Below are 144179 nucleotides of genomic sequence, written 5' to 3'. Positions count from 1 at the left end.
GGGAAAGGAGAAATATACCATAAAAGGGGTCAGGGAAACTCTTTCCTCTCCCTCATCTTCCCCTTATGCTTAAGGGTCCCATTGTTTCCCTGAAGGGGGGAACAAATAATGGTCCTGTAGCCTCAGACAAAGTCAGTATGGCCTTCCCATAGGCAGAGCCACTCCTAGTGCCTGGGGGATAGAAGAAATCTGGTGTAGTAGAGTCAGCCTTCTGGCCTCCCCTCTGGGGAGAACCACTTCCTCTAGACCTCTCCAATTTCCCAATGGTCCAGTTGGAGCACAAGGAGGAGGAAGATCCATCTCGTCAGGTGGAGCAGGGAGAACCTGCAGTACTTCCAGCTTCTCAGGGTTATGGTCTGACCAGCAGGACCCTGACTCCCAAGAAAAAGGGCACACGTTTTCAGCCATAGGGGAGGGGGATGAAGGGTAAGGGTTGCCAGTCATTGGCACAAGGGAATTAATTGGGATGACTAGGAAAGTTGTTCCCATCATTCCAGACTGCCCTGACTGCTGGGAATCTAAAGATTCCTCAGACAGCCATCCCTCTTCAAAAGAGGGCCACTCAGGTTTCCAAAGAGTGCAGAGCAGAGTGATCGTTCCTGGGGAAAATGAATGTCATAATCATTTCCATCTAAGAAGCCCTTCCAAGAGCTGTTAACACTTTAGAGGGGTCCTCGGGAAGCTCCCAATTTCTCTCATCGTAAGGGCAAGGAAAAGACTGTCTTAAAGAGGCATAGATAAACAATGCATATAATCACCTAATAGACCAGGGGACTTCGGGGATGGCTCACACAGACCCTAGACAGTGCATCTACGGTTACATCCAGTACTCCTTCTTTTGTCCAAATCAGACGGCCCCTTCCAGAGACTAAATTTACCTCCAGAAGTGTTCAGATCAGATGACTTTCGATTTGGCTTTTTGGGTGACACTACCAGCACCTTCAGAGTGCACAGCAGTGATTGACCAAGAGAAGATTTTCCCAGAGACCTGGAATGTCTCAGGGTGTGCAACCTCTAGGAGTCCTAGTCCTCCCAGAGTGCTAAAGCACTCCTCCCTCCTCCTGGAGACCCGAAAGCCCCTAAGTGTTACAGCTCAGTCTCTGAGGATCTCACTGGGACCTTTAAAATGTTACAGGTAGCCCCCCAGAGAAGGCCACTCAGACATAGTGTGTAGCCAATTGAAATATTCCAGCCAACTTGAATACACGCTGGTATTCTCCAGGTGTAGCGCTGAATATTTCAAGTAAGGCGATTTTAATGGCCAAAAAGCATATCCTATTTTCTCACTGGGTAGCTGCAAGATGGGGAATGTTTTGTGCAAGCAAGCAGTTGAAAAGAAGTTAAGATAAGTTGTTAGCGGGAAGGGGTAGGGGCCTGCACAAACAGGCCATTTAACAGAAGTCAAGATAGATTAGATGGGCATATGGAACTTGGGTTCCTAGAACAGGGTTGGGTAATGGTAATTTTCTACAGAGTTTTGCATAAAGGAGCTCAAATTCTAGTCAAACCCAAAATGGCTTCAGCAAGAATACAAGATGGAGGAACCTCTGCCCTGCCTTGTCCTATCACAGCACAAAACTATGGAAAGCCAGTGTCAGGGTACCAAGCATAACAGACATGCTTAGTGGCCTATTAGAATAACTACAGGTCACAGAGAAGCAGACTGTTGCATTTTGTATCATTTTGGCAAAACCCAACAGTACATATGCCACCTATGAAAAGTAATGCTCACATTGCCCCCCAGGAAGGGCCATTTTGTGCACAAACATGTGTCAAAGCCCACACCCTAAGTCCTTGGGAATAACTGTGCAGTAGAGAGATCACTGGACTGGGAATCAAAAGACCTGGGTTCTAAAGCTGGTCTACCACTAGCTGTGAGACATGGGACAGCCACTTCCTGTCTTTGGGCTAATGACACTGCTTATAAGTGTTAAAGTGCCTTGGCTTAGGTCATCTCATTGCTTCCTTCCAGCCTGAAAATTTTAAACCACTATGATTTATTTCCTTGGCAACCTGTAAGCCAGCCATATAAATGGCACCCCAATGGTTTCGTGTCTCCGACTGTGAGCCATTAAAGAAACAAAAAACAAGACTGGAGCAGACTAGGTATACATTATAGGTGCTTTGAAACCTCAAAAGCCTTTCTTGGGGGAATGGGTGTCAACATAACCATTGAAAAGACCCATATACTTATTTCTCCAGTGGCTAATGTCAGATACTACAGTGCATAGGTTGGGTAACAGACCCAGCCATACAAGTAAAGGACCGATTCAAACTTCAATATAGCCCAATTTAATGCAGGGGAAAGCAGGAGGCAGGGAAGTAGGAGGAAGTTTATTTCTGTGCCTTAGATGTGGTTGCTACTCACCTTTAAAGCACCAGGCTTCTGGAACTCCAGATGAATGTCACTTTTTCTGAGAAACTGACAATAGGTACTAAATTTGAACCTGTATTTAACCTTATCATTTGGCCATCTCACTCCTAGGTATGTTCCTGCCAGAAACAAAATAGCATTTACAATAATGTTCACAGACATATGGCCAAATGCCCATCAAAAGGAGTGTGGCTCAATTATGGGCATTTCTGTATGGAAATGAACAAAAAGTACTCCAAAAAAACTCCACGGGGGGACCATTATAAACTGGTGCTGAATGACAGTGTCCACACCCCCAAAGACCACAAGCCATGGGATTCTGAAGTTCAAAACCAAGACAGAATACAATTTGTGTAAGTGTTGACTGCCGACTATTCTGCTGAGGACAGATGGGACATTGGGAAGGGTAAGAAGGGCTCCTCGGAGCTCACTGGTGTTCTGCCTCTTGAAGTAGATGAGGAAACTCCATGCCATGATGTTTTCAGTCATGCCTGGGACTTGTTTTCTCTCATGCATGCAGACTGTAATAAATGTGTTCTTTTAAGTTACTTTTAGAATTATCAGTGAGGAGGCAAGGGGCCACGGTAAAGCGGTAGAAACAGAAGTTAGGTTTCTCAGGCTGGGGAGATGTCCAGGGAGGGAAAGGTGCTTGATCCCAAACCTAATAACCCGAGTTTAACCCCTAAGACCCACACCGTGGAAGGAGAGAACCTACTCCTGCAAGTTGGCCTCTGATGCATTCATACACACAAACTGTTAAAAGTGTATGTGGAGGAGGGAGCAGGACTGGAGAGATAGTTCAGTGGTTAAGAGCACTTGCTCACTTAGATTATAAACTTTGTGCAAACGAGTGTTAAGAGGACCCACGTTTGGCTCCTAGCATCCATGTCAGCTGGCTCACACCTGTAACTCCAGTGCCAAGGGATCTAATGCCCTCTTCTGACCTCTTCCGGTATCCACACAACATGGCATCCAGATCCATAGGCATACCATAACATAAATAAGTAAAAAATGAAAACTGAGTGCAGTTTCTCTTAATATAATCTTTTTCCTTCAGGTGCTGGGAATGGAAATGTGAGCCTTGCTTGCACGTGCTGGGCCAGTGCTCTACAATGGATTGCCCCCCCTCCCCAGCCTTAAACGTACCTCATTTTTTTTAAACAATAAAAGGTAAAAAGTATCACTTGCTGAGTTTGGGTGTAGAAAATAAGAATAACAGCAAACCAAAAGCAAGCCTCACTTTTCAAGTATGCATCTGTGGAAGGCTGAAGTTACAGTGTATGCTCCAGCCAGCACAGGTGCAAGACTAGGGGCCGAACTAGGAACCCAGGCATCCTCTCTGTAATCAGACAGTGGCCTGTTAGTCCTCCCCTCCTCCTGTCCAGGGAACATTAGGCAACCTTTTGATTGTCTACTGAGAGTCTATGGGGATGAGGTGCTGCTCACTTGTGGATGGCCCTAGATCTGGGGGTCTCCTTTGTCAAAACTTCAGTCTTTTGGGGGAGGAAGTTCTGGCAACCCCCATGCCCTTCTCACTCAGTGTTTCAAATATATATGAGTATGTCACGGGATTATCTTTAAATAAATTGATGGTTTTAAATGGCTCACCATTTGAGCGTGCAATAGCATCAGTGGCTATAACCCACATAAACAAAAGTGGAGGTTCTCAATAGTTTCTTAAGACTTGAACGGATCCCAAGACCAAAGAGTTCAAGAAATTCTTAAAACTTCTAGTAAATACAGAAACCATGACAACTCCTACTAAATAGTTTTTGCATACCAGCCAGATTCAAAACAAGAAATGTTCACAACAGACATGACAATGACATGTGGCTTCTTCTGAGTGTGTGGGTGTGGGGGGTGTCTGGAGTACATCAAACTATAATGAGGTTAGAACCAAAGGCAAAAGATGTCAACCAAAATGTCTCTCCGATGCTCACCATGAGAAACACATCCGCCAAGAACATTCACCTGCAATTCCCAAGAGAGCCACTGTCTAGAAGGGACATAAGCGACATTCCCATTAAAGTGTGAGTGGCAAGAGTGGAAATGTATACTTGAGAAACGAGGAATTCAGAGTGCCACCTTAGGAGAGGAGCAGGGAAGAGGGGACCAGAAAGGCCCCGGGGATGGCTGTGACACCAGAGCAGAGTCTTGAAGGATGAGTAGGGATTTGGTCACTTGAAAAAAAAAGTGAGGCATGTCAGGAGGGGACCAGGGTCCAGTTCACGTGCCGTGGGCAACAGCCCAGAATTATGAAATCGCACGGTGTATTTGGAGAAGTTAAAAAAGGGTAGTGGGGGAAATGAAAGGCAGGCTTGTAGAGCCCAAGAAGCTCCATTTTGTTCCAGGCCTCCAGCTTGGTACCAAGTATTCATTTGTCTCTGATTCGGATCCCTGCAAGATAAATTCCCAGTAACCCTGACTCCATGTCCCCAACCAAGTATGTTTATGTACTTGTTAAGATATTGCTGCTTTTTCTTTTGCTTCTGTAACTTGCTTACACAGATACCCAAAGATGGTTTTGATTTGCCTTAACCACTTAACTTGGCAGAATAGAACAACGCTTGCTTGCTAGATACAGAAGGTCTTCATTTGATTTTCCCCTTTAAAAGTCTTTCTACACACCCCTCCTTCAGGCCAATCCCAAATTTGGCTCAGAGATTGTTCTTTCTGCAAGTAGCTAATCAATAATTCTTTTAATTATCATTGGATTGAGTCTATGGTCTTTTCTCAGGGGTCACAAACTCTATAACAAGACTAAATGTACCACCTGACAAAACAGAAGGTCTCCAGTAAGAGTGAGTGTTTGCTTGTCTTTTTAATAAAGAAGTAGAAACTCTGAATGAATCAAATTCCTTCTGTCTTTAGGAGCAGCTAGGGTGACTCCTGCTTTCCCATCCTTGTTCAGCATGAAGAGGCCCCTGCCCTCCCCCTTCTAGGCTTCCTTGTCTTTACACTAGCACTTTCTCTGACAGCCAGGCAGCCAGGTGGGTGCAGGTGGCCCAGGGGACACAGAGGCGCAGGTGGCACAGGTGGGTGCAGGTGGCCCAGGGGACACAGGCGCAGGTAGTGCAGGTAGCACAGGTGGCACAGAGGGCATAGCATAGAGGGGCAGATGGAACAGGTGGCACAGGAAGCGTAGGGGTGCAAGGGGCCCAGGGGGCGCAGGGGACACGGGGCAGGTGGTGCAGGGGGTACAGGTGCTAGTGACTGAAGGGTCTGAGGAGGCGGAAAACAAGGCTCGCGCTCTTGTGTGTAAAGTCAGCAGGGCTGGACATCCACCCGTAAAGTGTCTTAGGTCAGGTGGTCTTGTGGTTCCCATTGCGGGGCTTGGCCAAGATGGATGAATGTTCATTTCAGAAGCATCATCAAGCCCTTTCTGAAACACCCTGGAAGGTGTGGGGGGCAGGGATTAAGTCGAATAGAAGCGGGGAAGAGTACAGGGGCATTTTCTGATGTGAACAGCCGGCATAGCCCCGCTGACAGCCTTCATGAAAGGCTGAGCCAGTCTCAAACACCTGTGCTTTGCCTAGGGCTGCCAGAGAGGCCTACAAGTGGCAGAGACCAGGTGACCAGGAGAAGTCTGTGGGAATTTCTTGAATTAAGAACCTGTCCATGGGAAGAAGACAGCAAGATGGGCAGGGGCCGGTGAGCAAGGTGGCGGGGAGTCTCCCATCAGTCTGTTGGTCAAGGTTATGATACAAACAGAAGCAGGAGGCCCCAGAAGCAGAGCTGGGATCTCCCAGCTGACTGGACTGGCAGTAAGGAAGTGAGGATTCCTGAGGAGAAGTGGAGAGCTGGCCTAGTCTGGCCTGAGGAGATTAAGGCCTTGAGGACAGATAACGCTTGGGCACTGTGTTGTACTGCTCTGGCCAACAAACCTGGGCTATAGTGCACCTAGAGACTTTATCAACATCTGTGGGCCAAGGCATAGAAGGAAGCATGGCTGAAGGAATAGGCCACACATCCCTGGAAGGCCCAGCCTTTCCCTTTTTTTTAACATACTGTACAACATGTGAGCAGGAAACCCAGCAAGGCAGGATCACTCCAACTGCATCTAATCCAGATGGAACCACATCGGCATCCCCATCGTTAGGGCCACTGGAGAGGGCTCACACCTGACTTCAGTAAATGCTTTTGCGGAGAAATAGGTTCCTGTTTCAAGGCACCTGAGTTTGGAGCCAATGGGATGGTGTTTCTTACAGAAGACAGCAATGTCAGAAATGGAGACCGTCCATTCACACAGCTTTGACCACTCGGAGTCCTCCCAGCAGCACTTTGCTCACCCTCTAAGTTTGCAGTTTTGTTACTGTAGTTGTTGAATAATGGCAGTTTTTGCCCAAAGAATAAAGAGCCATGTGCCAGTCATTGTTAGCACGAGCACTTATAAGCATTAGCCTGGCCCACTAGCGGTAGCTGATAAGGTGCTCTCATAAGCAGGTGTTGGGTGACTCAAATAACCAAAAAGTTAGAGTGCCAACTCAGCCCTCCCAAGAAGGCAGTACCAGAGCCACGGGCCACCTCTTCCTCACCTGGAAGGGCATGTGCCTCCCTCGCCAGGGTCCAGGACAGTGCTTCTGTCTCCCTTTGCTGCTTTTGTCTAAGCAGTGATGGCAACGAGAGGTGCCTCTGTGTTTAGTGTTCACAGTCTTGATCCACTTAAAGGACATGGGGAAGGGTTGCCCACACCTACAGGGTCTCTGCCGACCACAGTCCCCAATAACCTTTCTTAGGCTGCACTTCATGCCCCCTTTTCTGAGAACCGTTCCTGGATACATAGACGGTCCTCCAACCACATCCAGAGCCCCATCCTAGGGGAGCCGAGGAGCCTCAACCTGTGCTGTTGGAAACTCTTTCTCCTTTCTGCCTCTGCTTTCTTCCTGCCCAAGGAGCCACCAGGAGGAGCATAACCAGAGTGGCCGCAGTCAACTTCCTTTCCTTCCCTTGCTCAGGGTTGGCAGACTGCCCCCCCCACCCGCCATGGTCTCTCCTCATTTGTTTTCACATGTCTGGCTGCCTCCTACCCTGAGCAGCGCCTCTCAGGGTGTCCGTCCAGCTCCTCCAGGGGAATATGGGCAACCTCGCATAATCTTACTGCTCTCCCTTCCCTCTGAGGGACCACAGCTGAGACCTCAGCTGCCCACCTCTGATGCTTCCATGCATCACTTGCTCATCGCCAAACTTGGCTAGTGACTGACTTTGGAGAGAATTTTATTTTTCTCCTAGGGTTTTCCCCTAGCAAGGCCAATTCTGGGGCTTGTGGAGAACAAGGAATCCCAAGGCTGTTCCTGGGCCAAGCATCCCTGGTCACCCATCGCCTTAGAGACTCACTGGGTAAAAGAGAACAGAAACCAGGAAGGCAACATGAGAACAGCGACATGCTTCTTTACAGGCCTGAGGGTGTGTGGTTCAGAAGAGCAATACCCACCGGGTTTCTGGGAGCAGAATGTTCCTGAATCTAGAAGGGCTGAAGAAAAATCTCCACAGCATATCTGATAAGAAAGGAAATTAACCCAAATTCTTGCTTGGGTTCTTGGTAATAAGGAAAGAGAAGGGGAAAAGCTACTATCAGTGATCATTTTTGTGCACGCATGGAAATAAATGGAGTGTTGGAGATAGCTTAGTCCAGGACACACTGAAAACAAAATAGGAAAAAAGAAAAATGAATGGTGGAGGCATCTGAGGCTGAAGAGATGATGGAATTTAAGCTGAAGTCTGACAACTCAAAGCCCACCCTGGGGGCTAATGCGAGACCCCCCCATGCAGGAACAAACTTGAGGAGCAGACGCCAAGGCTATAGGGGTTGACGCCTGCTGTAAAGCGGGGACAGGGCAGGGGCTGCCATGGTTGATTGGACCCAGGCCTGTGAAGCCCCGGTGTTTACACTACACACTGGATGAACGGTCCTGGGGAGGCTTTAATCAAAGAGCCAGCAGGTCCACGTACAATAAGTTCCTGCATAATGGGGAAGAGGAAAGGGTGAAGACTCTCTGAGGCTGGAGCACAGGTGGGACAATTCGGGTGGCTTTGCTGGGCTGACAGCCGATGAAGAGGACCATGGCCACTTCGGGGAACTACTGAGACCCTCTGGTGGATTGGATGTGAGTTAGATGGGAGAATGAAGTCGAAAGTTGGGGAAGAAAACTCCCAGGGGTATTGGGTAGTGCCAGGGCCGCTTAGCTAGATGGGGAAGAGAAGCAAAGCAAGTCTAGTGTGGGACTCTGCTTGAAGCCGTAGTGACTTTGAGCAGGAAGGGCTCGGCACCCCTATCATAGGACCCACTCTGCCTCACAGGGATGCTGGTATTTCCCTGGGGGTTCCGGGTCCACTGGGAAAGATGTTGGCGGAGCTTACCGGGCATATGGCATGTTCAAGGTCATCAAACAGTGACATTGTCCAGCCATTCACCCATGCATTGGTTCCACAAACATACGTGTGCATCCTAGGGGTAAGATCTGCTCTTGCCTTAGTCTTCAAGATGATCAGACCCTAGAGGCCTTCCACCAGAACCTGCCAATCCTTTAAGACAGTCTTTTTGGTAGATGCAGGCTCAAAAATTTATTTAAAAAAAAAAAAGAAAGAAAGAAAAGAAAGGCCAGAACTTTCCCAGTAGAGGAAATATATCTGCAGGGCAGCCCAGACCTACTGCCCCTACCTCTGGCCCACCAACAACTTTTGGGAACACTCTTCTGCTTCCTGTCCCAGGAAACTAGCTGAGTTATGTGTGTGTTGGAGGCAGGATATGCAATCACTCAGACAGTGACAGGGTGGGTGGGAGACAGGCGGAGAGTCCAGAGCAGAGCGGCTCAGACCAGCCAGCGCTCCTGCCCACCTTTGCCCTGCACAGTTCTGGCAGGTTCCCTCTGTATCTTTGCTTTCCTATTCCTTTTTTTCCCAACCTTCCCTTTCAGTCCTTTCTATTAAAAACCAAACATCTGCCCAGTGTCTGCTCTTGACTGTTTGCCCGTCTTCAGACTTTCTGACTTCTAACACATTTATTTCACTGGGGGATATTTCCATCGCTGTTTGCTTTGTGGTTCTGGGTCAGTTTATTTACTTGTTTGGATTTGAGCTTTCTTGTTTTATTTTTTCCTGGATCCCAAACTGTCTGACTTCTACAGTTTTCATTGTCAAGTATCAAGAGTGAGTCCCCGTTGGCCAGAACTGGTTCCAGTGCACAGGTCCTGCTGTGGATGTTGCATTTCCACCCGCCAGGGCTGGGCCTTAGAGACCCCATCCCAAGTCCACTTAGGCAAGCTGTAAGGTTTCCACAGTTACTGTTTTTACTCAGTTTTCGTTGCTTGCTTCTGATTTTTTTGTGTGAATCGGGAGGGGGAACCAACTCTGATAGAGACTTGGATTGTACAAACAGTTTTGAGGTTAACGTATCTCAAAGAGCAAATTTCAATGGCTGTACAGGGTCATGCACTTTGCACAGAGGTTCTACAAGAAGTTTCAAATGTTCCTGTTGGAGCCATCAACTGAGCTGCAGAGCATTAACCGGGACTGGGAATGTCTCTCCTTGACTCACTCACTCACTCATTCATTCATTCCACAGACAGGCATGGGGCACCAAGACCCTGAAAGATAAGGGATGCTGCCCTCTGAGTACAGCAGATAAGTTCCTGCAGCGTGAACAGGAGCAATCAAATCTTTCCAAGTGGTGGGACCAGCATACAACATGAAGTCGGGTCCTCAGGGAAGGGCTGAGGCTACATGAGCTCCTACAGTTTGCTGTCCTCCCTACTGCCCAGACACACTGCCCTGGCTACCTGGTAGTTTTAGAGGTCCTGCAAAGCCTTTTATTCAGAAGGCCTTCGTGGCCACAGGGCACTGACTAGGTGCCCCGTGGAGGCAGCATTCAGCTGAGACTCTACTCCTGGCGACCTGAGGAAACCCCTGCAGAACTCTGTGGAAGAAATGAAGTATCTGGTTATAGCAGCCAAGCCAGTCTTAGTCCCTACTGGGGGCGCCAGTGAAAGGTGGCAGAATGGTCTGTGGCACTAGTTGTCAGTTTTCTGGATTTCCCAGTAGTGAAAACTGTTTTGGACAGAGAGGTGTATTGGCATTAACCATAGCCAGGAAATCCATGAGCGATAACCCGCAGTGGAGACGAAAGCTCAGAAGCGCTCACTGGATCTGCGGTAATGTGCAACAATATGGTGGACTCTACATTGTTGAAAAAAATGCTTTGAGACACAGTCAAAAATCTCCAGGAATCAAGCTGCTAATGGCCTTTATTGTCTTGTTTTCTTCAAATGACTGCGGCTGCTGCCCAAACTCACAAGGCACAGTGGGCCGTGCCACACAGAATGTGTGGCTAACAAGTGAAGCCACGTTTTTAGCACCTGAGGATGTTTTAAATCAACTCCTGTATGGCCCAATTAGACCTTTTAAAATGCATGACAGAGAGATTATTCCATGGGCAGGACAAGGGTGAATTCTTTCATTCTTTTTTATAGGAATATCATTCTATTTTTCAGGAATCTTTAGGTCACTCAGCTTTCATCAAGGTCCACTTAGTTCAATAATACATTTTAATGACATTTTTGTACAAAGTGTGGTAATATGTGGACTTTAACAAAGGATAGTCACGAGATCACTATCAGCATTCTGTATGACAAACCTCCTCTTGGTCACATGTGCAAAGTAACTGCTTGGCACAGGACAACAATCATTGTCCAGTCTATATGTTAAATAATTACTAAGAGGTAATTATCATTTTGTAATTGCATGAAGTTTTTTGTTTTTATTTTTTTGGCTTTTGTTACGTGCAAGGGAACCAATTTGTTTTCCAGATGCAGAAAGATGAGACACAGAGATGGGGCCTCTTGCTCCATGTTACATGATTAGACATCACAGACAGAAACGCTTCTGAATTAAAATCAGGTGCTTTCTCCTCACCCTATGATGCCCAGGTCCCTTGATCCACAACCATGAATGAGCTGTTTCGGGCGTTGATTGAGACCCCTGGTTCCCATGGAAACAATTCCAAAATGAAAGCATCGCCCTTCACACAGGAGAGCGATCAGCTGGAGGAAAGTGAGTCTATAGAGCAGCAAAGTCGGTATGGAAGGCACTATTTTTGAGTTACTGGAGCAGGTTAAGGTTGACTCTCTTCTGTCATCGCCATCTCTGCCTCTCGGGCACCTCATTCTTCAGTTAAATAGAAACAGTTGTTGCTATAGTTGACTTAGTGACAATTGAAAGGTGCAAGTTATAATTGTAGTTGACAATGGCATTTTATGGTAATGAATCCATCAGGAACGTTGTTGGGATGTGTCTAAGGTATCAGAGGAATGGAAAGTAATGAGATGTATTCATTTAATTTGCTTTAAGTGATCACATAATTGACAATACACTTAAATATGGCAACGTCACCGTTCAAGTTTCTGTAATGTGTCAGAGGACCTATGTGCCTGTTCTATTGTTGACAGTGGCCACACCTGGGGGAAACGGAAAGGCAAAGGGGTCTCTTGAAGTAGCATTTAGTAGGCACTTAGATTCTGCAGAAAATTAAAATTGTGAACCTTTAACATTCTAGTTATAGTTATCTAGGTTTTGATATGTCCAAATAAAGACTTCAAAATAAATTGGCAAGTGAAGCCAGTACATATGAAAGGTAAAGGAGGCGTGTCATCCAAACTCGAAATGCATGTGAAGTGTAGTTTGACTGTTTCCAATGGTCTCCTTATCCAAACTGTGCATGAACTTGAATACAAATGTGTAACATACCCAATGTGCATTGGAAAGTATATAAAATATGTAAAGTCAAGTAATAGATGTGTTTTCTAGGAGTTAATATTTCTACCATATAGAACACCTTGCAAATCAACATAGAAAACCATCAATATCCAGTAGGATACAGGCAGAGTTCTTGAGCCAGAAACTAATCACAGAAACTAATTTTAAAATAGCATTTAAAATTAAATGCTTCCGTTTGTAAAGGAAACCACTGTCATTTTTTAAAAGAGGGAAGAAACGGCTGTTTTAATGCCAGGAAAGCAATCACAACATCTCCCAGAGTCAGGAGCAACAAATCGAACCCACTCAGCATTATGAGGACTCATTGTTCTGTCCTTATTTTTCTCCTTTCCCCATGAGCCAGCACCTGAAGTCAGTCTGTGACCCGCTATTTGGATCAGTGATCTAGAAAATTCTGAGCACATAGACAAGCTTTTGCAAATTGAAGAAGGAGTCAGGGATAGTAGAGGCAGAAAAGGGAACCACCAAGGGTGTGTTCCCATCATGGCCCAAGTGGAGTAGGCTCTGGTGAGAATACTCCCCCTGTCTCTGGCACCCCTTTGCTGAAGAAGCGCTTCCAAGTCACCATGGTGACCTCATGGTGAAGAAGCAGATGCACTCGAGAAAATGCCTGCCTTAGGCCAGACCCTATCTGTTCTGAGTCCTTTAACAGGAGGTTGGTGACTCTTGAGCAAAACAGTGGCCAAGTAAATGGTGAATGACAGATAGCCAAGCAGAGCTGTGGACTTTGATCAACACATGTTTGACAGTAGCTGCAGCCCACCAGCTGCCTGACAGGACTGTAAGGTGTCTAAAATCCTGGTATGAGGACCCTCTACAGGATTCTTCCTCCTCTGAGCATAGAGCTTCTCCCCAGGGAAGTGGAACTCTCTAGAGTGAAGAGCTGATCTACTGAAGAGAGGCAAGAAGCCCATCTCCCACCTACAGCTGCCCAGGGACATCCTCCCTGTCCTCTGTTTCATTCTGAAGACTGCCTTTGAGGATATGATAGACTTAGATCAAGCTGAACCTGTGTTTCTCTAATGTCTTCCTCCTGAGACCACCCCCACAGGGCCCTGCACAGTCCTATCCATACGTGGCAAAGAGAACTTGGGCAAGGCAAAAGGACTTCGAAAGTCAAGTCGCCTCAGGAGCTACTAGGCACTGTCTATCATTTTTGAGTAGGCACCTTCTCCTTCTGGCCCCACCATGTCCCTGCAAGCTGACTGCCACTCCCACTTTACAATAGAAGGAATTGACACTGGGAAGAGAAGGTCCCTAGTGTCCTACAGTAGACAGCAATGATGTGACTCAAACCTTGTTCTGTCCATTCCCAAAGCCCTCATGACATTCTCAGATAGATGGTGTGTGGAGTAGCATCAACACCTAGAAACAGACTAAATGTACCCCAGAAGGGGAACGACTAAATACATACTACGTGTACTGTGCTCATGGCATGTAGTTATCATATGCAGGTATTAAAGAGAAGTGTTCTTCTTAATGTTGGTCACATCTACTGCGATAAAAATCAGTATTTAACGATGCAGGCCAATGATTGGCTTGACTAATATGACAAAGAGATTATAACCTAACCAACTCCTTATCTGATTTTTAATTCTTCCGCTCCATTTGGGAGGTCACTCTTAGGCCCAGCCCTCAAGCTTACATGGGAAACCTGGAGTCTTCCTTCCTTTCTTCCCATTTCTGTTTTCTTCCTCTAAATTATTTTATTCTGGAATGGAAGCATATCTACCAGAGAAGACTGGCCTCTGAGGGCATCCATTCTTCATGGTTTTCACTCTGGCTCAAAATATTTCCTTGAGCCAGCTTGTCTCTTGCCCTCACCTTCCTCGACTCTTAAGCAGTGGTTTCTGAAGGTCATCTTCTATCTCCCTTCCCCTATCCTCCAATGTAGAAAGGGATTCCTTATTTGATTTACAATAATCTCTGAAGGTTCCAGTCATTTTTCTCTTCCCCATATTTGCAACTTTGTCTAAATTTGGGAATTTTCTTGATGCTATTTCTTCAAGTCCTTCAAGCATTGAGGCCCTGGGGTAAGGGGCTTACCATGTTTTTCTCATAACTTTTGAGTGATTCACTGGAAGGAAGCTACTTGTGCTCCAGCTTCTGGTAACAGAGCAGTGTGAGATCGTCTGGCCACATCCACCTCAGGTGGCTAATAAAGACTCTGCCAGCAGGGCCCCTGGTCACAGCACCCTCTGTAGCCAGCAATGTGGACAAAACCTGTATGTCAAGGCCATGATGAGACGAGTGCTGAGCAGAGTGGCAGAAGCCATCCATGAAGACACAGCCCAGATTGGTTGGAGGGACTGGATCCCCAACATTATGGTTGAATACGGTGCATTGAAACTGTCAGTAACCTGATAGAGTAGGCTCTTTGGGGGTTGGTAAAGAGCTAGTGTAGAACCCCAAGAACCATTTTGACAATGAGATCCTTGTGTCTGTGTTTGTGATGCGCCCAGAAGAAGGTTTTCTTATTGAATGAACAGTGAGGCCCCAATATGAAAGTATGCATATGGCAAGCACATCTCTTAACTGTGTGCCCAGTTGGAGAGACTCACCCATTTTGGCCACAGGCATCACTTTTGATGGATGATCTAGAGCAACCAAACACTAAGTGGCTGCTCCCTCTTCCTTTTAACACCTTTGACCAGAGGGCGACCATTCAGAATTGAGCAGTTCACCTGGTTATGGTGAGAATAGCAACCAGGGCTGAAGACCCCTGCACCAGCCTTTTATTGAACTTATCCAAGGCTTCTCGAAGGTACTAGAACTCCCACTGGCCTCCAGCCTATCACTAATTCATGGAAGGCTTATCTGTACCTTGTCAAGTGACTTGTAAGCAGCTGCGGAAAAGATGAATGTACTTGACGGAGTAGGAGAAAGTTGAAAGTGTCTCCTGTTACCAATATGCAGAGCTTTCACCCCCACCTCTTGGTTTCTTCATAGCCCAGAATGGATTAATGGTACCTTCATAGTCCAGGACTCCATTTTATTTTCTAATGTCCTCAAAATAGGCCCTGGAAATGAGCATTTGTGTGTTCCTGGAAGCGGGTCTTTACAATAGGCCTTGTCAAGGTCTCAGGTCTTTGTTCAGAGGCTGGCCTTTTAGCTCAGCTAACTCAGCAGGCAGCATATCCAGACAGGGCTTCTGCTGGCTGGTGTCTTACCAGAGAGATTGCATCACTGCTTCCTTTGAGTCAAGCCTGTGAAGGGTTGAGAGAGGTCATCAGAGCCGGCAGCTGAACCTGTGTCTGTCAATGGACGTATTTTAAGCTTGATGATTATGCGAGACTCCACTGGAGACTGTGCCTTGAGACACTTTGTTAGGCTGCCAAGTTGTCTCTGAGGGGGCCTATACATGAGGTCAAAGGTGGAAACTCAAGCCTGGCTATGAGACTGTCAGAAGTGATGCCTATTCAGGCACTTGTACATTCTGAGGGACAGAAGTCTGCTTTGTCAGAAGGAGAGAGAAACAACACACACTTAACAAAAAGGCATGCGCTTTCCTGATGCCCCTTCACGAGCCTGAATTCATGCTTATGAGCCTAGAAACATGCTGTGTGGGTAAACAGTGAAAAGGAGTAATGTATACAAAGCAAGTGTTGGCTCCACTATTATTTCATTTTTCTTCTGAAAAAAATCCTGCCTCTCTGAATCTGTTTATAGATGCATAGGCCATGCATAGAAGCCAGTAGTATAGACACAGTGAAGATATCTCTGAGGTGGAGTCAAGGGGGAAGAGGCACGTTCTGGCATAAAATGCGAAATGGAGACCCTGGTTATGTGCTTTGGACACACACTAGGAAGTTAAATTTTACAGAATTGAGACAAATTATGTCAGTAGAGTCCACACTATTCCCCTGGAACTCACCACTGCCCAGGCAGGCTATTTACTAGAGGGTAGAGATGTGGGGTCCATGACTCCAAAGTTTTAAGAGTGGAGGCCACCATTCTTAAAAAGTGAAAAGGCCAGCTCACGGGCTCAGTGTCTTCCTGTTGCCCGGGCCTCACTCCATTGGCTGAGAGAAATTTTCACCTTGTTAAGCTGACTTTTATCATTGCTAGGCAGGCCAATTATGTTAGCAGGCCCTGAGCACAATTATGGCTATGCACACAGCTGAGATTTTTCTATGCCAAAAGGAAAATTTGTGCAGGGCCAACTGTATTATGGCCTCCTCTTAGAAGTGTTGCTGGTGGACGAAATCTTTGGTCTATTACTAGAGACCCTACACTCTGACGGCAGCAGCTTCCAGGGCCGTAACGGCTAACACTGGAGTGGCATCCCACCAGCTAGGCCCCAGGCTTACTCAGGGCTGCTGCTGGTGGAGACTGAACGGAGAGCGCTTGCTTTTCAAAGCCCTGAACTTGAACGTTCTCCTGGAGTCCCATAGTAACCACAGAAAGGTGTGCACAGCAAAGCACAAGCCTGCCAAAGGCAAAAGGGCTGAAGGAACAAAGCCGGGGCTCTCTCCCAGCTCTGAGCTGAGCCTAACACATAACTGGATCCTAATTGTCTTCAAACAAATAATTAGTAGGACATTCAGGCAAGGGGCTTTCTACAGTTGATAAAATAGATCCCATGTACCTTTCATTCAAAATGACAAGGTGGTGAAGGCCAAGGCCTATACCAGCCACACCACCAACGTGGACTGTCCATGAATTCATACCAGCTCCTTAGCGCCTAAACCATCCCAACTTAGGGAACAAAGGATGGATCATCAGTTATGTGGTTCCAACAGTTTCCTTGCTGACCCAGGAATCATCTGGCAAGAGTTCTTCAGTGTCTTGGGGATGAAAGAGAACAAGAGAACAAGAAGCACAACCCTGCCCCTGACCAGGGGCAGCTCCACGTGCTCACCCACAGCAGGCCGAGGAGGCTCCCGGACTCAGATAAAACACTAGTCATTGCCTTGATGCAGAAAAGAATTTCCAGAAGAGCCAGCGTGAAGAAAAATTTGAATTTATTTTCAAAAAGAAAATGAAAACGTTTTGAGTGTTTCATTGTTTTTGCTTTTTTGTTTTGTTTTAACCGATGCTAAGCATGGGCATTAAGACACAGACAGACGTGCTTGTCACAGCAGGGGTGAGGCCTCCCGAAGAAGAGTCCCACTTCACAGTCTTTCCACCTAGAGGGGAGTTTTCGAAGTTACTGTCTCCAAAGAGTTACTAAGAAATTTAAATGAGATCCCAAGGTGGCTCCTTGGGCAGGGGTGACCTGGAAGGACAACGGGTGAGGCCTCATTGCCTAAGCCACACTGATGCAGATTGATGGGGTATCTTCACTGTAAACAGTTACTCTTGTTTATTTGAGTTCCCAGAAAATATCTGGGAAAGGAGTAAAGCCATACTTGAAGGTCATACAGGCTTAGGCCTTAAGCCTAGTTGCTCGTTTAATGTAACAACATACATAGGGGGAGTATTATCTCTAGGCCAGCAGCCTCTACAGGAAATGTTCATTGTGCTGGAATTCTTGATTTTCACCTGGCAGAGACTTCAAACAGATACTAGACTGGGGGTACTTCTCCCTTCCCATGGCCCCATCATTTTTTTCTTTCTATTCCACCTTAATGTGGGACATGTCCTTTCATTCGCTGGAGCTAGAATACGGCAAGCATAATCTCCCCCTCACTCAGACTTGGAAAGAACCCACAAGCCTTTCCGACTCAGAAGCGGCACCAAAGAGAACAGGACACTTGGCACTTCTGGTTGGGGAGCCTTTCTACAGGTTGTGCTTGGTGACAATCACAATATATGCCCTTTCTTAGAGTAACAGGCAGCCAGGGGCTCATGATGCCCGTTTGATACGCAAAACGCTCAAAACCAGGCTGGACCAACTCTAGAGCCCTCTCTATTCCCCAATCCAGGGTTCTTCCTGTCGCACAGAAAGGAGCAATGCCAAGCAAACCTCTCCAGAGGCACACCCCCACCGTACTGCCAACACTTCTGCGTGACATGTCTGTCAAGAATGGACACGCCCACTCCTTTCTTAACCTCCGATGCCAATTCCCATTTCTCTGGGGAAAGCACTGGTTTTAAGAAGGGGAAAGTACCACTGTTGTCCTCCTTTGGATTTGAAATGTCATGGAAAGGCAGGAGGAGCCAACACAGGAGCCCTCCTGTGCAAGTGACTGGACTGTGGAGCTCAGGAAGTGACAATGACTTCCTCCTGGGAAAGCACAGCTATTTTATAGATTTGGGGGTTTAGTTTATTTGGGTGTTTTCGGTTTGGGGTTGTTTGATTTGTTTGTTTGATTTTTAAATCAATCATTATTAACATGAGTTTCAGCCAGAAGAATGGGTTCTGAGGTGACCCTTGACCCTGAGTGGAAGCATGACACTCTAAACTGCTCAAAAAACTTTAAAATAACAAGGCCATTGCCTTAACCCAAAGGAACCTGTCAGTCACCTGAATAGGCAACTACCCCACAGGAAGTCGTCATATCTTGACAGTTGGAGATGAGACTCAGTAGTTAAAAGTGACAGTAATCAAGAGGTGTTCTCCCAAACACCAATCAAATTGTCCCTGACTTCCCTGCTGAGTCTATTTTGAAATTCTTTGATCGGAGAACCTATAAAAGAGACTGAGCAACATCAGCAGTAGTTAGTCCTTGAGACTATGATGGGCATGGGACCTCAGAAAAGCCCAAGACATAGGGCTAGAGTATGACAAGACTGAATTTGATACAAAATTGTAATAAAGGACACACACACACACACAAAAGACACTGTGGACGACGACACAGCAGGCTACTTTTCAACAGAGATTTGCTTTCCTGAGGCAAATGAGATTCTTTTACAGCAGTTGAGAGAGGCCTCGATTCTCAGGCCTTTGGCATGGGGTCACGCCTGGAGTGCAAGTTAGTAGAGAGCCGGCCACTGAGACCCAGGACACTCACTCTCCTTCAAAGATGTGTCTGCCCCTTCCTCATAGGATGATACTTAGCTATTCCTCCCTGTGAGTACGGTTTGGCCCAGTGAACGCATGAAGAAGGGATAATCAGGGGCTACTCGAGCCCCTACGAAGCAAGCACAAGTATTGTGAACACGAATCTGCCCTTGAAATGACCCCCAGCTGTTGCTTATATCTGCATGGTTGAACGGACATACAACCACCAAAATTTGAGGATAGCCAGCCCATGAATACATAGGACGTCCAAACTTACAACCCATCTGTCAGTCAAGATAAGGAGCCACTTGGCTCTCCCTCTTGAGAATCAAACTCCCCTCAACTCCTCAGAACCCTACCAAAAGAAAGAGTGGCTCTGTGGCCAGAGCCTGCTGCTCCCTCACAGCCTCTCTGCCTTTTTCTTCTAAACAAAACCTTTTGCTATCAGCTGCTTGTCCATGACGTCTTCTCACAAAGTCACCAGACCCCACAGTCACACAGCTGGTTAGCCAACCAGGTGAGTGCACCACAGGGATGATCACAGTCCGTCCCTCTGAAGGCATTTTCCTTTCTCCTCCTTCCTGGCTGTCTCTAGGTGGCACTGGGGTGTTCACCATTTCAAGACTGTGATACCAGGACAACCCGGGATGAGGTAGCGATGCAGGCCATGCCCAGCACCAGGCCAATTCACATCTCAGCTGAGTCTACGTTCTGTGTGTGCACGTCTGGGACTAAATGAGAAAAAAAAAAAGAGAGAGAGCATTATTTTATTTTTCATTCTTCCAAGATTCCCCCTCTCTCTTTTCTTTTCCTCTGTATCAAGATATGGCTTCCCCCTTTTCCAATTTGCTGGTAGATTGAGTTCTAGAGTTCCAGAACCTTCCCTTTAACCGTCTTTGTTACAATGCTCCAACTCTGATCCAGGACACAAATTACCTTACTGGCTTAAACCTATAAACTAAAATGCCTGCACACATTGATGACTCTCAAGAAGCAGCAACCATTAAGATTATGCTGTCTAAATCTTTCTGACAGAGAAAAGAGATGAGTTCTTCCTTTTGGCTGATTCTCTTTGGTTTGTGGTTTTGCTTATTTGATCTTCCTCTCATTAGATGTATTGATTTGTTGAGGGAGAGGAGGTAGGAGGACGGGCAGGTGGGTGGCGCACACGCCAGGATATGCATGTCGAGGTCAGAGGATGACCCGCAGAAATCTGCTCTTTCTTCCCTCCGTGAGTCTCAGAGCCCAAACTCCAGTTAGCAAGCTTGGCCGCAGGGAGCTTGTGTAGCAAGTTGTCTGCCCCTCACTCTTTTGAATAGTGACAACATCTTACTGTTGATGTTATAAGAGTCACCTAGGCTTTGCTTTCAAAAGAAAGAAGTCAGTCAAGAGATGGGGAAAGTCTGACAGAAGTTTATTTAGCAGGGCTCAGACACAGAAGGTTCCGAGGAGGGGAATTTGTGAGGTTTTTATGGTTATATATGTATGAGGTGGGTGGCATATTTAGGGGTGAGGTGGCCCTTTTTGTGTCCCAAATCGTGGTTGACAAGATCTTCCTTTGGGGGTATTTCTTCCTGTGATCTTCACAAAAGGAGAGAGGTGTCATCCAAATCACAATTGGAACTGACACAATGGCATCAGGTCTTCGAGGATTGCAGACCCTTTGTTAGGTGTATGTGTTGACCCAGTGGCCACTGCCTAGCTGCAGCTTCAAGGCTGTTTCACCACTAAGGGGCATTCTGGCACTCAGGAGACGCAGTGGCTAGCTGTAACTGCAGCTGTCCTCCATGACCTCATAGCTAATTCCTTTCCTTGGGGATGGACTCCCTCCTGCAACAGGAGGGGGCTGTCTGCGAAATCATTCTTACAATTTAGTCTGTTGCAATTAGATACATTAGATGCAAGGGTCCGGGGGAGGGCGACAGAGCCTTGTCTATATTCTTCAGGAGACACTGTTCTTGTTGTCAGAGCTCATGGCGAACCCAGCTGCAAGCCTTCTTATCCCCCTGCCTCGGTGCTCCTGATATTTTAGCATCCGTGTCAGCCCACACATTTGTTTTCACTATAACACTTCCCACCTCCAAGCAACCGTGGAGCACGTTCACCTCTGACTGACCAAGGGGTGCCAATGGGCGCTGCTATATGATCCAGACTGCCTTTGGATGTACCCAAGAATGTCCCACCTGGAACAGGGACAGAAGTTATGAGGGAAAACCTTCAGCTAGGGTTGGAGAGATTGCAAAGTGGGGAGACTCTGGAGTCTTCAGTATGCCCTGCTTCCTGAAGAGCCCTACCTCAGGGTGGGAATAAGGGCTACAGCTGTCTGCTCTCCTCTCCGTTACACGGGAAACTCCTCTCACCCAGAAGGCTCCTCTCTTAGGTGTATCTTTAACCATTGGCAAAAATTGTGTTTTACTACAATACTGCTTGCCTCCATACAAACTGGGGGATAGAGAGATAAGGCCTCACAAAAGTTGTCTTAATTAGAATACTGTTCTGCAACTAGATCTCTTTCATAGAAGGCAAGGAAAATGGTGAGAGATTCCATGTGTCCAAACCTTCATGGCTCTCTGACAAAAATCCACTGGCCTCACTGGGACACGAAGAACCAGAGGATAGGAGAGACTTTCTTGGATGTTCTAGACAACCCACTACTTCCAGTCCGAAAGTCTCTCAAGGGGAACTCTGGTACTTCCTTCTCAAATCACTCCTACTGCACCTCCTGAACCTGACTCCCTAACATCTCAAGTTCCCATCATGTAGACAGTGTAACCCCATATCCACAAGCTTGATAAGAGCTCCTGACACTGAGAGAGGTAGCTGAAACTAAATGGACCATTTTGGTTCAGGTGCCATTTCGGATATTCATCAATGTAAGAGAAAACTGAGAAACTGCTTGAAGAACACAGAGAAGTTCCCCGGTGACTTATTTAAGCTCATAAATGATCCTCTTGACCCACAGTGACTTCTAGGATTGTTTGGACTTTGCTACGCCCCTTCTGCCACTTGCTTGTTGCTTTGAAGGGCTTATTTTTACTCATGAATTTCCTTACTGACTTCAGCAGCTAGGCCCCTTTACTAGGGAAGAACTTGATAAAATTCAAGTTGATTTTAAGATTTAGACAGTCCCTGAAAAAAGTTCTCCTTGGGACAGAGACTGGGTACATCTTCACTCAGAAAGACATCAGGCTGATCTCAAACTTCGACTGTTTATCAGACTAGATTTGGGCCAGAAAAAAGTAAAAATAAAAACAGCCATATCCATTCAGACCCTATTATGCCAACTCTGTAGAGAGTCAAGAAAGGGATTCCAACCTGTCATAAAGTAGTTCCTAAAGTTTGAAGAGTGTAAAACCCTGTCAATCACTCTGTAATACTCCTCTTTTCCAGGTCATGAAACTATCAGTTGGTCCAAGAGCTGAGACTGATCAGTGAAGCCATAATCCCTTCCCACTCTTTGCTATCTTCATATACTCCTAAGCCAGGCTCCCAAGAGGTACCTGTGGCTTTCAATGTCGGATATAAAAGATGCCCTTTTCTCTCTATATGCCACTCCAGTCAAGACTCCGATTCCTATTGACTTTTGAATGGAAGCTCCACTGTCTAGGGGGAAAAAAAAACATAATATACTTATATACAATTTCCCACACCTTTTTGCCAGGGGATAAGGAAGGAATTTCAGAGACTTGACGTTGAATGGGGCGGGGGACGGTCGTATAGTACACAGACTACACAGACGGTCTTGGAATCTCACATTATTAAGACCCTGAATTTCTCAACAGAGAGGATAGAAAGCATCTGATTTAAAAAGGGCACAAAACTTCCTCAAGCCTGGGACACATGATTATCCTGAGGACCAGGCAACTTGCCCCTGGACTGCACTGGAATCTCCAGTCACTGGACACCGTTTCTTTTTACCAACAATGAAATTGTCTAATTTCGGCTTCCCAATTTGAGGCTCATAGCTAGAGTCCTCTCTGAGGTAACTAAGGGACCAGAAATGAACCCACTGTGAGTGACTTCAGAAATAAAGACAGCCTTCAAGACCCTCAAGCAGGCTTTGCCTAGGATAGGTGCTTGTTCCAGAACTATCTGACCTGGCAATACCCTTTCACTATTTTTGAAGCAAAGGAGAAGAAAATAGCCATCTAAGGCTCTAACCTGATGGTTAGGCCCCCAATCCTGGAAGGTGACCTATACTTTTTAGAAACTAAGACAAAACTAGACAGAGATGGCCAGCTGTCTAAGGGTGACAGTGGCCAGTGCCCTTCTGGTAGACAAGGCTATCGAGATAACCATTGGACGTTCAAAGCTCCATTAGGTGAAAGGCATTCTAGACGTGAAATGAAATACCAGGATGACAGAGAGAAGATTAACTTGATACCAAGCTACTGTCCCCAGATAGTCACAAAAACTTATTAACACTTTGAAACTTGTTCGCCTTATGCCCCTGGAACATGAATCCAAGACTGTATCCTCATTATGAATTTTAATGAGAATCCTCTATTTACCATGTTATTCCTAAGCATTAATTTCACATGCATATAATTAAATCAGATGCATTGTGGAAAGGGGGCACAACACCGTACAGAAATGGTTATATAAATTAAGCTGTCCATCAAAAATAGAGAACCCCCCCAAACTGTGCCCCTAGAACCAACCTCCTCTTCCTCTGGAACCCCATAAAAGGAGAGTCTACACAACAATCAGGCCCTTGACTATAGTCTCACTGTGTGTCTTGACTCCGTAGCCTTTCCTCATCTGCCAGCACTTGGCTTTGAATAAAGAAGCCTTGCTACTTTTCAGTCTGTGTTCTCCTTCATTCATTCTTGAATGAGATCCCAAGAACCTGGACGTCACCCAGCCCTGAGTCCACCACTATAACTGCTCTATAGTTTAGGCTCCTCTCTATCCCTCTGGGATCCTAAAGAGAGGTCATTTGTATTTCCAAAGACTAGAAAAGCAAGTCCAGCAATCAACCCTAAAGATTTTTCCCTTGGTGGGGCCCAATTGACTCTACGGGACCAGACTTGGGAGTATAAGCCCATATTTAGTGGGTTTGTTTTTAAAATAATTTCATACAAACATTATTTTCACATTTCAACCTTTATATGTGTGTGTAAGTAGAGTCTGCTAGCTCTGTTCAGTGCTGCTAGTATGTGCGTGTGTCGAGGGGTGAAGGATTGGGACTGAATAAACCTATCGGGCCCTCATCCCTAGTAAAGACTGATTCACCTTGTTTCAGCATCTACTATCTACTAGTTGTGTGACACTCTTCATATAGGGGTGGAGCCTTGTGATATTTCCGCCATCCATGTTGGCATGTCAACTGGTGCCCTCATTGTGCAAGTCTTGTTTAGGCAACCTTAGTTGTTGAGATTTCACGGGTACAGCTTCTCTGCCATTATATGGGAGACATTACCTCACAGTAGACCTCCTGGTCCTCTGACCCTTACAATCCTTCTACCTCCTTTTCTACAACATTCTTTGAGTCTTAGCAGTAGGGGTTGTGTTGTGTCCATTGGGGCTGGGTACCCCACCACCAGTTGTCCTCTACATGTTGGTAAGCTGTGGCTTCCACAAGAAGCATCTTCCATGAGGAGTGGGAACTTTACTTATCTGAAGGTAGAAGGACATCTTTTTACAATACAAGTAGAAATTATTCTGGTTTAAGGAAGCGAGAGTAGTAGGTTCCCTTCTCAGATAAATGGCCTTTCTAACCACAGGACTAGGTTTACAGTACCAGGCATGATGTCTGTCCTTAATTAGCTACCTGCTGGTTACCCTTAGTCTATGGCTCCTGAGGGCAGCATTATCATCCATGGTTTTGGGGGTCCCTGCACTCCCCTAAACAACAACTCAGAGAGACATTTCCTGTGATTGACACTAGAGATTTTCTTAGTCTATGGCTCTTGAGTGCAGCATTATCACCCAAGAGGAATAACTTTATTCAAACTATATACAGAACACACACATATATGAAATTATATTATTTTATCATTTCATGTATATAGGTGTTTGCCTGCTTTTTTTTTTTTTTTTTTTTTTTTTTTTTTTTTTTTTTTTTTTTTTTTTTTTTTTTTTTTTTTTTGCGGGGAACACCATCCAGCTCCCAAATAAATCACATAGAATCTTATTCTTTCTGATAAATGCCCGGTCTTAGTTTGGCTTGTTTCTTGCCAGCTTTTTTTTTTTTTTTTTTTTTTAAATTATCCCATCCTTTTGCCTCTGGGCTTTTACCTTTCTCTATTTCTGCAATTCTTGCTTCAATCCTTAATCTGTGGCTGGCTGTGTAGCTGGGTGACTGGTACCTTATGTCCTCCTCTCCTCCCCAGAGTTCTCCTATTTATTTTCTCTGCCAGCCAGCCCCACCTATCCTTTCTCCTGCCTTGCTATTGGCTGTTCTGCTCTTTATTAGACCAATCAGGTGTTTTAGAAAGACAAAGTAACAGAGCTTCACAGAGCTAAACAAATGCAACACAAAAAAATGCAAGACATCTTTGCATCATTAAAGAAACATTCCACAGCATAAGCAAATGTAACACATCTTAAACTGATATTCGCAACAGTGACACAGTGCCTGTGAGGCATCAACTCCCTATGGAACTGTAGTTACAGATGATTGTGAGCTGCCCGATGGATTCTGGGAATTGAACCCCATCCTCTAGGAGAGCAGCCAGTGCTTTTAAGCGCTGAGCAATCTCTAGCCACTATAGCTTTTCCAAACACCCTTAGTGGTATATCCTTCCCCCATTCCTTACCTTAGATTGGCCTCTCCCTCTGCTTCCCAGTTAACTGTCCGGTTTTTCTCATTTCCCCCCTCATAGCACCTATGTTCTGCTCTCCCCTCTCGGCCCCTTATCTTTCCCCTACGCCTACCTGTAGCTCCTTTTTACTTTCCTGGTTTCTATGCTGACTCCAGACTATATCCTCACATGTAAAGCTAGAATCCACAAATAAGAGAGAATATGTGGTGCTTGTCTTCTGGGTCACCTCTGTGTAATAACTAGGAACTTATCCGAGAGCCAAACCTTAAGACCTCAGACTACTATCTCTCTATAAGCAGAACTGGGAGATTTTGGGGATTTCTGTTTGACGTGAGAGCATAAGGCCTGTCCTATATCATCTTTCATCTGGAGTAAAATTTGCCCTTTGGAAGACACAGCTCCGTGGCCAGGAAAATGCTTCTTTAGATTTTCCTATATAGAAACATACCCTCCTAAGCATGCAGTTTCCTTGTTAATGTCACCAGGAGTGGATTACTTTGGGCATAGGGCTGGCTGCCTAGCCACTAGGGGAAGTTCACCAGAAATCCAACAGCAACTACTGAAAGAGACAGCCAGGGACTCTTAGGGAAACAGCATAAGGTCTCACCTACATGCATGATTGTTGCGGGAGGTCCTTCCGCTCCTCTAGCCAATAGCCGCCGAGATACCAGCCCATTGGGGCGTGGTCTCTTTCCCTTTAAAAAAAGCGGCTACTTCCCTCCTCTCTCTCTTTTTACTTCCTGCTCCGGTTCGGCAACTAGACTTCTTCCTAATTGCGTGCGCAGAGGGCTGTTGTCTGGGACAGTGATCTGTAAGTTTATTCCCTTTTAATAAATACCACCCTATTAATCACAATTCCAAACTGGTGTGGGATTGTTTATGACTTGTGCCTTCACATGATCAATTAGATTCCAATGCAGAGGCTGTCCTTCAAAGAAGGGGCCCAGGTCTGAGCTGAAGAGCACATATGTTCTTTCAGTGGCCCAGGGTTCAAGTCCCAGAAGCCAGGCTAGGCAGCTCAGAACCACCTGTAGCAACAGCCTCAGAGGTATGATGTGCCTCTGGCCTCCAAAGGCACCTGCTCCCATGTGCCTATACCCACACACAAACACACATACACATAATTAAAAACAACAAAAATCTGAAAATAACAGCATTGACAGACCTTAGATTGACTTACAGAAGGATATGGGCTACCTCCGCCTGTGTCTCGCAAAAAAAAAAAAAAAAAAAAATGCTGCTTCTAAGTTAAAGAGTCCCACTAAATGTCAAAAATATCCTTGAAGGCAGTACAAGCAAACACTTAGTAATACCTTCTCAAGGTTGGAAATCTTGGGTCTTATTGGCCTTCTTCCTTTGGCTGTGTCTGTTCCACCCTTAATTCTACGGACCCTTACCCTAAACAGTTCATTTATTCCAGCATTCAACAAAGATAGCTCCAAATGGTGTTCTAGTGAGACCTCAGGCCAATTCCAGAAAGACACCCAGAGATGGTGATCAATGACCCTACGGGACCAATGGGGACAGTGGCCTGACAAGTTCAGCAAGGAGAACACTCCCTGGTCCCACACTTGACCATTGGAAAAGGGGATTGCTTGAACAATTTTCAGTCCTCCTCAAGGGAATCTCCCTTTGGAAACAGCTGTTAGAGAGACCATCTTCTAAATTTTTATCATGCCCCTATTTCAGCAGAAAGCAGCTACCAAAATTTATTCTTTTGCACACTTGGGGAAGATTTAAGGAGAAAGACAGAGCAGTGGTGGCATACACCTTTTATCCCAGCACTCAGGAGGCAGAGGCAAGCAGATCTCTGTGAGTTCAAGACCAGCCTGGTCTACAAAGCTGTCTGACCCCGTGGAAATAAACAGCATATGGCAATTGATAATTCAGATGTCAGCCTACCAGAGGAGTGATGATAATGTGTCCAGGCAAGGTCTGAAGGACCATCAACTCTGGAAACTGCTGCTCACTTTTGCTAAAGCAGCTTGGTATCTCCCTAGTACCTGTACTGGAGTGTGTAATCTCATGTGATGTGTATATGTAATCTCTTGATTACATCTCAATCTTATGGGTACATATATCTGTGGGTGGTCAAGAAGATGGCTTTCCATTTAGCTATATAATTTTGGTGCATAGAATATATACTAGGAGGTGCATCATAACTAGATTAATTTGTCCCATGAGGACTATAGACATTTAAAGCCTGCTTTGTCCTTTCACGCAGACTAACTGCATAACTAGCTCACTTTCACCTCAGAGCAACTTCAAACTTTTGTAAATAGAGCATAAGCTTAAAACCTTACAGCTATGCATAAGGTCAGAGTAGCAGATGTCCAACCAAGGTTGCTATACAAAGCACCCTAAGGAAAGCATGCCAGTTCTTCGCTTGCCAGTCTGTTAACAATAGACCTATGTCTCAAAATTTGTCACTAGCACTGTGCCCCACCAACTGGTCATGACCTTACTCCTGTTACCTTGGAATCTTGTGTTGCCATAGCAATGGCTCATCTCCTTGTTTGCTTAGCCTAGGAATGTGCTTTTGACCAATGAGAGGTAACTCTTGTAATTTTTAATCACTTCAAGGCTCCTGTAACAAGAAGAGTTTTTAAGCTGGAGGCAAGAAGCTAGGAGAAGAATCTAGGAAAAAATTAGAATTGGGACAGAAGCAAAAGAATAAATGAACTGATTCAGAAAAGTACGTGTGAGAGAGTTTGTTGGTTCTCCCTCAGATAGCCAGAGGAAAAAAAGCTCATTTTGGTTGTTATAGCTTCCAACCTGAACCCTGAAGAGGGTCTTGCGGCTGGACCCCAAAAGTTCTCATTACAAAGCAAGTTCCAGGTCAGCCACAGCTGTTATACAGAAAACTTTGTCTCGACAAACAAAAAGGAGTTTAGGGTAAAGTTGTCTCAGAGGGAAAGTTGAAGCAAGTTGGTGTAGCAACAACTCCAGTGCTCTTTGAAACAATGTCTGTGTGTCCCTCCCCAGCAGGGCAGCACCTTGCTCCACCCCATTGGCAATTCGTGTTTAGTCAGCTACCTGCTTATAGACAAAGAAGACCTGCTTAGACTGGTGTTTAGCATGGGTACACTGAGGACAAGTCTGCCCTGAGATGACTTGTCAAGCAAAAACTGTTGCCTTCTCATGCATATGCAGTATAGGCAATTTGCCTAAAATTAACAAATGCACGGTCTGTGCACCTATGTGCATCTAAAGTGTATATGTTTAATATTATGTGGTTTATGGTTTGTGTGCAGAACATCCCAAGTTATATGATAATCCATCTGTCACTCAAGCCAAGAGCCCATCCAGTTCCCACACCTGGGGATCAGCTCGTTCCCCACCCCTTAACTCCAAATAACCTTGAAAAACAAGTAGGGAGCTGTAGCCATCTTGCTAGAGCCTGGCACTGGTTTGCATGGTATCTGCTTTATTCTGTTTATCCTGACGCTAGCTAATATATTTTCTGTTTTACTCTGCTTGCAGTCTTACAAAAGCTCTGTCATGTCAGTTTGTGCACAATCACATTTCTTTGAGAAAGTCTCTAAGAACCTGGAACCCAGCGCTAACACAAGACTCCACGTTACCACCACCAATTGTCCTCCCTGGGACTGGTCACCTGGAGTGAGGCTCCAAGGACTGCTGGGAGTTGGGCTCTAATCAAATGTTCATACAAAGCATTGCCAGTGAGTGGTCAAACCCTTAACAGGTAGGGTCTGACCATTAGAGAGTGGGGGAGTCTTCCTTTTGGGGGCCATTTGTCTATATTGAGCGTGCTTTCTCCTGGAGACCCTGCAACCAGCCCTGCCTTCCCAGAATAGCAACCCATGAGCCATTGTGCACTCTGGGAGTCTTCACTGGAATTATTCATCAGAGCTCCCCTGCCCCTGACACCATCCCTGGCAAACACTCCCTGTGCTCCTGCCTCTGTACAATGTCTGGGAGCAGCTGTGTGTCCTGGGACACTCCTTCCAAAACTTGGCACATCAGCTGTGACCCTCAGTAAGAGAGGGAAAGGCAGTCAGGAAGCTGTTGAGTAACTGGAAGCAGGTCCATTTTGTGCAGTATATGTTTAAATAGCGTTTGCTCCCTAATTTTATGTTGCTCAGGGTTATGTTAAAATTAGTATGCCCAGGAAATAGCAGAGAGGACGATGGCCCAGAAACCTTTTTTAGACAGCAGGGGGATGCTGGCCTGCTTTTCTCTGTGTATACAGGGACAGAGCACAAAGTGAACCAGAACTGACAAAGATGTGTGTTTCCTTACTGATGCCCGGCAAGGAGACGGTCAGTAGTGGGGTCTCCCTGTAACTCATTACTGTCCGTTTTCTCCTCTAAAAGCTACCTTCCTGTGTCCCTCAACATCCCAAACGGGCTTTGATGACAGCGGCTTCCCCACGTTGTGAGTTTCTTGTGCTGCCTAGGCAGTAATAGGTACATAAGTCATTGCACGAAAACCCTCCCTCTTTTTCTCAACTTTCTCCTATCTCCCACCTGCAGGGACTCACCCAAGTGTCCTTGGAAGTATATCCAGTCAGTGGATGGCGGTCAACACATATTTCTAACCCAGTTAGGACGTGAGAGTGATGCCAAGTTGCATGTGGCAGCTAACAATGTTTTCCTATTCCCTGGGGACGGCATGTGTGCTGAGGCCTGTAAGTGGGGTCAAAAGACAGGAGATGCTTCTTGCCATCCACCTTGTGGACCCAGCTCAGGTCGTCAGCTTGGCGGTGAGCACCCTGGCCTGCTGAGTTAACTCAACAGCCCACACTTTTTGTTCAGCCTTAATGATTTCAAAGTCTTGTTGCTAAAGCTGGTTCTAGGTTTCTGACTGCATAGAGCGTAGTCATTCTCCAAGGTAAAGGGTTCACACCCTAGCACTCCCAATGCCTGACTACTGAATCCTACAGTCACTGGCTTGCTTTCTGTGTGTACTGTGATCGTTAATCTTGGTTGTCAATGAGATGTAAAACTCACCTAGAAGATAAAGTTCCATCTGTGAGGCTGTTTCTACCAAGGGAGAACTGAGGTAGGAAAATTCACCCTGCATGGGCAGCGCCATCCCACAGGTGGAGATCCCAGACTGAGGGGAAAGGAGAGAGGAGCTGAGCACTGGCTCTCATCCTTGTCTGCTTCCTGACTGTAGGTGCAATGTGACCAGCTGCCTCCCACACCCGCTGTCCCAGCTCTCACTGCCAGGAACTGTGCCCTCACAGGAAACCTTCCCTACTTCAGCCGATTTTCTTGGACATTTTTGTCCCAGTAATAAATTAACTAATATACGCATATACAGATGATAATTTAATATTTTGTTTTTTAAGTATTTCTAATTCTGTGCATGTGTCTGCATGTGTGGATGTCCATGGAGAAACAGAGGCTGCAGATGTCCATGGAGGTCGGAGGAGGCCATCAGATCCCCTGGATCTGGATTTATAGCCACTTGATCTGTGAGATCAGTGAGGGCCCCTAACCACTGAGCCATACCTCCAGCTCCACAACGTTTCATTTAGGTGTTGGGCACAGCAAGAGAGTGGCCACAGTAACTGACTAGTAAACTGGGTAAATTATGGCAAAACAGTGACTGTTATAAGAATGTAGTCTCTTCTCGGAGCATCTGAGGTGCTGTGCTCGCCTTCCCCTCTTGGGATGATGCCGAATGGATAGTTCGGTGCAGACAGTACTGAGATGAGGGAGACCGTGCAAGGACTGCTTAGGCCAATGAGTAAGAGTCCCTTGAACACAAGTGTTTCGATACCATAACCGCCAGTGTGATAGAACAGGCAGCGCCTGTGTGTTCCATATGACAAAGCTGAACGACAGCAAGACTCACTTCCCAGGAAGCGCATTACAGGATAGTGTGTAAATGAAGATGAATGTACTGTTTCCTTCTAGAATTTCCCGTATTAATGTTTTCAGACTGTGACTTACCTCGGATGAGTGACGTTCTCAGAAAGCAGTAGTACAGATGAGGAGAGGGGACTGCCTTCTACTCTAAGCAAGCCCATTGCATCAGCTCTGCCGCTTCCTAGACTGTGTGATCTTGAACAAACTGTTGGATCATGTTGTGTCTCGGGTTTCTAACACAGATCATGAGACAGCAAGCATGCTTAGACTGCAGGATTAATGGGATTTTATGTATAAAGAACTCTGAGAAACGCCTGACTCATGGTGAGTGATAGAGCAAGCAAACCTCCAGGCTAACCATATTACTGCTTTTGCGTTTCCCTGCTGAAGACGGGAGTGTTGGTTAGGCGACTCTCCATAACCTCACAAAATGTGTTGTGGGCATCCTTGCTAGGTGCCCGCTGGTAACTGTCCATGAATTCCTCCGGGTCATTTGCTCGGTAAGGGGACTGAGTAATTCCAAATGGTGAAACAGCTGCTCTCTGGCATAGCGACAGCCCTAGCCACCTAGCAACTTCCCTGGGAAGAACATCTGTCCTTCCTGGGCTGCTTTGGCAGGAGTTCCGCCAGCTGTCCTGAGAGCCTTAGCTCTCTTTGTCATTGTCACTGCTTGGCAGCAGCTTGTCTTCCAAGGCTGGTAATCAGGTGACTGAGACAGGGCCTCTTGTTTAGTTTCCGTTCTCTGGTCACTGGTGAGGTTGAGCATCTCTCTGTGCGTATGTTGGGTTCCTAGGAGTTTATGCCACTCGCCTGACTTTTCTAACCAGTGTCCTGTCTTTTTCCTTCCTGATTCGTGTTAGTTGCTGCTGTGTTCCAGAAACCTCCATGTCAATTTTCTTGTTGCTGTCATGTTTGTAATGAACATAGTCCTAAGACACATCACCTTTAATAAAAGCTAGAATTTTGTTATTAAATGTCTTTCACATTCTTTGCCAGACTTTTCCCAAGGAAAAATATCACAGTTTTTTTTTAGCCCTAAAAGTAGTACCTGTTTCTCCTATTCTTCATTCTAGTTGATTGTAAAGAACATTTGGATTTTTTATAAGTGATTCTCTAGGCTAATACCTTTGCTGAGATTTTATTCTAGGGGTTTCTCTCTTAATTCTGTTGGATTTCCTATGTCTGAAAGAAACTGTATAGTATATTAGAAAGTAATTCTGAAGCTGGGTGGTGGTGGGGCTGCACACCTTTTATCCCAGCACTCGGGAGGCAGAGGCAGACAGATCTCTGTGAGTTCAAGGCCAGCCTGGTCTACAAGAGCTAGTTCCAGGACAGGCTCCAAAGCTACAAAGAAACCTGCCTTGAAAAACAAACAAACAACAACAACAACAACAACAAAAAGTAACTGTGCTTTCTCAGTACTGTGTTTTGTTCCAGATCATAAAATAAGATCACCAGTGGCCTCCCTGTTAATATACATATTCACAGCAAATTATATCAAATTTAAGAGTCCCCAGCTGCATGGCCATTTTTTTAAATAGAGTTCATGATTTTGAGTGACACTTAATTGTTCATGAATTTACTGCTAGAGTTAATCTACCTGTCCATTCTATACCTTAAAATATGTTCCTGGATTCAGGGAGTTAACATTTAATTAGGAAATCCATATTAGGTAAACTAGAATTTTCTGTTGCTGCCTTATCCTAAACCAAGTATCAGCCGACACCATAAAATGCGACGGGCAGAGTCCTCTTCCTATTTTCTGGAATGTTTTGGCTCCTCAAGTCTGGTGAGACTGGCCTGTCCAGACTGCAGACATGGACCTTCTGTCTGGGGCATAACGCATGGTCTTAGTTTCAATTCTTTACAGCACTGTGCTGTACAAATTTTCCATTTCTTGACATTATGTATACTGTATATATTCTCCAAATCATAAAGGGGTTTAAAAGGTTTTGCCTTCTTTATGATATTCTCCCACTTTCTAATTTCTTGTATGGGCCAGTCCCTCTCCTTTCCAAGACTCCATTCTGTCTGTCGCTTATTCCTGGACACTTTGCAAATGCCTTGTTTTAGTTTGGCTAAACCATTGTGATCCAAGACTCGAGGCTCCCTTTGCCCTCATCACCTGGGCAGCTTAATAGAGGTTTGCTTCCTGTAGATCTTTGTCTGGCTGGTTTTGGTTTTGTTTGCTTGGGGATTTCTTGTTGTTTGTTCGTTGTTTTGTTTTTTGAGGCAAGGTCTCGTTGTGGAGCTCCTACTGACCTTGAACTCTCAAACCCCCTGCCTCAGCCTCCCAAGTGCTGGACTACAGACAAGCATAATCAGAGCCTGCCAAGAGTTTGGTTAGGTTAGAGTTTGTTAAGCTTTATTTTTTGTGTATGGGTGTTTGCCTGTGTGTGTGTGTGTGTGTGTGTGTGTGTGCGTGCGTGTATACTTGCACCACATGTGAACCAAGTGCCCTCAGAGGTTCAGAAGAAGGTGTTGGATCCCCTAGAACTGGAATTAGGGAAGGTGGTTGTGAGGTGCAGTGTGGGTTCTGGGAAAAGAAGCGGGGTCTCTGCATGAGCAGTCAGTACTCTTAACCACTGAGCTATCCCTCTAGCCCATTGTTTGGTTTTCTGTCTGTTGATTAGTTGATTAATTTTGGAGAGGTTTTTGTTGTTTTGGTTTGGTTTTTTGGGGTGAATGGGTAGTTGCCAGGTTCATATCCCTAAGTTTTATCATAGTGGTACCTAGAAAGATTTTTTTTTTAAATGGCCTCATCTGATGTGAAGTCTTTTTAAAAAAATATCTCATCATTATACACATCTATATCTCTTCTTCTGAGACGTCTTTCATGGATCTTGGCGTTTGTGTTCTTCCCTGTCACCATCTTAGATATAACCCTCATGTCTCCCCTCTAGTCCCTTCGGAGACCAACTCTACCTTCAAAGTGTTCTTGGTGCCATTCGCTCCTCTGTTCCACGCAGGTGCTGAGACTTCCGCCTAAGCTGATGGGTCTTCAAAAGGGCTTGCTCTTTCTGCTTCCTTCTTCCCATCCTGGTGTGTTTCTTTGAAGCTACAACGTTTGTTCCGAATTCTTATACACTCCCTGGGGTCACTGTTATTTCTCCCAACACTGTCTGTTCAACAGCCAGCTCCTTCCCTATGGGTCACGTGGCCAGTGACAGCCGTAGGTAAAGGTGTACTTCAGGGTTTCCACAGCTGTGTCCAGTGGTGAGGTGAAGGCAAAGAGGTCCTTGTCTCAGGGCAGAGCCTCCAGCAGGGCAACCTGGGCTCAGAGGTGTTTTTGTTCTGGCTGTAGGAGTCCCACTCTCGAGAAATCTCCTGGTTAGGTGCTTCTCTTTCTCAAGTCACTTTCTCCTAGGCTTGGGGAAGAATCAAAATAGAAGAACGAAACAGGTTAGTGTCCCAGTGTTAGCCTCCAGGTGCACCTGTAAGGCATGGTTTGGATTAGTTAGGCCCTGAGCAGGCACGCGCAGAGATTACCTAGATTAGGTTAACTGAGGAAGCAAAAGGGAAGCCTAGCTGAGCTCAAGCGTTCCCCACCCTCCTTCCAAACTTCAGAGGCAATGCCCAGCCGCTTCAGCTGCTGCTGCCTTGACTTTGCCACCAGGATTGGCAGCACCCTTGTTCTGTGAGCCAAGGTCGACTCTTCCTTCTGTAAATCGCCTTTGTCGGGGTATTTTATCACGGAAACCCAAGCTGGTACAAGGACTCAGCCAACAGTTCCTCTTGTCGTTGCTTGTTTGCTCACTTCGCCCTGTCTTGACGCTGACCTAAGTCCAGGGCGTGGAATATTCCTCTTTTTGCAGAGCCGCTCTTCTTCGGAGGAGGACAAGAAAGGGTCCTGACTCATGTGGAAGGTCCCTGCTTCCCTCCGCCTGGGCTCATCTCTGCGCATGTTCTATATCCTTTCTACCTGAAGTTTCTGTCCTCTCCAGACTCAGATCCTCTGAATCCCCCAAACCCAGCAACTTTGCTCGGCGTCTTCAGTGGCCTGGGACACTTCAGTGACAGGGACCAGCATCTCAGCTTGTTAGCTGTTTCTTCTGTAAGTGAGATGGCTCCTTCTACCTGCCAACCAAGGTCTCCTTTGGAGCTAGATATAGCCAAGCTGGATGATGTTGCCACGTCCTAAAGATGGGAACCCTGTGGTCACAGGTAGACCCTCTTACTACAATAGCCTTGATCAGCTTTTCTGCTTCTCTTTCTAGCCATGTTATAACCTGACCCTTGAGGTCATAGCCCACTGCTCGGTTTCCCTGTACTCCAAAAGAAATCAGAGAACAGAAAGTGGCAAAGGAAAGGGAATCTCCTAGAGTTTGGACAATCTGGGAGAAGAACCCGCTTTCTCACTGCTGTGTCTCTGGCAGTCTGACAGTTCGTAGAAAAAAAACTAAAGGCCATGTGACACACAGATTCAGCTGAGAGGCACAGTAGCCGGTCTTTTCCTGGGACAGGGCGACAAAGCCCCAGGTTGCCTCCCTTCTCAGAGGTGGGTCTGTTCCAAAGCTCCAGGTTACGCTTTGATGGGAGCCATCTACCAAGCAGTGCCTTACGGCACTGGCTGCCCAAAGCCAGCATGTTTCCCTGGCAGGAGTCTCTACTCTCCACTGCCTCCCACAGAACTGTCTCTGTCCTCAGTATCTTTCCATGTATTTTTCCATATAGACAATCCCATGAAGATTCTCTAAAGTTACTTGGGAGGTCTTTCTTTCCTCATAGACAAAACTGAGATCCACAAGATGATCCAGTACACTGTGGTGAGCCATGCTGTGTCTCCAGACACTGTTCGTTCTCTGGTGGGTTATCGTGGACTCCAGGCCACTCCTGCCTACTAACCGTGGCCTCTTGGCCCTGACTTCTTCAGCACTCCTTCATAGGGGCTTTGTGACCCTGAACATCTGCTTCTGGAATCTTCCACAGGGTACTTTTCTTTGAATCTATTACCTACCTGACCCCTCTGAGGTGGCCGCTGACTCCCTTTGAGCCGACTGCCACTGCAGTTGACAAGAGGTCCATGACCAGTCGCTGCGATCTCCCCAACTGCTCTGGCAGCCTCCGCTCTTACCTGCTCCTGCCCAGTCTCTGAAATGCAGACAAGTGGATATTTCACAGACAACAAGCTACAGCACCCTTCTGTGCAAGGCTACCCATTCGGTGGCTTCCAAATCCATCCATGACAGGCAATCCTCTCCCTAGGACAGCAGCCTGAGCTCTGAAGCTTCCCTGCTTTGCCACTGCCTCTGGGGAGGGCTTGTTCCTCATCTCCCTGGAGGCAATGGGCCCTGTTTCTCTTCAATGCTTCTGGCACCGTATTGGTTGCTCCCCCAATTAGAACGTAAACACCTTGTCCTTTTTTCTGTTTTCCCAGCAGCTCTCAGTGCTGTGACCTACAGAAATATTGGGTAAATGAATCAATCAACCAATGCTCTGTTCCGGAGTTCAAAACTTGCCTTCCGTTACTAGCTACCGTTACATCTTAGTGTCAGAATGGAAAGTTAGATAGAAGTTTTTAAATTATGTTACTTGACAAGTTCAAAAGAGGGAGGAGCGGACAAAGGTATAGGAAAGAAATGGACCACTTTTGGACTAGCTACTTATGCCTTCTTAGTAGGCGTCTTGAGGAAACGCTATGGCGCTTACTCACTGCTGGAAAACTCCAAGAGGTGGCTTGCTTTGTTTCTTGCTGTTCTAGGGAATAGAACTCAGGGCCTTGTGTGCTAGACAAGTACTCTAGGAGATCAGGGCGCGATAAGGGCTATCCAATTGTTATAACTGTCACCCTGCCAATCATCAGGATTAATGTGACTGATTTGCCGAGCTAAGCAGGTGTCCCCTTCCTCTCCCATTGCCTGTATGTACCTCTTTCAAGCTGCACTGGATTGAAGAGGACAACCTTTCCTAACAAAAGAGGCCCACTGTTTGGCCAAGGGTATATGAGGATCTACGAGCTCTCAAGGTAAGTGCTCTGCCACTGAGTGAGATCTATAGCAGCCTAAGTAGTGTGTATTCAGTATTTTCTCCATTTTGTACACCTGGGGTTAAAGTATAGAAAAGGTATCTCTGCCTAAGATACACAACTAAATGGCCACGCCCCCATGTTGTGCATGCAGAAGCTCCTTCCTGTAGCACCCCCAAATCCGTGCTCTTTCCAACACATTAGGCCAAATGATTACCAAAGTAACCCTACGGTTAGGAGGATGGCAGAAAAATCAGTGGTAACTCTAATGCCAGGGCCTTGGTAAGAGTCCAGACATGAAAACAGAGATCCAGGTATGGTTCTGTGGGTCACTCAAAGGCCATACTGCCCAGCTCTGTGTCCAGTGGGACATGCCCATGAGAACAGTCAGGGTGACAGTGATTTCAGAGACTTGAGATGTTTGGAGGTAGAAGGGGGTCATATGTCTACCCTCTGCAAGGAAGGGTTTCCTAGCATAGGTGCAAGGAGATGTCTACAGAAACGCGGCAGATAGTTCCTGCACATCACCGTTACTGGAACAGTACTGTGGGTACCAGTATCTGCCAGGCTGGGGGAGGAAAGGCAGAGATGGAGAAGCAGCAGACATCGCTAGGTGTGTCCCTGCCCACAGGCCTGTAGTCTGATTCACTCACAGGCGTTAATTAGGAAACATAATGATTTTTTTTCTTTCCCTTTTCCCCAAGGTGACAAAGATGAAGGCGCCTAAGAGGTTTGAACAGATCGGTGTTTTAGCTGAACTACCTTCTATGAGGCAAATATGGCTGCCCCAGGCTGTCTGGACCTAACAACAGGCTCTCTCCTGTTTAGCTTTCTGCCTGGAAGAAACAATGACCTTTCACGCCACCTTTCCATTCAGTGGCGTGATGCATAGAACCAGATAAACTTTCCATCATTAAAACAGAACATTTCCGGGATGGCTTCTAGGGATTTGATTCTGTTCTTGTTTTTTCTTCTTTTGTTCCTTTTCCTTCTTTGCGATTCATCAAATGGCCCTCCTGAACTGCCTTGCACTCTGCTGGACTGCGATCAGGGACTCACAAGCAGTCTAACTATCCCAAGTTCCTCATCAGCTGGGCCTGAGACTGCAGCAGATAGCCAGTTAATGTCCAGGAAGCTGCTGCTCCTATACCTATTTATTACCCAATAAATCCAAAGGCACTGAGGCTTTTCTCCTGGGACCTGTTGGGGACCTCAAGCCTGTTGCAGTGACTGATGGAGAAAGCACCTGAGGCCATCCCCAGAAGTGCAGTCTAGCACTCCAGAGGCTTTGGAGAAACAGACATTAGAATTAGAGGTGAGCTAGGGGAACATCTAGTCCTGTTTCCAGAGGAGGGGACCTAGGCCCGCACAGTTTAAGGAGGACTGCTCCACCCCAGCTCCAGGTATGCCTGTGCTGATAGCACCCCAGCTCAAACCACCTCTAACTTTCCATCCCTGCCACCCCTCAGGAGAAGGAAGCCACGTCCCTGGGCTACAGCTCAGGGACATTTTCCACATAGACACCTTCCAAACGACCTATCATGGAGGTGGCGTTGGCCTTGGTCTCTGGTTACTCAGCTTAGTTCTTCATGAAGTTAATGTCTCTGCTTTTCTGTAAGCCAACACTTTTTTTTTATGGTTTGTGTTAGTGTGCATGTGTAATATCCGTGTGTGTGTGTGTGTGTGTGTGTGTGTGTGTGTGTGGTCTCTATCTGTGGTGTCTGTGTGAGAAACATGTGTACACAGATGAACATAGCTGTGTACATATAGGGGCTTGTGGGGGATATTGGGTGCCCTGCTCCATCATTTCTGCTTTATTCCCTTAAGTGCTATCTCCCAAGGTTACCAAAACAAGAGGCCACAGCCAGTTTTTCTGCGGTGCTGAGTTTGGACTCAAGACCACGCTTACATACGAGTGCTCTACTCTCTGAGCCGTCTCCCATCATCATAGTTTTCGGTTTGGAGGTTTGAAGAGTTTCCCCACAGCCAGATGAAGGGGAAAGGGTGCCAGGGTGGGAGCCCCAAGGTCCATCTGTCCCCAGGGATGCACTGCTGACTCTTGTGCCTGGAAGCTATCAGAAGTGTCAGAAGAAGTGCTTGGATCATGGGAAAGGCCTCACCACTGATAACAGCCAAAGCTACAGCAGCCTCGTGCCTACCCTGTGCTTGTTCTCAGTGCTGGGCATCTGGAGGACAAGTGTCCAGCCAGCTTCCAAGCAGGACGCATAGGCTGTACAGGGCTGGAGAACTAGGGAACCCATGCTTCACTGTGAGATGGATGAGTGTCTTGTCCTTCTGGACCACAAGATAAAGGTGGCTGCAGAGACACAGGTCCCCGAAAGCTGAGCGCCTGCCCCCCTGCAAGAAATGACTGAAACCTCAGCCCGCAGTCTGCTGAAATGGACATGTGCCTTTCCCCATTTTGGTTTAACCAAGCGTGTTCTTAAGCTAAATTTAAGACATGGAGGAGGAGGAGTTGGCGGGCTCTCTACTGGGAAGATAAGGAGGGTGCCTTACATTTTCCTTGTCCTTCATCCACAGCCTTCACAGTTTCTCAGCCCCACAGTGGAATACCTGGGGTGTGATATGGGCTCATTTTATTTGGCTTTCTCCTGGGTTTGGGGGGACAGAATCTAGCTCTGTGACCCAGGTTGGTCTTCAACTCACAGATACCCTTCCTACTTTACCTCCCAAGTGCTGGGCCCTAGGCTGAGTCAGAAGTGTGGAGCTCCTCACCTGGTTTTGATAGGATCAGCTGCTTGCTCACTTGGGCCACTATCATTTCAAATTTTTGTTTCTATACATGTGCAATAGATGCTATGGGCTAGGCCCAAGGGTTTGGTCCCACACCTCACTGAAGTACCCTCACCTACAGATCTTCTCCCATCCTGACACCAAATAAAGCCATGACTATTTGGGCCAAGGCTCTTGGGTCTAGTCATAGAATCTGACTCTGGCCAAATTACAAATGGAATTCTGGGGAGGAAATATGGCATCTCCCAGGATTGACCAGACACAGAGAGGAAGGAAACTGAGTTTGAGCCAGGCATGGCAGCGTTCACCTGTAATCCCAACACTAGACAGACTAAGACAGGAGGATTACAAATTGAATCCAGCCTGTACTACATAGTGAGACCCCGTCTCAAGATACAAATCGCAGCAAGAATAAAAATATTTATTCTATAGAGAGATCCTGACCTGGAATTCACGTTGAGCACCAGCAGTGGCATTTTTCCACACTGCTGCTGCCTCTGCCGTCCTCAGATCTAAAACTGTCCAACCCCAGTCTCACACAGACAGCTGACTCATTACCCCAGGGCCATCAGAGGGGCCTGTGCTGGCTTCCTGACCTAGCCACCAACAGCTGCCCGCCACCACCGCCAGCTCCTACCCTGGAGACCCCATCATAGGAAGGATGCCCAGATGCTAGGCAACCAAAACAAACAGAGTTCTCCTACACAGAGGTCAATGGGGAACAACGAGAAAAGTGAAGAGGCATAGCTTCAGATCTTCAGTGACGTGGGCAGTATCCCACAGCCAGGAAGAAACTTCACCTCTCCTAAGGGTGCTTCACCCCGGCGAATCAGGACATCTTTGTAGAGCGACAGTGGGTTTAGTTTTAAAGTTGGGTTTAGCTTCATGGAGGTTATCTGCTTCTCCAGTGACAGTGCTGCTGATGGCCCACGTGAAGGGGCCATGTGCCTACAGTAGGACAAGCCCTGCAGCCCAGGCGGCCTCGGAGTTTGCCCTCTTCTCTTTCCTCACGTCTGTCATCTTCCTCTTGCTCCTTCTGGCCCAGCTGTCCATACCTGATGAAGCCAAAGGAGGGCACTCTAAATGGCTGGCACAGCGTGAGCCCATGGAAGGACCCGAGAAGTGTGGACTGGTGAGATTGTTTGGACTCCACTCAAACTGCAACCTCCAAGAGGCATGGAAGGGTCTTCAGCGAAGAGAGGACCTGATCTGAATTTCCAGCGTGGACAGATGGATGGGAGGGGATGGAAAGGGGGCGGAGAGGCTAAGGGTTAGCTGTGGTGGTTAGACAGTGGTGGGAACAGAGAACCCGAACAGTAAACAGGTGGAAATCCTTAGGCACCCAGGAGGCACAGGATGATAGCAGACAAGAAAGAAACATCCCTGGTCAGCAGTGGCGTTCCACACATAACAATAGCACACTGGCAGGTGAACAGAAGGGTTTGCACGACTGATGCTCAGGAAGGCTTTAGAAGCTGTTTGCCAGCCTTCTGTGGCTGTGACAGACATACGAGCATCACAACACCTTCAACACACAGGCCTCTGGGACCCCCTCCTGCCTGGTCAGTGAGGACCCTTCTCCCCCTCCCCCTTCTATTCCTAGCCTGAAAGACACAGTCAACCAGCCTCCTATTTACTGGGTAACGATAGGCCAATTAAGCAGGCAAAGTACAAATCCCCTGCAGCTAAGCACACCATCCAAGTGGACCCGGATTCTGTCAGCTCTGCCTCAAACCGTGCTTGTGGCCTTGAGCAAATCCTTTTTTGTGTCTTGGTCTCCTAGCTGTTGCCAACACACCAGGGCTCTGTGGACCTGTATTTGAGGAGGTGAAGGGCTGTGTCAATGTTGGCTGCTAATAACAAACCGTCCACAGAACGTGTATACATCACCCGGGCAACCCAGCGGCTTTAACAATCTTAAGTGGCTCTTGTTCTGATTCATCGCAATCTATGCATTTAACTTCCAGAACAAATTTAGCCCTCAAAATATCTTGGTACATTTTCTACCCACCCCTTAGCATTTAAAGACTCCATCTCCCATGCCACTTCACCATCTCTGCATCACCTGCTCCCTAGCACACCCGCATCCCTTTTCTCCTCCAGCCACCAGCCTGCCCCTCCCACCCACTTCTTCCAGAGGGGACCAAAGCCACCAGAGCAAGGCTTGCTGGGCCTGCTCCAGTAGAACTTGGAGGGTAGAAGGACACCACTAGGGCAGCAGAGGAGAAGCTGCACAGGGCCAGAGTCAAAGCAACAATTATAAAATCCCCACCCACCCACCCACCTGCTATAGGCATGAAGATTGACACAGGATACAGTTCTCAGCATCTATTTCATTCTTTCTGGTCAGTGACTTGAGCCCTGGCATCAGGGCCAGTGAGGGCATCTCATGGGCTCATTGCAACTCGAAACGCATCAGAAAAATGACGGAGCTGCCTTACTGGGAACATTTACCTTAGGGATGCATAGTCCGTCCGTCCCCAGCCCACCGCCCACCACCACCAAGCATGAATTTTCCCTCTCCAAGATTTTAAACACAGGGTTAGGCGAAGACAGGTGAGTTGCTAAAGAGACGGCTGAAGAGCCTTCCCAAGTGTTTGCAGCAGAGAAACCAGGGCCTGAGGAATGTTTGCCTCCTCTTGAAGCCTTAGCCACAGGCTCCTCCACACTTGGCCAGCACTCAGATGGGAAATGGTTTCAGAACAGCGGGGGCTACCGGCTCCAAAGCTAATAAAAGGAAGAGAAAACATTTATCGAGTATTTGATACTCACCAGGAACTGTTCTAAGTATTTGCACATGAATTAGCTCAGTTAATCCTCACAACCCTGTGAAGGAGGAAGATTATTTTTATTCACTTTATGGAAGGAAAAAAAAATTCAGGTGCAGTGACGTTTAGGTAACTGATCCTGAGTCCCCCTTCAAGCTTGCAAAGACAAGGTGACCAGAGGCAAAACAGAGGAGTGTGTGTGTATGTGGGGGGGTGCCCTTTATTCCCACGTCCTTCGTCCTTTTCCAAGTGCTGATCTAAGACCCTCCTGGGACAGGAAAAGGAATTGCATAAGCCTTCTTTAAGGGAGGGATGAGGTCAGAATGCAGCCTGCCAAGTGGCCCCTGTCTCCCCATCCCCACTCCCTGCCACCCCCCCCCCCCCCCCCCCCGTGAAATTCAAGCCAGGATCGGGTTACCAATCCCTTTAAGCTGTGTGAAACCACTTTCCTTTCAAGGCACCTGAAGTTCTCTGTCCTGGCTCCTCGGGCCTCAAACATTTCTGTCTCTGAAATGAAGCACTTCTCATATTCTTTCAAAACCACTTCTCAAACCCACAGAGTCCTTATTTTTAGGTAAATAACACGAGAGAGCGGACTCTTCTCCATGTTCCCCGCACTCCCTCAGATCCACTTAACACTGAACAGTCAGGTGTTTTGAAAAGTTAACCCTTGCTAGCCTGGCCTATGAAAACTGTCCGAATCCTCCAGTCTGGCCAAAGGTGAGATTCGCTCTGTCATTTCCATCCCTGTGCTGATGTGAACGAAACTAAAACAAGACGGGACGAAACCTCTTTTCTTTCTAAGTTACCCAGCCTTGGGTGTGTCGATCCCATCAGAAACCAGAGAGGGGCGTTCACAGGCAATCTAGAACTCAGCTCTCTCTCCCTTTTTCATACAGTCCAAGATCCCCTTCCTGGGGAGTGGCCATGCCCACAGTTAAGATGAGTGTTCCCACTGCTTCATAGGGGATCCCAGATTCTGTCAAGCTGACAGTTGACACGATGAATCAATCACACCACCTAACTTTCTGACACACCCATCCCCTTTCTGGGCACTGATACCATTGTATGCCCTTGACACAAGTTCAGGTCGTCTGAGAAGAGGGGACCTCAACTGAGAAAATGCCCCATCAGATTGGCTTGTAAGCGAGTCTATAGGGTAATTTTTTATTGATTGATTGATATAGGAGGATCCACCTCACTGGAGGTGGTACTATCCCTGGGTTATAAAAATAAATAATAGATAAATAAATATGCAAACTGAGCAAGCCGTGAGGATCAAACCAAAAATCAGGGCTCCACATCAGTTCCTGCCTCTAGGCTTGTGCCTTGAGTTTGTGCTTGACTTCTTTTCATAATGGGTACAGCTGTAGGAGGAGGTGAACCCTTTCCCCCAAGTTGCTTTTCGTCATGGTGTTTTGACACAGCAAAAGAAACCCGACTAATGCCCTCCTCTGGTGGATTGTGAGCTCCACGTGAGCCTGTGATAACAGCATCTAATATGTGACACGCAGTGGGATGTCACCCAAGTGTCGCTGTGGTTGGAGCAGGGCTCACTGGGGGGGTGGGGGGGAAAGCAGAGCACACAGCCGGTCTGTATGAAGCCATTCCACGGGTCACGGTCACTTCATAGGTAAGCAGAAGCTCCCTAATTGGCCTGGATTGTGTCCTCGGCCAGCGGCCAGCGGCAGGGACAGAGAAAAGGCAGCTAGGACTTGTTACTTCCTCTGCCTCAGTTTAATCAGCCCTGTATAGTCTGCCCTGCCCACCTGTGCAGAATAAGATCTGGGCTTAGTGCAGATCCCATAACTAAGAAGCCATTATGTAGTGTGCGGCCCAGCAGGCAGGAGAATCACAGGGCCTCCTGTGTCTGCAGCTGCAATTAGTGCCCTCAGGCAATTATGGCCTGGCTTCTGCTGGCTTCCCCCGCCCCTCACTGCTTCTTTCTTGGCTCCCGCGCCAGGCCAGCACAGGAACACACTGCTTTGGACAGTGTTCCAGCTCTCACCTAAATGTTTGAACGGAACAGAGCCAACAATCGGCTCTGAGTCTCCAACGCAGGCAGCAGGAGCAGCTCTCTCAGTCCCCGAGTCCACAGCTGACAGCACTGCTCCTGGACACTCCCTCAATCTAAATCTGCCCCTGGCACATTCACCATGCCCGTATATTCCCACCACTTGTTTCTCAGACATTCACCATGCCCGTATATTCCCATGGTCTGTCTCCCTTGCCTTTGGAGGTGCCACATTGCCCTGTCCGCTCCCGCTCCTGTCTAAGTGTCAGCGTCTGGTGAAAGCTGAGGGGAACTCATTTCTCCCCCTCTCAGCAGAGGCCCCTAAAGGCTGGCGCTGTTTCCTTTTGCTCTGATCTCCTATGCCTAGAACAAGATTTGGTATAGAGTAGGATATTAGATTTGGGGTTATAATAAACAAGAGAAAAAAGGAGAAAGGGAGGGAGGGAGAGGAGAGGAGGAAGGGAACACTTTCACAGGGCTGATCCAGGAATGGTGGGCAAAAGGACAGTGTGACAGAATAGTGTCTGGGAAGGAGCTGTTCGTGTCCTGGGTCAGGGTCAGACAGACCCATGTGGCATGTGTGCCTGGAGGCCCGAGTTCCCAGATCATGGTTCACCAGCCGTAACTCTGAACAACGGGCTCACCATACAGGGACTCATCTGTGCCACCTGCAGCTTTCCCACCCGAGTAGATGGCAGGCAGTGTCAGACATTATCAGAGCTCTTCCAGTTTAGTGTGTTACAGCTTTCACACCCAATTCTTGGCTGGCAGATTTGATACTATTAGAAAAATACGTCCCCTGTCCACACCTTCGATTGCCCAAGGGTTTCCCCTTGTGGGACAACTGAGGACAACGTTTCCTGCAATCACTCCTGTGGACTGGGTTATGCAGAGAATGGAACACAGCCCCTGGGTGACTTTAGCACTCACAGAGTGGCACTGGCCAGCAGAGTCCTGGGGTTAAATCCAAGCCAGAGTTCACAGTCTTGAAGCCTCTGCACAAACGCTTCATTGACTCCTCATGTTCCGAGCGATAGAGATGAGCGAATTGAGAGCCATGATACTTCAGGGGAGGAAAGTACCTGGGGGATAGGAAAGAAGAGCTTGGAGAGATGAAATGAATTGTGTCTTATATGATCTCAAATATCATACTTTTCTTGTCTTGCCTGGAGCAAAAAGAGAGGAAGGACTAAACACTGCCAAAACCAAAGGAAACCCCAGCTCTGGGAGCCTTACCCTCTTCATCCTAAGGGTCAGAGCAGTCTGGGGGTGGGGGCAGCGAGAGAACACTTAACAAACACGGGAAGACCCTGGGTTCAGTTCCCGGCACAAGAAAACAAAAATGTTCCTGCTGGGTTTGGTGGCACAGACCTATACCCCCAGCACTGGAGAGGCCGAAACAGGAGCATCCCAAGTTAAAAGCTAGCCTGGGCTACATAGGAAGCACAATGGAGGGCGTGTAGGAGGGATGACTGGTGAGGTTATACATCCCATAGTGAGGTCACAACCTTGCTAGTTTGTGTGTATATGTGGACACTGAAATCTGTAATTGTTATTTTTATTCTTCGGGGGTCCGCCACCCAACTCCCAAATAAATACACAAAGACTTATTTTTACTTATGAATGTCCAGCCTTAGCTTGGCTTGTTTCTAGCCAGTTTTCTAACTTAACACATTTCTCTTCTTCTACATTTTTGCCTCTGGACTTTTTACCTTTCTTTATTCTGCACGTCTTTCTTTCCTTCTTACTCCGTGGCTGGCTGTGTGGCTGTGTGGCTGGGTGACTGTGTGGCTGGCTGGCTGTGTGGCTGTGTGGCTGGGTGGCTGGATGGCTGTGTGGCTGGGCTGGCCCCTGGTGTCCTCCTCTCCTTTTCTTTTTCTGGCTCCTCCCTCCTGTCTCCTCCCTCCTCTCTTTTTCTTCTATTTATTCTCTCTATATGCCAACCCCACCTATCCTTTCTCTTGCCTACTCCCAGCCAGGTGTTTTAGACAGGCAAATAACACAGCTTTACAGAGCTAAACAATTACAGCATAAAAAACCATGCAACACATTTTTTTGCATCATTAAACAAATATTCCACAGAAGAAATGAATGGAACACATCTTAAACTAATATTCCAGAAGAGATCACTGTTGCCTAATAATGTGTATCTCAGACTGTGGCCTGTCATCAAGCAACACGTGACTAAACGGGAATGATTACAGTATCTACTTCAAGGGGTTATAGTGAGAGGCTAACCTGGGTATACACAGTCCTCGTGCGTAGGTGCCGAGACCAGCAGTGACTGATGGAGGCCAGACACACAGCAGCAAGAATCGCTCCATAGACCACTTATTAACTACAAAACAAAAATCTCCATCATACAGGTTCCTGGGAAGCAGTCCCTTAGCCCAGGGAGCCCAGCATCCTCAAGAAGGGTACACAGTGACATTTCCCACCTCCTGAGGTGATACGCTGAGAACAGAACACTCATGTATCTTCCGCCAATAGTGTTTGACTTGACACTTCCTGCGAGGTGGCATCGCACAAATCCAAACAACATTTGACGGAGGGACTTGCTGGCGCTTGCATTCTTTGAAGTTTCAGGGCCATGAAAGGCAGGGAGGGGATTTGGAAAGGGGTCTAACTAAAGAAGGTTAGAGGAACGGGGAAGCGATGTGGTGGGAAGATTCTGAACTGAAAATAGAAGAGAGGGAAGAAGGGAGGGAGAGAGAATAGAGGTGATCTTGGAGAAAGCCTTTGGAATTTGCCGAAGAATCACTGTGGTTTAAAACCAAAGGGCCTCTCCCAAGGCAGCGGGGTGAGGACCTGGGGACCCTGTAGAGGTGATTAGTTCCCAAGGACTCCTGCAAACTGATGAACTAGTGCAGGTATCACGAGAACAGGGAAATTCTCACAGGATTGGGCACCGACAAGGGGATGCGTTCACCTTTCCTAGTGTTTCACCATGGACGGCAGATGCACGCGACACCCACTCCAGGTGGGGCTTTGATTTCAGAGTTCCCAAGTTTCAGAATTATTTGTACTACATACACCACAGAGTAGGTAATTTACAGAGAAACTATGCACACGTGCACGTGAGTGTGTATATACACACATAATTAATATGCATTGTGTGTACATATGTAATATATAGAGAAAGAACAAAATATGAAGCTAAGTATAAAAATAAAGCATTTAGAACTGGGTGTTTCCTTTTATATTTTAAGTTTTATTTTAGACTTATCTATTTCATCATCTTATACATGAGTGTTCTTATGTAAGCACATCACTTAGGCGCATGGTACTCAAGGAGGTCAGAAGAGGGCATCAGATGCCCTGGAAATGGAGTTACAGTAACGTGGGTGAACTTAGCCCACCCTCCACATCTCTCTGCTTCCTTGTATACTCTTACAACTTTGTATTGTTTTTTGTTTTGTTTTGAGGGGTTTTTTGTGGTTTTGAAATAAAGATTTGAGGGCAAGAAAATTCATATAAAGTTGTTACCACTCACTGAAGGCTGGATTGGTAGTAAATAGGACTACTGAAATATGAGAGTGTTTCACTCTCTTGTATCTGCTTTCATGCTTTGATAAAAGTAGTGTCTCCCTGTGCTTTTTAAATGTCCTGTGAAGCTTCAATGGAGAAAAGCAATGTTTGTTTTAAAAGGAAGTAGGCTCCATTGTATAGACAATACAACTCCGCAAATACTGGAGTTACTGTCATGTAGCTGTGAACTGTCGTGTGAGTGCTGGGAACCAAACCCAGGTCCTCTGCAAGACAGCCAGCTCTCCAGCCCCTTTTGTTTCATTTGTGTGTGTGTATGTGTGTGTGTGTGTGTAATATATATCATACAAATTATATATATATGGTTTTTATCCTTGCTCTCCTCTTGCTCTCTGCTGACTTCAGTAATTCTAGGACATTCCTAGTGATGCAGTCCCTCAGGGACAGTCAGGTCATCTTTGTGCTCCCCTGTCCTCTACCTTCACACCCTGCCGCCATCACGTGATTAGAGGCAGCTCACGCCTTCTGTGAGTGTGACCTGAGGACATACAGTCCACGGTAGTGGAAGAGTTATGACTGGGTCACACAAAATGCGTGCTACATCTCTCTACTTCCCTGTATAGCCTTACAACTTTGTATAGGTTTAGGATTTTCAAGTACAGATTTGAGGGGAGGAGAATGCATATCAAGCTCTTGCTGTGTACTGAAGGCTGGGTTAGTAGTAAATACGATGTGTGGCAATGATGGGATTAACGGGAGACTCTAAAGTACCTGTCACATCCCAGTGTCCCAGCTTCTCCCACTCCACATGGGGGTCTCAAGCCACTAGTCTATTCTGGGGTTCAATTTTCCCATCTGTGGGAGCAAGCAAAGGCAATGAGAAAAGGGATTATGAGAGGATAATGAAGATTAAATGTATAAAGAGTAAATTAAATTCTTGGAGAAGTGGGGGTAAATCCACCCACCTTATCATGATGATGACGACGTCCTCTGATTATTCATGGGAGCGATATCCTCATGGGTTTCATTCTCGTGTATTCTCTTTCATGCTCTGATAAAAGTGTTGTCTCTCCGTGCTTTTTAAATAACCTATGAAGCTTCACTGGAGAAAAGCCATGTTTGTTTTAAAAAGAGAATATGGATCCATTGAATAGACAACAATAACTCCAACAACACTGGTTGGATAAATACTTCACTCTATGCTAGGTTCTTAGGGTGCAGGAAGGGCAGTAAGGACTTTTTCTGTCTTTGCTAGAATGGATCATGACCTATCAAGGAAGAAATGCATAATCAATAAGCCAGAGAAGCCATTTCACCTCTTTCCTGAGCGCTGTAGAATGGAAAGCAGAGCACTTTCAGAGTAAGAAGCATCCACTGGAGCTGCAGAAATGGCTCAGCCTTTAAGAGCTCTGTCTACTCTTCCAAAGGACCCAGATTCCATTTCAAGCACCTGCATGGTAGTTCACAACCATCTGTGGCTCTATTTCCAGGGGATCTATGCCTTCCTCTGACCGCCATGGGTACCTGACTCACATGTAGTACACATACATGCAGGCAAAAAAAAAAAAAAAAAAAAAAAAAGAATCCATACATGCAAAAAAAGATACTAGTAAAATATTTTTTTAAAAAATATATCCACTAAATCATGGTAGATTAATGAAAGAATAGCTGAATGGGTAGGTGGATAGGTGGGTATATAGATATGGGTGGATGGATGGATGGATGGATGGATGGATGGATGGACAGACGGATAGACGGATGGACAGATGGATGGATAAACAGTGGACAAAAGAAATACAGCGGTCGGTTATGAGTAACTCTAAACATAGGTAAAGTGGTAATATCCCAAGAATTGCTTCCTTAATGAATATGTCTAGGCCAAAACCTACAGTGGCTGTCGTAGTGCCTGTATTTTTGCACAGGGAAAGAGGTTCACAATTCCTGGAATGACTTGGGAAACAAAAGAAAACCAAAGCTTAGACACAGCATAACTTAAAATGGTGCTTGAGTAAGAAACTGATGCTGGATGCCATATCTTAATTTTGTTCTAATCATATCTTTTCCTAAGAACTGTAAAGCCTGGGTTATAATTAAGACATAGCCTAATAGTTAAACTGTTGATCTAATAATGAGTTTTCTTTTAGGAAAAGGAAAATAATATGGCTGAATCATCCTCTTGGTTCCTCAGCCTCCCCAGTCATGCAGAACCAGACGTACACGCATTCCCCTTCCCTCTGTGAGTCCTCAGCTCAGTGAGGGCGGGGTCGCGCACACTCTAAGAGAAATCACCTGGCCTTTGGAGAATGCCTTGCTGCCCCCCAGAATGCATGAGAGCTAATGACAGAACAGCTCCTTTCACTGGGAAGCGATAAAGTGCAGCAACACATGAGGGGATTCTGAGTGAGAGCTCGGCCACCTCGCCAGCCTTTCTTCACATCCGTTTCTCACTGTGCTGGCAGCCTACACTGTCAACTTCCCGGGCTTAAGACTCACCTAGAAGATGGAGAGGCCCACATCTAGGTGTGCCACAGAGAGGATTAACTAAGGAAGAGAGAAACCCTCTGAATGTTAGTGACACCATCCAAGCACAGGCTGAGGGATTTCCTGACAATGTAAAGAGAAAATAGAGGCCAGCTGCCTGTGTCCCGGCCTACATGAAGTGAAGAGTGCTTTCCCCTACACCTGTTCTTGCCATCTGAGCACCCAGGCCTGGTAAGCCCACACTGGATGCCCTAAAACCCTGAGTCGGATAAGCCTCTCCTCCCTTAGATTGCTTCTGCTGGGTAATTTGTGAGAGTGCAAACGAGCAACTGCTATGCTTACTCTGTGAACAGCAAGGCTGCTCTTTCAGAGGACCCACCTGGAGCCTCACAGGTAACTGCAACTCCAGTTCCAGGGTATCTGACACCCTCTTCTGGCCTCATGTGATGCACAGAAGACATGTATGCAGGCAAGCATTCATGCATTAAATAGAACTAAATGCATCTGTTTTTAAAAAAAAGGAAAGACAACAATCGGGAGCTCGGTGTATACCACTCAACTAGAAGAGGCTTTGCATCCATCACTCCCCAGGCCAGCCAGGAACACAGCTCTGCACTTTGCCGGCTTCAGTGCCTTCCCCTAGAAAAGTGCTTCCAGCCTCTCCAAGGACCCTTCCGATCTAAGATCAGGATTAGAACAAGATCCTAGAATGGAAAAGAAGTAAGCCTGATCAAGAAGACACGCCCGGGGCCCAGAGAGATGGCTCAGCTGTTAAGAGCACTTAAGTCCACTTGCAGAGGACTGGAGTTCAGATCCCAGCAAAAATAGTTTCCTTTGCCCTTCCTTTCCAACACAGGACTACAGACAATTCAATACAACCAAAATAGATGAGATAAAAGTTATTAGACAGAAAAAAAGAGAAGAAAGACCTTCTTTGCATATGACATGATTGCAATGACTTCCAAAACTCTACCCCTGGAGCCAATCAGAGGTTTCAACGATGCTTCAGGTGACAAAACAAGCGCATGTTGTTTTTATGTACTGCTGGAGAAGAAGTGCACAGCTAAACCAAGTGTGGGCTGTCTTTACAGTCACTCAGAGAAAATGCAAAAGGAAACATTTGGGTGTAAATTAACGAAGCATGGTTGGGACTTTGGCTCCGTTCATTTGGGCTGCTGGAGTAAAACTCATCAGCCAGAATGAATTCATTTTTCATGGTCTGGGCGGCTGGGAAGTCAAGATCAAAACACCAGCCGATTCGGTGTCTGGAAGAGCTGCTCTCTGCTTCACAGATGGTATTCTCTGGCTGTGTCCTCGCATGGGGGACAGTAAACAAGTTCCCTGTGTCCTGTTTTATTGGGTTATTATTATTCCTGTTTTACTCGGGCTTCTTCAGAAGACCGACAGAATAGACTCAGAGGGTGTTTATCAGATCTGCACACACGATACAGTCTGGGTAGCCACAGAAGCTGTCTTCACAGTGGACAGGCTGAGCCTAGTCTTCAGTCAGGGATGGAAGCCAGGTTCTGACACCAGGGAAGGATTGTAAAAGCAGCAGCTGCAGCCAGAGCAACAAAAGTAGGTGAACTCGACTCACATGCAAGAGGTGAAGGCAGCCAGACAAACAGCAAAGTTGAGCCCTCCAGCCCCCTTTCATCTGGACTGCCAACAGGAAGGTACCACCCATACTCAGACTGGATCTTCCCACTTCAAATAACCTGATTAATAAAATTCTCCAGCAGCTCTTCTCTCTGATTAAAGATCCAGTCAAATTGAAAACCAAGATTAACCATCCCATAATCCCAGCTATGACCTAGTCATCTCCCAGAAGCCTCTGGAACCTCCTAAGATGATTACATTGGGAGTCAGTCTTAAAATATAAACTTGAGGGGTCTGTTATTTATTTTGTGTTGCTATAGCAAGCCAGGTTTTAACACAGGAACTTGAGGGGTCTATTGTTTACTTTGTGTTGTCAAGGCAAACATACTTAAGCGGGAAAAGGTTACAAGGGATTTCAGTTTGTCTTCAGTGGAGATGGCAAGGAAAAGTAGCTCACTCCACCATGGTGGAAGCACTTAACTACATAAAGATTCTCACATCCCATGGGCCAGGAAGGAAGCAAAGAGAACCAGAACCCATGCTGGGTAGACCCTTGAAAGGTCTACCCCTTGGGACGAACTGCTGTTAGCCACCCATCCTTACCATTTCCAAAAACATCATCTGACCAGTTGGGGAATAAGGGTTAAAAACATAAGCCCTTTCCAGATTCAAGCCATAACACACCATCTTTGTTCTCTAAAATTTCACAGCCATCTCAAAATGCAAAACACACCCAGTAAGAACTCATGAATCCCCACAGCCTTGGCACTCCTGACACTTCTGAAGACCAGAGTTTAAAGTCTCTTCTGAGATGCAAGGCACCCTCTAAGGCTTAGGGTCTAAGTTTTAAGCCACTGTGAAATCACAAAGGAATTTGTGTATTTCCACTCTACAGTGGTAGAAGGCAAACATTCCCATCCTAAAAATGAGGAAAAGAAGCATAGCAAGGAAAGATTGGACCAAAGAGAGGCCAAAACCCAGCAGGAAAACATCAAACCCTTCAACTCCGCATCTGGCATCCAGAGCACATTGCAGTGGTCCTCAACCTTCCTAATGCTGTGACCTTTTAATATAGTTCTCATGATCTGGTGACCCCCAACCATAAAATTGTTTTTGTTGCTACTGCATACCTGTAATTTGGCTACTGTAATGAATTGTACTGTAATTATCTGTGTTTTCTGATGATCTTAGGTCCTTTCGACCCCAAAGGGGTCATGACCCACAGGTTGAGAACTGTAACTGAGGCCTTTCTGCATTTTACCTGGTCCTGCAACCACTTACAAAATAATCACTCAGAGGCTTAATAATAATTGTAATTATCTGGCCAATGTCTCAGGCTTATTACTAGCTAGCTCTTGCATATACAATAACCCATTTCTATTAGTCTATATTTTACCATGAGGCTCATGGCTTGTTATTTCACATCTTGCTTCCCTGGCAGCTGTTGACATCTCTCTCAACTCTGCCTTCTTTCTTCCTGTATCTCTGCTTGGATTTCCTGCGTAGCTTTATCTTGTCTCACCATTGATCAAAACTGTTTAATTCATCAACCAATAAAAGCAACACATATTTGCATCATACAGAAGGGCATCCCATATCATTTCCCCTTTTCTGTCTAATTAAAAGGGAAAGTTTTAATTTTAACATAGTGAAATTAATATAACAAAACACGTATCAAGAAAGAATTACAGTTATAATATTTAGTCTATTTGTGTCTAGCAAAATTAAAGAAAATACTCTAATCTATTCTATCTTTGTGAGTCTAAAGTTTTATATCTAATTTGTCTTTTATCATATTAAGGAAAACCATAATTATAAATATCTAGTTTTCAGTTCCATCAAAGACCCCAAGAGGATATAAAATTACCTAAGTAAACAGGAAGTGCATTGTAAGCAACTTCTAAAACTTTAGAAATGTCAGAGACATCTGGTTGCCTTTGACAGTCACCCAAAGCTCTTCTGTAATGTTGGCGCATCTATCTTTAGTCTATAGGTCCAGTGTCTGGCAGACTTCTCAGTGAAGTAGGAGATCTGAAGGACTGTCCCACTTATTTTGGCAAAATGGCATTAGTCACTTTTTTCTGTGTACTGCAGAATGAAGCAGGAAATCTGAAGGACTGTCTCATCTTGTTTTGACAAGTTCAGCAGTTATTTTCTGTGGGCACTGTATGTCCAGTTTATACAGTATGTTGTCAAGTAGCCCATTCAAGAACAGTTTCTGGTGGCTGGAGAGATGGCTCAGAGGAATAGAGCACTGGCTGCTCTTCCAGAGGTCCTGAGTTCAATTCCCAGCAACCACATGGTGGCTCACAACCATCTGTAATATGATCTGGTGTCCTCTTCTGTACTGCAGGATACATGAAGGAAGAAACCTATATACATAATAAATAAAAATCTTTAAAAAAAAAAAGAACAGTTTCTTATTCCAAATGGCTAGCCTTGACACATTGAAAACAAACTCCATAAGGAACTTCTTTGATGCCCATCATCCTCTTGAAGTAATTGGTGCTGCCAGGAGCAGACATGTCTCACCGTCATAAAAAAAAATCTAAGTTCTTCAAATATTTTAAATGCTATATTATATAGGTCTTTGAAATGTTTGAAGATTATCTATCCATCTGAAATATATCTCTACATGTCTAGAAAACCTAACTAACATGACTATAAGTTTGACTATTATAGATGATTATTAATTTGTATTTTTAACTATATGTTACATTTTTGTTTTTATTTTTGTGAGACGGGTTTTTTTTGTATTTTTTAGAGCCTGTCCTGGAACTAGCTCTTGTAGACCAGGCTGGCCTCAAAGTCACAGAGACTCACCTGCCTCTTCCTCCTGAGTATTGGGATTAAAGGCGTGCACTACCACCGCCCGGCAATATATTACATTTTTAAATGAACTGCATAAGCATAATACCTTAAACAAGAGTAGAAATATATATACAGTGTAACAAAATTGACCATAAATTTGTATAAATAAACCAAAATCCACACCAATATAAAGTAGTTTGAGATTAACAGGTTTTTTTTATTAAAGTAGACTTAATAATCTACCTTTTTTTCATCATTTCTATATTATCCCCTCCTTTTGTTCTTTAGAAAGAGATTGACTATGACAACCAACCATTTATAACCAACCCCCTTTAAATGAAAACAAACATTTATAAACAATATTTTGGGAATTTGGGCAAAGTTTTTTATACTACTTCTTGCTGAATTGGGGCACTGGTAATCTTATGGGGATCTTGAGAAAATTTAGAATTATGGTTAAGTCCTGATTGTGGTATTTTGTGTGGTTGGTCCATCTCAGCCAGCAACCTTGTAGCTGTTATAGATGTTAGATCATCTGGGCCATCGTTTCCATTGGAGATGTTTTAAAGGGTCTTACTAGATCAAATCATGTTAATCTGGAAAGAATCCACAGCTTCTCATCTTCTGTGGAAACAAAAGCAGAACCTCTTTTTCAAAGCATTATATCCTTAGACTTAAATTTTGAAGTTAAGATATCTTTAAAATATATATATATTAGTTTAACTTAGTAGTTTCCATAATCAAATCTCTCTCAGTAATTAGCTCATTAATAGTCAAAAACTCAAAGAAAACACAATGATATACACAAACTAGACTCTATTTTTCATCTATATGTGGCTTATTTATTTTATATTACTTTTATTGTCTCTTTAAAGACTTTATTTTTATAACTGTCTATATTCCTTTTCCTCTCTCTCCCAAGCCTACATACATATTGTGACCCACTGAGAGGCCTTTTTTGTCTGAATCGGTCCTTATAAAGTATCTGTAAGCTTTTTTTGACCAGGAGAGTTTTTAATTGCTAAGCAGGTATAGCTAGGACAAAACAATGGCTTTGGCTGTTGGCTCTGCCCTGTTTGGCTTTCCAACATGATGGAGTGACCAAGGGACATCACACTTACCCCCTACTCTCTCTCTCTCTCTCTCTCTCTCTCTCTCTACGGCTCATGCTGCCACCTGGTAGCCTGCAGCTGACTCACCAACCCTTTTCATCTGTATGAGAAAAAAGATAAATCTTCCGTGCAGTGCACTGTGCAGCTTGGAGACCCCTCTCTGTATCAATGCGGGAATCTACCTTGCTGTGCTCAAGACTGAATCCGGCAACATCTTTTTGTCATGGCCTGTATGAGAGCCACAAGTAGGAAGTTGTTTTGGGCTCTGTTTATGTGTGTTTAGAATCTTTCTTAAAGCTTTTTTAGGCCTTATGGAAATTCGAAAGCCTCATGTTGGGTGTTAGGTGGAGTGAGAACCCACAAAAGTCTGTTTAATAATTTATTATTAATATGCAAACATATTCGCAGTGTACAGAAAGACATCCCACATCAGAGAACCACTGGTGCATTGGTTTGGGTACCTCCTTACACTTCTGTTCTCCACAGCCCATTTGGACTGGCTCTACTCAATGCCTGCACTGTCCTGGAAAGAAACCCCATGCTCCTCTCATCTATCTCCAACATCCTCAGGTTTGTGCTGTGGCTTGGACTTCACCCTCACAGCTTCATCCATCTTGCTAACCTTCATGCCTAAAATCCTAACACCACATAGCTACTGCCAAGTTCTGCTGCCAGCTCAAGATGTAGCCAGAACCCCATGGACAGCAGTCACAACCTCAGAGAGTCTGCATGTCTGAACCTGGGAAAGGGACCCTTAGGTTGTCCTTTTCCAAAGGGGACACCTCAGTGACAGTCTTTTGAAAGAAAAAGTTTCAGAGCTTTCCTTTTTTATATTCCAGCCTTCGATCCAAGGGGTTGTGCCCTGAAGACACTCTGCCTATTGCTTTAACACAATGTGTATGGCTTCTATTTGGTGGTGCTAAACTCTTATTTACCTTTGATTGTCTACAACTTTAAATATATTCCCAAACTGTGTGCTTATCAAAGCTTTCTGCTTGCTTTTTGTTCTGACTCTCACTGTAAACTTAGCTAAATGTGCCCAGATATCATCCTGCTAGAGTCCACCTACTGCACTGTTTTCAAATTTCCCCATTAAATTAATTGGCCACTCACTGAAATTTTCAGGTCATCATTGTGCTGGCTAGATTTATGTCAACTTGCCACAATCTGAGAGGAGGGAGCCTCAATTGAGAAAATGCCTCCATAAAATCAAGCTGTAGGCAAGACCTTGGCATTTTCTTGGCAATTCTAATGATTGATGTGGGACCCAGTCCACTGTGGTGCTATCCATGGGCTGGTGGTCCTGGGTTCTATAAACAAGCAGGCTGAGAAAGCCATGGGGAGCAAGCCAAAAGACAACACCCCTCCATGGCTTCTGCATCAGCTACTGTCTCCAGGTTCCTGGCCTGGCTTCCTTCAATGATGAACAGGGCTGTGGAAGTATATGCCAAATAAACCCTTTTCTACCAAGTTGCTCTGCTCACGGTGTCTCATCAAAGTAATAGAAGCCCCAAGATAACCATTTTCTTTGCCAGAGTGTAATATAAATAGCAACGAGTTTGAATCTTAATAGATCCCTGCTCCCACCTGAAGTTTCATAGTCTTTTCTGTCCACATCCTGCCCACGTTCTGGCATCTTGAACATCCATCAGAATCACCCATTGAGCTCTGTTTGTAGCATCATAGGGTTTCCCTAGACCACACCTCCAAACTCTTCCATGAACCATTTCCAAATGCCTAAAGAGAATAGAGTCAGATTTACTATATTATCTGTGCTAGTTACTTCTGCATTGCTGTAACCACACACCCGACATAGACACCTTAAGAGAGGAACAATTTCTCTTGGTTCATGCTTCAGAATGCCTCCGCCCATCACGGTGGGGAAAACACAGTGTTCACAGCAACTGAGGCACGTGATGGAGGCTGCTCACTTCACAGCAGACCTGGAGACAGGGAAAGAGCCCAGACTTCTTGTAGGTTGAACCTTCAAAGGCCTGCCCCTACAGCTACTTCCTGCAAGCAGCCCTTGTCTACTCACTCCACAGTCTCCGCCCCCCTCAGCCCTGGGGCGCGGGGGGGGGGGGGGAGAGGGGGGGAATCAAGCACCCAAAACAAGACCCTGTGAAGAGCATTTCAGATGCAAACCAACCTGGGAGAACACAGTCAGATTACAGCAGATCTGTATACTGAAAGCTGTAAGATGCCCTTAAGAGAAAGCGAAGATCTAAATAAGCACAGAGACATGCTGTGTTTATGGTTTGGGAGGCTTAATAGAGGAAAGATGTTAATTATCTTTCAGATGTATATACAGGTTTAACATAAATCCCATCAAAATCACAGAAGAATTTTTTTATGAATATAGACAAGCTTACTTTTCATATAGAAAGGCAAAGGAACCAGAATAGCTGAAACCATTTTCAGATGGAAAAATGAAGTGGGAGGAATCAGTCTACACAATTTTAAGACTTACTATCAAAATAGAGAGCTACAGCCATCGAGACTAGATGGTACCATTGGCAGGACAGGCATGTAGCAACCTTACAGAAACCAGAAAGACCTATGCAACATGTGTGAATTTGAAATGGGCATGGAAGGAGTTGGATGCAGGTCAGGGAGTCTCTTCCATGCATGATTCTGAGCAACTGGAAATTTTCAGGGGGCAGGGAGCATCTTGCCATATAAAATTTAACCTGAAATGCACCACCGGCTTCTGTACAGTTGTAGAGGGACCAGGGGAGAAATCTTCCAGCTCTAGGATTAGGAAGAGAGCTCTCAGCCATGAGACCAAAAGCATGAACCAAAAAGCAAATAGATCTGTAAGAGTTATGTTAGACAGCTCCCATGGTGTGTATGGGCGTGTGTGTGTGGTGTGTGTGTGTGTGTGTGTGTGTGTGTGCGGTGTATGTGTGTTTTGCTTGGGATGTGCGCATGTGCAAGTGAGAGTGCATCCATGTGTGTACACATGCTCGTGTAGCGCACAGATTGGTAACACGCATCTAACACAATCACTCTCCAGCTTAGTTTTGAATCAGCGTCTCTCCCTGAACTCAAAAGTCACTGATTGACTGGACTGGCTGAGCAGCCAGCTCCGGGAACCCAGCTGGCTATGCCTTCCCAGGACTGAGGTTACAGATGCACACAACCTCCCTGGCTTTCATGTAGATGCTAGGATCCAAACTCAGGTCCTCATGCATGGTTGAGAGCACAGCAGACACTTCTGAAAGACTCCAGCACATCAGGAAAAGGAAGCAGAGGGGAACAGGTACTGGAGGAGGAAGACAGGAAAGGAATGAGGGAAACAGAGAGGAAGGCAGGAAGGAGAAAAAGAGAAAGTATTTGAAAAGCTCTTGTCTGAAAAGGACTAGTATCAAGAAATGATGTAAAAATGCTTAAAATCCAACAGGAGATAAGCATCCCCATTTGCAAAACAGGCAAAATACAGGAACAACCATTACACCAGAGGCCACCCAGATGGGAAAGAGGAGCACGCAGAGACTTTCACCAGTGACTGGGGAAAAGCTCATTCAACCCACCACAGCAAACACGCCTGTCAAGAGACCAAACAAGGAAGACATGCAGATGTTAGATTCCCTATGCAGAATTGCTGGGCTTGCAAAACTGTACAGTAGCTTGCAGAGACCATCCGTCAGTCTCTTTCAAGGTGTAACTGCTGTGTGGCTCGGCAGTGGCATTCCTGGACATTTATCTCCGAGAAATGAAGATACGTGTTCACGGGAAAACCTGCTCGAAGCATTCTTAGCAGCTCTTAAAAGCTCAAAACTAAAGACAGCTCTGATCCCGTCGATGAGTAAATAGCTCAGCAAACCACAGCATACCTTGGAATGCTACTCCAAAGGAAAGGGCTATTGACACACGCCGTAAGTAGGATGACTGACATTTACACAAGAAGTCAGTTTCAGAAGGTCATAGACCATATGGTTCCATGTGTGGAGTGCTAAATTTGGACCAGTGTTCCCCAAGGGCCCATGCAGCTTTATTCCCAAAGTAGCATTCCTGGGAGAAGGTAGAATCTTTAAGTGGAGCCAAGAGGAGCATCCTTGGTCACCGAGGGTGTAGCCTTGTTCTTCCTCCCTCTTTTCCTTCCACAAGGTGAGTCCTTTGCCTCTCTCTGCTCCTTGCCAGGAGTTCAAAGCAATAGGACCCACCAACCATGGAGCGGCCAATAGAAACCTTCTCTTCCAAAGTTGATTGCCTCGGGTATTTTGTCACAATCACAGGAAGGTATTACACACATGTAGCTTTCTAGAAATGGCCATGCGACAGAAAGCTGCCAAGGATAAAGCAGGGAGATGTAGGGAGGAGAGAAGTGGGCGTGGCTATAAAAGGCAATGTTACTGATCCCTAAGACAAAACATTCTGCTTCTTGACTGAATCCAGGTCATGGGTCTGGTTGTACTACATTTTTGTTACCACTGAAGGAAGCATGATACAGAATCCACGAAACCTTGCTGTGTTGTTTCTTACAATTCCATGTGAATGACCATTTATCTTTAACACTAAAAGTTTAATTAAAAAAACAAAAACTCCAACCAGTTTGGAGCCATGAAACCCACAGCAGTGCAGTGTGGACCTAGAGACAGGGGCAGGTCATGGAGGGGACAAAGGGGGCAACAGCATCACATGGCTTCAAGATCACCGGTACCCTGGTTTCCACCTGCTGAGCAAAGGCACGAAAGAAGTTGCCCCAGGGCTGGCCAAGAGATCTCTCCCAGCCCACACCCATCCCACGCCTGGCTCTGGTCAGGCACAAGTTCCCACCCCTCCATGCTGCAGACAGGGCCTCTCTGATGCAACCCGGGTAATTGGATCCAATGCTTCACATGTGTTTGCAATCTGAGGGCTTCCTGTGTGTTCGCAGTCCCTTAATAATGTTGCTTACGGGAAAGTTTGGGTTTGGGAAGCCAAGCCAGGCTGGAGTTGGAATGAGAGGCAGCAGTTCAAAAGCAATGTTTTTCAAGGCCCGTTCTCCAGCCAACAGACTGGATGGTGGGAAGGAGGGGGCCACTCAGGAGGCAGCGTCTCAGTGGGTTTCAGAAAAGAGCACTTGCTGTGCTGGCTTGGATCTGAGAAGAAAAATCAGTGGTTCCTTTGCCCTTGTGCACGCCTACCTTTGTATCCCACATGGCCTGAGCTCCAAGACCTCTTGAGGCCCAGTCTGCCCAGGCCAGCCTGGAAGATGTCCCTTCCCCATCTGGAATAGCCCTGCACCCCACGCAGCCTGGCCTTTGCACGATGTTCAGTTTTCTTGATTCACACATCAAGGGCACTTACCCTTCTAGTGATTTTACAAGTCAAACACACACACACACACACACACACACACAAAATCTTCTGTGTTTGTCCCACTAACATCCCATTACCTCTGCTCCCAAGGCCCTTGATTTGTCCAGAAAATCCCATTCTCTCTTACTTAAAGCTCATACCCTTCTAACAAGTTCTTGACCTCCTTCTGTTTCAGGAAATGGAAGTCAGAGTAAGAAATGGCAAACCGTACCTCAATATGTGGCCTGTGAATGGGGGTTCTGAGCCTGCCTCCATCCCTGAGTCACCTGGAAGCTGTCCTCAAAGGTCACATTCACAGGCAAAGGAAGAGGGACTCATTGATAAGAGGCGCATGGACCAGGGATTCCTTCTCTACCAACTTCCAACTCATAGGACTGGAGAGAAGACTGAACAGTTAATAGTGCAAAGAAAGAACCAGAGTTCTGTCCCCAGTGCCCACTTCAGGGGGCTCACTACTGTCTGTAACGCCCTCTTCTGGTTGCCATGGGCAACTGCAGTCATGTGCCCATGCGCACACAGATAGATAGATGATAGATAGATAGATAGATAGATAGATAGATAGATAGATAGATAGAAGATAGATAGATAGATAGATAGATAGATAGATAGATAGATAGATGATAGATAGATAGATAGATAGATAGATAGATAGATAGATAGATAGATAGATATGTACATTTAAAATAAAATAGGGGCTGGAGAGATGGCTCTGTGAAGAGCACTTGTTCTTGCAGAGGAGTGGGATTCAGTTCCCAGCACCCACATGGCAGCTCACAGCCATCTGTAACCCCAGTTCCAAAGGTTCCAATGCCCTCTTCTGGCCTCTGTGAGCATTGTAAGCATTCGGTGCCCAGACATATGTGCAGGCCAAAACTTCATATATGAAAAACTAAAATTAGAAATAAATCTTTTAGAATAATAATGAAATGAACTGAAAAATAGCTTCTAACTCATGGGTGCCGTGGACTGAAAGGCAGCTTGTTGAAGTGGGAGCGACTGCCCCCGGCTCCCAGTCGCCCACGCGGCTAGCTTTATACCCGAAATAATTACACGGAAACTGTATTCTTTTAAACACTGCCTGGTCCATTAGTTCCAGCCTCTTATTGGCTAGCTCTTACATTTTGATCTAACCCATTTCTAATATTTTGTGTAGCACCACGAGCTGGCTTACCAGGGAGATCTTAACCTGCGTCTGTGTCTGGTGGGCGAATCATGGCGACTGCCTGACTCGGCTTCTTTCTCCCAGCATTCTGTTCCATTTACTCTGCCTATCTAAATTCTACCCTATCAGAGGCCAAGCAGTTTCTTTATTAATTAACCAATGAAAGCAACAGATAGAAAGATGACCCTCCTCCATCACCGGCGGGCTGTAGGCGACCACCAGGACTTCTACACATCATCAGATCTCATATCCTGTGGAACAGCACAGGAGCAAGACATGAAAATACACTGTCCCATGAGGGTGAGAAAGCTGCCACCAGGGTGGTTAGCCCCTGAGATCCCGACTCTAACAGGATGGAATCTCTTGTTCTGGCAAGTTGTGGGGAGCATCCTCCTGAGTGAAGGTCAGGTTAACAGTGTGACTGACTGTCCCATCATTCATCCTGTCCTTTAACTATCTGATGAAGGCCATGTGTGGGTAAGAAAACCATGGATCCTGTGAGGTGTGCCCCTCACCCCAGGAGGCTAGCTCTCCTTCCTGACCTGTGTGACCCTATTAAGCAAAGACCTTCAACAGTGTGTCTTGCAATACAGATTATGCTTCCCATGACAAACAGGACTGTACCAGGAGCTAGACTAAATATTTAATTTTCCCCATCCTTGGTCCTGTGGTTGCAAAATGGCTGCCGTCTGTTAAAGCATCACATCTGCATTGCAGGCAGGAGGAAGAAAGGAATGTGAATGACACAAGGGTTTGCTCTGCTCAACGCTTTCTCTTTTTAGTTAGGAAGAAAGGTTTTCATTAATTTTTGCTTCTGTACCACCCAGGCCTATATCATGTGGCCACCAGCAGAGTGCTGGGGACTTTACAGCCTAGGAGTGCTTCCCTGGCATGTGCGAGGTGGTGGGTTCCCCCCAGCACTGCAAAATACAATCTAAAATAAAAATTGTAATAGGAAGGAAAGGGAGAGAGGCAGAGTGGGCCCACCTATCATGTCTGCCCCTGTGTTTTACAACACTTGCACACTCCAGCACACAGTGGTTGCTCAATGAAAAGCCATACACAAACATAAGCACACATGATCTGTGCTGGGGCAGGGTAAGCCAGCCTCCCAATGGCTTCCCTTTGGGGAAAACTACAGACTGTACCATGCAGGAATGCAAACAACCTTTACCAGGAGAAAACCAAACAGCATGCTTCTCAACTCCCCAGTTCTGCAGAACCGCTTCACAAGACATGTGTACCGGAAGAGTCAGGAGCAAAATATCCAGCAACTGCTTGGCTTTCCTCACCAATGAGTTGCCATGCTCTTCCTCCACCAAGCTGAGCCCAGCTCCCATCTCTGAGGCTCTCCCGCCAACTTCAGTGGGAACAGTTTGGGGACTGGCTCCAGGAACCCAGGCTTGCGTGCTGTGCTCCAGCTAAGACAATGGGAAGGGAGCTGGCAGCGCTTGTACTTCACATGCGTTAATTCATGTGGGCCTCGCTGTAGATCTGTGCGTGGGATGTTTGTATCCCAGATGCCAAAGCTGGATCTTATAGAAATTGGGAAAGTGGTCAAGTCATCCAGCTGCTAAGCAAGGAGAGTAAAGACACCAGCCTGCCTGGAGCCTCCCTGCTTCCAAAAGCATTGCTTTCTGTGTAGCTCTCAGTTTTAGACCAAAACTTTTTATTTACTTTCAATTGTAGGCATCTCCTCCAATACTAGCATCGGGTAGAAGGGTTGTTATAGTGATCACAGGAAATAGAGGAGCTACAGATTCAGCCACCCCAGAGGCCCTGGTCCTCTGGGAAGACCGGCCTCACGTGTGGTGGTGGGGCCACACTGGGTGGTCTCCAAGGACAGATTCCACACAGTCCCAGTCCCTCAAAAGAAAGAGGAAGAATCAGAGGCCCTGAGAAATCAGCAAAGGGCAAAGAGTGGTTGATTAATTTAAACTACAAACTACTTTGTCCGTGACTTGGTCATTAACTATGTGGTGAAGTAAATAAGACAGATTTGCAATCCTAACCACCTTGTGTTCTCCATCAACTCGTGATCCTTAGAAAATAGGCTCATTCTTTGGGAATCCCCAGCCTGCACCATCAGTAAAACCCATCCACATGTTTATATTGGGCTTAAACTTGTATCCAGCATGCACTCACACAGAGCTGTTCCGCAGTTGGGCTTGCCTCTTTTCTCATGGCTGTGACAAGTCACCAGATAAGAAGCCACTTAAGAGAGGGTTTATTTCAGCTCACGGTTAGAGGGGAAACAGCCCATAACGATGGGAAAGTCCTGGGTGAGAGGACCTTGGAGAAGCTGGTTACATTGCGTTCACAGTCAGGAAGAAGAGAGAAATGAATGTCCATATTCAGCTAGCTTCCCCCCGCCACCCATTTTCTGCAGCGCAGGACCCAAACTCTGTAGTGGTGCCACCCTCTTTTAGAGGGGTTTTCCCACCTCAGTGAACCTAATGAAGATATTCCCCAAGCAACCTGCCGGAGGTTAACCTAATCCAAACATCCCCGAAGGGCCTGTCTGCCAGCCCTTCTAGTTGATTCTCTACAGGCAGCAGAATAGAAACCTTGCTTTGAGTTTCACCTTGAGTTGCACCGCATTTATGACCTCTGGGAATCACTTCCTCTTTCTAGATAGCTCAGTATCTGGAATCTCTAAGCAAGCTCCAGAGTTGACTGTCCTGTGCAGATGTCCTTGGAAGGTCCCCCAGCAGACACGGGGACTCATGGGTCACTAGAAGCAAAGAGACAGAGAGCAAACTGAAGATCCCTGAGTCCTGACATCAGCCCTCCAGCCCCTGTGCCGTGGCACTGCTAGACCCCATGGGCAAAGCCTCCGAGACTTCCTTGCAAAGCCTGGGTGCTGGCCCCAGCTTGTCACCAGCAAGGCTTCAAGCCACACAAGAGGAGATGAGACAGACAGTGCAAGCTCTGGGGCTGAGGGAAGCGGGTGGGTTTGGCTTCTGGATGCTGTACTTGACCCTCGGACTCTCCTGCCTCCTCTTCAGTCCTCTCCCTGAATTGACCCTCCCTTACCCCAGCCTCCATCCAGAAGGTTCTGTTTATCAGGACAATCCAAACAGTGTTATAGGATGACTCCAGAGAAAAGCTGAGAAGGCTCTTGGCACTGCAGGATGGGAAGGAGCCAAACTCTGGTGCCGCTGGCTATCCTTCCAAGGCTCTGCTCATCATCTCAGAAAACAGGACTGGGAAACAGGTCAGTGAGCAGCTCACGGGCCAGATGTGGCAGGGAAGCCTCGGTGACCAGAAGGAAAGGATGAAATGCAAGCACACACTTGTCAGCTTCTCTCCAGATTCCTTAGTAGCATACCCTGTAAGGAAGCGAGGGCTCCTTATAGCTCACAGTTCCAGGCTACAGCCCATCAGAGCATGGGTGTCTCGGAAGAAGGAGCCTAAGCAAGCTGGTCACATCACATTGTAACCAAGAACAGAGAACAATGATGTGTGCATGCTAGCATTGCCAGCTGGCTGCTTCCACTCACACAGCGCAGGTCCCATCCACAGTTGGGTCTTCACACATCAACGTGTTCAATGCAACCCCCCCCCTCCACCAGGAATGCCTGGAAATCCATCTCCCTGGTGATTCTAGAGTCTGTCAAGCTGACAATTAACACCACTCATCATAATTAGCCATTGGTGGTATGGGATTGGCAACCCTAAGGGAGTGCCAGCTGCTGTTTGATCGGTGGATGGTGACAACTGGCGACACCTTCCTCTTTCAGTCTCTGCTTCTGGATCAAAAATGAGATTAGACCAAGGGGTCTCTCTATCAACTTACCCTGGCTGAGATTCCCAAATTCTCAATGAATGTCTGTGGTGGTTAATCTTCATGACCAACTCGACTGGATTTAGGATCACCTAGGAGACACACCCCTGGTGAAATCCACGGGGTGTCTTCAAAGAGGTTTAACTGGTAATGGAAGACCCACCCTGTGGTGTTGGGTCCTGGATTAAAGTAAGGGAGAAGGGGAGTAGAAAGTCAGATGAGTTCCAGCATGTCTTTTTCGCTGCTTCCTAATTGTCTCAGATGTAAGCAGACATTCTCACACTACGACTTCTGTGACCAAGTGTTCCCCATCATCTGAATGCACCCCATCATCTCAGGGCTCCCCCACCACCTGCATGCTCCCCCACAAAAACACAAGTGCCTCCCACAACCTGAATGCTCCTCCACCACCCAAGTTCTCCTCCACCATCTGAGTGCTCCCCGATCATTGAGTGCTCCCTCTCCCACCCACCATGCTGGACTGTATCCCTTCATGCTGACTGGGAACAGATCCTTCCTCTCTTACATAGCTTCTTGTCAGTCTCTTAGTCACTTCAGTGAGAAAAGTCACACAGACCTCAGTTCTAAAGCCACATTCACCCCTATATGCAACGGAAGTGATGGAGCAGGGATCTAGAATTCGTGGATTTGGTAAGGAATGAGTCTATGTAGCAGCCCCAGTCTTCCACTCAATAACAATGACCTTGATGGAGAGTTTGGAATACTGCCATGGGTTTCTGGAAACTTATACACAGATATGAAGGGCTATGTACGACTTGGGTGGGCTGGAGCAGGCTGGGGAGTAGGGAGGACAGTTAAAATCTCCCACGTTCTATCAGTGTCCTGGACACCAAGCTTAGGAGTGAGCAGACAAGACTGGAAAACGCCTTTCCACGGCAGCCAAGTCACGCTGCATTGTTTCAGCAGAGCCCGCCTGGGCACTTTACAATTCGTTCCGCATTCTATTAGCAGCCAGGACTGGCGAGGAAGGGGGAAGGCGAGTAGAACCCAGGCTTTGCTGGGCATCAGTCCCCTGCGACATGCAGTGGTACCCAGAGTGCCCAGAACCAGAGCAGCATCAGCTTGAATGCCAGTACAAATTAGGAAAAGACACCACTTCTGGGCAGCTACAGTTCGGGGGGGTGGGGGGGGCACAGCTCACTGAGCCCCAGTACTGCCTTCTAATAAGCACCAGTACTCCTTTACTCCTGTGGCTCAGAGTCCCCATGCAGTTAACAACCTGTGCAGCTGATCCTGATCACAGGGGCTGCTAAATGTCAATCAAGATCTCAGACACGGCTTTGCTCATATGGAATATGCTAAAGGGGCTAGTTCAGTGGAGCACAGACCCAAATATGTCACCTGGCCCAGGAAAGCAAGATGAGCTGACTTGATTGGAACAGAAGAAAATAAAACGCTCAAGAGAGACAGGCACATTTAAGAACAGAAAGCTGGAAGAGCTAGGGGTAACATGGCAAAGCGGGCATCTTATAGCCTCTGTGAGACCCGCTTCTACTGCAGCAACGATTGTGTTATAATTAGCCCGGACTTGTTTAATGTGGGTTTAGTACGTTAGGGCTTTCAAGTGAGCTGCATGGGAAAGGGAAATATTATGGACACACGTATGCGCACATGTGTGCAAACACACACATACATACACACACACACACACACGGTCTAGTAAAAAAACAAATTAAATTTATAGCATAAGACAAGAAAAATGGAACTTTTTTCCATGGGTAAACAGTTGCCATGTGTACATGAGGACCTAAGTTCAAATTCCCAGACCCCACATAAAAACTGAACACAGAGTTTGAGCACCTATGACTCCGGGACTCCTATGAGGAAACAGCAGAACTCCCAGGAGGTCCTGGGGCAGCTGGCCTGGCACACACAGACAAAAACCAACAAAAGGAGCCTGTGTCAAGATGAGAGACACAAAACAAGTATCTTGTGACCTCCACATGTACACCATGGCATGCGTGTGGTCTCTCTCTCTCCCCCTCCCCCCCCCCCACAGACACACACTCACTCACTCATATTAGAAATGAAGTCTGACAAAGCATGCCCCCAGCTCTGCCTTGAGGTCAAGGAGAACTGCGAAGGAATGCCCCCCCCCCATGCCCACAAGTCACTAAGGTGTTCCCAGCCACAGGAGCCACCTGAGAAACAGGGAAGAAAGGGTGAGCTTTGTGTTCTGGGTGGCCTGCTGAGGCAAACCCAGGACAGGATACTATGGCCACAGGAGCTGATCTGACAGGATCTCATCAATGAACACCCACGGTCACGCTTGTTCCCAGACTCAGCCAACATCCCCACCATAGGCAGAGCTTGTGATAGTTATGTCTCCCTGCACACCTTCAGCTTTTCACTGGGATAAACAAGGCATGATGCCAGCTAAGTGTGTTGAAGCTGTATCAGGACACAAGCCTTTACTCAGGACCAGCTACCCAGTTATCACAATACAACATAAAATGGCAAAATAGAACCTTTTGCTCAAAATTATAGGAATTTCAAGACTGTGACAGCAGGGTAACCAGTGAAGTGCTGGGCACATCTGAGCCTGGAGCCTTATGTGCTGCATGGCCACAAGCCAGCATCACTCATGGTTAAGGGAGACCAGAGACCTTGGTAGAACATTTGGTTAAGCAAGGAAGAGGAGAAAGAGGTGAGGAGAGAAAGGGGTAAACTCCTATGGCAGTCTAAATAAGAATGACCCCCCCCCCATGCTTAATCATCAGGGAGACAAACTGTTTGAAAGGATTAGAAGGATTAGGAGGTGTGGCCTTGTTGAAAGAAGTGTGTCACTGAGGGTGAACTTTGGGGTTTCAAAAGCCCATGCCAGGTCCAGTCTCTTTTTCTCTTCTTGCTGCCTACAGATCAAGATAAAGCTCTCAGCAACCTCCCCAGCACCATGTGTGCCACCATGATGATAGCCTACGCCTCTTGTAAGTTTGTAAACAAGCCCCCAGTTATATGCTTTCTGTTATAAGAGTTCCCTTGGTCACGGTGTCTTGTCACAGCAATAGAACAGTGGCCAAGACAATCCCTCTTTAGATGAAATTCCAAAAACCCTGTTTCTTGTCATGAGAGAGCTCTACGATACAAAATTCCTTGCAGTCACACAGTTCTTCTGAGTACTGTCACTGACACACACAGCAGGGCTTCCTGAGCTGCCAAAACTGTTATTAGGGAAAGTGACTGGTTCTAAGATAAGTACCCAAATTGGCATCTTGTCACAGAACGGAAAGTATATTATAGAAAAAGAATAAATGTGTAAGGAGTGAAGAGATGGCTCAGTGGTTAGAGCACTTCCTGCTCTTCCAGGGGAACAGGTTCATTTCCCAGCACACATGTCAGCAATAAGCACACATCAGGCGACTCCTAGCCACCTGTAACCCTACCTCCAGGGGGTCCAGTGCCCTCTTCTGGCCTTTGAAAGCATTGCATTCCTATCGCATACACTCACTGACACATAAAAATAAAAATGAATCCTTTTTAAAAATAATAGATGTGTACTGTAGCTGGGAATCACGGAAGGATGCTACCACAGACTAGAAATACTGAGGCTGGTTATTTAGAAAGTAAAAGTAATACTAGATTAATGAAGAAAAAGCCTCTAGCCACGATGTGAGTCGACTATACAAGGTAAGAATAGTCTGAGGACACCCCCAAGTTTGAATTGAAAGAGAAAGCCTTGGAACTCAGTGTCATCAACTAAATAAGTCACAGCACATCAGCCAGCCGCTGGGTCTGCTCCCTCAGCCCTGCATAAAGCACAAGACAGGGGTTTCCTCCGAGACTAATCTGCTATCATGGCCTTTTGACACAGAAGCCAATCCTGTGAGCTGAAGACACCAGACTATGTACGACCTCAGGTAACTGGGTTCTCAAGGGAGGCAGGGCTCCCTCCCTTCAAGGTCAGGCCTCAGACCTTTCCCCGAAGAGGCCCTTCCCCAAAGCCACCTTGGAGGGCAACAGTCCTTGAAGAGACACCAGGAAGGGCCACTCAGCCAGGGAAAAAGCATTGCGGTTAGATGCCACAGCCTACGGAAGAGCTGTTTTTAGACATTTTTGAGATGGTTCTATGGTCAGGTAATGGATCAATTTATAATGTTACACATATAAAATAATGTAAAACCTCCAAGTAAAAAGCGTTCTTCTCCACACCTCATCAGCATCCCCTCATGGGTCAATTTAAACCCTCTTTCCCCGTTCTCAGCAGAGAGTTAATGTGAGCTGTCTTGTTTTAGGTTTCTGGTAACCATTTTACACACTGTAAAAAAGAAAATGGTGAGGTTAATTTGGATAGATTTTACTTAACTCATACCTAAAATATGACCTTTTCATCAGGTAATCAATATTTTAAAATACCAACCAAAATTTTAAACTTGTTCCAGTTTGCAGAAATTCACTGTGTATTTTATCCCGAAAGCACAGCTCAATTGGAACTCATTCTGTCTAAGGTGCCCAGCAACCTGGTGGTTACTGGACAGGCCCAGTGACTAGAGGCTGCTCAGCTGGACAGTGACCTCTGGAACCTTTAAGTTGATGTGTGCAGCCATTGTTGTATTTCCATTGAAAGGATAGCAATTTGCCTAATGACTGATTGGTTCTCCAGCCTTGTGACGCGCTCTGTGATCTCCCCCTCTCGTGTGCCCCTAGATACAGCATCTTTCAGGTATTTTGTTATAGCAAGGGCAAACAAGCCAATACATTACCCAATCAGAATTGAAGCCATTTTAATCCTAAGTATTGGTATTTGACTTATCTTGTTCACAAGCATGAACTTCCTGCTTGTGTTTTCTTGTTGTCTCTTCTCTGTCTTCTTCCTGTTAGTGGACAAAAAGGAAGACTTTTAGGCATTGTGTTTTATTCTCTCTTTAGCAGTTTTGACATTTATGTAACTTAGTTTAATTCTTTTAGTCATGCTTGATTATTCAGCAGATAGCTTTAATTCTAGTCATGGGTGGCTGTCAGTGGATAACAGTTTTGTCTTTTGTTATTTATATATCTATTTATATGTAGACATATATACATAATATACATGTGTATATGTGTATATACATCACACACACACACACTTACACTTGTGAGTCAATCTATCAACCAAACCACATCATTTTTGTCTTTCTATTTTTAGGAATTTGTCTGGAGAAATACTCTTTAAGTTGTCAACCACATAAAATTTATAATGTGATTTATTTACTTTTAAAAGGATATTTTCTCAGAGAATACAGCGACGATCTTCGGTGCTAAAATGTTCATGGACTTTTTTAAACGATTTATATTGATCAACTCTCCCACAATGTTCAGAAGTAGATACAGCTCGTTATGATCCAAAACGATTATATTCACATATAAATTTATGAATAATAAATACATTTTAAAGATTTTTGGAAACCTCCTCTTTTTAAAGAACTCACATAAAATGTTAAGTAGCGCAAAGTTTCAGGAAAATGTGTGGGAATTACACAAGAGCTTTCCTCCAACCCTCCATCCTTTCCTCTCTCTCTCTCTCTCTCTCTTTCTCTCTCTCTCCCTCCCTCCCTCCCTCCCTCCCTCCCTCTCTCTCTCTCTCTCTCTTTCTCTCTCTCTCTCTCTCCCTTCCTCCCAGGCATGTGACCCTGGATGCAGAAAGCACATACCCTGGTTGCAGGCTATGGAAGCTCCCTAGAGAAACTGAGAGGGGGTTAGCATTGTACTCTCCATGGGCCCAAAACTCTCAGCTGCATGCATTTAAATATCATTTTGCTTGTTGTTTATACATTTGCTTCGCTGTCTTGTTTGCTGTATCTACATGTGTTTTTCTATGTTTTGCTTTAAAGAATATTCTCCTGAGAGGAAAAGCAGGCTGTGTGTGAGGTCTTTCATGTGGAATGCCAAGAAAGCACAACAAGAAACTAGACACTTGTGCAGTGCTCTTGATACTGCTAATGAAGATCAATAATTATTTCGGGTACTAATTAGTGCCACTAATGTCCCTGGTGTCACAGAAGTATACCGTGCAGCAGCTCAAAGACTTCAGCTTCAACTTTAACATCGCTCTCCTGGGAATTACACCAACACCATAAGTTCCATCACCATTTCTTTACAAACTAAGCATTAGGTGTAAGGAAAAAAAACTGCACAGCCTTAGCTGCCAAGTTCACGGTGAAATGCAGGCTGAAATGCAGCTGGTCACCACTGATCAACAGTTATCACTCCCAGGCTTCCTGGAAAAGGGGAAGGTGCCAACAAGTGGCAATCCAATCCCATTTCTACCGTGGATGAAGAAACCAAGGTCAGTTTCTGCTCTATGAATTCAGAAGGAAGCATCGTCACCGAGGCAAGCGAGTTGTTTGCCATGTGTATCTGGATTGCTCTCTCCACTTCCAAGTACAGGACTTGTTTCTCCTAGAATGGCTCAACAAGAGTCTACACGGAGCTATTCAGGGGCCATATCAGCAGCTTAACCAAGCAAGGCTGGCAGCTGGGCAGGAGTTGGGTTGCCAAGGAAACCTTCTTTGCCTTGCAAGTCTCCTAGGTAGTGGTTGGAAATGGTTCTGAAAGACAGGCTGATGCTCCAGGGTGGAGACACAAGTTGTGCAGTTCCTGACCTGTGAGCACTTGAATGCTAAACCAAGGGTCTGTATGTACTCAGAGAGCCAATGGTGACAGGCTGCATTCCTCATTGCTGCTCTCTCTCTCTCTCTCTCTCTCTCTCCCTCCCTCCCTCCCTCCCTCCCTCCCTCCCTCCCTCCCTCCCTCCTTGTGTGTGTGTTTCAAGTTTCATGCCTGCCTGCTTTGATACCACAGCCCTCAGGCACATACAGCTGTTAAACTCTCCAGATGTGTTAAGATCCAAGTGCCATAGCACACGCCTGTAATCCCGGTACTTGAGAGAAAGAGGGAAGAGGATCAGAAGTTCAAGGCCAGCTGGGATACTCTGTGAGCAAAAGCAGGTGGTGCCAAGTACAAGTTGAAGATAATGGTTTGTTTGTCTGTCTGTTTGTTCATTCAACCTAAGCTTAAACTCAAAATTCATTATTTGATTCCGTACCTGGAGAGCTCAGGTGTCAGTGCTGCCGAGGGTCACTCCACTTGGCTTTCAAACGGCTCTGCCGTCTGCGTGTAAGCTCTGGTGACTCCAATGTCTGAACTCAGGTGCACGGGAAATGCAAACAGCCAGCACACCAAGGGCTGGGACTGCTGATCAGTGCAGTAGCATTTGTCCCGCACACCTGCAGTCCTGTGCTCTGTCCCCTCCCCCAGTACTACCTTCTCCCTCAACCATGCACACCAGAATTGAGAGATGGAATAAGCCAGAGTTTAAATGATCACATTGTTAATTTTTATATTAACACGTGCGAAGTGACACTATTTTAAACGCATCACATTAAATAAAACACATCGTTAAAATGAATCACACCTGGTGTTTTACATATCGAATTTGCAGACAGATCACAATTGCATACATTTATGGGCTACAAGGAGATGTTATAATTTTTAATGCAATGTAGGATGGCTTGATAAAACGAATGAACTCGCCCATTCATCACCCCCAGCGCTTGGCTTCTCTGTGATGAGAGCCTTTGAAGGTAGCTCTCTTCATACTGTGGAAGCATGAGTGTTTGTTGAGGAGTGCCTGTGGCTTGAACACAGTTTCCCACAATTCAGGCTGAAATCTGATGGCCAGTGTTGAGGGGTTTTCAACAGGGCCTCCAAGAGGGATTTGGTCTTTCTTGAGAAATAGCATCCATTTCTTTGAGATCACCATGCTACCGTGTCCTCCCTTCCTTGTCCATTTTCTCTTTTGCAGGTACCTCCCTCACTCCCACACTCCACCAAAAGGCAAGCAAATACAACTACATCATCTTGGACTTCTATCCCTAGAACCATGGGTTAATAAACCTCCTTTCAAAAGTAAATTATCCCATCTCAGGCATTGTGTGACAGCAACAGAAAGCAAACTTAGACAATAGCTATACCCAACATGCCAACAACAGATCCAGCGATATTTCTTCCTTCTATCTGAGGGTCTGTAACCTTTACCATTTACCCTCTCCTTCATGTGTTGAAGCATGGCTCTGGGCAGCTTTTAACTTACATGTTGTGTTTCTTGTTTTAGACACTCAGTGTTACTAGAGACATTGCTGGAGAAGAAATGAGCTAGCCTAGATGCTTCCTTGTCTTCCAGTGTCTAGGGTCATTCAAAGATCCCTTCAGGGTGTTTTTCTAGTCTTCTCTTTCCGAATTATTGTTATCCTATTAATAACTATGATGAGTACCAGCTCCCCTCCATCCTTGCCCCACATAACTCACTTCTCTCTGCTCAAGACACTCCACCCTTCTCCCCTGACCTGAGCCCCTAAATCCCCACATCATCTTTTTAATAGCCCTCCCCTTTATGGTCCACTTCTGCCTTACTTTTATTTACTTATTTTTTTCATATGTGTGTGTTTTCCCTACCTACATGTCTGTACCATGTGCATGTGGAGGCCAGAAGGGGGCACCAGATCCCCTTGACTAGAATTATTGATGGTTGTGAGCCACCATGTGGGTGCTGGGAATAGAACAGCAGCCAGAGCTCTTAACCATTGAAGCATCTCCCTAGCCCTGTCTGCCTTGAGTTTTGCTGCCAGCTTCTCTGACTCTTTCTGACTCTCCCTGCTCCCCTGCTCCTCATTTTAGGTCAAGTTGAAGACCATCATCTCATAGACTTGCCCAAGCCTTGCTCCTGACATTATTACCTGCCCATTACTCCCCGTGATCATGCAGTGTGTTTTATTTTCACAACTTAGTTTTTGTACCACTAATCCCTCCTCAATGACTCCATATCCAAAAGCCAGACAGATAAAGCCTCACCATCTTTGACTTCCAGCCTCCAAAACCATGAAGTTAAACAAACTTCATATGTGTGCGTGTGTGTGTGCGCACGTGTGTGTGTGTGTGCATGTGTGTGTATAAAAACATATATCTCCTATACCATTTTGGGTATTCTGTTACAAAAACAGAAAATAAGCTAAGACATTAACTATTCTTGCCATACTGTGCATCAAAGAGAGATCTGCATGCAGAAGGTCCACTAGAAGGTACTCCTGGAACACCTTACAACAGAAGCAAACAGAGTTAGGTAGAGAATGGATTACACTGGGGGTTTCCTTTCAGAAGCTGTGGAATGTGTGTGACTTCCAGAGACCTCTAGAATGGAACCAAGAGACTTGCCTGTGTATCCTTGCATCTGTGAGTTGGGTCCAGGATCCTTCCATTCCTTCTGTTGAGACTATAGCATCAGTCAGTTTTCCATCATCGTGGCAAAATGCCTGAGCTAAGCGATTTCTCAGGAGGACAAGGTCTCCTTCGGCTTACGGTTTCAAAGCTCTCAGCTCACGGTCGCTTGGCTGCACTGCTCTGGGCTTGTGGTAGAGCAGGACACACAATGGGAACATGTCGTAGAACAGGGCTGCTCCCTTCACAGGAGCCAGGAAGCAAAGAAAGGGGAGGAGGCCAGCATTCTAATAGCCCTGAAAGGGCACTGTCTCTGTCCCAGTTCCTAGAGGCCTTCTATGTGGTTCATCTCTTAAAGGTTCCAAATCTCCCCAAACCTTCAACACTCAAGCCAATGGCGGATGTTTAAAACCCGAACCATACCAAATGACCACCTGGTTTATACAAGACAGCACTAAGTAATTATTCTCAAAGTGTCCAAAAGTGTCCTAATTCCCAAGCCGAACCTTACACCCTGCTCTCTTGAGCACCCTCCTTGTTGCTCTCCCTGTATAACGAGCCGCCACTGACCCTCCCTCTTCACCCATGCTCTGCAGTCCTGCAGCCGCAGCCTGGCTCCACCATCTGTCTTGATGGTGTCAGTTTCCTTCCTCAGAAGACCTAGGTTCTGTCTCCAGCTCTGTCTGCTCTTCCTTTCCACACTCTTTCCATCTCACCCTCTCTCATCAGTCCATAACCTGCTTCCACGCCCCCCCCCCAAGACTTTCAGAATCATTTTTTCCAGCACACGGGTACGTACCTTCTGAGTAATCTCAAACCCTATTGGCTTTGCCCACTCCAGGTGCTCTTCCAGACTTCCAAAGTTTCCGGCATATCAAATGCCATCCCCAGGCCCCTCCCTCACACCCCAGGCCCCTCCCTTACACTTCGGATCCCTCCCTCACACCCCAGCCCCTCCCTCACACCCAGGCCCCTCCCTCCTCACAAGCAGGCCCCTCCCTCACATGTGGGTTCCTCCCTCACACCCCCAGGTTCCTCCCTCACATCCAGGCCCCTCCCTCATACCCCAGGCCCCTCCCTCCTCACACGTAGGCTCCTCCCTCATATGTGGGTTCCTCCCTCACACCCCAGGTTTCTCCCTCACACCCCAAATCCCTCCCTCACACCCCAGGTCCCTCCCTCACACCCCAGGCCCCTCCCTCACATTCAGGCCTCTCCCTCATACCCCAGGCCCCTCCCTCCTCACACGCAGGCCCCTCCCCCATATGCAGGCCCCCTCCCTCACACATGGGTTCCTCCCTCATATCCCCAGGTCCCTTCTTCACACCCCAGGCCCCGCCCTCACATCCCAAACCCCTCCCTCACACCCTCAGGCCCCTCCCTCACACCCAGGCCCTCCCTCACACCCCAGGCCCCTCCCTCATACCCGAGGCCCCTCCCTCAAGGCTCTTCTTCCTGCTGCACAGCTCTCTATCGCTCTCTCTACTTGCATCTTTTCATCACTCCCATACCCAGTTCACCTCTCACAGATATCTCCATCACCTCTAAATCCTTCCATCCCATTATCTTAGTCCATCTTCCACTGCTTCAATAAAATACCCGAGACTGAACAACATAGAAAGAATTGAAGTCTGTTTAGCTCATGTTCGGCAGCTCGAGAAGCCCAAAAATGGACAGTCAAATCTGGCAAGAGCCTCGCACTGTTACAGCGTGGTAGAAAGTGAAAGAGGGGAGTTATTGCCTTCAAGAAAAGGGGGACATCATGCTATATAATAGCCTCTGATCTACACACACACATACATTCATGCACTTGTGTACACATGAACACATCCACACACATAGCCATGCACACATATAAAAATGAAATAAGTATAATCTGCTCTCTGGGGTAACCAGTCCAGTGTGGGACCACGAAAGTTGACTTCCCAGAGAATCAGCCCCGTTCTGTGAGAGCAGTATTAATCCCTCCAGGAGCCCTCAGCACCAGAGCACTCTGAAAGGTCCCACACCCCTCCACCCTAGGCACTAAATCTCAGGATGAGTTTTATTTTATGTGTATTGGTGTTTTGCCTGCACATATATCTCTATTATGGTGTCAGATCTTGGAATTACAGACAGCTGTGAGCTGCCATGTGGGTGCTGGGAATTGAACCTGGGTCCTCTGGGAGAACAGCCAGTACTCTTTCTTAATCATTGTGCCATCTCGTCAATTCCTCAGGGTGAATTTTGAAGGAGACACAACACATCCAAACCTCAGTCCCAACTCATGTCCCCTGTGATAGCCCATCCTTAGGAGCTAGCTGGGTACTTAGGGGGCACTGGTGCCTCAGTAGCCAGGTAAGCTCAGCTTTCCCTGCCTTCTGCGACTCAGTTGTCAACTTCACTGGCTTTAGGATCAGCTAGGAAACACACCTTCGGATGTGTCTAGGAGGATGTTTCACTGAGGGAATGTATGTGACACTATCCCATACTAGAACCTGGACTGGATAACAAAGAAAAACAAAGCAAGCGATCTGAGCACCAACATTCATCCCTCTCCGGTTCTTGGCTGCAGACCCAATGTGGCCAGCCACCTCTGCCGTCTGTGACCCACTGCACCCTCACACTGTGAGACAGAACAAACCCTTCCTTAAGTTGTTCTTGCCAGGTATTTTGACACAGCAGAAAGAAAAATAACTCAGGAGCGGCAAGTCTTGCTCACTGCAGTCAAGGCTGGCTAAGCGCGGGTGTTCCTCTCTGTAGATCACATAGGGTGCTCCCCCGCTGCTGGGCAGCTGGGGTCAGCAACTCTGCTCCCTCACCCACTGGCGAAGACTGGGCCTCTGCTGTCTGCTCTTCCATTGTGTTCCAGTCTAAGAAGAGATCTGGCTTTTCTTTGGTTCCACGGATTGTAAAAACGATGGTCCACATGACTTTGAGACGATGACTCTTGTGTTGCAGGAGTAAGGAGAGAAGTGAGAGGCTTGTCTCGATACCCCGTGGAACCCCTCAAGGATTTACTTCTTCCCGGAGCCTGAGATTTCCTCCTCTTCATGAGGACCAATCTAAGTCTGAGACGGGGATTCTAGAGTGAGTGGGTGGGTCTGGGATGGCCGCCTCTCCGTCTCTGCCCCACCCCCACCCCACAAGTTACTCGGGGGCCACTTCTGCACAATTGCCAGGACCAAGAGCTCCGTGTGCTCTGAACTGGAGAAAGAAAAATAAAAAAGCCAGCTCCAAACAAAGAGCAGCCGGTCCCCGCCCGCCCGGGGCCTGTGGGCGCGTCCCAGCTGGCCAGTCTGCGAGAGGGGCGCCCGACAGGCTGCAAGAGAGGCAAGGAGCGCGGGTTGGGCAGACGGCTGTGCCCAGGGCAGCAGCAGTCACCGCTCCAGGATCCCGATCCTTCCCTACATCCAGTCTAGCGGTTGTGGCCTGGTAAGTGCAGGTGGCGGCAGGAGACGGCACACCGCTGGTGGGACTGGCACCAAGTACGAAGGGGATGCCCCAGAGGACGCCCCCAGCTCAGTTGCCATCTCCAACAGGACCCCAGAGGGGCTTGGTGAGCAGGAAAGTGGCCCTTGAGTGAGGGTGGGACAGAAACCCACTGGACCTGTGGTGGGTGCTTGTGTAAGTGTCGCACTATGCTCTGCGGAGGGAGTTGGGGGAGGTCGGTACTACTCTAAACGTCTGCCTTGCGGTTCTGCCGGGGGGGGGGGGGGGGGGGGGAGGGGGGGGGATGGGATTATTACGATTAACTTCTCGCTGGGCCTCTGAGAGAGCCTGGGCCATGCAGGATACCCAGAACATAACTGTCCCTCCGGAAAATGTCCCCCTCTTTGTTCACCCCAAAGGCCAGGGGCTGCCTCTTGTTTGCTGGCAGAGGCAAGGCTGTAGGACCCCATGAAAAGCAGGGTCTGCTAACTGCTGGCAGCTGCTGAGTCCAGGACACTGGGGGATTGTTCCCAGTCAGTCTAGTCTGTCTTCCCAGGCTGGGCTATCCACCAGGCCTCAGGGCCCTGCTGCGCCTTAGAGCATATGGAGTTCTGAGTTGGCAGGCCTTGTCACCTGTGGGCACGTGCTGAGCCCTGTGTCTGCAGCTGACTGCTTCCTGTGCTCAGGAGAGTGAAGACGATTCTGGGATGTATGTGTTTCCTGTGGATTATACAGTGCTCACATAAATGACTAGCTGGAAAGTAGGGGAGAGGAAGGGCTGGTTGGCATCTTAACTTGGTCTAGACCTCAGAGTGCACAGGAAGAAGCAACCAGAGGCCCCGGCAAGTGATTTAATAGAAAATTTAGCTGCCATGACTATGTCATGGCACTGTACCCAGGAAGGTTATCAGAGTTCCATGGCTTATTGTGCACAGCGGAGCCAGTAACTGTGGTCCTACATGTCTCCTAGATAGCTGGAGGAACAATGGGGGGGGGGGGCTGGGATGGGGCTTTAGGCAAGGGGATGGTGCTGGGCACACAGGTGCCAGCTGGTGGCTTGGAAAAGCCCTGGTGGTCTGCAGCTGCTTGGTCTGCGGTGGTAAAGGGAGCCCTTACACTCAGCACCAGAGGGGTGTCTGTCTGGAGCCAGCGTCTGGACTCTCAGTTGGAAAAGTGGAAATTACAGACAGGCTTCCCACAGTTTCTGTATGAATGTCTTCAGTGGCACAGAAAAGAAACTGGCTTCGATGGTCTTCAAATACCCTGGGAGCCTTACTTCTGTCGAAGGCCTGCCTCCAGGAGAATGTGGGTGATTTGATCTGCCATCTTGTTTAGCTCCCTACAGTTTGCTCCCCAGAAAGTAGGAAGTGAAGAAGTTTGTTCCCCAGGCCCACAGGTTTTGGGCATTCCCTGCGGAATTCTGCCTTTTGTGGCACAGGGACTTCAGAACCAAGTCCAGTCCTGGGTTAGAGTAAGGGGATGGGAGAGTTTCAGCTCAGCATTTATACTTAGACAGCGAGTGCCCAACACCAAGACATGGTCAGGAGGCTTGTGGCCCTTGAATGTCACCTGTCACAGAGACCTTTTCATGTGGTGGCTATTTAGTTAATGTTGGTGAAGGAAAGAACCCTGGGGATGGGGGCCTAGAAACCCAGAGTTAAGCATTGTCTGGGCTTTTAGAAAAAGTCATTTCAATCTATGGATCTGCTTCCCACTAACCAACATCAGGGCATGTCCAAGTACCATTCTGATCTTGGCTCCAGGGTGAGCCCATCCCTTGTGGCCTTTCTTGGTGTCCCATTTGAAAGAGCCGGTTCCCAGCTAGACCCCAACACCCCAGTGTGCCCTGTTGACAGCAGTGGCCACATTCTAAACTGACCTTTGCTGTCTGCTGTAGGGTAAGTGAGAAGAAAGCAGAGGCCATCTTGGTCCTCTTCTCTGGCCCCTCCCAGTTCCTAAAACATAGTAGGTGCTATGTTCTGTGTGTTAACTGGGCAGGGAGTGCAGGCATGTTTTCCTTTCTGGACCTGTGGGTGTGGGAAGCAAGCCTTAGACATAGCACAAACAGTCAGAGTTTGCAGTATGCTCTAGGTCAGCTTCCAGGTAAGATTTTCTTTGAAGATGGAGTCCTCCCACACAAGCTAGAAAAACACTGCACCAGAGGCTTACAGACGTGTGTCTCAACTCCACATTAAAACATACTATTGTAACTAGCCATTCATCGCTATTCAGCCTTCAAAGAGGAACTACATGGCAACACACTTCCTCCCCCACAGAGCGGGTATTCCACAAACCAGGGCTGGTCATGGAATCCATCATGGGCTTGGTTTTGGTTCCTAGGATGTTAAGTCATAATCAATATGAAAATAATTCTGCACACAATACATCATTGGCAGGCATGTGGGATGGGCATGAGATGCAGAGGAAACACTGGACAGCAATGAGGTGGCTAAACTACTCACAGATATTTGAGAGCTACACATTCAGGGTGGCTGTATCTGCCATTGTCCTCCTTGAGCATGCTCCCTGGGCACACTGTCCCGATCACCCCAACTCTACTAGATGCCCACCCATAATCACTTTCTCTGAGCAGTGGGTAGTGGAGGGAGAGCCATCTCTGAACTCAGAACCAGCCGTGGGAAGGAATCTGGCCTGCAGGTACATCATCATGCTTCCTGGTGCCTCAAATCTCACCTCGAGATAAAGCACTCCCTCATATTCTCTCTTCCTAAAATCAAAATGGCAGTGACAATGTGACTGCTATCTCCAACTCCACCCCAACCCCCAACAGAATAAACATACCTGCAAGGCAAGCCTCTCCCAAACTCCTTGGGAGAACACTAGCCATGCTTGCAGTGGAGACGGAGGTGACATTATTTAATTCTGGGTGGTTTGAGAGAGGGGAAGTTGACCAAAGAGAACTAGAATGTTCTGTGAATTCCTTTGGACTGTCAACTTTGGTGCTTGTACCTGGTCCTGGTCTAGTTAATCCTTGTGGGCTTCTAGGTTCAGATAAAACACCACACACAAGGCAGATAAAACTGGGGAGGTGACCTGTATAGTACACATGTATTCCATATATTCATCAAGTGTCTACCATGAGCCTTGAACTTCTGGATCCCAAGGAATCCATGGAGACACAGCTGCTTCCTTCTAAGTTCTGGTTGCTGCTATTTAACCTCACTCCCAGGAAGAGATGAGAAAACAGAAGAGAGATGGAAACCACATCACACACACACACTTACACACGCACGTGCACACACACACACATGCATGCACACACACAGGCACACCTGCACACCTGGGGCACATAGAGGCAGGCCCTTCCTGGCTCTGCTCTTCTTCCTGTGTGACCTATGCATCCCCTGACCTCACTGTGCAATTATTTAATTTTTCTCATTTGTAGATCTGAGAAGTAATCTCTTCTAGTGAGGGGTGTGGATGGCTGAGGACAGAGGGAAAGCGTGGCAGAGGGCTTGGGTTCCTACGTGTCTGGTGACCACAGCGGAGTAGGTGGAAGACAGCTTTGTGATCACAAGGGCATGGATGAGGAAGGCGACTGCTGTAGATTGTGGCTCAGGTGGGAAAGATGGAGGTCTGTGAATTGTGCACAGACCTGCCTTCATCTCCCTTGGGGCATCTTCCCTGGTCCCTGTCACCTGTTGTGATTTGAATGAGAATGGCCCCCATAGGTTGATATGTTTGAACACTTGGTCCCCAGTTAGTGAAATATTCTAAGAAGAATTAGGACATGTGACCTTGTGGCTTTGTTAGCAGATTCATATCACTGGAGGTGGGCTTTGAGATTTCAAAAGCCCATACTAAGTCCAGTCTCTCTCTCTCTCTCTCTCTCTCTCTCTCTCTCTCTCTCTCTCTCTCTCTCTCTCCCCTGTCTAAGGATCAGGATATAAAGCTCTCAGCTGCTACTCCAGCCCCAACCATACCTTCCTGCTTGCTTCATGATGACCATGGGCCAACCCTCTAAAACTGTAACCTGGCCCCAATTAAATGCTTTCTTTTCTGAGTTGCCTTGGCCATGGTGTCTCTTCACAGCAATAGAACAGTAGCTAAGACACTACCTACTCCTCAAGCACACCTGTGGGGGTACAGCTGCCTTCCAGCAGCCTCCTCCTACCTTTTCCCACAGCCTCCCTTGAAGACTTACGGTCTCCAGCAACTAGGAATATAACAGAAGTGTAAGCAGAGAGTCCTTGTTCGTTCCTAACTGCCCAGACCCGAATAATCACACAGAAACTATATTTACTGCAATATTGCTTGACCTATTAGCTCAGGTTTCTTATTAATTAACCCATTTCTATTAATCTATATATCACCATGAGGTTACCGGTAAGGATCCGGCATCTGTCTCCTTAGGCAGCTACATGACATCTCTTTGACTTCACCTACTCTCTCTATTTATCTCTTCCAGCCTGGCTATATTCTGCCCTGTCATAGGCCAAAGCAGCTTTATTCATTAACCAATAAAAACAACGCATATACAGAAGGGCATTCCACATCACAGAGGGTTCAGAAAATGTGAGGCAAATCTCTCTGGCAGGTCTCCGTTGTGTTCTGAAGCAGTGAACAGACTCCCTTTTTGGCAAGGCCATGGGCTGACCTCTCCAGTGTTCTCAATCCTACCCCAACCTTGGAGCTCTTTCTTCCTTTGTCAACATGAACTTCATGCTTTAAAATATCTTTGTTAATCAACTTTAATACATACAAGATACTTGTTTCTCTAGTTTTAAAAAAACTTGATTTCATTTTGTTTGTTCTCTTTTCTATGTTACATCATTTCATTTGAAACAATCAATTTAAGCCACTCACTAAGAGAACAGATTCAAGGATATTTAAAAAGAAGAAAGCAAAATGGGGGGAGGAAAAGAAATTGTCCAGTATGTTTGAGGCTTGCCGAAATGAAAAAAATTTTGTCAGACTGTGAAACTCATTTGACAGGTAAAAGTCTCTGTTACTGAGTGTTCTTGAAATATTGCAATGAGGCTTCTCTCTCAGAGCTGCCTTCCTGCACTTGAAGATCTCTGTCCCTTCCCTGGCTTTGAACTTGCCTCCCTCAGCATCAGCTAGGGATGGGATAAGATGGTTGATATTTTTTTAGTCCTATCACATAAAGAGTAGGGTATCCACTAAACGCTCGTGGCAGGGACATTGTAGGAAGAGTGGCAGTCATCATTGTAGATGTGTCTTGGGAAGAGTTCATCCACCCATCAGAACCAGCTGTACAGTTTGGGGGAGCCAATGCAGCATGGAAACACAGACGTCCGTTCCCTTGTGCAGGAGACACCAATAAAGCGCAGCAACCGAACGCCTTTCCTTTCTTCCTTGCTCTCTCTTGGCCCATCATGTTATTATTCCCTAACACTAAATGACATGGAGTAAAGGAAGATTGATACTAAGTGACCAGCATAACTTCTGCCACCAATCTTTCTACTATGTAATGTCCACTTAAAAGGCTAACCCTGAAGCATTTAAGCTGTATGTGTTATCATCCAAATCCCACAGTCCGGAGGTCATAGGTGTGTTTTGTTCTTACCAAAAGAGCAACAACGATGCATGAAACTGATTCAACTATAGTCCGCATCCTTCCACAGACACAGTGGGTGGCAGCACTCAGCCTTCTGCTCCTGAGGAGGAAGGAAGGGCTGAGGAGAGCTTTTCGAATCACTGTGATGAACTATCTGACAGCTAAGGCTTAAGGGGACAGAGTCCATTTTGACTCATGTTTCAAAGGGCATAGCCCAGCATGACCACGGGGACAGCAACAAATTCTCCTGTTCCTGGCAGTGGAGCACAGACAGGAAGCCGAGAGCTCAGGCACGAAGTAGGACTAGGCTGTATCCCTCAAAGGTCCCCCAATGACCCACGCTTGCTACATTTTTCCCACCCCAAAGGTTCTACAATCCTTCAAACAGTGCCGCCATCTGGGCACCAAGTGTTTAAACACATGGGCCTATGGGGCATTCCTTGTGCAAGCCATGGCCCCATCTGTGAAATAGGATTGATAGCAGTGCTTTAAATATCAGAAAAACACAAAACCCATAAACTAAACAAACACTGACTTTGAGGGCTTTGATGATTATACATGTGAGAAAAGATTGTTTCTGCCAAAGACGGGTAGCCTACCAAGGACCAACACTGCCTAGATATCTCTCATCTTGCGGTATGCCTATGTGGCCAATCAATAGACATTCCTGAGCTCTGTTACTCCTTATACCTTCAAGATCCTACCAATAAGGTGTGACACATCCTAGTTTGGGTTTTATTGCTGTGAAGAGACACCATGACCACAGCAACTCTTATATGGATAACATTAATTGGGGCTGGCTTACAATTCAGAAATTTAGTCCATTATGGTCATGGCGGGAAGCATATCGTCCTGCAGGCAGAGATGGTGCTGGAAAGGCAGCTGAGAGTTCTACCTCTTGATCCACAGGCAGCGGAAGTGAATGACACACTAGGCCTAGCTTGGGTATCTGAGACCTGAAAGCCCGCCCAGACAGTGACAAACTTCCTCCAACGAGGCCACACCTACTCTGACAAAGCCACACCTCCTAATGCCACTCCCTAGAGGTCAAGCATTCAAACACGTGAGTCTAAGGAAGCCATTCCTACTCAGACCACCACAGTTATGGAGATGACAGAGGGCCTCTTGGCCATGTACACTGACTAGTCTAGTTTGAGTCATAGCATGCCATTTTTACTAGCAGAAATTGCCTTGCTGGGTTACTCTCACTTTGTTGGTATGTTTCTTTATTCAATACTAAGGATACTCATATACATCCTCATATAAATTATTTATAAGCTACATTGTTAGAGGGTGGGAAGCAGGACTCTGTCCTTCCCGTGGGAGAAGAATAGAATCTCTCCACCAGTGGACAGGCTGATTTTCCCACTTACCAGCTTGTACTATATGCATGTGAATTATTTCAGGGGAGTTTAGAAGCTGTACTTGAACTCCAGCATTGAGCAGTAAGTACCTCCTACAAGTTAGCAAATGGAAAAATAAACAGGGGGCTTCTTCCTCACCTGAAACATTCAGGTAACTCTCTAAACCTTAGAAAGAGTGGGTGGTGATGATGCAGGAACTGTGGGTTGTACTTGATCGGGGACTGATATAGGTAACAGTCAGGGTATTCTGAAGTCATAACTTTTGCTTTGAGGAAGAGTTAGGGTGCCTGTGATTGCATTGGCCAGTGGCCAGGAGAATATGCTATTTCCTTGTCTAGAGAAGTCAAATATCTTTTAAAAAGACAAGCATCTGTGGTGTAGGAAGTCTTTCTATGTGTTGCTTTTATTGGTTAATGAATAAATCTGTTTCGGCTAGTGGCTTAGCAGAGCAGGGCAAGGCGGAAGTTCCAAGTAGACAGAGGAGAGAGTAAGTAGTGTCAGGAGAAGCCATGGAGCTGCCGCTGGAGACAGATAAGCTAACTTTGCCAGTAGACCACGACCTTGTGGTGGTGCACAGATTAATGGAGATGGGTTAGTTTAGGATATAAGAGCAAGCTAAAATTACGCTGAAGTCATTGGCCAAACAGTATTGCAAATAATACAGTTTCTGTGTGTTTATTGTGGGACCAGGCAGGACAGAAGCTTCCGCCTACATATCTGTGCACTTGGGTCACCTGTAAGGGGATTGAAATACTTTTCTTAGGGGTTATCAAATCCCTAGAAAATATGTTTGCAGTGACTTGAGATGGAACACCCATGGCTCATTGACCAGGAGCCTTAGCAGCCTCTACACTCACCTCAATGACTCATGTCACCTTCTGGACTTAAGGCCCAGAAGATTCACATCTGAGTCCCAAAGTGAACACTCAAATTGAAATTTATACACAAGACTGTTCTTGCATTTGCACACACAGACACACAGGCCAATAAATCTGTGGTGTGGGGAGACAGCACTGAATCGGGAAGCTGGACTCCTGGGATCCCTGTCTGCAGAGGCAACCCTGCCCCTGGCAGCATCCCTGAACCTGCCAGGTCTGGTCCTGGCCCTGAAACATTGCTCTTCTCTTCGGAATGGGCAGGTTTGTCTATGTCCCTAAAAGGAGAAGATTGTCAGTGGCCCTTAATGTCAGGTGGGGGAGCCTTCCAACCTTTGGGTCTGCGGAATTCCTCAGAACCCAGACAATCAGTAGTGATATTTCCTACATGACTGCATGTGTGTGTGTGCGCGCACGCGCGCACACATACACACACACACACACACACGCAGCTCCTAGGAAGGAATGATCTTGAGGTTCACCACAAAACCATAGTGCTTTATTCAAGACATAATACAGACACTATTTGGAAAGCAAATGAAAAATTTTACAAACTCCCTGTCTGGGAAGAAAAATGAGTTTCTGTATCATTGGGACACTTGGTCCAATTTCCATCACCCAGAAAGGAGTGTGTGCTCATCTAATTCACAGCCAGCAGTTACAAGCATCCTTAAGCAGGGAATAGCCTACACATAATGAAAGTCTGAGGGGCAGCCTTCCCTCCTCCCAGTAGTGTGTCACAGAATGTAGAAACGCGGGGGGGGGGGATTTCTTGCTGTGCTGAAACTGGGAGAACTGAGTCTGGTAACTTTCTAAGAGGTGTTAACACCTGCTGCAGGGTTTGGCCAGACCGCAGGAACACCTCGCCTCTGATGCTTTGGTGCAAACTGCACTTGAAAGAATAGCCCAGAAACAACTGAAACTGTGCCCAACGGCTGTGGTTACCTGGACTAAGAGTCAATCCACCCAGCGCCCTCGGCTGAGGACAGGGTCCAGAAGCTGTGGCAACAGTGTGGGTCCATCCAGGAGCTGCATTTGGGAAAGGAAAGTTGGGCCAGCATCCATCCCTAACCCTCTGTTGCTGGGGTCCAAACTGAGGGCTGAGCACAGGGGGTCCCTGTTCAGAAGTGTCCTGAAAATTTTACGGTAAGAGAAGCGAGGTGCAATTTAAACCATGGGACACGGATCATTATGGATAGGAAACAGTCAAACTAAGAAGGTCATGACAGGAACGGAGAACTCCAAAGACTGTGGGAGGGGAAGAAGAGGAAGTACTTCAGGGTATGGGGTTTCCATCGTAGGTCACAAGAAAGTTCTAGAAATGTAAGAAGGTGAGAGCTACACAGCATTATGAATGTGTTTAACGCCACTGGATTGTATGTGTTAAAATGGTCAGTGCGGTAAATTTAATACTGTGTGGATTTTATCACCATGAAAATAGGCGAGGTGGGTGTGGCTGGGGCAGAGAAAGCAGCAGCAGCTAGACCGTCTGCAAATGGAAGGCTTCGCAGGTGACCTCACAGGTCCCCTTCAGTTTGTGCTGCTCCTGGGGTAGTTTTAACCTTGGACAACTGTACAATTATCTTATTCATTAGGGAACTAAAAGGCATGATCTCAGAGTCCTAGAGCTGAGGTTGTGCTGTGGTCTCAGCTTTGGGATAAGTGGGAGAGGAGGAAATAGTAACGAAGGAAGCGTAACCTGAAGAGGCGCTCAACACCCCTCTTGCGCCAGCAGAGCTCCACTTGACTTACGATTTTATATTTGAAGTCTACTGGAAAAGTTATTTAAAGAACACACTCCCAGAACACCAACTTTGTCGTGTACAGGCAAAGAAACTGTGGCACAGAAAGGGATAGCATCCTGTTCACTTGTCAGCCAGTACAGAGCAGAAGGAACCCCTGACATGGGGCTTCTGCTTGCTCACCCCATCCCGCTGAGAGCTCAGTGGACTTCCAAGCGGTCCCAAAAGGAGTCCCTTTCTTTAGCAATCCCATGAAGTGAGGACTTCCCTCAGCCCCTTCACTCTCCTGGGGTCCAGGAGCACACACATCCCAAACTTCACCCAAAGAAAGAAGCAAGCAGCTCCTGCAGGTATGGGGCCTTGAACCCTGCCCAGCCTGGACTAAGAAAGGAGTAGCTTTTCTTCTGAAGACATTTAGCTCCTTCCAGTGGAGACAATCAGGGAAATTATAATACAGGCATGTCTCTGAATGGGGGAAGCATAAGCTCTATCGTCACTATAATTAGGATGGGTTTGTTAAGAGTGCTCAGTCTACAGCAAGGCCCCTGAGCTTTCTGAAGTATGGTTGAGGCTTGGAATGTGAAAATTCAGTCTGCTGAGCAGCAGTTTCTCTGGGTGGGGGTCAGGGTTTGACTTCTCATCCTAATTTCCTCCACTTCCCTGGCTGGATCTACACATGCCAGCCTGGAACACTTGCTAGGGACTGATGTGGTTACTCTAGGCTTGGCTGGACAGCCACTGGTGAGCTCTCTGCTACGTCCAGCAGAGCCACAGGATGTCATATATATGCCTGACGGTCCCTTCAGGTGACTGTATTTTCAGAACTCATTTAAATAAATGCTTCTTCCACCAGACTCTGAGGGCCACGAAAGTTTGTTTTACTTAACTTCCTACCCCTGGACCAGAGGAGACAGATCCTTATTGCTTTTAAAATCTAGGTCAAAGCCTTGAGCCTGGTGTGCATTCTTATCCAGCCCCTTCTCCCATAAACCATTGCCAAAGCCCCCTCCTCAGCGCCTTGCAAGTACATCTTGGCCTTGAACTTCACACACTCGGCTGAAGTGCTATTACTCTGCCTGCTGCCCCAGCTCTGAGTGTTTGGAGGTCAGAGACTGCCTCATTAATTCTTTTCAGTCTCTACCACCTACCACATGTGTACACATATGGGGACCTTAGACATTTGGTGAATTAATAGACTAATTATCTAATCTCAGGGGAAATGGATATGTAAATAACTTCCCCATGCTAAGCAAGGAGAGGCCTGAGGCGGGGCTTGAAAGGAATGGAATGGGCGGATTCCCAAGATGCTCACTGAGGAGGATGCAAAGCGAGGCACGGAGACGGGACTGAGGATGAGGGATGAACAAGGAACAGGCAAGTGGAGGGTCCCTTTGAGAGGACGTCTAAGGGATAGAAGGGTAGCAGGAGAAAGGAATGGCTATCATAAACGGTTGTGGCCCTGGGTGAGCCTGGGTTTCAGCAGGCTCTGATAGCTGTTCCTTAATTTCCCTGAACAGAAACGTATTTAGCTGGAAGGCAGAAAGTTCAAGAGTGTGGCAATGGCTTCTGGAGGCGGCCTTTATGCTATGTCCTCTCAAGCCCCAGACAGAGGGTAAGACGAGATGATCCAGAGGAAGCCCCGTTTTGTTTCATAACAAAGCCACAGGAGAAAATTAGCCCGCCCTGTGAGAACACCATTAACAGGCTCTTGTCTGGTCCTTGTCTGCTGTACTGAGGATTAAGCTTCTAATGGACGAGCATTGGGGCCATCTTCAAACCATGGCAACCAAGGCTCATTGGAGATGGACAAGAAGACTCGAGAGAAAAAGGGATCATGAAACCAGTGAGGCCAATTCTTAGCCACTGTTCTACTGCTAGGAAGTGACACCATGGCCAAGGCGACTCAAAAAAAAAAAAGCATTTAATTGGGGGCTTGCTTATAGCTTCAGAGGCTTCGTCCATTTTCATCACCACAGGGAGCCTGGTCTCACAAAGACAGGCACTGGAGCAGAGTCTGAGACCTGCATATCTTGATGTAAAGAAAGCAGGCAGCCAGCAGATATTGGGGTCTGCTGGCACTGGCTTTTGAAACCTCACAGCCCGCCCCCAGGGACATATTTCCTCCAAAAAAAGTCACACCTACTTCAACAAAGCCACACCTCCTAATCCTTCTAACTTTTCCCAAATAGTGCCACTCTGCCGACTAAGCATTCTATTGTATGTTCCTATGGAGCCATTCTTATTTAAGCCAACACAGGCCATGTCAGTGGTAACCACTGAGAGTGTTTCAGGGTTGTGGCTCAGTGGCTTAAAGAGCAAGTCCAGAACTCGTGAAGCTCTGGGCTCCATTCCCAGCACACAAGAAAGAGAGTGGGTGGGGAATGAGGTGTGTCTGTGTCTCACTTTCTTAGAGGAGACTGAAAATCCACTGCCATGGCCACTAGAAGTGACTTTGGGAATCACAGAGTGGTGACCATCAGACAGCAGTGAGTTCAGGGTGTCTGGATGAGAGAATGACCTCCGACCTCATGGGTGAAGGAGGCTTAATCTTCACTGTCTGTATGGCTGGGTTTATAATCACCTAGGAGACACGTGTCTGGGTGTGTCCTTGAGGGTGTTTCCAGAGAGGCTTAACTGAATGTGGACAGCACCATCCAATGGACTGAAGCCCTGGGCTGAATAAAGATGAAAGAGAAAGGAGGAGGAAGTCAGTTGAACACGAGCCTCTCTCTCTCTCTCTCTCTCTCTCTCTCTCTCTCTCTCTCTCTCTCTCCCGATTATGGCTATAGTGTGACCAACCACCTCACACTTCTGCCACCATGGATACAGTGTGACCAACCACCTCACACTTCTGCCACCATGGATACAGTATGACAGTGTTACCAACCACATCACACTTCTGCCACCACGTCTTTCTCACCATGATGGAGTCTATCCTTTGAAATTCAAACCAAAATTACCCTTCCTTTGTAAGTTCCTTTTGTCCAATATTTTGTCATAGCCACAAGAAGAGTAATACTTCATCAAATACTAGAGGGAAGCAGGCCTGGGAGCACACAGGAGACTTAAGATGCAGCGAGCACTATGAGTAGATCCAACTTGGAGCCTTATACCTGAACTCACCCCATTGCCATCACTGTTTCTAATGGAGGACGAATTCCTTGCATCTAGAAGCAGAGCTACAGTAGAATTTCATTTCTTCTTTGTGAGAGAGATATTAACCAGAGAAGACTGATTCCCAGAGATGTAATCCAGTAAGAAAAAAAGTGCTGAGCTTCTGAACCAGAACCCAGCAGGAAATAGCTTGAAAACAAAGAATTGTCTCTCATGTAGCAGTCTAGGGAAGGCAATTCCACTGCACCTGCCCAACATTAAAGATTCAGATCACAACATACATCCACTCTTACATCTCCAGATCTTTGATCTAGGGTGCTGTGGTTGGGCAACCATATATCCTTCATAATGGGAGTAGGGGGAGCAACTTCTAGGACCATGAGAAGCCTAGGCCATCTTGTGACTTAAGCATGAATAAGTTTGATGCCGCCACCCACCTCTGGAAGAAAGACAACCACTTACCAGCCCCAGCTGGAAGGAATCTGTGGTCTTCTCTTTTCATTTTGGTGCTGCTGTTTGTTTTGTCAAATACACCAACCCCAGCTGTTTTCTATCTTTCTTGAGATTGCGCAGCCCAAGTCTTAGACTCCTTTCACCACGATATATTACATTGTTTAGCCTCTGCTTGGAAACTTCCGTGAAAAAGTCCGAAAGAGGGCGCATATGTTCAGCAGGGAATGATGGATAGTATAGAGCAATGCTGGCTAATTGGAAGTGAGACATTGAAGGAAGGTGGGCAGCTTGCTAATCTCACAGCTGTATGGGCCGCACACTGCACAATTCCATGAGAAGCCATGCACATGAGCCAAGATGGGGCTGTCTCTTCCCAGAATTGGATGATGGGTCTGTGGGATCTGTCTCACTTCCTTGATGAATCCGACACCCCACACTCTTGGGTCTTCCTGTAGCCATCAAGCTTATCCTGATTGGGTCATCTGAAACCTCATTCTAAAATATTTATTTATTTATTATGTATACAATATTCTGTCTGTGTATATGTCTGCAGGCCAGAAGAGGGCACCAGACCTCACTACAGATGGTTGTGAGCCACCATGTGGTTGCTGGGAATTGAACTCAGGACCTTTGGAAGAGCAAGCAATGCTCTTAACCACTGAGCCATCTCTCCAGCCCTGAAACCTCATTCTAGTCTGAGGGGCTTGAAAGAAGGGTTTCTGAGTTCCTAGATTCAAAACCCGAGTTCTCTCTCTACAAACCTTAGAGGCCTTGCCTCGACGTCACCCAGACTTGATACTGGATCTACCCTGCATATAAAACAGAAGCTGTGGACCAACCTCACTCACTGACACCCTCAGCCTGGGAAGCTGCTGTCCTGTACCTGGAACAGGAAGGCCCCTGGCCAGGCAGTCTGTGTGGCTTCTCAGGCCCTTAGTTCCCTAGGCTATAAACTAAAGAAACCATACATCCTGGAGCTGAAGGTAGGATGACCTACTTCACTTGGGTTTGGCATTCATGGACATCCTGAACTGTTTAGGTTCCATGAGCACAGTATATCTCTAACCTTGGGATACAGAAAGGGAAGGAAGGATGGGGAGGGGCGGAAGACAGATGGGGAGCCCTTGGTGTAATCCATATTGAGTGCCCCTGATGATAAAGCCTTCGAGGTCCTAGGTTTCCCCAGCTTTGGCTGTGGATACAACTTAAGGACCATAAAAAAGACCAGATAGAGAGGGTTCAGAAACGGAGACAGGGGGATGACTGTACATCCATTTTCAAGGTCTGTCAGCTGCCTGCTCCAGCCATGGTTCCTCAGTGATCTGGCTCAGGAAGCGCTGTTCTTTCTTACAATGTTTCCCATTTGTGGGGTGGGAAATGCCCTGTTCCCAGGGAGTCTTGTCAGGATCAGTTTAAAAGGGCTCTCTGCTTTGAGTGTGGCGGGCATAAGTCTGAATTTCTCATCTGAGGATAAAACAGTGAGGAGAAAGAGAATGTTGTGGAAAGGGCAGAGAATACCCAAGGGGAAGGCAGGAGTCCCCAGAGCTGACCTGGGTAAGGCTGTCCCCGAAAGTCCTGGCTGCACAAAGCCTTCTGCACAGGAACTCTCACTGTGCACAACACAGGCATGGGTCACAGAAGCCAGGTACAAGACGCTCTTCTCTCCCCTGCATGATATTCCTCAGTGGATCTGCCTAAAGGTTCCATCTTTCCTTCAACGCCAATTGATGCCCACACATCCTGCACCCTGCTCAGTGCTCAGCATCCAGAACTGGGTTCCAGTTTCAACTATGACTAGCGTTGAGAGTGGCAACTTGGGGTTCACTAAAGGGGCTTGATGACCATGGATTTCAGAGCAATACACAGTTGGAGAAACCCACTGAGGTGGAAAGGATGGAATGGGAAGATACATAGGTTTGGAGAGTAAAGAAGATTGCAGACAGATGGCCTGACATAGTGGTGATGAGCCTGCAGTTAGCATCACCCATCCACAGAACATTCTTAATAATTACAATAGCAGACAATAGGTATCAGCTGGCATTGTCCCAGACACGATAAGTATAAACAGGGATGTTGTATGGGCACTCAGGAAATGTCACCTGATAAGACTGCCTGACCACCCTTAGCTTACTGTGTGGTCTCTGTATAACCTCTGTGGCCCTTTCTGCCTCTGTGGCTGGAGCTGGTTCTGAGGCCCATCACATGGGCTATCTGTGAGCCTTAAGGAGATATAGTTATGAAGTACTCAGAGTAGTGGCCACTGTGGTGTGTGTGTGACAGCCTTGACTGTTGCTAGGAACCTCCATCTAGGATGCAGAAATGCTCTGAGATGACCGTGTGGATAAAGGACTTGAGAAGGACACCTCACCTGACTGAGTCAGGGAGGTCATCCTTGCAGTTCAATATGTAGAAAAACTGCAGCTTGCCATCACAGAGAAAGTTAGACCCAAGATTGCAGCCAGAACCCAGGTCTCCTTAAACCTGCCTTCCTGAAGTCACAGGGGCTGGGGAAGGTGGCTTAACCACCAAGACAGATACTGCCATCGGAACTGGACGAGCTCATGCCCACTGTGATGGCCGAGGCCATGTGGGTACTCCTGCTGAAGTCCTGACTGCAGGTCGCCCAGGCTACAACCAGCCTTGCAGCGCCTGTGCCTGGAAACCTCCGAAACCATGAGCTAAATTAAGCTCTTTCTCCTTTCAGTTGGCTTCTCTGGCATTTTGTCACAGCAAATGAAGTTGACACACCACTCACTTTCCGCTGTCCTTCACTGAGGAAGGTTACTGAGCTCTGGAATAAATGGTCCTTTGAACATTTCAGGACATAAAATTCTTGCAAATTCTCCAGTCCAAAGGAGGCAGAATTGGCCCAGCATCACCTCCGATATGCAAGGTAAGAAGCTGGGGCCTGGAGGTTATTTGACTTGCCAAGGATCATAGTGCTAGGTGACAACTGGTGTTCGCACCCAATGATCAGTGCAGCTGCTGTGTTTGTTTACACACCAGTCTTGTCATGTGTATGGGAAGTTCCCGATTTGAAGATCAGACTGCAATTTTTAAAAGGGGGAAAAACGTCAGAACCACTTAGCAGACGATAACAGCAAACAGAACCTGAGAAAACTCGGGTGTGTGTGTGTGTGTGGTGTGTGTGTGTGTGTGTGTTTGTGTGTGTGTGTGTTGCATGTGGAACCTGATGGGAGCACATAGCTAAAGACAGGGCAGAGGGTGGACTACTGCATATAATGCATGCTGATGCTGCAAATGAGGCCAAAAATAGAAAGAAGAAAAAACGGCCAATCCTGTACTTATGAAAACTTTGCTCTGTACGGAAAGGCTAGGAATTCTTCCTGCCAGGACCTTATCTCAAGGCCTGCCTACAGCACCATCCCTGGGACTCTAGTTAGCCATCAGCCCTGAGTTTGATCCAAACAGTGGCCCACATCCATCCACGTGTGTGCAGTAGCTGACCCCAACATACTGACAAAGTGGTGCCTCCCCAGAGACTCCACACATACCTTACAGCAGGGCTCACAACCACAGGATTCCAAACCTCCAGCTCAGGCAGCCAGGGACAAGGATGTGGTTCCCTCCAGCTGTGTTCTGTGAACACAGCTGGTTCCTTTGTAATACACGGCATGGTGCCTCCTACAGAACCAACTACAGTGTGTACCCAGGACAGACACCATGTTCTTAGCTCTCACTGGAGACCACCAATCTGAAGGAATGTGCAAGAAACCAAAATCAGAGCACAGGGGGCAAGTCAAGACACACTGCTCTGCCAGGGCTCACCTTCAGTATTCCCACCAGGGGACTGAATGGCAAATTAGGGGCACACAGGGGCTTTGCCCCCCTCTCTAACCCTCAGTCAGAACTCTCCATCAGGAGTGGACACCTTCTGTAGACTACAAAGCAGCAGCATGACCTCTGGCTCCTCCTGCCACCCAGGCTTGGCTTCTGTTCTCAAAGAAGCTCAGTAGCTAAAAGGCTTGCCCTGAAAGCCTGGTGACCTGAGAGGGAGGGGGAATGGAGTGGGGGGAGGAGAAGACGAGTGGGGATAGGGGGAGGGAAGTGGGGGGAGGGCAATATTTGGGAGGAGGGGAGGGAAATGGGAAATGGGGAGCAGGTGGAAATTTTAATTAAAAAAGAATAAAAATAAATAAATAAGTAAAAAAAAAAAAAAAAAAAACAGAACCCACAATGTAAGAGGGTAGCACATGGGCCCATGGTCACACTGACAAGTGGGAGGCAGAGGCAGGAGTATTGCTGGACGTTCAAGGGCCAGCAGCTGTGAATCAGTGTCCTTGTCTCAAAAAAGGTAGAAAGTGAATATCTATACCTAAAGCTGTCCTCTGACCTACACACAAATACACACACATACACACACATACACACACATACACACACATACACACACACACACACACAGAGAGAGAGAGAGAGAGAGAGAGAGAGAGAGAGAGAGAGAGAGAGAGAGAGATGCTTGTGAATGCTTCCAGCTGCCCCTCTAGCTCCCAGCTCTGGAATCACTGAGAGCCCTGTACTCCTAGCTTCTTGGCCTTGTCAGAAGATACCTGGCTCGCCAGGACAGCAAGTCCATCTGGGCTCCTTCTAAGGCCTCTCCTCTTCTGAACTCTCTGAGACTGTGTCCTAGGCATAGAAGATGGGGCTTGCAGCAGAGAGACTAGAGTCCCCAAGCCTCACAGCTGGTGACATTATACATCCAGTCCTCAGGAAAGGTCCAGAACATGACATCACCACCCAGGCATCTGCTCTTGCTTTTCTGAGATGGCCTGTGGCGTGCCTGTGACCTTGGCAACCCCTGAATCCAGCTTTGTTCCTCCAGCAACACTCTGACCCAGGAATGGTGCCTGAGGCCACTGCTCCCAGGGACCAGTGAAAAGGCTTCAGCATTTTGGTGGAAACTGTCTTAGATGTCTGTTCCATGGGAGGATGTGCCCACACTGCCTGATCCCCACCACACCTGGGTGATGCCTGACTGTCCCTAGACATGGCAGCCAGGACCGAATCAAGGGGAGATCATGAGATCAGCAGCATCTTGAAGCAGAATGATGTCATTCCTTCCTGGTCCAGGCCTCAAAAACCCTGTCTTCTTTTTTTAATTGATTTTATTGAGCTCTACATTTTTCTCTGCTGCCCTCCCTGCCTCTCCCCTCCCCTTCAACCCTCTCTCGTGGTCCCCATGCTCCCCATTTACTCACGAGATCTTGTCTTTTTCTACTTCCCATGTAGATTAGATCCATGTATATCTCTCTTAGGGTCCTCTTTCTTGTCTAGGTTCTCTGGGATTGTGATTTGTAGGCTGGTTTTCTTTGCTTTATGTTTAAAAACCATTTATGACTGAGTACATATGATAATTGTTTTTCTGGATTACCTCACTCAATATGATGTTTTCTACCTCCATCCATTTGCCTGCAAATTTCAAGATGTTATTTTTTTCTGCTGTGTAGTACTCCATTGTGTAAATGTACCACATTTTCCTTATCCATTCTTCAGTTGAGGGGCTTTTAGGTTGTTTCCAGGTTCTGGCTATGACAAACAATGATACTATAAGCATAGTTGAGCACATGTCCTTGTGGCACGATTGAGCATCCTTTAGATATACACGCAAAAGTAGTACTGCTGGGTCTTGAAGTAGGTTGTTTCCTAATTTTCTGAGAAATCACCATACTGATATGCAAAGGGGTTGTACCAGCTTGCACTCCCACCAGCAATGCAGAAATGTTCCCTTTTCCCTACAATCTCTTCAGCATAAGTTGTTATCAGTGTTTTTGATCTTAGGCATTCTTACAGGAATGAATGGATGATTCCCATTGATAACTAATGCCCCACCATCCTATCCTGGTGCATTTGCCTCATGTGTCTTTGTTTTCCCTAATGAGATAGCAGGGGCAGAACAGGGAGAAGGGAGTGTAACCATGGTATCACAGAGTTTCAGCCCCCAGTAAGGCCTTGAATAGTCCCTGACAACCACTGGCATCCAACTGTCACTCAGCTTCCAGTTCCCAGGAGACAGGTGGACCGTGCATATACATTTTATTTCTGTTCATAAGGGTTGGGAACTGGACACCCTGAACTACTGGGAGAATCTGTCCCCAGGGGGTGGGGTCAGACTGTGGGGGGACAGCAGAGCCAGTGAATGGACCAGGAAGCTTCCAGGGAGCCAAGTAACTCTCCTTTACAGCACTGGTACCCTCTTTTCCCTCCCCAGTGCAGCCCTCCTCCTGCCTGTTTGAAAACCTTCTCTTTTGCACCTTCCCATGTGCACCCTCGCTTAGCACAACTGATGTCAGCCCTCATTGAGAACGTGGCCCTGTGCCCTCACCTCTGCCTCCCAGCTTCCTCCTCCCTCACCTCTGCCTCCCAGCTTCAATCTCCTTCACCTCTGCCTCCCAGCTTCCCCCTTCACCTCTGCCTCCCAGCTTCCTATTCCTCTGCTCACTCCTTTCCAGGCAACACTTTCCTGCTCTGTGCATCTGATCTGCACAGGGGCCATCCACTGTGCTCAGTCATACTCTGTCTCCTGTCCTCTATTCTGATGCCATCCCCCATTGGACTCCAGTGCCCGACACATATTTCTACTCTCACTAGAGAACTCTGGGAAATGTGGGACTACCACTGAACATTCCTGGACACACTCCCAAGCTCCTGAACTTACATGCAATGACCAGGCTGGGACCGCTGCTCTCTATGGACTCTCAGTCCTTAGCCTTGCACCAATATCCTTCCCATACACCTTCTCATACACCAGAGGGGACACTGACAGTCCCCTGGGCATAGGTGAATCTCACTAGAACCCCTCCTCCTAATCATTATGGTATTCAGCGAGGCAAAATTAGCCCGTAATTAGTATCTCCCCTCCTCCGTGCAGCATAAAGGAAATGCAAAGCAAATATCCATATGCATGAGATACACAAAAAAAATGTATAAGCAAACATCCATATGTATAAGAATGAAACACGCAGGCAAATGCATGCATGAGATGTTGGGTGGCCACAGCCAACATGATGCTCTGACCACAGCCCAGCTGCAGCACACCTGGCACCGGCTGGCACATGCTGGCACATGCTGGCACACGCCTCAGTGTTCACTCTTTGACCCACCAGAGCAGAGAAGTAACGATTAGTTATCACATATCCAGATGTGTGGTTCAAAGAAATTCCAGGTTTGGTGGAGGTGACCAGTCCAGGGAGTGTAGCCACTCCAAAATTATCAGAGCCCCGGGTTCTTTGAACACGTGGCACTGCCCTTTCCACCCCATGGTTTACGGTTTGGAGCACAAAGTGGCTGCTTGAAGTCCAGCCATGGCATCAGCATGCCAAGCAGCCAGGCCAAGGGAAAGAGAGACGCAGCCTTTCTCACTCTCGGGATGTGACTGACTTTGTCGGAGGTAAAGAACGGTGCTTATCAATGGCAAAGGGACTGCTCTATCAGAATGAAGTCACAGCTCCAAAGCCGTGTGTGCTCCACACCATCACTGAGAAATAAGGAGAGTCTAGCAGACCTCATATCAGTGCAGGAGTCCGCTGCAAACCTCCAAAACCAATGAAACAAGCCGGCCCAGAATCGGAACAATTAACCTCATTGACCTCTAGAAATTGGTCCCCATTCTTTCCAAGTGGAAGGGGAACCCCTCCCCCACAGAAAACACCTTCAAGAAACCATTTTGCCCCTGCTGCTCACACACCGTTTGCCTGCCAGGGGTTAATCCTGACTGTACCTCAGAGAGGCTGGGATGGAGCACACTCCAGGTGGCAAAGTCGGCAGCTAGAACGGAAAGATTCTCTTCCAAGAGAACAGAGCCAGTGTACCTCCCCTGCTGTCTTCTGGCCAAGCCGCCTCACTTGGTGATGTTGCACAGAGAGGTTAAGTAACCTGTCACAACCCAGGCGCAGAGACTACCTGCTGAGGTGTGTACTTACTGAGAAGCAAAGAGGGCCAATGCTCAGCAGGCCTTCTGGAACCCCACTGACTTCACAGTTCCCAGGGTCATCCATGCAGGGGTCAGAACAAGGCAAGATGGCCTTGAGCCAGAGATGGGGCATCTGGGGGAATGGAATGGGACTCTCATTTACTGAGCACACACTACATGCAAAGCCTAGTTAGACCCTGGACTAGGAGGCTCTTACGGATCTTCCTGACGGTCCTGCAGCACAGCCATTGTCTTTGCCTCTACAGATGAGGCCTCAGGGTGGGAGGACATGGCTTGCCCACAGCACACAGTGAGGACTTGAAGCTAGCAGTCAGCATACAGAGCCCCCCAACTTCTGGCAGAGTCACTAGCCAGCTGGACCTGCTTCCTCCTCTGGGAGCTGGAGAGCTGGGAACAGGTGAGGTGGCCTATGTGAACATCAAGGTCTCTTCCAGACAGATACCTGTGCACAGGGACCCATGCAGAGATTCTGCTCAGATCTGCAGCTCTGCGAAATGTGTGGGCATGCACGAGCAAGTGTGAGCATGTGTGCAAGCATGTGACAAGAAGATATGTCCTGCAATGGTAGTAAGATGTGGAGAGACAAAGGACTCCGGACACCAGTGGGTTAGCCTTGTATCATACTAACAAAACTGAAATGTCTAGAAAATTCCACCTGGATTTCCCTTCCATAGGTTGTATGTCTTCACCTGGGATCCACACTGCACATGTACACCCAGGGCCTCGGTCTCAAACCCACTGGGAAACACTGACTGGTGAAGCCATTGTGGGTGCTGGGGCAGGAACATCAGGGATCCCTGTGGTGCCCCTACCCAGCATGCTCGTGTCCTCCACAGGCCCAGCTGCCATGGCACACTGCAAGACGGAGCAGGAGGACTGGCTGTTGGCCCACCTGAAGTACCTGCTCTTCATCTTCAACTTCTTCTTCTGGGTAAGTGGAGGCTGTGGCACGCCCCTCCCCACACCTGCACTCTGGCCGCGCTCACTTTGGAGTCTCTGTACCAAGGTTGGCTTTTCCCAAGTCAGAAACCTTGCTGGGACCCGTCCCGCCCTGCTCTCAGACTGAGCCCTACCCTGGCTATGCCGGCTGCAGCTTTCATGGAGTCCGTCAGAGCACACCCAGGCCAGACCGTATGAGCAACCTCATCTATCGTCCCTGTCTCCAGAACACCATGTCCGTGCGATCCTGACTGCCGAAATAATGTCCCCTTCCCACTGAAATCCACTGGCCTTGCTGGCCATGGTCTCGGAGCTGCACTGTGACAGGGGCGGTCTCTATGGCATCTGACACAGGTTTCCCACAGCAATGTGGCCTCTGTCTCCCAGTGGAGATTAGCTATTTAATTAGGAACACAATGCCATCGATCTCCAGAGGGCCTGTAGAGAGGCTGTATTATCATTTGTTAAGATGGTGTCTCACTGTGCAGTCCAGGATGGCTTTGAACTGGTGATCCTCTTGCCTCCGTCTCCCAGCTGCAGGTCTTACATGGGTTCACCATCACATCCGGTGTTTGTTGATTGTGTGTTTTGTTTTGTGGCCTCACTGACTGTGGGAAAGACTAAGAGGGAAGGTTTGCTGTCGACAGGGACACTGGCAGCGGTGGATGCTGTGGCATTTCTGAGTCTGTTTCCCTAGCTGGAGTTGGGAGATTACCTCTAGTCTCTCAACCTGAAAATGCACCCAAATCAACATCTCAGCAGGGCTAGGCTCCAGGTACCAGAAAAAACAAACAAAACAAAACCTATTCCCCAACCCCATCTCAGAAACACAGGGAGACCATAGGGCCACACTGGTTCCAAGCTCAGAGTGGTTTCAAAGCATCAGGAAAACTGGCCACATCAAATACTATCTGTTAAAATAAAGGACACAGTGTTTGCTTAAATACATTTCGTAAAGTTTCTGGGAACAAAAACTAAAATGACTTTGGCTTTGATCTTCCCAGGAAAGAGTTTTCTGGAACAAGGAGGCCCAGGGGTACAGCTCCTGGAAAATTACGCTGTGCCCTAGGATGGAGGACTGGACTGCATGTAGAGATCTGACCACAGATAAATCAGTTAGGGCACCTAGAGTTCCTGCAGAGCAAGCAACCTCACTCCCTCCCCCTCCCCCTTTCTTCCTTTTTTGGATATTTTAAGGTTTGTTGTTGTTTTGTTTTGTGACAGGGTCTCATCCTGTAACCCCGGCTGTGTTGTCAGACACATTGTGACAATCCTCTTAGCTTTAGTTGGGATGGCATGCATGTGCCACCATGCCTGGGTCAAAGTTTTCTTTGTAAGACTTTTTTCCTGACCATAAAGGTCTCCTGTATCCACTCCAGATAATCTCCAAAAGACAGACAAGCATACAAACATTAATGACTCACGTCTGACTATGTTGGTCTCCTAGAGTGACAGGACAAAGCATCACAGTCTGTAGTCGGGGTGGCGTTAAACAACAGGAATGGTGTTTACTCGTTCTAGATCTAGAAGTCCGTGATACAGCACGATGCTCAGGTCCCTCACTGTTCTAGGCCTAGAAGTCCGTGATCCAGTCTGATACTCAGGTCCCTCACTGTTCTAGGCCTAGAAGTCCGTGATGCAGCACAATGCTCAGGTCCCTCACTGTTCTAGGCCTAGAAGTCCATGATCCAGTGTGATACTCAGGTCCCTCACTGTTCTAGGCCTAGAAGTCCGTGATCCAGTGTGATACTCAGGTTCCTCACTGTTCTAGGCCTAGAAGTCCATGATCCAGTGTGATACTCAGGTTCCTCACTGTTCTAGGCCTAGAAGTCCGTGATGCAGCACGATGCTCAGGTCCCTCACTGTTCTAGGCCTAGAAGTCCGTGATCCAGTGTGATACTCAGGTTCCTCACTGTTCTAGGCCTAGAAGTCCGTGATGCAGCATGATGCTCAGGTCCCTTACTGTTCCAGACCTAGAAGTCCGTGATCCAGCGCGATGCTCAGGTCCCTCAAACTGAATTTACCAGGAAGGGAATGTTCAGAGTATGAACTCCTTCTCCACAGAAAAGGTTCCTTCCTATTTGAGACACTCCAAAGTCCAATTGTTGTGACTTACCTGAACCCCAGTCATAAGACAAGGCAGTGTCTGCACACTTCCCACCCTGTGGTCACCCCAACTTCTGCCTTCCTGAAGAAATGGGCAAGAGGCTATATTTGCATACCCTTTCAGCCTGCTGCCCCTTTAGCTTCCAAATACAGAAGCTGGCACAGAGCAGGGCCCAGCCACCCAAGCTAGGAGTGCAATAAAACAAAGTCCCTCTTTCATGAATGCGAAGTGCCTCTTGAGTGTAAGTCTACATTGCAGGGCTCTGCCAAATCCAGCATGGAGCAAAGAGCCCAAGATGCCATCATGGTGATCATAATAGCCAGCACCAAAAGATTCTGCCTAGGACACCCCAGTACCCTTCCATTCAACTATAGTAGTCAGTGTTACTAGTGTCCTTATTGTGGAGATGGGGACCTGGCTCACCAAGCCAGTCATTGACAGTCATTTTAGTTATTTTATTGCTGCGAAGAGACAATGTGACCAAAGCAACTTAGAGAAGAAAGAGAGTTTTTTGGGGACTTACAATTTCAGAGGGTGAGTCCATGACCATCGTGGTGGAGAACAAGGCTGCAGGCAAGCAGGCATAGTTCTAGAGCAGGAGCTGAGTGCTTACATCCTGATCCATACCTAGGAAGCAGAAAGAGCTAACTGGGAACGGGTGGGCTTTTGAAATCTCAAAACCCACCCCAGTGACACATCTCTTCCAACAAGGCCACACCTCTTAATCCTTCCTAAATAGTTCCACCAACTAAATCATTCAAACATGCGAGCCAATGGGAGACTTCCTCATTAAACTTCCCACAACAACCAAGCTTCTAGGCAGATCACTTACTCTCATGTTGTTGTTTCGTACATGGAAGGGGGGGATGCCTGAACAGTAAAAATTAGAACTTGCCATTATGGAAATGTCTAGCATTGTTGAGGGTCTGTATTGATGCCCTGCTGGGATGGGATGAGCTGGTGATCACCATCTCTTCAGCAGCTTCCTCCCCATTTCTAGCATTGGGCTTAGAGCTTCTAGCATCGCAACCTGGGTAGAAAACAAGGGGTGTAATGTTGTTTTTGAAGAGAATCTTTACCTGCATGGTAAAGATGGTGTGATGCCCCCTGAGACCTTGCTCCTTGTGAATAGCACTCTTCTTATCACATGCAGACCACAGTCTTGAGTGCCCATGTCCCACATCTGAGATAAACAGAACAGAGTCCACTCTATGCACCCCCGGCAGGACTCAGGCACCGCCCGTCCGTCACCCTGCCCCTGAGGCCTCCTGGGATGAGTCTGCTCAGGGATCACTGATGCCACCATTGACATACCTCCTGGGTGACCCTGAACAGCTCACATGCCCAGCTTTCCTGCAAGGCTGGCAAAGAAACACTTTTCTCCTCGTCCTCCCCACCCCCTCTGCCCCCCCTTCCTTACACAGCTCCTGTCACCCCTTTATTGTTCTCTAATTTATTATTTTAATTAGCTGCTTGGCTGTGTTTATAATCAAACTGTTCCCAACCTCCCAGAAGCTCTGCCGGGCTATGGGAGGAGCCTGGCAATGCTGCCTCATCTCACAGCCTGTCCTGCCTTGAGGGTCCACCCGGGCTTTGGTGCTACCAATGGGAACCTCTTTAAAGGAACACGGGTGACTGAGGAGATGTCCAAGCGGGTATAAACACTTGCTGTGTAATCACGAGGACCTGAGTTTAAATCCGCAGCGCTTGTGTACAAAGCTAATCAGAGAGGCAGGCTGGAAACAAGAGATCCGTCACGTGGGTAGAAGGGAGGTGTGGGACATCCGGAGCCTTCCTGTGGCCTTCAAGTGGGCATATGCACCTTCATACATACATACACACACACACACACACACACACACACACAGAGACAGACAGACAGACAGACAGACTCAGGGCTGAGAGTGGGAGCTGAAGAAACATAGGAGACTTGAGCGCCACCTGCAGGGAAGGTCGGAAAACATCCCCTCAGCGGACCCTCACTTGAGATCTAACCACTGACTCACTCCCGCCCAGCTCCACGTGGCCTCAGGTTCTAGAGTCCAGGAGGGTGGAAAGCTAACTGAAAGGGGCTTCATCTAGGCAGCATTGGGGAAGCCATCTCCTGCACATGGGCAGGACTTTCCAGTGAAGCAGCTGTTTGAGGGTATTCGGGGGAGCTGTCTTTTGGGTCTGGTGTCAATGCCCTATTTGGGTTTACATCTCAAAATACAGCATCATCCAATGGGACAACAAGATTCCTGGTGTGGTCTCTCTAGTTGTGTGAGCACAGAAATGTTGCTTCTGTTTGGGCCAAATTCCTCCATCTAGAATATGAAATTTCCTTTTTATTTTCCCTTTCTCCATCCCTCCCTCCCTTCTTCCCTCCCTCCCTTCCTGTCTTACTTTCTTTCTCTTTTCCTTCCCCCCTCCTTTCTTCTCTTCCTTCCCTAACAGCATCCACCCTCATTTTAAATCTCCCTGGGATACCGGGGAAGATGACAATGAATCAAGAGGCTAAAGGGGAGACATTCAGTGTAGTGAGTGAAGCAACAACTCCTGTGAGGACCGTAACTATAGAAACACGCACGAGGCTTTGGTGCTGATGGGGGGGATGAACGATTTGCTGGTGTTGGATATGGCTGACTCCAAACCAGGTTTCTTCCGGCTTCTTTGGAAGGCGAGGCAGTTTGTGATCCTGCAGCTCAAACCCTCTGTGTCCTGTGAGAGTTTGCACTCATGGGGCAGATGCAGCTCAGGATGAGAGGCTCAGCAAGGTGTTCATTCATTTCTTCATATTTAAAACCATGCACCTGTGAGGAGCTGCAGGTAGGAAGCCACCTTGGGCCTGCACGAAACAAACCCATCCTTACAAAGTCGCTCCCGCAGAACTGGTCCAGAGCCAACAGCCAATAGGACCCGCGCCTGGGCAGAGCTAGGAGAGGAGCCTACCTGGTGTTTGAGAAAATGTCTGTCCCTCTACAACTAGGAGGCTCCAAGCTCAAATGGTCCTGGAAAGCTCAAATGGTCCTGGAGTACCACTGACTTTCTGTGTGTCCTGGGTTCAACCAGTGCTGTAAGAACTGAAGCTGTAGCTGGAGATCCCTCTGCAGTGAAGGGAGTGGGGATGCGTGCCCTAAAGGCGGCCTAACTGGGATATATCAGGACTGGAGGTAGAGCACCTGCCTAGCGTATGCAAGGCCCTGGATTCCATCTCCGTGTGGCCCCTCAACCCCGAGAGGAAGAGACCCAAGCAGCCAAAGAGACGAAGCTTGGTTCAGACCAGGCATCCCAGTTGTCTCCTCAGCCTGGTTCCAACCTCAGGTTATTTCTTTTTTCCAACCTAGTCAGGGTCTCTCCACCCAGTCACCTCCAGCGACATGAGGGCAGGGGCAGGCTTGGCTCTAAGAGTTTTCAGTGGCCATTGGTGAAAAGACAATAAAGCATGGATCTTACATTATATATCAGCACTCCCTAGGCCTCCCTGGGAGCTCCCTAGTAGGCTGGGAGAAAGTCCAGCTGACATGGGCACACCATGGGCAGAGCTTCTGAATGCCAGGAGGAATTGGGCAGAGAGCTACCAGAGTAAGGAGTTCAAACTCTCCTGCAAAGCTGAAAGTAGGTACACACTTGTGATGGGCTTGGAAGACGTTCACTGGGATAAAGAGGATAGTGTAAGAGGGATGGGAGAGAGAGATGAGAAACGGTACCCAGATGAGTGGCAGTCCAATGTGTCTGGATACAGACACACCTCTGTGCCAGGCACCCAGACTCTGTCACCTTGCCTAAGTTCACAGTCAGAGGCACCGACAGTGGCTAAGTCATGGACTTAGAAGATGGATCAGGAGATGGCAAGCATGCAGGATGAGGACCTGAGTTCAGATCCCCAGAGGCCACGTAAAGCCAATCACAGCAGAGCACAGTCTGCGATACCATCACTCTTACATCAAGAGGGAGGCAAAGGCTGGGAAATCGCAGATGCTAGCGGGCCAGTTAGCCTGGATATGCAGTGGCAAACAAGAGACCCTGTCTCAGCAGAGTGAGCTAAGTGGAAGAGGAGGACCAACCTCCTGCCTCCACACATGCTGTGGAGCCAGACTCTCACACATACCCATCTCCATGCACCCCAAACACGCATCACACTACACATACAAAGATTTAAAAATAATAGAGTTTTTTTTTTTTAAAAAAAAAAAAAAAAGTGAACATTTTCTACATGGCCATTAAAGCCAGATCACAGAGGAAGGAAAGTGAGGGCAGACATTTAAAGGCCTCCAGGCCAGAAAGGAGAGTCTTGGCCTGAGGCTCTGGTCTGGGGTCAGTTGTACAGATTGGTAAGTAGCCTGGTCCACCCCTGGGTAGAGCAAGAGCTGGGGGATGACCTGGGACAGGAGCCAAGGTAGACAGTGCAGCGAGGATAGGGAGGTGACCTAACAGCAGGTGGAGTCAGCATGCAGACATCACAGAGAAACAGCAGCAGCACCCTTGCAAGGGCTGCTGGGTACATGAGTGATGGTACCATTGAAAAGGCTGTCCAGGGGTCATTCATGAACGAGGAGCACAGTCCTGAATGGGTCAATTTTCCTGCCTAAAACCAATCCTTTCCAGAATGCCACAGAGCAGGTAGTAAGCAGCCCTCCTCTGCCCCCCCACACACACACACTCATGCATGCTGCATGCACGCACACCTCATATGCCATCACCCTGTGTGTTTCCTGCCTTTCCATGCCATGGGCTGCCCAGCACAGAGGACAGAGAACTCTGCCCAAGGCTTCCTCCTTGAGGCCCCACAGTCCTTCCTGCGTCCCCAGCAGAGAAACCCTACCTGTGAAATCCTGATGGGAAAAGTCTTGCACTTGCTCTCACACCCTCTGTCTGCTTTCCTCCAAGTCTCTACTTTAGTCCTGTCAGGCCTTGGGCAAGGATGGCTGCTCAAGTTAGCCAAGTGCCCTGGATCACACAAATTTTCTGACCCGTTGGTGACCGGCTATGGCTGAGAAATTCAGTTACTATCTGACAGAAGACCAGCTCTGACCTATGAGGAACTGAATACTATAGACCGGACTTGATGCAAACGGCTGGGAAAGTGGGTTCTGGGGTCAGTGCCCCACCCCCACAGCCCCTGCCCAGTGGCCCAATCTGCAGATAAAGACACCGGGACTTAAAGAAGTTGGTGTCCCACTATCACACAGTTAATGGCACAGCCAAAAGAACTTGGCCCAGACTTTCTGGCTTCTGCCCCCCCCCCCCCCCCCGTGACACCTTCTGGTAACCCATCCCAACACTGAGTGAGCATTTTTACTTCTTGTTCAGAGGTGACCAAATCACACACAAGAAATCAAAGTCCCTGAAGGACTTAAGACCCTCTCGTTCCATTTCTCATGGCTAGCTATAGTACTGATCCCTCAGTTACTACCTTCTCTACTATATAGAACTCTCTGAGGAGGGGGAACCTTGAGGTCCCAGGCCCATTGATTCAGACTAGTCTCTTGCTTTCTTCAGGTCATCAGACCTAGTGTGAGCTTGTCTTCTAGACCTTGATCAGGCCAGGATGTCCCTCCAGATCCCTCCCAGACCCTGTGTTGTGGCTGGGGACCCAGCTTGCCTAAGGACCAGCTGCTTAGCAAGATCTGACAGTGCTGGGACAAAGTGCTCTGATTTAGCCCCGGGGCAGCTGCTCCCAGGGAAGGGGCCAGCTTGTGTTCTGCAGGGCTTCACACAGCGCCACCTACTGGGAAGAGAAAGTTGGGACGCTTGGATCTGCGCTGTGATTCTCCAAAGGGGAATCTGGGAACTTTAAAAAATGTCCCTGCCTGGGTCTTACTCCCAGAGGGGCTAATTGGCCTGGGTTCCAGTCCTGGTTTTTCAGGACTCCCCAGGTGATTATGTAGCCACAACTCTGAAGACATGGAGAAAACTTGGAGACTTACCTGGATGTGTGCCTTGTCCATGGTGTGTGAGCAGACTTCAGTCCATCCCAAATGCATCACTTTATGTGCTAAGTGATTCTTTCTATCAGATTCTGAGTGACTTCTTGTGCCCCAACAGATTAACTATCCCCAGACCAATCTGAGCCTATCCTTCTGAGGGTTCAAGATAAGGAGGCTCAGGTTACTCCCTGGCTGAGAAAGAGCAGGGGTTCAGAGTTAGCCTGCCTAATAAACTCATCATGGTAGCATCACTTTGTGTGCTAAGTGATTCTTTCTATCTAAGTGAGTGACTTCTTGTGCCCCAACAGACTAACTAACCCCAGACCAATCTGAGCTTATCCTTCTGAGGGTTCAAGATAAGGAGGCTCAGGTTACTCCCTGGTTGGGAAAGAGCAGGGGTTCAGAGTTAGCCTGCCTAATAAAAATTGTGTGCCTATTCCCGTACAGAGATTGCACCCATTAAATACCATGTTTTTCAGTTTTTTGATAGCATTATAACTCGTCATGATAACATTAACTATCTCGTAATATTCAGAATCTCTGCTCAGCAGTATCCTATGCCTTTAGATCATTTGTTCTGAAGGAGAGAGGAGAGAGAGAAATTAGTTATTTCTTAGTTAATGCACCGTGTTTGTTAGGCAAAGACCTCAAAACATAAGATCCTTGGAAGAAAGTAACTCAAGGGATCTTTAGTAGCTGTAGATTAAAACCACCAACCTAATAAGACTCCCTCAACTTGAATGATGGAAGAACGGAGGACCAAAGAGATTAAAGGGCCATCTCTGAGCCAAATCATTCAAAGTCGAGAGCCTCACTCAAACTTGCCAGACAATACAGTTATATGAGGGAATTGTGGGGGTAATATTTTACTTAAAGTTCCCAGTGATCGTGGAAGCTGACCAACAGGGATAGCCATTAGTCAGTCAGCCACATCTGTTATTCAGTTCCATCCACCCAGACTCAGGAAACCCTTTGTTCACAGAAATTGTGTGGCCCATAGATGAGCTCCACCCACAGGGACTCTGGAAGTCTGCCGATTCCCGGGATTCCTATCTCTAAACATCATTTTTGGCTATTGTTGTTTTTGTTTGTTCCACCAAGAAAAGATGCTGCCCAGTAAGGTGCCATTCATCGAGAGATACGCCCTGAGTTTAGAGAGGGAAAACCGGAAGGGGGCTAGCATGCATCGCACAATGGTGGGAGCATTAGCCTCTCCAGTTTAGCAACACGGCTGTGATCCTATGCGGTGCCCTCACGCTGGCTTCTCTCACTTGGAGGTACCAGCGGAGAGAAAAGAGTGCTCGGAAGGAATCATCCATTCGAACAGCAGAAGCGGAGGAGCAGGCACACCCACTCCGTAGGATCCAAGGACAGTCCTGCCTCTGTCCTCAGAAGACCTGGCCCTGAATCAGCTCTGAAACTAGTGGTGCCATTCTGGGCTTACTGCAGACCCCGGTTTCCTTCCTCATCTGCTAGGCAGAGATGATAAACCCTTCCCCATCCTCCCAGGATGGATGTAATGTTTAGACAAGAAATTGGCAGAATACATGCCAATCACACGAGGTAGGTGCCTGGTGTGTATGCATTTCTAAGAAGAACCCCCAGGCTTTGCTCCACTGAAGTCTGTGACTGCACAGAACAGAGAGTGGAGAAGTGACCACGGAGTCACCATGGTACAGATGAAGAGCCTTTCACAGGGATTAGCATCCAAGGTGTAGGCAGAGATAGAGTGGGGCAGGAGCAGGCTTCTCCAGCTTTGACCATACTAAGACCTCTAAGGAAGCCTCCACTACCCATCTGGAATAAAGAGTCCATGGGGACCTGAAGACAAGGGGCAGGGAGAAGTTGCCCTTGCAGGATCAGGCAGCAGAGCCGTTCAGAAGTCTGAGTCCTGGGCAAATGGTCTTCGTATTCCGTATGTGGCATCTAGAGAGCATGTGTGGCATATAATTACATTCTAGTTAAGCACCCACCAAGATGGCTCTTCGGCCTCCTAATTCCTGGAGGCTGACATCCTGGCTGTGCTCCTTGACACTCTTCCTCAGAAGCAGCTCTCAGACCAACCAGCAAGTAAGCAGGTTCTTGCCTGGCCCCATCTCTGGATCAAACCAGAATATGCCAATGAGCAAAGAGGGAAACTCAGCTGCCTCCCAAGCCTTTGCAGGGATCTGAGGAATGGGAACACCTTTCCAGGGAGCAGGCACTGGGGACACATTCTAGCTCTCCATCCCTCCCGGATCTGTCCATCCTAGAAACAAGACCTCAGGCAGGGTACCTTTCCCCAGTGAACCTGTTTCTTCACCCACTATCCAAATGTGAGCATGTGCCAGCGTGAAAGGCCCTTTGGAAAGATTTGGGAGAGGCCAAGGAGCACTCTGCGAAGAGAGGGCCAAGAATGTTATGGGGAAGGCAATGGGTCTTTACCCATGGTCAGTAAGAAGCATAAATTTGGGCAAAACTTAGATCTGAAATCTCTCTGTATGTGAGATATGTGTGGGGTGGTGGGGGCCTGGCAAGTTCACTGAGCACCTGAAGCCTCCATTTGCTTGTTTATAAACTAACAGAGAAATTCTTCCTTTAGACCCTTAGGAAGACTAATTGACAAGGCGCCTGAAGAGGGTCTGATCCCCAATGGGCACTAGACAGGCGGCAGTTGGCAAAGCTTCAGGTACCAACCACCTGATCTCCCTTTTGTCTCTGCAGGTTGGTGGGGCAGCTGTCATGGCAGTGGGTATCTGGACACTGGTGGAGAAGAGTGGTTACCTCAGCATCTTGGCCTCGAGCACATTTGCTGCCTCTGCCTACATCCTCATCTTTGCTGGTGCTCTTGTCATGACAACCGGCTTCCTGGGCTTCGGGGCCATCATCCGGGAGCAGAAGAGCTGTCTCTCCGTGGTAAGTGTCCTTCTGTCTCTCTGTGGGGATTGTCCCTCCACAGAGTATTCTTCCATGGAGAGTGAGTGTAGGCCTGTGCACTGTGGGGGCAGGGAAGCATCACACGTGTCTCTCAGGTTGGGCTTGCCAGCCTAAGTTGGCGCTGAGGATCCTGGGGAGCCAGAGCAGGGAGCCTGCTGTGGGGGCTATGAGGGCTATGCGCTCAGATACGTGGGACCTGAGCCAGGAGGTCAGCCTTAGCTTTACCACGGCAGTTTCTAGCGTCTTGATTCTTCCTCTTCTTCCTCCCCTTCTCCCTTTCTTTCCTCCCTTCTTCCTATTTCTCTTCCTCCCTTTTACTCCTCCTCTTCCTCCCCAAATCTTCTCTTTCTCTTCTTTCTTCTTCTGCCCCTTCTTCCTCCTCCATCTTTTCCGTTCTCTCCTTTTCCCTCTCCCTTCCCTTTGTCCCCCACATCCCCATCTCTTCCTCCTCCCCCCGCTAGACTTTGGCAGACAGTTTTCACAGATTTACTAAAGGGACCCTCTCTGCCCCACCACCCAGAGCGCACCATTGTTTTTCATGGTCACCGTTGTCTGGTGCACACCCTCCCCGTATTCTGCACTTGGGTGAAGCGGCTCCAGACACTGTGGCATCTGTGTTTCGACACACGACTCTCAAGCCTAAGGGTCCTTCACCACAGAGGAAAGCAATCAATATTCAGTCCTTGACGTTATGAAATAATGAGGGAGCTTCTGATTCCCCCAAATGATTCATAAAGTGGTATTTCTTTTTAAGCTTGTTTAATTAGGCCCATGTGTTGATTCATCTCTGAAGTCTATCTCTGGGTTTGTTGAAAGATCTGATAGATTTCCAGATTTTTCTTTCTTTAGCTATGTCCCTGTATGATATTTAACATGCACTCTTAGCAGTTCTGAGGAAAGGCTTAATCAGGCTTAACAGGTTTGATCATTTGTAAAGAATATTTATTTCATGGCTAGTATTTGTAGGCATCATGGGCTCCACGATGCGTCTTCCTGGGGGTCTGGGGAGACACCCATAGCAGCTACTCAGGGCCAAGAAAGAGACCAAGGAAGACCCAGCAGGGACCCTGAGGCTAAGACCACTTTGGGCCCACACACCCAGTACCCTTTGGCTGTGGCTGACTCCCTAGAGGCCTCTCTGTGCCCACCTCAGAGGACCAAGGCTAAAGTTCAAAAGAGAAAAAACAGGAAAACTGACAAATGCCTGGGCTTTGCGAGAAAACCTAAGCTGCAAAATAGCTCCAAATTTCAAAGAGAAATCAGGCGACGGGAAGTAGCTCTGCAGGGCTCTTGAGCTCTCTGTACCCACTCCGCACCCCTCCCCCCAATATCCTCCGAAGACTATGCCGCTCTGTCTTGCACTCATCCTCCGGAGTTGGAGGCAGGGGTTGCTCCTGGGAGCCTGAGGCCTGGCCTCTGCAGCAGCTCTCAAAACGGCGACCTAGTTTTTGGCCTGAATATAAAAACTGCTCTGTGCAGGCCCAGCTGGATGGTGCTCCCGTTTTGTGGGATCTCCTCATTTTACTCTGGAACCAGGTGCTGGCAGGGTACAAGGTGATATGTAGGGTAAAGTTCCACGGGGGACCAACCTTCAGGGTGACACTCTGAGCCTCTCTCCAGCAGTGGGCAGAGGTGCTGCGAGGCAGCCACAGCCTGCCTGGCTGTCCCTCAGGCAGCATGGCAAGAGCATGGTCATCTCTTGAAGCTCATAGGAATAAGTTCTTGGAAATGCCCCCACACCCTGCCCTCCACACACATACCCAGAGCTGGGGGATGGTCAAGGGCCTTATACAGAAAGACGCAGTGTTCACATACGTCTGTATCCATACTCCATGCAGACGCCACATAAATAGCTGTGTCTTATTATTAAGGGCTGATGGGATGGGCTATCAGGCCCAGAGAAAGACCTCTTTCCTTTACCAGTTTGTGGGTCTATGTCCTGCTGGACTCTGAGAGGTTTAAGGGTCTAGGCAAGCTCTTACCCTGACCTCTGGAACCTGTCCCAGGAGAGCATCCTACTGAGCCCCGTGCCTCTTTCCTTCCTATCGTGGATTCTGCCTTATAGGGCATCTAGGGGAACAAGAAACAGAGGAGGAACCTTCTGGTGGGGGAGACCAGGACACCCTCTTGACAGAATGAGAAAGAATGCAGACACTGTCCCTTGAGGACCCAGCTTCTGACTCAGCCATCCATCTCGGGGGTGAGGTGTCCCCAGCAGCCTTGGGAAACAGTCTCTGCTGACTAGGCGCAGCTTGCTGACGACACAGATGGCCACTGTTCACTGAGCACACGGCCTGCTGCTCCTCACACTCCACCAACCCCGCGAAGGCACTGCCATCTGCACTGTTCCCGGCGCTGGCGCATGCTAACTCGCTCAGGCCTCACATGCCCACGGAGCTGCTCAGACTCGTGATGTGCACTTGACAGGAGCTGGGGAGCAGGTACAGGTGAAGCGATCTGCCTAGAGAGGGGTCACCAGGAGAAGCATGAAGAGAACAGGCTCAGTCAAGCAGGTAGGAGGCCGGAAGCAATGAACAGAGAGAGGCTAGAGGGATGTGGAGGGTTGATTTTGAATGTCAGCAAGTCAGATTTAGGAGAAGTTGGGAAGGGAAATTTATGGTAGGCCTAGTCTTATCTCTCTGATCTACCTGGTCACTAGTTACTGGGATGCTCACAAATGGGGGGAGGGTAATTGAGGCAGTAAGAAATTACAATGCACAGCTATAGCTAGGGGCAAATGGTCCATTTCCTGTACTCTGACATTGCACACCTCCTATGCCCAGAGAGGCAAGATTCATTCTTCCTTACTGATGAGGAGCTAAGCCTAGAGATGGGGGAGGGTGACTGTGAACCCAGTACTCAGGACTCCCCTCTACTTCCCCTAAGCTTGATGGTTTCACAGTCAGGTCTAGAATCTGCCCAGAAAGCTAAACAGAAGCGCGTAATCTCCAGAGTAGAGATACAAAATGGGGCAGGCTGCTTGTCCACCTATGACTGCATGTGTATGTGTGTGTGCAGGTGTGTGTACTTGCACAAGTACACACATGTGCATGCACACACACATACTCTCTCTTACACACACACACATTCTGAACCTCCTTTATCAACACCTTCTGAAGCTTGCTCAGAGCTCCACCTGAGGTGTGATGTAAGGGCCCCCTTCAGGGATCGCGTACCCACACATTACAGAGCCACCCTTTCTCATCAGATGGCACACTCTCTGTGGCACCCTTGCAGCACTGGCCACATGGCCAGTACCTCCATTTTGGAGTGAATTAGGGACCAAACTTCCAGAGAAAGGACCCCAGAAATCACCCTCGTTCTTTGCTTTTTCATTTATAAAGAGACCAGCCGTCCTGAGTCATGAATAGGACATGAACTTGGGCCTGGCTAGGAGGCACATAGGTGGAGAAGACAGCCTGTCTAGGCAGTAGATAAGGCCCTACCAGACTTCACCAGACTTCCTGGGCCCAGGCAAGTGTCTCTGGCTAAGAGAGACAGGGAGAGTAATGTCTCTAGGAAGGAGCTGATAGGAAAGTGTGCTGGGGCTTAAGAGGGGGAGGGCTCTTTCCAACAGGCCACTGTGAGGGTTTCCTTCATTGAAATCTAATCCCATTTCAATCTGAGGTCTTTCTTAGCAAGGCCAGCTGTCTGGATTCTGGGTGTCTGTGCAGTCCTTATGAGGTCTGCTCTTTGGGGCGTTTGTGCTGATCAGGGAAATGCTCTCCATTTCTGTTGGGAACTCGACCCTTGGAGATCAGATCAAAGACTAAAGTGCCACCAAACAGAGTAGCACAGGGTCCGTCCGCTCTGTGGCTGAATACAGAGTCCAGCAAGACAACCCAGGGAGTCACAAGGGAGGACACAGCCAGGCTGCGGGGGCTGGGTCACGGGACCCTCCAAATGCCCTGCTATTGTAGCTTCTATGGAGGCTGTGTGCTCACCCAGGCTGTGTACACACTGTGAGTAGCAGCCCTAAGAATAGCTGCTAATTTGGGTCCCTTCTCAAAGGAGTTTTGCTATGATATGTTGCTTAGAGCCATGGTTTTATGATCTTTACATAACATGGCTTCCCTGGACCTTATGCTTCCTCATTACCACCACACAATGGGGTTACTACGGTGACCAGGAGAAACTGGGTGGCTCCTCCCGGTTGGAGGTTACACAGCAAGGTGGGCAAGCTGCGTAAAAGATGCTTTTGAGCCCCAGCCCAGATCTATCTGCCCTGAATTCTAGACTTTGTCCTGCTGGCTAACAAAGCCTCAGAAGCCCAGAAGGAAATGTTGTGACTCTGGGTCCGTGGTTTTCAGAAACTGGGTTCTAGAACTTACTTTTTTCCATCCACCCCCTCCCTAAAAATAAAAGAGCTCCTGACAAAGGCCCAGTTTAGTCTGAGCCGTCCATCACGATCTCCGTTTGGCTGAAGATAGAAAACTTTGCGGGGCCCACATTCCAAACGCTAAAAATAGGCCCCTCCTTTGATCTGGGTGGCATGGGCCCTGGTCATCAGCTCTCAGCTCAGATGGCCTGAATTATCTGTCTCTCTCCTGTAGTCTTAGCTAAAATAGAAGCCCTGGTGTGAATAATTTAAAATCCATCCCTTTTCCCTCTGCAGAGTTCTCATGCAAAGCCCATCGCTGCCTCGTCGTCCGAAAGGATAAGCTATTCTTGTCCTCAAGCAGTGACTCCTTCTTAGGAAAGGGACTTTAGGGGTGGCAGATTTGCCAGGACGAACAGTACGTGAGGGAGGAATAGCAAGCGTTGGTAGAGCAGGCAGCCCCTCTCAAGGCATTTCCTGGGGATGCTCAAGGCCACTCCCACCCCCTACTGCGATCCAACTTGGATGCCCGTCATTCCAATGCCTATCTTTCCTCTTTTCCCTTTTCTCTTTGTGAGGAACTGGACTCGTTGTGTTTCTCCTTTGGGGCTTCCTACCACCTTCATCTGATTCAAGATTTCACAAGGAAGTTAGCATGGGGCGGCAGGGAAGAATAAAGGCAAGGCAGTCATCTCCAGAAAAAAGAGAATACTTCTAAGGCAACCTACCCATCTCTTTAGGCCAAAGCTGGGTCACTCCGGGTGCTCTACCTACCCCACTCGGTCCTTGGTCCACTTTAGTTCTCGCTGCTTTAATAGGCAGGGCAGAAACACAAGAAAGAAGATTCCGGGCCGTGTTGCTTGTGAGCCTGCTGGTGGAGACGTGAGTCTCAGCAGCTGTGTTTGTATACAACACATGCTTATGCACACGTGTGAACACACACACACACACACACACACACACACATTGCCTGTTCTCAGTGAACAGTGACACCAAGCCAGGGAAATCACTAGTACGGTTTGGGATGCTCATGGAAACAGGAGGTGTTTGATGGGTACGATGCTGATCTCTGATGAAGCAGACACATCATACCGACATGTCTAACAGCTGTTGGGCCCCAGCCCCTCATCCCAAGATGACAAAGCTGTTGACTGCCCTGAAGCTCCAAGGAGCGTAAGAAGTACCTGCAAGCAGAAGGCACTGGCTTAAACTGCAATCATCTTTGGACTCTGGCCCCCTGCTGGAAAGGCCATCTAGACCAAGAGACAGTCAGACTGTACTTGGGGAGCCTGGAAAATTTGGTCTTATGGGGGCTCGAGAGGTGGCTTAGCAGTGAAGAGCACTGACTGCTCTTCCAGAGGTCCTGAGTTCAATTCCCAGCAACCACATGGTGGCTCAGAACCATCTGTAGTGAGATCTGGGGCCCTCTTCTGGCCTGCAGGCATACATGCAGGTGGGTGGATGGTTGGACAGGTGGTCATGTGTGCCATGAAAAGAGGGAGGAAGGAGAAGGAGGTGATAACAGGGGAGAGAAGAGTCAGGTGTCAAGCCATGGCTTCCCTCTGGCCGGTGAGACCACCTAGTGGAGAGCTTTTATGACACCTCTGTCCCCGTACTGACCCACATAGTCTCTGGATGGGTATTAGACACATTCAGGTTTCCTTCCCAGCCAAGTGTGCATCAACCTAGGAGTGTTGGTTACTTCTGTCATTACTTCTGATAGTGTGAGAAAGCCCTTGGATGTGTCTAGATCTTGTAGCCAGGTTCCTGCTGCCTCCCCTCGATCTTTGGCTGGACTCTGTAAGACACCCTCTCTCCTACCTACCCATCTCTCCATGTGCCATTGTTACATGGGCACAGCAGTGCACACCCTACACACAGCCTCATGCTGGGCAAACCTGAAAGAGAGCTCCCCTCTTTGGGTGCCCGCTCCTCATTACTGAGCCCATGAGCCAGGCTGCAGAAAGGAGCCCAGGGAAGATCATCAGGAAAGAGGCAGCCAGTGGAGGGAAGGGGTCATTTACAGAACCACACCCCTTCCCCCCACTTGTCTCTGTTCAAGCTACTGAGTTTTCACATACCCACACCCACCCTGGGAAGCAGGCACAGTCAGATGTTACTTTTCCTAGAGAGACAAGCATCTCTTCACTCCAAATGGGCACCAACGACACACCAAAGAAATAAATCCACCCAAGTCTACCTCGTGGAAGCAGTGCTTATGCCCCAGAAACCCAGTAACCCCAGTAACCCCAGTCACTTCCAGGAACACAGGTGACCCTCGGAGAGCTGCTTCACTGAAAGACTCGTCCCAGTATGAATGCCATCTCAAAACAGCTATGTTCCTGGGCTCCCTGTAACCTACTGAAACATAGGTGATCCTCCTTTGAGGAACTACTTCACTAAAGCACCTGTCCCAGTATGGATGGCAGCTCAAAGCATCTGTGTGTCTGGGCACCCCATAACTTACAGAAACACAGGTGACCCTCCCTCGGGGAGCTGCTTCACTGAAGCACGTGTCCCAGTATGGATGGCGGCTCGAAACAACTGTGTGCCGGGACTCCCCATAACTCTCAGGCAATTCCACTGAGGGGCCACCTCTCCTTCACAAATATTATTTTTATAATCTTAGAGAATGACCTTGCGAATCTTTTCGAGTCTTCTGATCCCTGTAAGTTTCCTGAGCTTCTGGGCTCTAATGAGTCAGATTGCCCCTTTGGAGGGAAGCCCTCAATTTGGAGGAAATAGCTACACAAGAGAGAAAGATTGCCTTCCTTTCGGGGTCAGAAACATGGCAACAGGCCTTGGGGCTGAAGCTCCTTCTACCTTGGGACCAGGAGAGGTGGTAGCAGATATTTGACTTGTCCCCTTCATTCCGAGTCCTGGACTTGACTGTGGAAAAGCCTTCATGATAACTGCCAGTGGTCAGTGCCTTAAGCATTGAGGTTTAAGGGATATTCCATCAGTTGAAATGTACATCCCGGAAACTAGAGGTCTGGGGGCTGAACCATCGTACAATAACTCATAAAGCTGATTAAAATGCATAGCTTTCCATCTGCAGCCAGCAGCCTCAGTCCCTCTACTTACACTTGATCCACCAGGGTAGAGAATGTGACATCCCAAAGACAGCCTGGTCCCAAAGCAAGAACACAAGACCTGCTCACCAACAGAGAGGAGCTAGCTAGAGTTGCTGTGGAAAGTTTTACATAACAGCAGGATGCACGGTGGGGGGGGGGGGAGGCCCTGTCCGATCCTCCCTGGCCAGAAGAGCATGCCGCACAAATACACCCCTCCCATCTCAGCTTGCAGCTCGTGCAGAAGACCCCAACGTGTACCAGGCTTTTTCTTTCAGGCCACTAACCAGCTCTTAAATCATGACATGGAGACTTTTTGTTAGTTAAGCATACTGAATAAAGAAAGACTATTAAAAGCTGTTAAGGAAAAAGGCCAAGTAACATATAAAGGTGGACCTATCAGAATTACACCTGACTTCTCAATGGAAACAATGAAGCCCAAAGGTCATGGTCAAGCATTATGCAGACATTAAAAGACCACGGGTGCCAGCCCAGACTACCATACCCAGAAAAACTTTCAATGACCATAGATGGAAAAAACAAGATATTCCATGACAGAACCACATTTAACCAATACCTAGCCACAAACCCAGCCCTACACAAAGTACTAGAAGGAAAACGCCAATCCAAGGAAGTCAGCTACATCCACAAAAACACAGACAATAGATGATCCCACAGCAGAAAATCCCAAAGGGTGAAGAAACACATAATAACTTCACTAACAATTAAAACTAAAATAACAAGAACTAGCAATCACTGGTTATTAATATCCCTTAATATAAATGGACTTGACTCATCTATAAAAAGACACAGAGCCGGGCGGTGGTGGCGCACGCCTTTAATCCCAGCACTTGGGAAGCAGAGGCAGGCGGATCTCTGTGAGTTCGAGGCCAGCCTGGTCTACAAAGGGAATTCCAGACAGGCTCCAAAGCTACAGAGAAACCCTGTCTCGAAAAAATCTAAAAAAATAAAATAAATAAATAAATAAATAAAAAGACACAGGCTAACAGATTGGATACAAAAGCAGAATCCATCCTTCTGCTGCGTACAAGAAACACACCTCAACCTCAAAGACAGACATCACTTCAGAGTAAAGGGTTGGGAAAAAGTTTCCAATCAAATGGACCTAAGAAACAAGCGGGTGTAGCTATCCTAATATCTAACAAAATAGACTTCAAACTGAAATCAATCAAAAGTGACAAAGAAGGACATTTCATATTTGTCACAGGAAGAATCCATCAAGAGGAAATCTCAGCTGAACATATCAGTTCATACAAGGGCACCCTCATATGTAAAAGAAACACTACTAAAGCTTAAATAACACTTTGAACCCCACACACTAATAGTGGGAGACCTCAACACCCCACTCTCACCAATGAATGCTTAGCCTAGCTTAGGCTCATTTCTTTTTTTTTTTAATTTTTTTAATATTTATTTATTTTATTATGTATATAGTATTCTGTCTGTGTGTATGTCTGCAGATCAGAAGAGGGCACCAGACCTCATTACAGATGGTTGTGAGCCACCATGTGGTTGCTGGGAGTTGAACTCAGGACCTTTGGAAGAGCAGGCAATGCTCTTAACCACTGAGCCATCTCTCCAGCCCTAGGCTCATTTCTTGCTAGCTCTTATAACTTAACCTGTTTCTCTTCATCTATGTTTTGCCTCAAGACTTTTCTCCTTTCTTTCTGTATATCCTACGCTATGTCTGCTGGCTGGTGGTTGCCTGACTGGCCCTGGGCATCTCCCTGTTCTACTTCCTCTCATTCTTCTCTCTCAAGCCTAGATTTCTCCTCCTATTTATTCTCCCTGCCTGCCAGCCCTGCCTATCTCTCTCCTGCCTAACTATTGGCCATTTAGCTTTTTATTAAACCAATTAGGTGCCTTAGGCAAGCAAGGTGAAACAAATGTAATGCATCTTTACCTAATTAAACAAACGCAGCGGAAACAAATGTAACATGTCTTTACATTGTTAACAAACGCAACGGAAACAAATGTAACATGTCTTTACACAGTTAAAGTAATATTCCACAGTATAAACAAATATAACACATCTTTCCATAGTTAAATATTCCACAGTACCAAAGGGTAGGGACTTCACCACAGTCACACAGCGTTTTATCACAGAGCCAAGCTAGGTCTGGAGTCCCAAGCCAGGCCACCTTCTGGGCCATCACCTCCCAAACCAGGACCACCTTTCTCTGTGCCCGCTCACTGCCACCACCACCAGCATGTTCTGTAGAAGCAGGTTTTTATGGAGGAGGCTTTACAGCCACTTAACTTCCTCCATCACCCCTCACCTCCAAACTTCTGCAGCCAATGATTCAAAATACATGGAAGACTTGAGGCTGAGCCCGCAAACTCAACAGGTGTTTGCAGCACAGTTGCTCCTGGCGCTCCTGCTCTTCTGGACACCATGAGGGATCAAGAAAAGGGAATCTGACCCTGCTATTGGTTTGAAGTCTAGTGAGGAACACAGGACCCTGTGATGAAAGGGGTTCAAGCTCTTCTCAGACACTTTGCCCTCCAAGGCCTAGACCTTTCCTAACCCACGGACTGTCTGTTCCCTGGAACCCAAGATCTCCTCTCTCTTGTTCTTGCTTGAAATTCCTCTTCCTTAGTTCCCCTTTCCCCATCATTAGTCTTGACCTAGAATTCTCAACACGAGAGGCCATGCTGTTGCCCCATCCTGAGCCCCTGCCACCATCTTTGCCCTACCCGCATCGTGTTCTCCCTGTGCACAGGTGACAGACACATGCTAACCACCTCCCTGTTAGCCTGTAAGAAAATGGGAAAGCCCAAGCCATTCCAGGGGTCCATAGTGGTAGTGGCTAGTCAGGTCCCCATGCATTAGTCTATCAGCAATAGCATTCTCTGGGTTCCCTGGGCTATGCAGTCCCCATGGGGAGCCTGCTGTATACAGGCCCTGTACCCATTCTAGAGCCTGTTGTCACTCAGCCCATTAAGATGAAACCCTGGGAAGTTCCCACATGAAACCTGGTAGACGTCTGTCATTGGCTCCTCTCACAGGAACTGTGCTTTGCTTCCACAATGCCCCCAACACATGTAAGGTGGTCTCTGGCCCCAGCAGTTAGCCTTGCCCTCTGGATGACCTCTGTCACACTTCCTTCGTGTGCCTCTGGAACACTTCCTTCCTCCCCAGAGTCTATCAGCCCCTCCCTGCTGGGTCTCAGTCTCCCCACAAGCTGACAGGCAGCTATCCTCATGCCAGCTCTGGTGATGTCTGTGCCCGGTCCCTCCAGCAGAACGACTATGCACGCTAGCTTCCGACTGGTACAACCTCACAGCTCCAGGTGGGGTGGCTGAGGCCCGGCATCCAGGAAGGCAAGGCTGTGGCCTGTTGGCCAAGTCTGTGAGTACTGGACTGGTACCAGGAGGGCTAGGGGTCACCTTCGACCTTCCAACAGTAACATCTCATTAGAGGAATGACTTGATGCTCCCAAGTCCACATCCTCTCTCTTCTGCAAATAGCCAAGCGCCTCCAGCTGGTGGGTAATTGTCAGAAAATAATTTGCCCCAAGGTCACTTGCTGCTTAAACAGCTGGCTCTGACTTTTCCGGTTTGGCTTGGTCTGAAGTCCCTGAATCTCCCTCCCTCTGCTGCTGTAATCTCTCCATGCTCAGCTGCCGGGATCTTCTGTGGGCTGCTTCCCACTGTCTCTTAACTTTGGCCATCCCTTGATTCTGCTCTTTCTTCCAGACTACTCTGAGGATAGCCTGGCATCTCCACCTGTCCTAGCCCTCCTGGACTAGAACGTTGATGGTCACATAGTGACCTGATGACAAGTCTTGCAAACTGTCTTTGTTTTACTCTCATAAGCAGAACAGTGCTGGGTGACGGGGACAAGAGGGAGCACTTTGGCAAGCTTCCTTCTTTGTGGCAGAGTCCGTGCAACAAAGAAAATCTGAAATGCCGATTTTATGAAGTTCTTAGAACTGACCACAAAGATGGCAAAATAGGTGCTGAACTGCTGCCCTGTGTCATTTGTCCCTGAGAGTCTGACCTAGAAATTGTCCCAGTGCCCGTGAGTTCAGCTGAAGACTGTTTCTAATTAATCACATTTCTGCATGCTTCCTGAAGGGCCTCTCATTACAAAATATACTGGTTTGTTTCAGGGAATACTGTGCAACCCCAGATTCCTCTCAGATCTATCATTTCAGAAAGTGTCCAACTTTGCTTCTAGTTAAAACTGTTCCACTAATGAACTATAAAAGGGACTGGGGAGACCACTCCAGGAAATACAGGCCTTGCTGTGTGAGCGTGGGGATCAGAGTTGTTCATTCAGATCCCCAGAACTCAGGCAGAGGCCATTCCTTTGCCGTCTCTATGGCAGTACACCTCTCCCCAGGTCACCAAGAGCAAGCAGAGGGACCCAGTGCTTCAGAAAGCAGAGTTTTCCCAGGGATAAAATACCCTTTCCTGGGAAGTGGGCATACCTGGTCACCCTACGTAACGCACCAACAACAGACCAAAGAAATGATTCCACTCAAGTCCAGCTTGGTGAGCCAATGTTGGTGTTCCCTACAGGAGCGTGTGTGACAGAAAGGGAGCCTTCTGGCTGAAAAGCCCACCCAGCACAGATGCGGCACAGATGTCCCCGTGCTCCTTGGACAACTTGTGGTCAGCTCCACCCCAGCATCCCTCTCTCCAGCAGTTGTTTCCTGCTTATGTAACCTTGGGCAGAGGTCTAGGGATCTTGTAGCGTCTTTGCACCATGAGAGAATGGTTCAGTCTGAAGGAGTTAGTTACACAACACCAGGGCATCCCTCCGGTCTCCTGACACTCGCTTAGGTCAGGCTGAGTAGTTTCATGTGCAGATGTGACCTTCCAGACAGGCAGGGTCAAGTCCCTCTCATGCTTGTTCTTCTGGGTCCCATCCCTGGCCTCTTGGCCAGTGAATAACTTTCTCTGGTCTTCTTCTGTGCATCCCAGAGTGCCTAGGGACACATATGCAAATCAAGTCTCAGCATCGGCCTGAGAGACTGAAGGGGAGTGTGTCTCTGGCTTTCCCAACCTCTGAATCACTGACATGGCTGATGGGTAGTTTGGTGCGGTGGGAACTGCCCCGTATCTCAAAGATGGTCAACTGTATCCTTTTTCTGCTTTCTGGAAGCCCATAGTACCTTCTATCTTGGCTGTGATAACAGAATGCCAGCTGGTCCCTGGAGGCAAAACCTTTCCAGATTGAGTGAACCATTGAGTAACCTGAACTGAGGTAGCAGCTGTGTCTCCTCCCAGATAGAAGATTCATTGCTTTCGCCAGCATGGGGCTGACCCTGCTGCCAGTTTCTGTTGTCTCTCACTTCTCCTGTAGCCCAGGGTTGTTTCCCAAGCTTATACCCAACCCCACCAGGCACCATGGAAGAGCCAGGGAACTCCAGGATGTGGTTTCTATCCTGAGAAGCTCACAGTTACTCTGGTGAGACGGGACTGCTATCTACAGCAGAAGTGACTGAGACAGTCCTACTGTTCCGGGAGAGGCACCCCATCAACTCTTTGCTGATGTCTTGGAAGGCATGCTGATATGCATTCAGGAGGCCTGGGTGGACCAGTAGTCCCTGCCTATATGTCCCATGTAATGGGTCAAAAGCTGCTCTCAGTACTATATGTGGGTAAGAGGAATGCAGGACAACATCAAGCCAAAAGGGCTGACATATTAGAGAGGAGCACTGGGGCCCTGAGCACTGTGAAGTGGCGGGACAGTCCTCAGAGTGGGTTGCAGTGCAGCTACACTGTCTGATGGACTAGGCAGTTCCAGGCTTGTCCTCTGCTGATCTGGGCTGTTGGTCACTGGCACTGTCTGATGAGTGCTGCTTACCTCAAGCCTACCCTTGGCTGTGCTCTGGGAGAAAGCAGGTCAGAGCTCTGAACTGTTCAATCTTCTCCAACCAATCAGGGAAGGCAGTACAGGTGATGCCACCACTGCCACCGGCAAGGAAACAAAAACCCAACCCTAAGGTCAGGGCTGCCCCAGACAGCCCCAAAGCTTGTATCCTACATACAAGGAACACAGTGTTCATCCTGTATAGCTCTTATTGGAGCACACCACCTTGGTCTGTGTATGTATGTTTTCCTAGCTGGCAGTGGTGCCCATCCAGTCAGTCCTAGTAAACACAAGAGTTGGGCTTTGTCCTAGAAGGCAGGCCTGCCTGCCTCCAGCTTTCTCCATGTCTCCAGATGTATTCCTGGAAACAGATGTGGCCATCACAGACCTTAGACACTTCAGCTTACTCTGGATCCCATTCAGTATCGTCTGCCCAAATAGGTTGAAAAGTCCTGGGGCTGAGGAATGTGCCCTGGAGAGGCTGTACCCCTTCCCATACTCCTGGTCCTGAGCCTGACACCAAAAGCCTAGAAAACCCTGTTTAGACAGAGAGACAGATAGACAGAGCTCCAGACAAAGTCACAGCAAATAGGATCACCGAATGTGCACCCCTAGCCTGTATCCCTCACAGTATCCTACTCGGTCTTCCCCATATCCTCAGCCATGGAGTGATAGGATGCATCTGACCTTGAGGGAGGAACAGACAGAGCTTGGATGTGCAGACTGTCTGGCCTTTTCTATGACAACACAAGAGGAAAAAGGAAGGGTGACTAGGAACATCTCCCATCCTCTCTGCCTTGGGCTCCACAGGTGATGGGCAGGCTAAACCCCCACCTATAGAGACTAGCAACTTGTCCTGGTCACTGATGATGGCCAGTCACAGTGCTGAAAGAAAGGGAGGCAATGATATTACTGAGAGCTGTGTGTTAATTTAAAGGGCAGCTTTGTCCAGGCTTTTCCCATAGGAGTTAAAAGAAATCCCACTCCCACTCCCAAGCCATACCCATGTAATCTCCCTATCTTAAGGGTTCAATCTTAAGGTCAGGCAAAGTCTAAGGACCCATGACAGCTGTCTTCTCCTGTCTGCATGCCTTTCCCTACCTCATAATCTGGTATCTCAGATGGCACCTATAGGTGGCCTCCCCAAACCCTGTGATCTCAATACACATTGGCTGCTGCCCTGTTGTGGCCAGATGTAAGCTCTAGAGAGAAGGGAACTGCTCTTCTTCTTCTTCTTCTTCTTCTTCTTCTTCTTCTTCTTCTTCTTCTTCTTCTTCTTCTTCTTCTTCTTCTTCTTCCTCTTCCTCTCCCTCTCCCTCTCCCTCTTCCTCTTCCTCTTCCTCTCCTTCTCCTCCTTCTTCTTCCTTTCCTCCTCCTTCTCTTCTTCTTTGGTTTTCCCAGACAGGGTTTCTCTGTGAGTTCCTTCCCTGGAACTCGCTCTGTAGACCAGGCTGGCCTCAAACTCACAGAAATTTGCCTGCTTCTGCCTCCCAAGTGCTGGGATTAAAACCATGCACCACCACCGCCTGGTGAAATGCTCTCCATGGTCCTCCTCTCTCTCTCTCTCTCTCTCTCTCTCTCTCTCTCTCTCTCTCTCTCTCTCTCTCTCTCTTTCTCCTTTTACTCTCTTCTCTCTACCTTCTCCTCTGTTCCTTGTCCCTTTGATGCCTGTGGTCTGTTTTCCCTCTATGTCCCCACCCCTCTCTCAGACCACATGGGACTGACCTATTGGCTCCCACAAGGCTCCCGAGTGCTGCTAACAGTTCACAGCCAGGTAGGAGCCAGGATGGAAGTGCACATCTGTATGCTTTGAAGCTCAGGGCTCAGGACTGGCACCGAGAAACCTGGGAGAGGCAGGCATGGTGAGAGCACCCAAAAGCCCTGGGAAAAGTTAGGAAGGATGGGAAGTAGGTAAGAGGAATGCAGGACAACATCAAGCCAAAAGGGCAGACATATTAGAGAGGAGCACTGGGGCTGAAAGAGATGACTCAAATCACCATCCAGGGACTTTGCCTTCTCCAGGGCCTTAGTTTCTGGGCCCAGTCTGATGTGGGATTCCCCTCTGTATGCTGTGAATACCATTGGTTAATAAAGAAACTGGCTTGGCCTGATAGGGTGGAACAGAGCTAGGTGGGAAAAACTAAAATGAATGCTGGGAGAAAGAAGGGCAGAGTCAGAGAGAAGCCATGGAGCTGCTGCTGGAGACAGACTGAAACTTTGCTGGTAGGCCACGACCTTGCGGTGATGCGCAGATTAATGGATATGAGTTAAATTAATATGTAAGAGTTAGCAAATAAGAAGCTAGAGCTAATGGGCCAAGCAGTGATTTAAATAATATAGTTTCTGTGTGGTTATTTGGGGAGTCTGGGCGACTGAGAAATGAACAAGCGGCCTCCTTACAATACCAGTCTACCTCTCCTTTCCAGCCTCCAGGGTGTTCGCTGTTGTCCAAACTCAAATGTTCTTCTATTGCTCTTCTGCTGCCTGGAGCATGCTTCTCCCCTTCTCTGCCTGGAAGGTGCCTCTGTATCCCTGTCAGAGAGGTGCCGCAGGTGTCACCACCTCCCCAAAGCCTCCTCTGCCTCCCCACCACATCAGGAGCCTCTGGAGTTACCCCACAGAAACACCGACAACACCATGCTTTAATAACTTCATATTGCCCCCCTCCCCCCGTCTCCACACAAGCCAGTAATATCGTATCCAGCCAATGTCCACTCAAGCCTGGATGATAGTTGGATTCTTGGGCTGTCTGTAGGCCAGAGCAGAGGGGTGAGTGGTAGCCAGCAGGGGTTGTCATGTCCAGAATGTGGGTTTAAAAAAAAAAAAAGAGGAGGTTTGGGGCCATAGGGGTCCTGGCAGGTATCACCTTCACCTCCCACTTCTTTGCCGAGGCTTTTGTTACAGGGGAGCGCTGGTTCCCAGGGTGACCATTCCTCTTCTTGCTCCTAGTATTTCTGCCTGTTGTTGGCCATCTTCCTCGTGGAGCTGGTGACAGGGGTCCTGGCACATGTGTACTACCAGAGGGTAAGTACAAGGCCCTGTTGAGGTTTTCTGATGGTGCCTGAGGGAGTCGCAGCAAGATGCTGGGGTTCGTGCTGCCCTAGCATCTGAGGCAGAGGTCTAGATAGGTAGTCCTGTCTCCTGGGCTGGTGATCTTCTGCACCCACTTCTTGTCCCATTCGATAGATCTCTCTGCCTCTGTTGGTACTGCTGGATTCCATAGGGGAGCCTGGTTGAGAGTCTCTCAGGGAGGATATTTCATTCTTCTCCCTCCAGGGATCCCTAAACAAGGAACCCACTTGCTAAGACAGCCATTGAGAAGGGATCAGAAAGGGCCAAATGCAGACTGACCGATTGTAAAGACTGGAGGAGGCCCTGTCTGCCTCAACGGGTGAGAGTCAGAATCAGTCTCTTTCTTCCCATGCTCACAGCTTCCGGTTCAGGATTTGAAGGCAAGAACAGGGTAGCATTGGGCTGGAATAGACAGTGAGTCCCAATAAGCAGGTCCTTTGAAGCCAACGTGCACACAGTTGGCCAGGGTCACAAGTGCCCACATAGCGAACCTCATCTTGTAATCAAAGTTCAAATCCACAGCAAGTTGAAGGCAGCTCCCATGGGACACTGCGTGAGTGGTGACATCTTCAGCCCCTGTCGGCTCTGCCCTTCATGCCTTGCCTTCATGTCCTCTCACAACACTGTCGGAGTCATTACAGTGTCCTGACGACAGCTGGAGAGAATTCGGAGACATCTGAGTCCTAAAGGAAGGTGTGGGGGGTGGGGGGTCTGCTGACACACTTCCTGTCCCCTCCTCAGCTGAGTGAGGAGCTGAAGCAACACCTGAACAGCACCCTGACTGAACGCTACGGGCAGCCAAGAGCCGCAGAGATCACAGCCTCGGTGGACCGGCTGCAGCAGGATGTAAGCAGGATGCAGGTTTACACCTCGCCTCTGTCTCTCCCAGTCTGTGTGACCCCGGGACAACTGGCTCACCCTCTCTGATCTCCTGTCGCACATCCCTAACCAAGCTGTGTAGTGGGGGGTTGCAGTGGTGGTGATCGCCTCTAGATGTGACACCCTGGAAAGTACTCAATGAGCCCTGGCTTCCCCCATACCCCCTTTCCACTCTCTCCAAACCCCATCCCTGCTGCCTTCCAGTTTAGGTCTACTGGGGCAGACAGTTATCCTCATCTCCTCCTGTCTATGAACTAATTTTATTCTTCCTCGGAGAGATGGACCCAAGGCTCCAGTGTTCTCTGCCAAGCCACCATGGCCCAGAGCAGGAAAGAATTTTCTGATTGGGAGCCATTGAACAGCACACAAGGGGCAAGAAAAAGTCTTTTTTGCAAGACGCAGCAGATCCCAGAGAAAATGACTAGGGGCATGTGTATATACATAGGTACACACGAAATATGCAGTCATGCCCCCGTGTGCTTAACCCAGTAGCTGGGACAGGGCCACCCACACTGTTGGTCACCTGTGCAAGCAGCATGTACCTACTGAGTCCCACATGTAAAGAGCCGTGTGAGACAGAGGGTAGGGCAGGAGCCTTGGCTGGGGGGGGGGGGTCTCACTCATGGAGCTGTGGACAATAGGTGACACCAGGCAGTTTTTCCCAGGCACCTCAGATTAGAAAGAAGGGGAGGTAGGGTCGGAGGAGGGCGTGGTTTGCCTAAGTGGGAGGGAGGCAAACATAGGCAAAAGGAAAGCCTGCCACTGACCATGGCGTCAACATGCGTAACACAGGCCTCTCCCAAGCTGGGGCAGTTAGTGTCCCAGCTCAGCACTGAGCCTGAAACAGTGGTGGATCAGAGCTAGGGACAAATCTGGGCCACACGTGTATAAATGACAAGTGTGTACATGGACCACTCCTCACACAATGACCCACCATGACACACAGTGACACACAATGACACACAATGACGCACAATGACAGTAGTGCTTTGGCATCTGCTGGCTCTGTGCAAATGCTGAGTGCTGTCCAAACACCTGCTCTGTTCATCCTTACACATCCCCACCGCAGAGGTTATTTTCCCCATTTTATAAGAGCTCAGGGGCACCAGCACACACACACACAAGAGAGAGAAAGAGAGAGAGAGAGAGAGAGAGAGAGAGAGAGAGAGAGAGAGAGAGAGAGAGAGAGAAGACATAACGTACAACTGCATGTGACTCTAAGCACAGCCCTCCCCAGTGGCTGCTCTGTGTGTGCCATCATTGGCTGTGGTCATGCTCTTGTCACGCTGTTATATTATGTGTGTGCTCTGGGCGTGATATCATGTCGTGGTCATGCTCTCTATGCTGTAGCTGTTACATTGTGCACATGTTCTGCCTCAGCTGTCATGTCATGTGTGCGCTCCAGTCTCGTTGTTATGTTGAGCGTGCCCTACGGGTGCTCTCTCATGTTGTGAGCCTGTTTAGCGTGCACAGTGATGTGCAGGCTCCCTGTGCACACTTACAGGTGTTTGCTGACCCCAGACAAACTGTTTCTCTGTGCCCCTCTCAAGGACAATCAATGGCAAGCTAAGAGCCAGGTCCTCAGCTTCACTCCCAGCATGGAGATGGCTAATGTTTGAATAGAATGTCCCTGCACCTATACCCAAGAGACAGACTCAGTGCAGCTGTGCCATGCTCCTGGGCACGGTCGTAGGATCTCAGTGCCATGATTTACAGAGGGGAGGAGTGGCCAGCATCTGTTCTTTGACTCACTCTGAATGTGGTAAAGTACAGGCCTGCTGGGCTGTACTTGGCATTCACATCAGTCTCTGTGGACAGTGCTGACCTGGCCTCTGGGACACACTCCATGCCCCTCTAGTCTTGGAGTTCTGAACTTCAACACCCAAATGGGGATCCTGAAACCTCTGGCAAGTTAGATCCCTGTCTCCAAGTCCTACCTCCTAAATGACCAGGGAACATCGTCCCTGTGATCCCCCCCCCCCGCTCTGGACCCTGGCTGTACACCCTAATGGTACCCAACATCACAATTGTGAAATCCCCACATCTGTCTGCCCTTCAGTCTCACATATAGTCCCTACCCCTAGAATATTTGGCTCGAGGGAGCTAAGAGGTGTCCTGCAGAGAAAGGTCCCAGACAGACCCTATCCTTCTCCAAGGAAATCCCAGAGGAGGACCTGAATACCGGTCCTGGACCACAGGGTCGGGAGCACCACACAGACCCCTCTCACCCCAGCTTCATCTCCTCCTCTCAGTTCAAATGCTGTGGCAGCAACAGCTCAGCTGACTGGCAGCACAGTACATACATCTTGTCCCAGGATGCCCAGGGGCGCCGGGTACCCGACAGCTGCTGCAAAACCGTGGTGGCGCACTGCGGCCAGCGGGCCCACCCCTCCAACATCTACAAGGTAGAGGTAAGTGCAGAGGTCATCCAGAGGTTAGGGGAGGACCCCCAGAAAGTCCAGCTCAGTAGGCATGCGTGGGAAAGTAAAAATCCAAGCTTTGGCCTGAAATCACAGAGCCTGGGGACACTCTGAGTTCTGACAGAGGACTAAGAACTAACATGGAAGTCTCAGACACCATGGTTCTCAAAACAGCCAGGAGAAATTCCAAGGCTAGCAACCCCCAGTCTCGGCAGCACACAGGATGACAATCACTCATCTCCCCTCTCCCCCTGCCTGTTGCTGGGCTAAGGCCTGAGTAACCCACCTCCACCTTGCAGGGAGGCTGCATGGCGAAGCTGGAGCAGTTCCTGGCTGACCACCTGCTGCTCATGGGCGCAGTGGGCATTGGGGTGGCCTGTCTTCAGGTAAGTGGAGCAGGGGATGTCTCCCTTCAGCTGAGGTCTCAGACCCCTGTCTTGGGGGAAGTAGCTGATGTCTTGCACATGGCCTGCCCTACCTTTGTCCCCTCCCTTTCCCTTGGCGACCAAGGATGAATCACACTGTCGGTCTCATTCCCCAGAGTCCTGAACAACTTGACCTGAGTGTGGGATCAGGTATGAGGCATGTGCCCTGTGTGCTCAGCACAGCCTGCTGAGTTTGTGAACATCTAAGACTGGCTGCATGTGTCTGTGCGCACATGATACAGGGTGTGTGCACGTGTGTGCTTAAGTTGCCTGTGCACATATTCATGCATGTACCTGACGTCATTCCATGTGTGTATATGTTACTTCCAGGAAGATATGCCCCTTTCCCTGAGGATGGGCAAAGCTACACTCTACCCTCAATGCCTCTCCCTGCATCCCCTCCTCTAACCTCTATCCAAGAAATGAGCATCAGTCCCCACTTTTGCTCCAATCAAGGGACTGCTGTTGGTTGCTTTTTACTCTTTTGGCTCTTTTGGGGGGCCCTCCACCCAGTTCCCAAATAAATCACACAAAGGATTAGTCTTACAAATGCCCAGCCTTAGCTTGGGGTGCTGCTAGCCAGCTTTTCTTAACTTAAATTATCCCATCTATCTTTTGCCTCTGGGTTTTTTACCTTTCTCTATTTCTGCATATCTTTCTTTACTGCTACTCCATGGCTTGCTGTGCAGCTGGGTGGCTGGCCCCTGAAATCCTCCTCCTCCTCTCGCTCCTAGATCTCTTTTTCCAGATTTCTCCTATTTAATCTCTCTGCCTGCCAGCCCTGCCTATCCTTTCTCCTGCCTTGCTATTGGTCATTCAGCTCTTTATTAGACCAATCAGGTGTTTTAGACAGGCAAAGTAACACAGCTTCACAGAGTTAAACAAAGGCAACATAGAAGAATGCAACACATCTTTGTATCATTAAACAAATATTCCAGAACATAAACAAATGTAACACATCCTAAAATAATATTGTACAAGAAGAGGCCTTAGGAGAGGAGCCGGGAGAGAATCCTCAGGCTGAGCAGGCACAGAAAGCACTTCCTTCTACATGTATGTATACTCCTGCTCCCTTCCAGTGGTGGGAGCTGTGTGGGGGCTGCCCTTCTTGAAGGACCTAGAGCATCCTGCTGCTCTGCCCTGCACCTCCCACCCAAGGGCTATAAAGTGGCATCCCAAGAATGGAAGCGGCTGAACCACCAGTCACTGGAGTTCCCGTCTGACTCTGGCTCAGTGTGGCCTTGAGTCTTTCAATTTCATCTGCAAAATGAGGCTCATTTCCTCATTCTCATGTTGCCTACATAAGATCCAGGGATGCACAGAAGAGCACACAGCCCACACAGGGTGCCTGGCACACACTTGCCTCTGTAGATAGGTGTGAGCTGGCTTTATCTGATTTTCTGCAGTCTCAGAGTCTTCGTCCTAATGCATTCTCATTCCAGACCCAAGCCAGGTGGACAGAGCATGCACCACACTTCCTGGATCAGAGAACTGAGACCCAAAAACACTACACACAGGTCTCCCACCTAAACCTGCAGCCACAGCTCCGGGCTTTGGCCCTTGGCTTTCCCAAGTGCATTACTCCACAGAGCCTGTGGGAAAGAAATGCGTGGGATGTTAATGTCACCTGCTTAGGGCTGTCTCTGGACCATGTGTCACCCCCCTCCCAGAGGGACTGGAGGGTCAGCTGCCACCTCACACGCTGGGAAGAAACTTTCCAGCCTCTCAGAGGAGGACCTTCTTGGTTCTGCTGATGAGCAGGACTGCATGAGCTAGGACCACTTATTTCATCTCTGAGGCTCAGTGGTCCATAAAATGAAACCGCCGCTGACTCTTGTGGTGGTTGGTCATGCATCCAAATTGTGGGCCTTGTTGCCAAGCAGATGCAGATGCCCATAAAAGATGCTCATAGCTTTTATTTCCACACAGGTCCATTATCTCTCAAAAACCCCCACTGACTCCTTGGTCTCCTTGCTGCTAGACTAGGGGGCCCAGGGACACTACATAGCCCTTGCATTTCCCTTGTACTGAACCCAGAGTTGCTGCTGGGACCAGGCAGGGCTACCCATCACTCCAAGCTTCAGGATCACTGAGGTTCCCTGAGACCCATCACACAGGTTTTTAAGGGACTGCCCTAGAAAGACACTGACGAGGCCTGGTCCACCTCTGTCCACGTCTTCCTGGCCTTTGTCTGCAGAAACTATAGCCAAAGGTAATGAACCTGAGGACCAGGGACAGGGCAGCAAATGCTTAGAGCTCAAAGTCAGAGCAGTTCAGTGCTGCTATGTAAGTCTAATGTCCAGGTGCCAGGCCACTGGGCAGGCAATATTCCTGCAGGTATGACACCTCACCCTGCTATGACTCTGCATCTCACCCCTTGCCCAGGTTTCTCAGTTGTAAGAGAAGCTAAGGTGGTAATGGCCAAACCTCGGTTAGAGTGCCCTCTACTGGCCAGATATGGACATTAATCTACCCAGTCTTCCAGGCAGCCTAGAGAAAGGGCCCAAACCAGATTTTCTTCCCCAGAAGAATAGTGTTTCTTCCAGACAGAGCAAACACCATGTCCCTACATGCACGCACACGCACATGCGCACACACATGCACACACACACACAAGCACCAAGGTCAGGATATCATCCTGAGATAGTGTCCCTTGGTTTTCTTATCAGTAGGATAGAGAGACTAGACAATTTTTAAAAAAGCAGCCATCAGTGGACATTGTTACCTAGGAGACTGATCTGTTAGGCACAGAAGGCAGGAGCTGCTGGCATTGAAACAGCCCACCACTCCCTGCACATGGCCCTGAAGTACATGTATGGATTCTTCTACAGGGTGGAATCTGCTTCCCTGTCCCACCTCTTAGCAACCTTATGCTTCTATGGCCCAGAGATTCTGGTAAGGTTCCCAGTTCACTGACCAGCCACCTTAGACAGATACTCTGTGAACTCTGGAAACTAGGCAAGAGTACAAGGCTGTCACTCTAATCTCAGTTAGGTGTCCGGTGGCCTGTCCATCACCGCCTCATGGACATGTAAGCCAAGATGTACATGCTCAGGGAAATGATGAACTTACACCATGGCGTGTGTGCTCAGAAGAAATTATCACCTTGGCCACATTGTAGAACCCCTCAGCATATTTTGAACCCACCCAAGACCCGGGGCTCTACTCTAATACATGTACATCCAATGGCCAAGGTGGCCCCCAGACCTCAGTATATCTTCCAACTTCCTCAGATTTCAGGGACTCCGGAGATAACTGAAGCTAGAGATAAGGTATGGAGGGCTTCAGAGGTGGGAGAAGAAAGCCACACGGGGACTTTCCCTGGGAGTCTTAGCAGCAAGGTGGGGACTGTGGGTAGCATTTACAAAGAGGTCCACAAGAAGCCTCTGAATGCAGATGGGATGACCCAGCGGTGGCCTTCACAGAGGGCTGTCTCGAGGACCGCAAGCTGGAGCAGGAGCTGAGTGGCAAGGGTGCTAGAAGGAGGAGCCCCTCCCCTCAGAGATGTTGTCCTCTGGGCACGCGCTGGCTCCTCTCAGTAGCATTTCCGGGCTTGTCGTAGCCTCACTGTGGGACTCCATACACTACGGGTCCTGTCAGGTCATCAAACATGGGCTCACCCAGGCCAGAGAGGGCTGCTGGGCCCGGCTTATTCATCTACATTGAATATGACTAACTAGTGCGAGAGATGGAAAGTCGCTCACTGAAGATCACACAGCCACTGTGGCAGAGCCCGCCAGGCCTCCTTCCTATTCCTGGTGCTCTTTCTTCTCCACCAGCTTCCTCTCTTGTGGGTGGCTTTCCACTGTGGCATAATCTTAGAAAGCAATTTATAGAATATTCTAACTGGGAAACTTGAAAAAGGTTATAGTAGCCCAGGAATCTTTGGGGGCTGTCCTCGCACACAGAGGAGGCACCTCCCTGTTAAAAAACACCCACGTGCAGCCAAGTATTGTTCTGAGCAGCTCCCCCAAGGGAGCCCTATGTCCTGTGCAAGTGGAATTGGTAGCAGGAGCCAAACTCAGGAGATAGGCTACCCTCAGCTATGTTTCGCTCTCTCCAGGAACTTCTCTGTTGTTTCATGCTACCATGCTGGCTGCTTGGACCACCCATGCTGCCTTCTTGTGACCTCTGTCAAAAGGAGAAACTGGTACTCATTAGGGACCTAGTGGGCTACTGGCCTTTACCCTCTGTGCATTTCAGGGCAGATGTATATGCACACATGACTATGTGTGCATGTGTGTGCGTGCGTGCGTGCGTGTGTGAACTGTACAATGTGAGGATTGTGTGCATGTATGCATGCATGTGTGGACCTGCGCATACATTAATAAGTGTATCCTTTCACAGAGTTCAAGGTGAAGTATGTAGGCACATGCATCTTTGCATGGACATGGACATGTTTTGATGAGAGTGCCTACCCCCATGCACTTGCTATGACTGTTGAAGGATCCATCTCAAATACATGCTGCAGGCCAGAGAGTTCAGCTCCTACGGGACCATCTAGAGTTAATTGCATGCTGAGTAGAAGTGGATACATACAGCTTACAACACACATAGACCAGAACAAGAGGTTCCTCCCACCTGCCCCTTTGTGTGCATGAGAAAGACCCTGAGAACCCACGGGAAAAGCACCCAACCATGAGATGGAGACAGGAACGTGCCACAACCCCTGGGCGCATGTCTGTGGATCACTGTGCCCGTGCCTGCTTAAAGCCGGTGGAGGGGAGATAACCTCTTAAGCCGCCTGTGGGCTTCCGAGCCTGAGTCCCCGGGTGGATTAGCCCGACTCTTAGCACTGAGGCTAAACCAGAAAGCAGCACGTATAACCTCAGCTATGGACCCTGCTGGGCCTGTGGCTGGAGAGTGGGGAGCAAAGTGAAGAGATAAACCCGTCCTTGATGACCAGAAGATAACCTGACAAACAGGCAACTGTCTCAGCCTATGCCCATCTTCATGGGCCTAGTCCTACTCTGGCTGGAGCTCCACTGGCACCCACGCCTGCGTAGCCGAGCCCAGGTCTGTAGAATAAGCCGAGGAAAGACGGGATAATCCCTTACATAGAGACACTCGCTCTCAACCCTGTGCCATGTGACAGTTGGGTGACTGCTACTCAGGACTCCTGTCTGACACAGAGTGGAGACCAAGTAACTACACTGTCACCATCAGGATCAGGATGACAGCAATGGGGCACCTTCTTCTGACACACCCATCTCCTTGTCTTCAAGACATCCCTGGGTGGGAAGGAGGAGAGGGGGAAGGGGCAGCTTCAGGGGTGGGAGAGCAAAGAGCATGGGGTGGAGAATACAGGTCCTCTGTAATCTGGGAATTGGAACCAAATGGGAAACTGGACAAGTGGGACCCCTCTGTGTCCTTGTTCAGCCCATGGGCCCAGTAGGGGTACTGGAAGGCAGGATGCCAGAGTCCCCCACGCTCACTCATAGGAACACTGAGGGCTCCTCCCAGAATTGTGGAGGGCTTTGGTTTGGTTCTGGAGCAGGAAGCAGAGATGCTGTGGACAGCTCTGGTGTGAGTGGGAACATCATCACAGAAGAACCAGATGAGCAGAGCTGTCTAGAGAGAACCTCTGGGTCCACAGGTCAGTAGCCCAGACCGGGTGGGTTCTGGGAAGGACTGCAGCCTCTGGACCCCAACCCAGATCCACAGGATTGAAATGTGTAACCAGGCTCGTGATTCAAGCCCATTCTAGCACAGAAGTCAGAGCTTCCCCTGGCCACATCAGCATCTCCTGGGGTCCTATGAGAAAAGCAGACCCTTCCAGATGGGTAGGGTCCGAAGGGGTGTAGATCACTCCAGTGTGAGCAACCGATCCCAGCACTCAGCCAGCAGCCTATGGGGTTCTCACGCCTTTGCTCTCTGTTCTCTCCATCTGGCAGATCTGTGGGATGGTTCTCACCTGCTGCTTACACCGAAGGCTCCAGCAACATTTTTACTAAAGGATGCCCCAGTAGCCTGCTGACTGCCCCACACAAGGGCCCACATCCCCACATCCTGAACCAGGCCTGCAAAGTCAGCGGTTGGGTCATGGATTCCCTGAACCCTATGCAGAGCCCACCAGCTGCCTGTGGTTGTGGCTCCTGCGCGTCCCGCCGGGGCAGGGACCTCTGCTCACTCCTCCATTTCCAAGCACTCATTCACTGCCAGAATCTTTGGCAGAGGATGGTTCTGGCAAGAGGCTGCCGGAGCCCTTTGCCAGGCACGAATCCCTATGGACTACAGGAGGGCCAGAGCTCAGCTCCCTCTGCACTATCTCAATGCCTGAGTCTGGACTAGAAGGATGGCAGATGGGTCTTCCCAAGACTCCTGCAGGGCTTGGTGTGTGATTCCCACTGACATTGGGTCCCAGTCAGCTCTCCTCAGAGAAAAGCACCACTTTGGGCAGACTGGGTTAGCTCACCCCCTCACAAAACTTAGTTGGTTTTGGATCTTCCCACCAGTAACTGGCCATGCCCTTCCTGTAGGGCCTTGGACAGGGGTCATCTAAAATGGGGCAGCTAAAGGCCAGGCTGTTGGAGGCACCAGGACAGGGCACTAAAGAGGCAGGTTGTTACAGCAGGGTGTGCAGCACCTGAGAGTCACATGACGATCATGAGCCCCAGCCTCCAGTGGCATGTCCCCTTCGCAGCATCGACTCCCAGAATACCAGGTTTAAGATGTTAGTGAATTAAAGCTCTCCCCTAGTGGCCCACACCTCTGGCTGTTAAGTCAGGACTGCCGAGGAGAGGAAGCTATGGGGAAGGAGGTACTCTGCCTGCACCCCATTTCCTGGTGCCTTCATGACCCCATTTCCCTTCCACTGTGTTCTCTGCTATTCCAGAGTAACACGGTTCTCTCCTTTTCTCTCTAGTCACTGGATGAAATAGAGACTATTTGGAAAGAACTCCCCACACATTAAAGTAGACAGAAAGAAAATCCTAGAAAAATTAAAATCAACTACTCCCATAGGGAGTATAGACATAGGGTACAGACCATAGGGGATCCCCTCTTCATTGATTATTGCTTGGGCAGCTTTGCACACCAGGACTCCAAACCAGCTTCAGCTCCACTTGGGTCTTGCTCACCTCTCCACAATGAACAAGTTTGGCATCTTGTTGACCAAAAGCACTTAGAACTTGCCTTCTATCTGACCCAGTTCTTACCGCCATGCACCCAGATCCTGCTGAGCTGGGTCTGTTGTTGCAGGGAGATGAGCTCCCAGTCGTACATGAGGGAACTAAGGGCCACCGGTTGCAGCCCCAGCATAGGCCTAAAATTCCATTCTCAGGGCAGGAAGTAGTTGCATCAACAGAGGGAACATCAGGCTCTCATTGGGTCAGCCTCTTCTACTCTGGGATTCTCCGGGGGCTACGCAAAGCCCAGGCTGGCTTATGTCACCTGCCTGAAGGGCCCTGGGTTGCCTGTACAAACTCAGAAGAAGAAAAAAAGATACTCCCAAAAATCCTAGACTACATTATGGCCAAGAGAAAATCTTAGCTGCCCTCCACCTTCCCAGATTCTCGCAGCTATTCAAAAACTCACTTTATTCTCCAAGCTTATAGATCTATAAGACTCAGATAGAGGGGAATTAAACAAAAGATGTAGGGTCCAAACCACATTCCTCCTGAAGAGGCACCGAGGGAAGTAGTAATATACAAAGGGATTCTGTGGCTTCAGCATCTGCTTTGGTAGCCTCTCTTAGTTCTCAGACAGATGAGGACAGAGGTGACAAGTGGGGACCATTGTACAGCTTCAATGCAGAGGAAGTCAGGAGAGCATAGCTCATTGGCCCTGGTTAGAGTGCGGAGTGAGTGGACAGCCCCAAATGTGACCTCCTTGATCACAACAGCCTTGGCGACAAGATGGGGTTAGAGGCCATGAAACACACAGTAGTAGTAGCCTGGGTTTAGTGCAGAATCTGTAGTGCGGTGTGTCCGTCAGATATACGCTCAGGATATTGCTTCCTATTTATCCTGAGTTTGTCACTCTGAGTTCCTTAGAGAGAGGGAAGGACCTACCTATAAAATGTCATCCTCAGTCTTGAGTCAGCACAGACATTGTGGGTCCCACACCAGGCCCTGAACTTGGCACAGCTGAAGCCATCATATCCTCACCCTGAGCGTGAGTCGCCTTTCCCTCAGCTCAAAGTGGCTTCCTCAAACACAGTATGCCCCCAAGCCCCCCAGATGGCCAGTGTTTGGGGAACGAGGGTAAACCTTAGTCTATGATAAGGAGATAAGGACTCTATGTGCATTTTGTCCCTTGCCCTCCCCAGCACTGTACCCCTCGCCTCCCACGGCACTTCTGGCATGGCTTTGGGGATGGTCACCGAGGATCTGCATGTCTCCTTCAATGTCATCCACAGTGACACCAATGGAGTGTGCTATAGCCCCCATTCTGCAGATAAAGAAGCTAAGACTCGGTCAAGTTGAACATCAGTGGTGATGGCTGTTGTCAGAGCACCAGCCAGGTGGACCCAAAGAAAGTAGATCTGGGAGCCCCTCCCCCCAGCACTGGCTGTCAGGTTGGCATTTGAGAATAGTGTCCTAGGTGGTATGGTCAAATAGCGGCAGCCTCAACGCCTCCTCGGTTGGATGGACCCATCCATCGTGTCCCATGTCTGCAGCTTTTTGCATTCCCAGGTGAAGTAGACACCTATCTTGTTTTGCAATGACAAGGTCCTATCAGGAATCTAAGGAGGCCAGAGCTCCTAAGTATGATCCAGGCCACACTCAGAGGCGGTGGGGGGGGGGGATGAGAGCAGGGACTATCTTTAGTGCTCAGCCTCCATGTGGATGGGAACCACACCATGTGAAGCTCGCTGGCTGGAATGTGAAATGTCTCTCTGTGTCCCATAAGGAGGTCAGGAGAGAACCCCAGATTGTATTCATTCCTAGAGCCGCCCCAGGTATGGAGATACCCTGGTTGGTGATGCTGAACCTCCCCCTCAGGCAGACCCTCTCTCTCTTCTTGCCCCCTCCCCTATATTAAACATTTGTTGTTTCTGGGCTCTGGAGTGGACACAGGGTGACTTCTGTCTTGAGCCCTCTCACTCCTCTCAGGGTCATAGAGGTTCATATCCAAAAGGCTCTGGCTGTCTGGAGGATGTGCAGCGGGCTAGTGTGATGAGCCACTGGGAGCTCAGAATCTGCCACTCTGAACAGCTTCCAGGGTTTGAAGTCAAGGGAATGAATGGACCAGTTAGAACCCTACCAGCTTTGAAAATGCCCTTTGCTTATTGGCTTTTCAGGGCTGGGGCAAAGAGACAAGAGAAGGGAGGGCAGCCAAAGCTGTTCAGAAGGAACGTAGCCATCTATGACTTCCGGGTGGCAGTTAGGCCACCGGTGACCAGTGTGACGTGTCTTACACTTGGTCTCCCCTCGGCACCTCCAGGGAGCCTTCAGAGCAGCATATTACCACCCCATAGTTGCTCTAAGGAAGGCCAGAGCCAACAGTTGGCATGTCTGCTAAGTTCCCAGGTGGTAATGCCACGGCCTGGCAACCACACCAACCCACAGTGTGGACCACACGAGGACACCACGGACTGGCTACCACACCAACCCACAGTGTGAACCACACGAGGACACCACGGACTGGCTACCACACCAACCCACAGTGTGGACCACACGAGGACATGGCTACCTTCCCTCGGATGTCAGAGCCCTCAAGGGGCAAAAGTCATTCAGGTCATCTGACCTGAGTCACACATGGAGCTGCTTGAGACTGTTCCCACTAGGTCCACAGGGAGGGTGAAATGACACCAACCACTGAGTGGTTTCCAACCAGCAAAGCACATGCCTCTCGAGAGAGCCTGCTTGGCACTCCTGCCCCTTCTGTGACCAGATGTCTGGGCCTTCTTCCTGGAATGGGGGCCCTTATGCTCCGAGATCCCAGCTTCTTCTATGTGCCATGGGGTGGCCCTGCTGTGCCCCTGTCACTCTAACACGTCTAGCCAGAAATCAAGGCTCCCTCATCCTTCCCCTCCTGCTTATACGCCTGTGAAACCTGCTCCTTCCCTACGCCAGTACTGATGGAAATTCCAGGGACCCCATTGTCAGGAGGCCAGATGGGCTCCTGGATCGAGCTGGCCCATGGATGTAAGACATCAGATATCCTACAAAGGCAGAAACTGCCTTAAGCTACTGACTGCTTACAGCGAAACTCCAGATGTGAGATGCACCTCTCCACTGACCTCACCGTAAGCTCCGTGCCTTGTGCTGACGGACTCGATAATAAAGAGTGCCTTCTGCTGACTTGGTGTTGCAAGGAGACCCCGGGTCCTCTGTTCACCAACTGCATTGCACTCCCACGGGAGCTTCTGTGTTGGCCATGGCTTCCCTCCAGTGCCTGCTGACCACAGCCATCAGAAGTCTGCTGCCCCCTCATTCATCATCCCATGGCTTACTTGTCTGGAAGGATCTCTTCTGCTCATGAATGTCATTAATCTGGCCCTTTGGGCCGCAGGGCTGAGCTGAAACAAGTGGGGTTTGCTTACAGCTTCCTGTCCCCAGCCAGTGAGTATGTTCATATATCCCTGCCACCTGCCACCTGCCTCCACCATGACTGCCACCGAATCCGCCTCCTCCTGTGGTAGTACTTCAGAGGCCGAGGCAGGAGGATTACTCAAAGTTTGAGGCCTGGCTGGGTTACTTAGTGATTTCCAAGCCACCCTGAGCTAGTATAGCAGTCTGCTTTAAAAAAAAAATTCAGGATATATGAGACAACTCCACACATAAAAGCTCTCATTGCATACACATGACAACCTGAGCTGGATCCTCAGTTGTGAAAGGAGAGAACCTAACACCCAAATGTACCTCCTGATTTCCACATACACACCATGGACCATGGATTCTCTCTCTCTCTCTCTCTCTCTCTCTCTCTCTCTCTCTCTCTCTCACACACACACACACACACACACGGCCGAGGTTGGATAAAACAGCCAGTTGTGGTGGTGCACACTTTTAATCCCAGCACTCAGGAGGCAGAGGCAGATGGATCTCTCTGGGTTTGTATCCAGACTGGTCAACAATAGTGAGCTTCAGGCAAGCCAGGGATAAATAATAAGACCCACCCTATCTTCCAAAATGAAAGTAATAAAATAAAAAATAATAAAAACAAAACGGGAGCTGGTGAGATGTCTCGGAGGGTAGGGGCACATGCCACCAAGCCGAAGTGAGAAGTGACTTGCTTTTCTTTCTGCTCTCACATATTACACGCTGGCTGCAGCTTCCCCTCCCTCTACTTCTCCTAGCTCTCCTCACCTCCCCTCGCCCCGCCCCCAGGCCCGCTGCCCCCACCCCCACATCAACCAAATACAGCATAAGATGCAATTAGGCCAGACACAAACGCTCACATCCAGGCTGGATGTGGCAATCCAGTAGGAGGAAAAGGGTCCCAAGAGCAGACAGAGAGCCAGAGACAACCCCACTCCCACTGTCAGGAGCCCCCCCCCAAACACCAAGCCAACAACCGTAACATATATGCAGAGGACCTAGCTCAGACCCATGCAGGCTCCGTGACTGCTGCCTCAGTCTCTGTGAATCCTATGCTCTCCTGGAGTGCCCCCACAAGTCCTTCTTCCCTACCTTTAGCGGGGTTCCCTGAGTTCTGAGGGGAGTGACCGGATGGAGACTTCCAACCTCTCCTCTCTCTCCACCTAATGTCTAGTTGTGGATCTCTGTATATGATCCCATCAGCTGCCAGAGCATCCTCTCTGGTAATGACTGGACTAGGCACCAACC

At 48.0% G+C, this 144179-nt stretch overlaps 1 protein-coding gene across 4 annotated transcripts; it reads left to right on the top strand.

The window, feature by feature from the left end:
• Positions 1-79322: 79322 nt before the first annotated feature.
• Tspan11 (tetraspanin 11) lies at positions 79323-143936 on the top strand. Of its 4 annotated transcripts, none has more exons than XM_057784108.1 (9): positions 79323-79505; positions 101380-101474; positions 112202-112393; positions 128598-128672; positions 129462-129566; positions 131852-132010; positions 132319-132405; positions 132561-132594; positions 138339-143936. In XM_057784108.1, the coding sequence occupies exons 2-9, from the start codon at positions 101391-101393 to the stop codon at positions 138419-138421; spliced, it is 819 nt and encodes a 272-aa protein (XP_057640091.1). In that variant the 5' UTR covers positions 79323-79505; positions 101380-101390; the 3' UTR covers positions 138422-143936. The 4 variants fall into 4 exon arrangements, with proteins under 4 accessions (XP_057640091.1, XP_057640097.1, XP_057640088.1 ...); XM_057784114.1 differs by lacking the exon at positions 79323-79505 and adding an exon at positions 79622-79697; XM_057784105.1 differs by lacking the exon at positions 79323-79505 and adding an exon at positions 95384-95485.
• Positions 143937-144179: the final 243 nt, after the last annotated feature.

The sequence above is a fragment of the Chionomys nivalis genome, chromosome 1 (genome assembly GCF_950005125.1).
Source record: "Chionomys nivalis chromosome 1, mChiNiv1.1, whole genome shotgun sequence".
NCBI lineage: Eukaryota > Metazoa > Chordata > Mammalia > Rodentia > Cricetidae > Chionomys > Chionomys nivalis.
Note: the sequence above shows the minus strand (reverse complement) of the source record. Positions and strands in the feature narration are given on the sequence as shown.

Bases quoted from the DNA above. Each gene is read 5' to 3' on its own strand.
- Tspan11 (XM_057784105.1), top strand. The intron at 128,673-129,461 runs GTAAGTACAAGG...TCCCCTCCTCAG, and splicing joins CACATGTGTACTACCAGAGG to CTGAGTGAGGAGCTGAAGCA. The intron at 132,011-132,318 runs GTAAGTGCAGAG...TCCACCTTGCAG, and splicing joins CCAACATCTACAAGGTAGAG to GGAGGCTGCATGGCGAAGCT.